The 144179-nt window shown below is 43.7% G+C and overlaps 1 protein-coding gene and 1 pseudogene across 1 annotated transcript; both read left to right on the top strand.

Moving 5' to 3' along the window:
* Positions 1-27890: 27890 nt before the first annotated feature.
* LOC123429212 (dirigent protein 21-like) lies at positions 27891-28572 on the top strand. The gene has a single exon (XM_045113267.1). The coding sequence runs from the start codon at positions 27916-27918 to the stop codon at positions 28450-28452; it is 537 nt and encodes a 178-aa protein (XP_044969202.1). The 5' UTR covers positions 27891-27915; the 3' UTR covers positions 28453-28572.
* Positions 28573-45396: 16824 nt separating this feature from the next.
* Positions 45397-115718, top strand: LOC123425007 (annotated as a pseudogene).
* The last annotated feature ends 28461 nt before the right edge of the window (positions 115719-144179 follow it).

The following is a 144179-nucleotide window of genomic DNA, read 5'->3' as shown; positions in this document are numbered from 1 at the left end:
TCAGAAACTGGCTGCAGCTGAGTTTTTTTTTGAAAGTGGCTAGTTTAGGGGTTTTGGGGGTTAATTTAGGTTGTTATTAGCTAGCTAATAGAGAGAAGTGTCCTCTCTTATCTTCGTGCTTGGTTTACCAACGCTACTGCTATGTTCATTTCACCCGATGATATATAATAACTCTTCATGCTCGCATCATACATCATCATATATAATAACAAGTCCTACTAATCATGCATCATCATACATCATAATAACAAGGAGCATCCATGAGCATGCACAAAATTTCATCACGCACACCACCATCATACTTAAAAGTGCAGTAGCAGTTCAACACTATCGTACTTAAAAGGTTTATACTATAAAGATTAAAGCCATCAGGTTCTTAAGATATTCACTCCTGCTTCTTCACCTTCTCCTTCATCATCTTGATGCGCTTAGAGCGGCGAAGCCCCAGGCCAGGCTGTGGGATGTACTTCTCTACCACAATTGGCATGGCCATGTCGCCCAGCTGCGGGACATCCATCGCGAGGCCATCGTCGCTGCTACTTTTGCTGTCGCCAGAGTCGCTGCTACTTTTGCTGCCAGAGTCGCTGCTGCCATAGACATAGCACCTGTCACAGTACTCGCTGCTCCTGCTCCCATTGCCTTGCCAAATACAAAAAAGTTTTTTTAAAAATGGGTGCGAGAGATAGCCTAATGGAGAGGAAGAAGAGACAGAGCGTACCGGCATCGTCATCGTCCTGGTAGCGCCTCTGACACATAGTCGTGTCGAACACCTTCACGTCGAACGTGGCGTTGCCGTCGTACCTGAAGACAAGGAAGTACCCGATCTCCAGGTCGTAGGCACGGACGAACTGCTTCCAGCCACGATCTAGGTACATGCGGCCATCGGCGTCGAACACCACCTCCATGTCCCACAGCTTGCGAAGCCCGTTGCCGGCCTGCCTCAGCTTCATGTTCTGTGGCCGATGGCCGTCCAACATCTTTACAAAATTGTGCGGCAGCACCAGCCTGGAGGATTTCTCAAGTATAACCGTGAAGAACTCCATCTCTGAAAAGCAGCAGAAGAGACCAATTACTATCCTTTACAACATTGACATACAACATTTACAGCAACATGATCATTAGTATTAGGGAGGACCTAATTAAATACCCTATTTAAGGTAAAATAGCATAAAACAATATAGACCCTGACTCGAGGTCGGAGGGGGTCGGTGACGGGGACGACGACGCGGATGATGGAGGGGGGCTCCTAGATTTCTGCATAGTGCTCTCTAATTTTAGCATTCAAAGTATGAGTACTTTTCCAATTTGAACATTCAATAAGCAAAACAAATCATAAAATAAAGTAGTATTCAAATTAGCATGCATTCAATTATAAGCAAGACTACATCATCGATCTCTTGTGTCCATACATCGTCGAATATTATCACTAATTAATACTCCTCGAATACTATCATACATAAAGCATCATTAATACAGCTAGAACCGTAACGCCCGACGGGTATCATCGCGGGCGGTGGACACCCAAAGAGAAGGAACCATCACAGGATCATAGCTCCAATGAGATCCCTGAAGAACCTGCCAGGTATTGTCGAACCTGCCCTCCAATGCAACCATGTAGCGATGGACGTGCTCGTCCTCCTCGCTGACACGATGACGTACCACCTCCGCGGTGTCCGGAAGCCTCGGCACCGTCACTGGCCCACGCGACCACCACCAAACAAGGATCAGGTCAACAACGGGCTGCCTCCTCACCAACCTACGTCCCTCGGAAGGTAGCACCTCCCAATACCAGCCGGGCGGAGCCCATTCCCGGACATGGCCCCTCTGATCAAGCAGGTGTCCTCCGCCGAGTCGACGATGAGGATGCGGGATAGGCATCGTAAAATGAACTAAAAAATAACAAAATCAATACGTTGAATGAAACTATTCTATGCTTTATTATATTTCATTTAAGTGTTAAAATTATAAAGCATTTGATTTCCGTTTTAAGATACCCACAAAAATTAGCACTTCGGTTTTCACATTTGTTTTGAAGGAACTACACACATAACAAAAAAATCTGACAAGTATAAGACTAACCACTATTTCCAAAATCAATATACTTTCACGAGACCATTGCTATGTAATCATGCATTAAAACTACGGGTTGTTGACTAGTGGATATTAGTTTGAATCGTCCTTTGCATGTAATTAGATGCATGAATGAGAAAACTAGGGATGGTTGATAGAGTATATTCACTGAACGATCTAGAAACACCATATGAATTATTGGCCACTACACAAAGTGGTTGGGTATATCGGATAACAAACACATGCTGATGATCTATTCATAGCAAGAATGACGAACAATGAAGAACGTGAAAAGCATATAAACAAGGGAGAGATAAAAAGGTATATAAATGTAAAAAGTGGTTGATTGAATATTTTTCTATGTGTTGTTCAATGCACCGTGACCTCACATCTATTTATGATGTTGCTGGACTTCCCATAAAATGGAAGTATTTCAAATCCTTTAAACATTCTTTAAAAATTAACCGAACTCGGATTTAAGTATGGTTGAGACAACAATTTCATTTTTGGGTACCACAGTCCACATATGATCTCGGATGGAGGTGCGCCCAATTTCAAATATATATATATGGGTGATACAAACAACTTTTTTGTTGAACCTTTTTTGATTTGAGGCCATATTTGTGCCAAATATCGCGCACAAAGAAGGCAACGACTCACGCTACCCATCAGACGTTGGTCATATGGGTATATTTTTGTTTGAAAAGGAGGTTAAGACCCCCAGTCTCGGCAAACATACATATATGAAAAATGCAAACATACATGCATGAAATGAGCATTCTACAACTATATATGTATATAGAAATCAAATGTTACAAACCAAAAATTAAAAACAATAAAAAAACAGAGCCATGGCGGCGGCGGCTCACATTGGGGGCGGCCGGGGCGACGGCGTGGGCGGCGAGGGCGACGACGACGACGGCGGGGGGCGGAGGGCGACGACGACGGTGACGGGCGACGAGGGGGGAGGCGGAGGGCGACGGCGACGGCGGCGGGGGGCGGAGGGTGACGGCGCTGGCTTGGGGCGGAGGGCGACGGGCGACGGGCGACGGCGACGGGGCAGCCTGGCGGCGACGTGGATGAGCTCGCGGCGTCGTCGGGCGTGGATGAGCTCGCGGCGCCGTCAAATCTGAAAATTTCCAAAGTGTTGGCTTATATAGCAGAAGCATTGGTCCCGGTTCATGGCACCAACCGGGACCAAAGGCAAAGGGCGGGAAGCAGAGGCCTTTGGTCCCGGTTGGTGCCACCAACCGGGACTAAAGAGGGGCCTTTGGTCTCGGTTGGAGCCACCAACTGGGACTAAAGGCATGTGCCTGCCACAGCCGCGGTGCGGTTGGATGTTTAGTCCCACCTCACCAAGCAAAGGGCTGCCGAGCCTGTTTATAAGCTCCGCCGCGGTTGCAATGTCGAGCGGTACGAATTTAGAGACAAAATTCATCCTAAATTCAAACAGCTAGTTAGGCTAACTAGCACTTTGAATTTAGGTTGAATTTCGCTCTAAATTCGAATCTATTTTTTTAATTTTTCCCATTATTTTTGTTTTGTTTTTTGTTTTGTTTCTACTTAAATTCAAAGTGCTAGTTAGCTTATTTTGTTTTGTTTCTACTTACAACAAAATACTTATTTTTTTATTTTATATTGTTTCTAATTACTTATTTATTTTCTTTTATGATAATTCTTTTTGCTATTAAAGTTTGTAACAAAATTCTATATAATTTTAGTTTCAATAATACTAGAGGTTTATAAAAGCTTTTTAGTTGATTCATTTATTTCAAATTTTCCCAGTTTTTTTGCTTTCTTTTTTGTTTCTAATTACTTATTTATTTTCTTTTACGATAATTCTTTTTGCTATTAAAGTTTGTAACAAAATTCTAATTACTTATTTATTTTCTTCTATGATAATTATTTTTCTAATGTTTTGAACAAAATTCTATATAATTTTAGTACAAAGGCATTTTATTTGGTACAGATATTAAGGCTGGGCCCAACGAGCACCTTTTAGTACCGTTTCGTGGCATGAACCGGTAAAAGAGTTTTTTAGTTTATTATTTCTGCAGCTGTTTTTTAGTCCCACCTCGCCAAGCGAGAGGCACTCACAGCGGTTTATAAGCCTTGAGTGTAGAGACGATGAAGGAAGAAGCGTAGTGCTCACCTGTCTGTTACAACATGCATTTCAAATGAACTACAAAAAGGTTGAAAGTTGGCATGGTATCATCATAATAGTTGTGGAGAAAGTCTTCACTTTTCTTCGCTTGTGTCCTTTCCTTATTGCGCCGTAACCATGGATAATCTTCATCATTTATCAGGATGCTTGGGTCAGCCTTGACTTTGAAGGGAGGAATTTCATGAAACTTTTCATAATCTTCGGACATGTCTGTCTTGCCCTCCACTTCCACGATGTCCCTTTTTCCTGAAAGAACTATGTGGCGCTTTGGATCATCGTATGATGTATTCGCTTCCTTATTTTTTCTTTTTCTCGGTTTGGTAGACATGTCCTTCACATATATAACCTGTGCCACATCATTGGCTAGGACGAACGGTTCGTCAGTGTACCCAAGATTGTTCAGATCCACTGTTGTCATTCCGTACTATGGGTCTACCTGTACCACGTCTCCTGACAGATTGACCCATTTGCACTTAAACAAAGGGACATTAAAATCTACTCCTTAGTCAAGTTCCCATATGTCCACTATGTAACCATAATATGTGTCCTTTTCCCTCTCAGTGGCTGCATCAAAGCGGACACCGCTGTTTTGGTTGGTGCTCTTTTGATCTTGGGCGATCGTGTAAAATATATTCCCATTTATCTCATATGCTTTCCAAATCGTAACAGTCGAAGATGGTCCCCTGGACAACGAGTACAGCTCATCACAAACAGTGTTTTCATCTCTGAGACATGTTTCCAACCAACTGCTGAAAGTCCTGATGTGTTCACATGTAATCCAGTCGTCGCAGTGCTCCGGGTGTTTGGAGCGCAGACTGTTCTTGTGTTCATCAACATAAGAAGTCACCAAGGTAGAGTTCTGTAGAACTCTGTAGTGTGCTTCAGACCAAGAATATCCGTCCCTGCATATTATTGTCTCCCCTCCAAGCTTGCCTTTTCCAGTCAGTCTCCCCTCATACCGCGATTTAGGGAGACCTATCTTATTAAGGTCAGGAATGAAGTCAACACAAAACCCAATGACATCCTCTATTTGATGGCCCATGGAAATGCTTCCTTCTGGCCTAGCGCGGTTACGGACATATTTCTTTAGGACTCCCATGAACCTCTCAAAGGGGTACATATTGTGTAGAAATACGGGGCCCAGAATGACAATATCGTCAACTAGATGAACTAGGATGTGCGTCATGATATTGAAGAAGGATGGTGGGAACACCAGCTCGAAACTGACAAGACATTGCACCACATCACTCCTTAGCCTTGGTATGATTTATGGATCGATCACCTTCTGAGAGATTGCATTGAGGAACGCACATAGCTTCACAATGGCTAATCAGACGTTTTCCGGTAAAAGCCCCCTCAATGCAACAGGAAGCAGTTGCGTCATAATCACATGGCAGTCATGAGACTTTAGGTTCTGAAACTTTTTCTCTGCCATATTTATTATTGCCTTTATATTCGACGAGAAGCCAGTCGGGACCTTCATGTTGGGGAACGTAGCATGGGAAACAAAAAATTTCCTACGCGCACGAAGACCTATCATGGTGATGTCCATCTACGAGAGGGGATGTGTGATCTACGTACCCTTGTAGACCATACAGCAGAAGCGTTAGTGAACGCGCTTGATGTAGTGGAACGTCCTCACGTCCCTTGATCCGCCCCGCGAACCGTCCCGCGATCAGTCCCACGATCTAGTGCCGAACGGACGGCACCTCCGCGTTCAGCACACGTACAGCTCGACGATGATCTCGGCCTTCTTGATCCAGCAAGAGAGACGGAGAGGTAGAAGAGTTCTCCGGCAGCGTGACGGCGCTCCGGAGGTTGGTGATGATCTCGTCTCAGCAGGGCTCCGCCCGAGCTCCGCAGAAACGCGATCTAGAGGTAAAACCGTGGAGATATGTGGTCGGGCTGCCGTGGCAAAGTTGTCTCAAATCAGCCCTAAAACCCCACTATATATAGGAGGAGGAGGGGGAAGACTTGCCTTTGGGTCCAAGGACTCCCAAGGGGGTCGGCCAAGCCAAGGGGGAAGGTCTCCCCCTCCCAAACCGAATTCTACTTGGTTTGGAAGGTGGAGTCCTTCTTCCCTTTCCCACCTCCTTCTTTTTTTCCCCTTTCCTCTTTGATTTTCTTCCCAATGCGCATAGGCCTTTCTTGGGCTGTCCCACCAGCCCACTAAGGGCTGGTGCAGCACCCCAAACACCTATGGGCTTCCCCGGGGTGGGTGGGCCCCCCCGGTGAACTCCCGGAACCCATTCGTCATTCCCGGTACATTCCCGGTAACTCCGAAAACCTTCCGGTAATCAAATGAGGTCATCCTATATATCAATCTTCGTTTCCGGACCATTTCGGAAACCCTCGTGACGTCCGTGATCTCATCCGGGACTCCGAACAACATTCGGTAACCAACCATATAACTCAAATACGCATAAAACAACGTCGGACCTTAAGTGTGCAGACCCTACGGGTTCGAGAACTATGTAGACATAACCCGAGAGAATCCTCGGTCAATATCCAATAGCTGGACCTGGATGCTCATATTGGATCCTACATATTCTACGAAGATCTTATCGTTTGAACCTCAGTGTCAAGGATTCATATAATCCCGTATGTCATTCCCTTTGTCCTTCGGTATGTTACTTGCCCGAGATTCGATCGTCAGTATCCGTATACCTATTTCAATCTCGTTTACGGGCAAGTCTCTTTACTCGTTCCGTAATACAAGATCCCGCAACTTACATTAAGTCACATTGCTTGCAAGGCTTGTGTGTGACCTTGTATTACCGAGTGGGCCCCGAGATACCTCTCCGTCACACGGAGTGACAAATCCCAGTCTCGATCCATACTAACTCAACGAACACCTTCGGAGATACCTGTAGAGCATCTTTATGGTCACCCAGTTACGTTGCGACGTTTGATACACACAAAGCATTCCTCCGGTGTCCGTGAGTTATATGATCTCATGGTCATAGGAACAAATACTTGACACGCAGAAAACAGTAGCAATAAAATGACACGATCAACATGCTACGTCTATTAGTTTGGGTCTAGTCCATCACATGATTCTCCTAATGATGTGATCCCGTTATCAAGTGACAACACTTGTCTATGGCCATGAAACCTTGACCATCTTTGATCAACGAGCTAGTCAACTAGAGGCTTACTAGGGACAGTGTTTTGTCTATGTATCCACACAAGTATTGTGTTTCCAATCAATACAATTATAGCATGGATAATAAACGATTATCATGAACTAAGAAATATAATAATAACTAATTTATTATTGCCTCTAGGGCATATTTCCAACACTTCATACTAAGCAGGCATTCAAAGAAGATTTCCTTCTCTTCTTTGGGAAGAGCGTAGCTGGCAGGACCTTCATACTGCTTTGGAGGCATGCCGTCTTTTTCGTGCAAACGTTGCAGGTCCTCCCGTGCCTCGGCTGTATCTTTTGTCTTCCCATACACGCCCAAGAAGCCTAGCAGGTTGACGCAAAGGTTCTTCGTCACGTGCATCACGTCTATTGAAGAGCGGACCTCTAGGTCTTTCCAGTAGGGTAGGTCCCAAAATATAGATTTCTTCTTCCATATGGGTGCGTGTCCCCCAGCGTCACTCGGAACAGCTTGTCCGCCGGCACCCTTTCCAAAGATTACGTGTAAATCATTGACCATAGCAAGTACGTGATCACCGGTACGCATGGCGGGCTTCTTCCGGTGATCTGCCTCGCCTTTGAAATGCTTGCCTTTCTTTCGACATTGATGGTTAGTCAGAAGAAATCGACGATGGCCCAGGTACACATTCTTCATGCAGCTTCCCAGGTATATACTTTCGGTGTCAGCTAAATAGTGCGTGCATGCGTGGTATCCCTTTTTTGTGTGTCCTGAAAGGTTACTGAGAGCGGGCCAATCGTTGATGGCTACAAACAACAACGTGTGCAGGTTAAATTCCTCCTGTTTGTGGTCATCCCACGCACGTACACCGTTTCAATTCCACGGCTGTAAAAGTTCTTCAACTAATGGCCTTAGGTACACATCAATGTCGTTGCCGGGTTGCTTAGGGCCTTGGATGAGAACTGGCATCATACTGAACTTACGCTTCATGCACATCCAAGGAGGAAGGTTATACATACATAGAGTCACGGGCCAGGTGCTGTGATTGCTGCTCTGCTCCCCGAAAGGATTAATGCCATCCGCACTTAAACCAAACCATACGTTCCTTGGGTCACGTGCAAACTCAGCCCAGTACTCTCTCTCGATTTTTTTCCACTGCGACCAGTCAGCGGGTGCTCTCAACTTCCCGTCTTTCTTACGGTCCTCACTGTGCCATCGCATCAACTTGGCATGATCTTTGTCTCTGAACAGTCGTTTCAACCGTGGTATTATAGGAGCATACCAGATCACCTTCGCAGGAACTCTCTTCCTGCGGGGCTCGCCGTCAACATCACCAGGGTCATTTCGTCTGATCTTATACCGCAATGCACCGCATACCGGGCATGCATTCAAATCCTCGTATGCACCGCGGTAGAGGGTGCAGTCATTAGGGCATGCATGTATCTTCTGCACCTCCAATCCTAGAGGGCATACGACCTTCTTTGTTGCGTACGTACTGTCGGGCAATTCATTATCCTTTGGAAGCTTCTTCTTCAATATTTTCAGTAGCTTCTCAAATCCTTTGTCAGGCACAACATTCTCTGCATTCCACTGCAGCAATTCCAGTACGGTACCCAGCTTTGTGTTGCCATCTTCACAATTGGGGTACAACTTTTTTTTATGATCCTCTAACATGCGATCGAACTACAGCTTCTCCTTTTGACTTTCGCATTGCGTCCTTGCATCGACAATGACCCGGCGGAGATCATCATCAGGCACATCGTCTGGTTTCTCTTGATCTTCAGCAGCTTCCCCCGTTGCAGCATCATCGGACACATCGTCTGGTTCCTCTTTATCTTCAGCAGCTCCCCCCGTTGCAGCATCACCGTATTCAGGGGGCACATAGTTGTCATCGTCCTCTTCTTCTTCGCCGTCTTCAATCATAACCCCTATTTCTCCGTGCCTCGTCCAAACATTATAGTGTGGCATGAAACCCTTGTAAAGCAGGTGGGTGTGAAGGATTTTCCAGTCAGAGTAAGACTTCGCATTCCCACATTTACTGCATGGACAACACATAAAATCATTCTTCTTGTTTGCCTCAGCCATTTGGAGAAAAATATGCACGCCCTTAATGTACTCAGAGGTGTGTCTGTCACCATACATCCATTGCCGGTTCATCTGCATGCATTACATATAATTATGTGTGTCAAAATTAAGAAAATCAGACAAATATCTATCTAAAGTAAGAAAATCAGACAAGTATCATAAAGAAGATAAGAACAAGAGGCTCACCACGGTGGTGCCGGCGACTAGATCGGCGCGGGCGATAAACGGCGGTGAAAACGGGGACGGGGCGTGACGGACCCCTAAATCTAGACAAATCTCGGGAAAAATGAAGCTCCTAGGTCGAGCTTCGAGAGGAGAAAGCTTAACTAGTGTGGCTCGGGCATTTCATCGAACACCTCATGTGCATAGGAGGTGAGCTAGAGCACCAAAATGCCCTCCCCTCGCCGGCGAAAAAAAACAGAGTGCTCTGCCGCGGCGATGGGTATATATAGGCAACTTATTTGTACCGGTTCGTGGCATGAACCGGGACAAAAGCCACCCCTTCTGTCCCGGTTCATGCCACGAACCGGGACCAATGGTTGTGGGCCAGCAGCGAGGACCATTGGTCCCGGTTCGTGGCTCGAACCGGGACAAATGATTCTACACGAACCGGGACCAATGCCCACGAGGCCCCGGCCGGCCCCCTGGGCTCACGAACCGGGTCTAATACCCCCCATTGGTCCCGGTTCTTGAAGAACCGGGACTAATGGGCTGGCCAAGGCCGAACGATAGCCCTATTTTCTACTAGTCACCACCACGACCATGCCGCCGTGCTGGAGAACTCATCTACCTCTTCGCCCCTCTTTGTGGATCAAGAAGGTGGAGATCGTCATCGAGTTGTACGTGAGCTGACTGCGAAGGCGTCGTCCGTTCGGCACTAGATCAGGATGTATCATGATGGGATCGCGGGACGGTCGTGATGAGATCGCGGGACAGGATGCGATTTGGATCGCGAAAATGTTCCACTACATCAACCACGTTATATAGGTTTCCGCTTAGCGATCTACCTGGGTATGTAGATGCACTCTCCCCTCTCGTAGATGATCATCATCATGTATAGGTATTGCGTGTGCGTAGGAATTTTTTTCCCATGCGACGTTCCCCAACAGTTTGATAGTTATCTTGTATGTTTGAATTTGGGTCTGTTTTAGTTGGTATTTTGATGTTCTGTGCAGTGCTAGAATTTATGCCATGGTATTCGTTTCGACGACGAACGTATGTTCCATGGGTAATCTAGCAAATTGCCTGAGCAACTGTTGTCCAATATTTCTCTTTTCTGATAAATATGTGGAACTTCTGTATTTCTGCTCATTGTAATGGAAAGGGGTGTTTGCCCGGCTCGAAAAAAAAATAGCTCCAGAGTAGGGGTAGACGATTGAAGAGAGTGGAAGGGAAAATACTAGGTACTTTTTAGATAGGAGAGATAAGCTCCAGCTTGATTGCAGAGCAGTTTTGACATGCTCCCTCTTAGCCCTTGTTTTCACATGAGAGATAAGTGTATATAATAGATTTGAGCCGTTGGTCTCATTCATTAGTGGCCTGATTAACTCTTATTTTCTTACCTAGCATGTAAGAAGAGGGGGTAAGAGGGAGCATGTTAAAAAAATCGGGGCACAAAAACATATGCTCTCCTTATGGATTATTCTTGATCTTCAAGAAATATGCACATGTAATAGTATGGGTTTTGTAGGTTCTTGCTCCCATGTCGTCCCTCGGTCCCCTCTCCCCCTCGCCATCGCTGGCCAAATCTGCAGGGCAAAGGCCTCATTGTCGTTTGTGAAGGGGAGAGCTCAATCTCTATGTCCGCGTGTGGCCCCAATGACCGAGATCTCTGCGTTTGTGGCCGACTCTAGCATCCTTGGATGCCTGGCCCGCGCCAAAACTAGTTGATCATGGCCTCCACCCCGGGATGATATCCCGAGCTTGGCTCATGGGCCTTTCGCCATGCCTCTTCGCCATGGTTGTTGTTGATGGTGCTCGGGCTCCATGGTTGCTACCGTCGACATGCGCACGGTCCAAGTGATGCCTCCGACATTGGAATTCTTGATCCAAGAGCATATGCCCCGAATTTGGTGATCCTGGTAATGGGCTTTGTCTTGGAGGTTGTCCCTGCTCCATCCCGAAAACTGCTTATGGCTCCTTTGTCACATCCTGGTGTAGTGTGGTCACATCCAGGAGGGCTATGGCCACCTTCCGTTTGCCGGCATTGCGATATGCGCCGATGATGTGTGCTGGTGAGATCCCCAGCCCGATGTGGAGGTGCCAGATCTTGGCGGTGCACCCCTTGGGCGACAACTATGTAGAGGGATCTTTATAGATCTCAGGTAGAGCATTACCCTATATTATTTCTTTAGGTTATTGTGAAATCTCGAGTGAATTCCAGTTTCTACCCCTAAGTTTGACATTTTTTATGCTAAATACCCCATGTAAGAGAATTTTATCCATTATACCCCATTTAATAGAAGTTTTGCCACAAATTACCCTTTTCTATTTTCGTGATTGTTCTGATCTATGCCCCCCATTACTAGGTCCATGTGGCGTGCCACATCGTCGGTTTTTCCTGGAGTTCTTTCTCTCATGTGAACCAGTCCACGTCGCTATGCCGGCCTGACCGGACCGCCCGATGTGAACCACACACACCGGTTGTTGAATGGTGGCGATGGAGATGTTGGGTGCTGAATGGCTGCGATGGGGGCGGCATGTATTGAAGGGAGATAACTGTGATGGGTGTTGAAGGGCGGCGATGACGGCGTGCATGCACGTTCCAGCCCCGCCCAGCACAGAGAGCAAGTTCATCTATTTCTTTCTTCCTCTGAATTGTTTCTCCTTGCAACTCCATGTAGAGACATCGCTGGCCTACTGCAGGTGTCCTTTGCCTTGTGACGAATTTTCGCTTGATGCAGGGTGCACTTAGCTCCTCTAGTGATGGTGCTGGCTGGTTTGACAGTTTGATGTATCATCCGGAAGAAAAATGAGCAGCAAGCATGAAGCAGGAGTTATGCCCTATGAAGGAGGAGCCCAGCTTGGCGCAGAAGGAAAAGGAGCACCTCTTTTTATTGCGGTGCTTCCGTTTGCAGCTGCTGTTGTTGTTCCGACGTACTTCAACAACAAGTGCATGACTGAATGTATCTACATCTAGTTGATTTGTGTCTTTTTAGTCTGTTGGTGATGAAGTGTGGTTGTATGTAAAAGAGTCAACTGGTAATGATGTATTGACCTACTGATGTTGTTTGCTGTAAGCAACTAAGCACTGATGCGAGTATGTAAGATTTTTGAACAAATTTCAATGTGATGGAAGAAATTCAAACTAGTTCACGAATTGTGAGCTTCCTCACTATTTATGTACTTTGTGACGCGGTGCGTGTGATTCACATTGGGTGATTCTGTAAGGCGCAGCGCGTGGACTGATGCAGATGAGGGAAAAAACTCCAGGATAAAACCGACGACGTGGCACCCCACGTGGCAACATTTTTATTAAATGAGGTATAACAGATGAAATTCTCTTAAACCGGAATTCACTCTTAAATCTCATAGTGATCTTGGAAGTTATGCGGCCAACTTGTAACATTCTGAATTACCATGTCATTATTGTGTTCATGAAACAGTTACCTACTAAAGTAGATAAATGTTTATATCTACATATGATGTTTATACATATTTGTGTATACATTGAGTGTTAAATTATATTTGGCATCAGTAACAGAATATATTGATGTACGCTTGATTCAAACCCTTATTCCAACAATAATTTGCATTACCTAGCTTTCAACAAAGGGAAACATTGTCCATTCTCTTCCTAAAGCAAGTAAGACCGCTACTACGGATAATATCCCCGGCCAGTAATTATCAAGGCAAGGTTGGTGATAGCCTCAGGTAACTAAGTGATTATCATCTCCACGTTTTATATATGTACATGGCATCAAGCCTTCAGCTAGCACACATTCTAGGATGAACATGGATTTGTCATCCGGTGGCCTTGAAAATTCTGCATCATTGCATCTCCCAATGTCTTCTAATGCTAAAATGTCGTTTTGTGAATCAGTTGCAAAATGAAAGCTATGTTGTTGCTACCTCCAAACATACTGTTAAAACCAAGAATAGGGTGCGGTATATATACAAACACGATTGCCATTTAACTTGGTTACTTATGTCTGTTCTTCCTCCTAAATAGCAAATGGGTGTGTGTTCACTCTGAAGTTTTCTTTGTGGTCTAAAATAAGAACAGTTGTGCATACGAATGAGTATAGTGCAACACCCATGTTTGTCTCCAACATGTGGGCAGCTCATGGCACGTGCGCACGTTAGTTTACTGCAGCAAGCCTTGCTGTTGCCGAATTAAGTTGCTCTCTCGAACAAAGGTTTCTAGAAAGGGTCTTTAAAAATTAATTGTATATACTTTTTGAGCTGCTAGCTCTTTTTTTTATTTTTTTGTAAGTTGTGCTGCTAGCTCTCATATACTTGTTGCTCCGATCCTCTATAGTTGCCAATAGCTGGCGCGGAGATGTACGTGTTAGGGCAGATGCATTCCGTTTGTGTGCCTACGGACTGTATGGTGTATGTCGAGTTTGAGACAGTTGAACTATATATAGAGAGAGATAACCATGCATGGCGCTGTTGGGGTGTCGCTTCTGAATTTGTCTTTGAACTATAATTGCGTGTATTGCGTGACACATGTTTGTTCATCTTGATCTGTGTTCTAGATCATCATTGGATAGCATAATAACAACGGTGAACTGGCAATACAAGCTATGTTTGACAGCTCATTTTTTCCTAGCTATATCATGGTACATTATAACTGGCAGAGACTTTATCAGAAACATTTTTACACATCGTGAAATACTGATTATAGGATCGTTCATCTGTGACAACGTGTGACTAAAAGGCTGTCGTGCAATGCATATGGATGAGCAGCCACAGAACTGTGAGCGTAGATGGGCCCCATTGAGGGCCCATCAGCTCCAAAGTGCACTTGCAGAACATTCGAGGCAGCACGTTTGTACACTGAAATCTGAATGGAAAGACAGTGTGACATGAAAACAGCAAAAGAGGTTAAGGAAAATTGCGCTAACTGCTGCTTTTCAGGTCCATGGGGTTTTTACCCTGCGCGCAAGACCTGCAATGTTCGCACTACCGCATTTCCCAGTGCCTCCTAGTCCTAGCTTAAATTAACAGCAATACGATACCACATTGCCAAAGCTAGCCTCGACAGATTCTAGCTACTACGGGAACGCAAAGTCTGGTCCGCTGTTACTAGCTAGCGGCTACCTCATGAGAAGAGATAATAGTGTGCTGGTATATATATATATACATTCATAGATGTATGAGTAGCTCTTGTAGACCATCTCATATCTCACTCGTATTTATATTTCATCTGAAACAAAACTAGAGTCATCGGGTCGGTGTGGTCCTCTAGTTGGGCTTTGAGAAAAACAGCTGCTCCACGTGTCTATCGAAGGTCCACCCGAAACACATGCTCTATGCTGAAAATCAACTATGGAATATATTACATCATGTAAGGTATATTACGAACCTAACTGTTTGACTTTTGCATCCCTTTGTAAATTCTATTAGAAAATAATAAAAAAAAAAGATATCCACTTTAGGACTTATGTACATTTATTTGTAAGCAATGGATTTTATTTTCTTCCGGGACATGAAACATTTCTTAAAAATGTATTAAAGACATGTAGATTTATCTATTATTTTATACATAAGGTACTTAACAGGTCCACCAGAAAAATGGAATTTAAGGACAGTAAAACCAAACCCTTTCCCAGCTCTCTCATGCCCACAACAATTTTTGCTGTTAGATCTCGTGTGCAGATCGTTTCCAACCGTCCGACGTTGTGGGCTAGCTGTCCTGAGGAAAGCTATTCCGGTGGAAAAAATGAAATTCCCTATACGCCGCTCACTGCGAGAATTAATCACCGCTTCGCACGGGGGGACAGCTCACACTGGGTCGGCCCATTTGGGTGGCTTTGATTCGCGAGATAAAACACCACAAAATGTGTTCGTGCTAGGTATCAAACCGGCAACCTCCTCACGAGGTACAAGCTACGCTAGCCACCCCAACTAAATCATGTACGTGAATGAAGAACAATGTGAAATCTCAAAAAAACTAACAGCGACGGCAAAGCTTAAAACCAATTTGCACAAACTTTTTTTTTCGATTTTCTTCACTGTCTTATTCTATTTTTTTCTTTCGAAAATGTTCTGGCTTTTCAAAAAATGTTCCGTAATTTCAAAAAATGTTCCAAAATTTTAAAAATGTTCTGTACTTTCTAAAAATGTTCTGGAATTTGAAAATCATGTTCCGTAATTTAAAACATGTTTGGGAATTTGAACAAATATTTCGGAATTTGAAAAATGTTATGGAATTTTCAAAAACTGTTCCGGAATTTGAAAAAATGTTTCTGAATTTTAAAAAATGTTCCAGAATATGAAAAAATGTTCTGGAATTTACAAAAAAGTTTCAGAATTTAAACAAATGTTCCGCAACTTTTAAGAATGTTCTGGAATTTTGAAAAAAATGTTCCGGAATTTTAAAAAATGTTCTGGAATATTTATAAATTTTTTAGGATATTAAGAAAAAATGATTCAAAGTTTGAAAAAATGTTCCAGGATTTGCAAAAAACAGAAAAACAATTATTTAATTTTCTTGAAACAAAAAAGTAAGCTGGGCCGGCCCAGTTTTGGGCGAGTCACAGATGGGCTGGCCCAATACGGACACTACATCACGAACGCGATCGCTACACCATAGGCCGGACCAGTCTAGATTCACTGCATGCGTCAGGTGCCTATTTGACGCAAAATGCGTCAAATAGGTGCTCGTAGAAAAAACAGTGGAACGTGGTTAACTAGGCCTGCACAGGGGGCTGGCTCCCGCACGAAGCCCATCGAGCTGAATCGACGTGAACTGCAGCTTGCGATCCTCCAGCATGTCGCGAGGCTAGCCGCTTCACATGACGTTGTCGTATCGCACGACATTAAACATCACGCACACCATATGGTAACATACTGTCAACTGGCATCTCACTTGCTCGCGTGCTTTAGCTGAGACTTGAGAAAACAGACAACTACCTAAACTAACTAAGGTACATGCAGAAAAAAGTAAACATGCATATCCATTAAATCAATATTTGAGGTAACAATTCGTCTCTAATCTTTATTCTACACTCGCAACGCAGCTTAAAAGAAGCATAGGCTTATTGTCGATGTCGAGCAGTGTTGTCTCCTCATTCTCCTTCTTCTCGGGACACTTCCAAGCATTTTTTTCGACAAGGAGAATATATTAATATCGCGAAGATAGCAATTACACCCGGCCTCTATACCAACAAGATGTCCAAAGACACCAAGGATACACACAGAAAAATGGAACAGAAAAAAGAAAAAAAATCACGGCACTGTGAACAATCACCAGCAGCAGTGGCACTCTAACCACCAACAAATACAATACTCGAAATACAAAAGAGGTTCTTCAAAAGCAATGCCTCAGATCCGGTCGCGCAAAAAGCAACCACCCCTGAGGAGCCGGAGCCTCCCACAACCACCAGAGGGGAGAGACAACTCGCGGCCGTAGGAAGGTGCTGTGGATGGCCGGTCAGGCCACACCTACGCCAACGCAACCGCATGTCAGCCAATCAGTAGCCGGGATACCGCACGGCCATGGCACCACTACGCGCCAGTTCGGACCTCCTTGAGCCGCCCCCTCCGCGCAAAGAGGGAAGCCGCCATAGCCGTCCCCCAAGTAGCCGAATGACGAGGCCATGATCTTGTCCACCCATTCCCAGTTTCGGCCTCTTGTTTATACATCCATCATTGTCATCATCCTCGTGTTCATGACCTCGATCAGATCTAGCACTACAAGAAAAATGGCCGCTGCCGAGTTCATGTCTATTTGCTGAGTTGCATAACATGGGATCACGGCAAATACGATGTAAGCCGTGTACGGCTCTCCGTATTAAGTAATACACGACACAAATGATGAGGGCCTCATAAAGAGCACTAGGTAAACAACAAGAACTCGGCTTACAAGACGTATGCAGGGATGTAAGTTCACGGTACCCGGCAAAAAGGTGCCACATGGCATGGCCATTTGCAGTTGACTGCTCCATGCCGATGGACACCCTTTGTCGAGATCCCGACATCAGGTACTCGGCGCGCAACAACTGGTTGAGAGGGTGCGCAGGGCCATGTTACTGATTTCTTCACAGGCACTAATAGGACATACATAATTAAGGAAGTTTGAGTGGCAAGCCTGGACCATCCCAGTTAGATAGTGGCTCAGACCAAAAAATTCCCCTTTTTCAATAATCTTGTGTTTAAATAGATCCCTTTCTTGAAGAAAAGCCATATGAGTTGTTTAGATGGTCGCAACAGATTCTATCTGCACAATGATTGAGGCGTTCCTCTCCCTATTGTATCAGCTAGCAGTCTCCATAGGACGTGGAAACACTTAGCCAATCTCTCTAAATAATTGAATATTTATTTCGACAAAGTTCTATACATTGAATGGAGAGGTAATGGGATGTTAGAATTGTTGGCGCGGTCATCCTTCAAACTTGATGGTGTTATTTTATCTTTGTTTACACATAAGAATCTAATGTGTGAAAATTGGCAGGCCACTGCTTGGGTTACAAACACCGAAGCTACATGTCCGTAGAAATTGTGTTTGCAGCTTAATTGGAAGTCAAATAATTAGAGATATAGTCATTCGCAAGCCTTCGTTTTTCATTTTTCTTTACTGGAAATCGATGCTTTTGTTGATTCTTTGTCTTGTGTTTTTGTCACAGAACGATGAAAGAGTTCCCCACCAGCCTTTGCATCGAAGGCGCATACGGCCAAACAAGCCGGCTGGGTATCACATGTATATTCTAAATGTAAATGTCCTTTGTTAGTCCCAAAGGTTAGATTAAGAAGCAGCTGACAAAGTTGTATTACTTTATCAGGCGGCTACTACTACCTTCTAGGCATCGTACCTAGAAAAATTAAGGAAGTGTATACTATGACCCTAGTGCAGGTTCATGGAAAGTATACCTTCACAGAGAATATACCACTATTAATGTAAGCTCGCTGAGTTGATGTACGAGGTCGAGGTGACACACACTTGTTTAATATCTGTCAGCATCTCATTTAAAAAAAGAGAGGAATCGAGCCGATCTCTGCATCAATCGATGCATGCAGTCATATGATTTAAAAATTTAAAGTAACATCATAGGTCCAGATAAGTCTGTATCTCGAAATGAAAATGGAACTAAAAATAAATGAAAACTTAAAAAAACCTGCCACATCCGGCATAACTAATATCAGACTACGATGCCTATACACCTAGTCTATTACTAGCACGTCATCCAAACCGGTTGAAGGTAACCCGTGCGGTCATCTCTTATCGGTTGCACCCAGTATCCATAAGCTTCCTGAAGTCCACATGACTGAGTAACGACCACGTACAGATCCAAGAAGTCGCTCTAAATATGACCTGCAAAAAGTTATTGAATTTCTTGTCATTAAAAGTCATGTCATTCCTGGTATTTCATATAGCCCAAAATAGAGCGCATATCCCAATTCTAATAAGTTTTGAAATTTTAACGTCCACTTCATTGAGCCACGTTGTAAATACTGAGTCCATGCATGTAGGTGAGATCACATTAAAAGCTATATGAACAGTGCGCCAAACTAGTTTTGCAAAAGGACATTCCAAGAACAAGTGTCTTATTGTTTCATTTGATCACAATAACAACAATTAGATCTACCTCTTCAACTATGTTTAATTAAGTTATCTTTGGTTAATACCACACCTTTGTGTAAAAATCACATAAAATTTTTAATCCTTAGAGGCACTTTGATATTTTAAATATGTACTGATCTGGATACTGGTCCTGTGTTAATCAAATCCATGTACATGGACTTTACTGAGAACACATCAGTCACAGATAAAATTGAACGAACACTATCTGGTTGATGAGATAATTAAACCTGCATAGTTCTTCTTACCAGATGCATCCATGCCTCCCAGCATGCTTTCACTAATGCTCGCCTGAAGTGCATATTAAGAGGTATTGATTGTAAAACTGTGGACACGTAGATCAGAGTCTATGTTTACCCTAATCGCTTACCTGTACATGGATCACCTTTGGGCATACTCAATACATACGTGCGAGCTTCAGAAGCAAGCCAACTGGTTGGGTTGAAAGATAATGAGTTAATGACCAGCGGAGCCGATGGAGATAGAGAGGTGGAGGTGAACTGATGGTGCCAGAGTGCATTATCGTATCCAGCCGCCCTACGTCATTCCCGTCCCGGAATCCCTATAATAATCCTGTAATTTGATATTAACCGGTACAACATCTTAGCCCACCTAGAGTAATTTATACTCCCTTCATATTTAAATATAAGTCTTTTTAGATATTTCTTTAAAAGACTACATACAAAACAAAATGAGTGAATCTATTTTTTAAAGCATGTCTATATACATTCGTATGTAGTTTTTATGAAGTATATTACTGCCCTAAAGTTACCATGGAACAATACATTTTGATCCTACTTGGTGCATCGAGCAAGGCAACTTAACGAATGTTTAGATAAACAATATGATGTAATCAAACACATTAATGTACGCGTAAAGGGCGCACTCTCGCGCTATCCACGTCTTCACTTTTTTTACTGTACCGAACAGCCGTAAGAATAGAAAAAATCGAGCCAGTCGTCTATCCTACCGTCTAGGATAACGCCTCCCCCAGGTAATGCGACGGAGCGCCTCTTCTTCCTTACCCACGAAGGCAACCATCGAGTCCCACGCCCACGTCTCATCTTCGTCTCCACGCCTATGCGAGCGACGGCGATGCCAGCCGACGGAGGAGTGCCAGCAGTGGTACAGAGCTGACAGAGGAGCAGGTGGGAGGAGAAGGTGTTTCGATCCATGATCTGCCATTCTGCCTTGTGGGAGGCGGCGACGTGATCCGGCCTTGCCGTCGGACGCCGGGGACGGAGAATGGGTTCCGTATCCACCCAGTGGAGCCCCAACTCGTGTGTGCGACGCCTAAACCCTAGCACCGACGCCTCCACTTCTCTCCTCCTCATGTCCTTGCTCGCAGGTATCTTCCTCCCCCACCGTCGCCGCTCCATGTGTGTGCTCGTTGCTGATTCGTCGTGCTCTCTGAATCCTTTCGTCTATAGAGGGGCAGTTGGGGTTTCTATAGGGGCAAGGAGAGTATCTGCAATGCGGGCATCGCCGGCCAGCGATGGCTTCGCGGACCTGCTGCCGGAGATTGCCGAGGTCACCTGTGGGAAGGAAACCCTCATCTTCCAATACATCCTCAGCCAGGTGAGGTCCCATCCTTACTTCCTCCTTCAATAGTCATCTCATGTACCTTCTTGATTCCTCCAACATCACTTGCTAAGCCAAGCAAAAAGCAATCGTAGTAGTATACTAGAAGAAAGGTACTTTTCGTGGATCTAGAAGTTTTTCGCCGGCCATATTATGACTTCACACTGGACCACTGAATTTATCTTGGAAGTACGCTTCAATATAAAAGAAAATGTTACACACACATTTACATGTACCAAAAGAATAATATATAGTAGATAGTTTATCAAAAAGGCTGCTATGATTTGTAAAATATATATCAATCTTAGATCTGAGACCAAACAGACTGCATAAAGCTTCATCAGTTATACTCATCCTTCGTCTAGGGAACTTGCATGTTCAGCAAGCATGTCCCAAAGACAAAGGCTATTCTCCTATCACTTCAATGACATGAATGCTCTAGAACACCCAATGTCCCAGATTTCCAGCTCTATATCCCAAGGAGAGATTTTCCGCGTCCATGCACATCCAGGGACATGTTCTAACAGTGTTTAGTTTCTTGAAAAACAACGTTGTAGAAGTGTTTGGTGACACTCCAAGATATGTCACTGGAGAATAAGTTCGGTCAATGTAATGCTCCACTTGAGGTAGCCTCTTTTTTGTTAATGCATATGAATGCTAATCATGCAAAGTACAGTGTGTTATTACTCCCTGATGAAAAAATTTCACCTTGCTCTCGGAACACCATGATCCGTTTGAATTGGTTGCCGATGAGTTATCAATTCTTTGAAATAGACTACGGTCCATGCTGGCTGCTTATGTCAACACTCTATGGTGCTAGGCTGCTGATGGAATGGTGTTTGGATGTTTTTTTAGGATTAATTATTACGCAGTATATATAATAATTTTGTGTGAAGCTCCGCAACATAAATTTGCGAAGTGTAGATAGAAGATGAAATCAGCAACAACGCAACATAGAATAGTTTAACTATAGATCGAGGTGTCTTCTGTCAGGTGTGACCGCCGAATACAACTCCTCTGAACTGAAGAATTTTTTCCTGTACTTGACTAGCGATTCAGAAAAAAGTAAATGTATATCGATGGTTAATTGATGATGACCAAGAGGTCAAATGGTTGTCATTACGGTAATGCAGTTAGCATTATTGGTGATGAGTGCATGGTGGCCTCCATGGAATGGCCTAAAATCAGAAACTATAGAGTTCTAACTGAGAAGAGCACCCCTGTACACGTTGGTATGATGAGATATCTTTTGTGTTCATTCAGAGTAGTCAATGCCGATGGTGTTTCAAAATCGTAGCATTTTTGCAGCGATTTACTACTGTCATTCTTTAAGGAGAGCAATCGTAAACCCGGGAGGGTAATATTCTACACGTATGTACTTCCAAATATGATGTTATCATTTGTGGTTGGTGGTACCTTGTTGAATCACTACTGTTTTCCATGTAGGGACGGTGGGAAACGTGCAGTCCACTTGAGTTACGATCTATTAAATAGATGCCATCGGGAAGGTGATTGCTTCAATTCATTGTATTCATTGCCTGCCTACGGCTCTCATCCTCTTTTGTGGTATTCACAGTGTTTGTTTTTCATATTAAAAGGGTTGTGCATCTTTGCACAAAGATTATCAGCCCCCAGTGACATTTGTGAAAAATATATCATTCAAAGCTTGGTGTTCTTTGCTGATGTTGTTCCTAATTAAAGGGTACTTATGTCTGCTTAGGAAGTTTTAGTGGGGTTACCTTCAAATGATCTGTTATGTGAAATAAATTGGATATTAGTAAATATGTTAATAAGACAAAGACATTGTGTTGTTTTCCATAAAAAAAATTCAACTGTCTTGGAGGAAGAAGGCAGGAAATACTGATGAAGCTCAGTCATTGACACTTCGGCATGAGCCGAGGGCTCAGAACATCTCACCGCTGCTGGAACTGTTCTTACGTTCAATGCTCTTGAGCAGCGGCTGATCGATTTAATGTTGTGAAAGTAATAAGAGTTGTCCATATTTCTTCTTTCCTATACAATAAATACAAACATATGTGCTACACTACTTTCCTGGACTACAACGTCAAGGCACTGGTTACTATGACGCTTGTCTAGGTCATCCACGGCGCATCAGATGCAGAATACAAGAGTCCAAGACTAGCAGGTTTGCCCTACGCTCATGCCCATCCTATGTTTTACTGTTTGTTGAAATGCTCGAGAGATAGCTGCAACAAAGATTTAGGACTATGATTAATTGCAGGTTCCGAATAACAAATGAGATTACCGAAAATTCAAAATTTATTTTGAGGCTTCAGTGTTCCGAATTTAGGAAATTCGTTCACCGCACGAACATGGTGTCTCAGTCATCGGCTGCCGATGCCATCAAGATTGAAAAATTAATAATCCGACCAACTTCTTGTACTTGCAAGTTACATTTCTAGGTCAATGTAGAGGAGGAAACTGACCTGAAACATCATATTTCCTTATTAAGGTCCAAATGGCTCCCTCTTGTGGATGACAAGGATGAAGATCGACATCGTCACGACCAAGGGGCTTGCCTTTCTTCACGACCCCAACCTGCCGGTGATCTACAAGGTCTCCAACATCTTGCTCGACTTGGTAAGTCACACGTAACTTCAGACTTTCTGCTAAGAAAAGAAGCAGTTTTCAAATGTCTCTCATTTTAGAACTGTAGTGATAGTTACTGAAAAATGGGGTCGAACAGTACTTCACACCTCTTATGCTGAAATTACAACAAAAATATCTGATAAATGAAAACTAATTTGATCCTGAATCTTAATTTCAAATCTTTACATTTTGACCAGTTGAACTATCCAAGATGTCATGTTTCTGGACTTAGCTAGCCCAATGCGTTGAAGTGGAGTTCTGACCCGACTGGAACTCTGAATATGGTTGGATGTATGCCAAACCCGAGAAATCTTATATTTTTCTAGCCTCACCATCCAACTTATCAAGATGTATATTGTCGTCATGGTCACATAATTGTCCGGTGACATATAAACCTTCATGTGTACTTTGTCTATCTATATTTGAGAATGAATCCACTTTCTAAACAAGAGTGCTTTGAAGTTATTACTCTAGCAGCTATCTGTAAGCTGCAGGGTTGGTCTGAGCCTCCACGAGCTTGACGTGATCAGGGGTCAGCACTCTTATACGCTTGCCAACGTGGTGGCTGTCGAGCCTGTGGTCATCGGCCGTCGAGGCGGTGATGGTCGTCAAGGTCAACTTTACCTTCTAACTGTACCTACTTTTTGACAGCGCCAACTGTTGTTTTGAAATACCCTTCATCTTTGTAATCATTTATTTAGGCTGCAAGACTGCTATTTATTTGTTCATATATAATCTTATCCGTGCATATGATGCTCCTCCGGTGCTATCTTTAGTTACCTGATGTAATTTATGAATGTGCACTGCCACAGTGCCACCAATGCATTTTTACTGCTCTAACTTATTTTTATAAGATGATACTGTCACTTCTATTATATTGCTCTGCTTTCTAGAGTTCAATAAATTGATCATGTGCTGCCCACAGGACAAAAAACTATTGAAAAGAACACCACACACTGATGCCTCAGCAAACAACAGCAAGAATGGTGCGCTCAGTCACGCAAAGGAGGCGCGCCCAGGGCGCGCCCCAGCCACTAGTGAAGATATTCATTGGCCCTCATTCCACAACGGTTTAACTTGTTCCACCTGAAGTTGGACCTACGTACTACCATTGCACGAAGCTCACCGGCCCTCAGGTCAGCTTCTAGACGAGATACACATGAACATTGGAAAAGTACATTCAAAGACATTGGTACATATATACAATATTTGAACAAACTTAGATGATTATTTGATCTCCAAAGAAAGCAATATCGAACAAATTTGAAGTATACAAGGTTGTTGCCTTGAATCATGCACCAGAAGACGATTGAAATGGTTTTGAACATTCCCAGATAAATGCTTAACATAGAGCATCACACTAATAGCTTGCATACCATTAAATTACATACTATTACGTTACTACCAGGGAAAAGCTTATAGATAGACGCTTACTAGTAACACGAATTTTTATCCCTCGCTACTGGTACTTACTAGTAGCACTAGTAGAAAAAGGGTCTTTCGGCCGAGGGCCAAAAGACCATTAGTCCCGGTTCAAATCAAAACCGGGACCAATGCCAGGCATTGGTCCCGATTCGGTTCACCTCACTAGTCCCGGTTCGGGGAAAAACCCGGGAGTAAAGATCCAGCGACTCCCACGTGGCGTGCCGCGGATCATTAGTCCCGGTTTGTGGCACGAACCGGGATGAAAGGGTAGGCTATTAGTCCCGGTTTTAGACAAAAACCGGGACTAAAGTTCTGCCTATATATATCGTCGCCCCTGCCCACTCTCCTTTGTTTTTTGGCTGAAGTGTGCCCATGCCATATGCCACCCTTGCCACTCTAGTTCATGCACTTGACGTGTTCGCTGAAATGCCCGAGCCACACTAGTTAAGCTTTCTCCTCTCCAAACTCGACCTCCAAACTCCATTTTCCTCAATATTTGTCTACGTTTGACCGTGCACCAACCCCACAAGTGTTTTAAAAGGTTAGCTACTTCATCCTTTCATGTGTCACTGTTAGTTTAGCTCATTTGAAATGGTCAAATTAACTTCTTAGAGTCTGCACATGTGTAGGGTGTCGTCCTGTGCCCGTCTTCACCGTTGTCGACCGCCCCACGCCGATCTCGTCGTGAGCACCACCGTGGTGAGCCTCTTGTTCTTGTCTTCTTTTCAAAAGAAAAAAAAATTCTTACTTGTATGATTTAGATACATACTTGTATAAATTACTTACTTTTATTATTATTATTATATAGTATGATGGTTTTGGTATCCGCCTCCGTCGGCCCCCGTCCTGTCTATGATTCGGATGTGGTATATATTATATTTTATAACTATTTATTTTATTTATTGTTTATGACAATTATGACGACTAATGTGACATATTTTTTTTAATCTAGGAGGTGTGTGAATCGGAAATTCCAATCCACATAGAAATTCTTCTCGAGAAGTTAAATTTGGTTGAAAAAGAAAACAAATACTTGAAGGAAAAATTGAAAATAATTGAGGACAAGAATTGAAAATACTTTAATATAGCGCGGCTTTTTACCCCTCGCTACTACTAAGTTGATAGTAGTAGTGCGGACACATGCATTAGTAATAGCGCGGGGTATAAACCTGCGCTACTACTAAGTTGATAGCAGTAGCGCGTGTTTTTACCCCTCACTACTACTAAGTACAAGGTAGGTTAACAGCCTTGAAGTCCCTGTATATCCTCCCCCTAATCCCTCCTCTCTCGTCACTCTCCCCCTCTCTCCGATTCGTTTCTCCCATCCCATCCCCTCACGCATTGGCGCCGCCACCCAAGGCCGTCCAATCTCCTCTTGACCTGGCCGTCGCCGCCGCTAATGGCCCCGCTCTCTCCTCTACTGCCGCCGCCGCCACCCACCCTCTCCTCCTCCCATCCCATACCCTTCCGTCCCCTCGAGCCGCGAGAAGGTCAGGCGGCGGCCATGGCGCCTGCCCGCAAATCCGCCATGGGCTTCGACCCGGAGCTCCAACTTGTCCCAACAGTCGCTAGCCGGGACATACGTGCGCTCTTGCTTGGCCGACGACTCCATGGAGCTCCTCTTCTTCGTGTGCTTCGGACGGGCGTCGCTGCTCATGAAGCTAGGTACTCCCTTGCCCATCTGCGATTCGCTATTCCATTCCCTTCCCTCTCCTCATGGGTTTCCTTATCATCCGGCGGTGTACAAGATGACGATGCCTTATCTGCTTCCCATCTCCGGCCGACGGTGCATAGGACCTGCTCCTCGAAGTGGCCCTCTTCTCCAGCATGGGTCATGATTTTTTTGGGGGGTTTCAAATTAATAGTAGTAGCACGGGTCACAGACAAGTGTCACAGATAGTTAGTAGTAGCGCATGTAGCACCCGCACTATTACTAACAAATTTACTAGTAGCGCGGGATGCACCGCGCTATTACTATCAGTTAGGTGTTGCCCCGTAGTAGTAGCGCGGACATCCCTGCTACTACTAGCTGTTTAACCCGCGCTACTAGTAGACTTTTTCCTAATAGTGCGTACTTGAATCTCATTGGAAAGAATTTGCATATTATATATACAAAAACATAATTTGCATAACATAAATAAATAAAAACCACTACAAAAGTAACAAGAAATGAACATCACCTAGAAAATTTGTGTAAATGTCATTATTCTTAATAGTGTTGCTCATTTTAAATTTCCATCATTGCCGAATGGGGGCTGGGCAGCCAGAGAGACGCTGCTTGTATGTGCCCTTGTGCCTCAGCGGCTCACCATATGTGACATCATGACTCAAGTACGCCGGCTTTATCTCCGGTGATATCCACCAACTCATTGCATCTCAGGTTGACATAGACTAGTAATATGCATACATATGTTAGTCTAAATTACTACCTATGTAGTGGGGAGTAACAATGTGTGTGTGTGTGTGTTTTTTTTTGAAAAGGAGGAAACGAGCCCCCGGCCTCTGCATCAATCGATGCATACGGCCATCTTATTTATAAATTCGAAAAAATGTGTGAGGTCCACAAAGCAGTAACAATGTGTGTTGTCATGCCACACTTTATTTATTATGTTGTAGACTCATTTTGTCCTAGAATGAGTAACTAGCTGTGTTAGTAAATTCATCTCTCTCCACATTAAAGCATTGCCATATAAGCAAATTTGTTGAGTTGGACTCTATGTTACTAGTGAAATTATTCCCACTACGGGTAGTCTTAGCTATTCCTTGTAAGAAAAATGTAGTGCTCATTGTTCATGACGTAACTCATCAATCATCATGGCTGCCCAAGTACGTAGTTTACATCTCTAACAGTTGACTTCACATAACTTACATAGATGCCTCCTTATCATTGCGCTCTACTTCACGGGCCAGCTCATCATGGCTGCACAACTAGTTGCACTATTCAATTATGGTTCTAGTATTTCTTGATATTAGAAACATGACACCCAAATGCACCTTTGTGTGTAAAAGTAGCTGCCCAAGTAGTTGCTTTGCCGCCGGGTCCTTTCCAGTTTGCCTATATAAAGGGTTCGAGCCAGAGCGTGTAAACATAGACTCAACTCGTGAACATCTATCCTATCCTTGTACAAGCCATGGCCATCAAGAACACCATGCAGCTCCTACCGGCTTTCCTCTTCGCCCTCGTGCTGATGGCATCGGCAGCGGCAACGGAGACGATCCACCTCAAGTTCTACATGCATGACATCGTCACCGGCGGGCCGTCGAGCCCAGCAACAGCGGTGCAAGTCATCAAAGGCGTGGTGCCGCTGGCCAACGACCCCACCACCCACTTCGGCGACATGTACGTCATCGATGACCTACTGACGGAAGGGCCAGACCCGGCGTCCCCCGCCATCGGCAGGGCACAGGGGTTCTTCCAATTCGCATCGATGACAGAGTACGCGCTGCTGCTCACCGCCAATTTCGTGTTCACGGCAGGGAGTCAAAACGGCAGCTCCGTGGCCATACTCTCCAGGGACGTCATCTTTGACAGTGTCAGGGAGCTGCCAATCGTGGGCGGCACCGGCGACCTCCGTGGTGCGACCGGGTACGGTCTGCTCCGGACACACTCCGCCAACAGCACCACCAGGAACGCGGTGCTCAAGATTGATATGTACCTGCGCGTGTAGGTGCAGACTTACTTTCATGCATATGATGGGTGCTTGCATAAAAGGAGCATCGACGATTTGTGTTTGTGTTTTACGGTCCTGGATGTCTTCAGCATGTCAGTGCGTCCGATGTGTTTGTTTAGCTTCCAGGTCGAAGTGTTAATGTGAGTTCATGATTCATGGAGAATTTTATACTCATAAATAAATGAGCTGCAATAGACTCGTTTGGTTACTGCCGTAGAAATTTCCTTCATCTCTTTGCGAGGCACAAGAGGCCCGAATCTCGAACGGCGTGCCGGCTACCATATGGCACAGCCGGAACATCGTGTAAATGGTATGGAGCGATGCATGAATATCGGTTTTTACAGGATGTGCATTTCCAAGTTTGCTTACGAAAACCCCTATTTTTGAGAGATAAAAGGAAGTAAATGGTTTTTTGTAATCATGGGTGCTTTGCACCATCGATACACACTAAAGTTAAAAACAAAACAATCAAAAATTGTGACACTTCATGGCTTCAAAGAGGCACAAATTTATTAGGTGCTTGAATTTTATATGTCGCAATGACATTTGTGGACCTACTGAAATTTTTTATAATTAGCGCCCAAACTGTTGAGGACTCATTTTATTTTATTTTCGTCTGGAGCGCCTCAGATATCATTTTTCCTTTAAACTTAGCAAGCACCTAAAACATTTGTGCATCTTCAAGTCCAGTAAGTTTCATAAAACAATATATGCATTTTGTTCAATTTTACTGTTGAATATGGGTGCAATGCCCACCATCTTTAGCTACAATTTCTCCATTGATGGTGGGAACAGGCAATAAACCAGAGTTCTCCACGATATTTATGGCAACCTCATCTTTCGTAAGGCCTACTAATCCTTTTCTCTTTTTACCAAGATAGTTTGGATGTTATATCCTCGTCATACTCATACCGTAGTTAATGAATTAGGATTCAGAAGTCAGAACAAATGACATTGTCGAGGGATATTCTATTATGCACATCGGATGCTTGCTATTCAGGTTAATTTATATCAAACTAAAGGAGATCTGATGTAGGCATCTAGGTTTGTGATGTGAAGTCAACTGTTAGAAATGTCAACTAATTAACTTGGGCATCCCTGATAAGTTACGTCATGAAGAATCTTCATTGTATTTTATTTCTTTAGTTTTTTCACATAGAATAGAGAATTGACCTTAGTGCCCGAATTTAATTGATTGAACTGGTTGTCCCAACTTCTCATATATGTGATGTAAAATTACAGTTCTATTTTCCAAACGAGGTGGATTAACCAGGTTGCGGATGGATTCACCAAGGCACTCACAGTGTGACAATTGGAGGCGTTTGTTGAGATTGGGGAGTGTCAAATATCATGTCTTATGGTAGGTATCCTAGTGGTTTAGGAGACATGTACGCAGTGGTGAATCTAGAAGCCGCCCTCCAAAAATTGAAAAAGAAAAATTGCTACTATTCCATAATTTTTTTGACCTTATTTGGACCAAAAAATTGAGAGTTTTTGAGTTTTAGTACACACACTTAACTTTGAAGCCCACCCTTCATCTTCTTCCGAGATTCGTCACTGCATGCGCGTGCTGAGTTGTAACCGTGTTGGATTGGTGTAGGAATTATTTCCAGTCTGCAACCACGTGCACAACATGATGATTCATTTCATGTAGAGGAACATGCTGCGTTGCACACAAATCATTTTGGTTTTATTGCCTACAACCGAAAAGTTGATGGTTGTTAATGGTATGAATAAACTTGAATCCCCAGTCTCAATTTTGTAACAATATGTTGCCACCAATAACTAACATAGTTGAAACATTGTCAGGTGGATTCATGTTGAACACCGGAATGATAGATCATACATAATATCGAGCAAACTGGTGGAAATAAATAAATGCTCAATAGTTTCATCATTTGAACAAAACAATATTTCAGAAAGTTTTATATTATTATTTAAAAGAATAGGACCTAGTATACTTCGCTAGATATTGAGAGATCAAACCCAGAACGATGACAATCTGAATTGTGAATCTTTATTACTTCATTGCACATTCAGTGGTTTGCATTAGTTTAATTTACGTTTGTCTCTTCTTGTGTGACTCTATGATTCAAACTCGCGCCACAGCGTCTACGGCAACAAAAACATAACGGGACCTCGTGACACCCAAATGAAGGAAAACAATGGTGGTTAAAATTACATGGTTTAATCAATGGGGGGATAAAACCATCATTAGGTTGGTCCTTTCAAAGGACTTGAAGTCCTTCATACGGTAAGAGGGTATCTTGGGAAACCAATTTCCACGCACATATCACCACCGGGTCACCCTCAAAGGAGGGTGTGAATATCAAATGCGATGAATATCAAATGCAGAGCAGTCAAAAGCTTGCATTTTAGGCTGCGCTTGGTTCCCCGTTTTGCAGCAGTTTACAAGCGGAAAAAATACCTCTGTAACCGAAACCCGAGGATCTACTTGGAATAACGTTTTTGCATTGTAAACTTTACACTTGGTTTTGCATTACAGTTGTAATCTGCTTGCAATCCGCGTGTTTTCAAAACACTCCTCCATCCATCGTTTTTGCTCTGTATCCAGAGCAGGATATCTGCTCGCCGCTTGCCCACCGCCACCGCCACCTCCACCTCCTCACATCGCGGCCGCCGCGGTTCTCATCGCGCTCCTCGCCCCGTCTGAGACTCCGACGTCTCCTCGTTCCCGCTCACGCAGACGCAATCCCTGTCCTCGACCTCTCCGTGGAGCTCTTCGGCGGCGTGGCCGCGGTGTGCGAGGCTGGCGGCAGTCCGGGCTCTCTCTACCGCGGCCGCTATTGCCCCGTCCTCGCGGCCTGGCTGTTCACGGCGCATGGACCCCCCTGCCGCCTCGACCTCTTCACGGAGCTCTTCGGCGGCGTGGCCGTGGCGTGCGAGGCCGGCGGCGGTCCGGGCTGTCTCGACCACGGCCGCTGCTGCCCCGTCCTCGCGGCCTGGCTCTTCGCGGCGCATGCGTGCACGACGCTGTCTGTCCTGGCGCCAGCGCCGGCGCCCGCGGGCGAGTGCCTGGACGGGGACGAGAAATAAGACGAACCAAGCGCATCCGAGACCTCACTTGTATATCGGTTTGTATTTTACCGATCTTCAGTAATATACAGTGGTAATCAATATACAGTTGTAAAATTTTACTGGGATTCCAAGCGGGGCCTTACAACGATTAAGAATAAGGACGATCAAGAATAAGGACGCTTGCCACCGATCAGGACCCCTATATGGGAGTGTCTTGCAAGACGAGATTGAAATTTGGACTACAGAAACACTTGGAGCACAAAATAGTTAATTAATATATCCGATCGAGATATCTCATCTAGATCATGGAGCTCGAGCTCTCGTTGACTAGACCTCTGACGCTCCAGACATGGCATTGTACATCCCATTGTAATCTTGATTGGATATGATCCTATATATCCCGATCTGCCCGGCCGCGCTCCTCCAGTCCGGCGCCTTGCCAGCACGTCGCGGGCGCGCATCCTCTCCACGTAGAGACACGAACCGCGTCGCCACCGGACCCCCTCTCCGCCCCATCCCGCTTCGCCGCTGCCGGAGGGGACGCCGGCGAAGCCGCGCGCGCCCCGGGGATAGCGGCGGCAGGGCCCCTCGCGTCGGCCTTCGGGCTTTGACGGCGGCGCCCCGCGTCGACGGTTGCGGGATCCGTTGTGATCTCGCCAATCGGCGGCGGTGGAGGGCGGATCGGGGGCTCCATGGCCTGATCTAGCGGGGCGCTCGGCCCTGGTGGTAGGGAGCGGCAGCCGGGCGCGGCTGCGCTGGTCGGCTGGGCACGAGCAGTGTCCAAGGCGCGCGGTGCAGTGGCCTTGGCTGGGGGTCGTGATGGTGCGTGGCGGCCATGCTCAGCGGTCCGTGGCGGTGGATATCCAGCGCAACTCCGTGAGAAATCCTTGCTCTGGTTTCATCGGAGCCGCGACGGCGACCCCCGAGGGTGCCGCTATCTTTCTTGGAAGCGTCGTTGTGGAGGTGTGTTGTTCCCCTTCGTCGGCCGCTGCCCGTACCGCCACCTGCGCCCCCCAGGTCCTGATCTGTGGGCCTCTCTCCTGCGGATTCTTGACGGTGTCGGCGTGGTTGCCAGGGCCCTTCCTGTGCGTGAAGCCGGTGGAGGAGATTCGGATTGGGGGAAACCCCTTGGTTGGCCCAGGCCGGCCGCGCCGACGACGCCGCTCAAGGGCGCCGTTGTTCTTTTTGGAGACGTCGGTATACATCTGCTCCTCTGCTCCCCTTTTTTGCCTCTCGGGTGAAAACCCTAACTCCGGTGGGCGGCGGTGGCGTCCTTGACGTCGTGACCTTCCTGAAGGCGTCGCCTTGAGGGCTGAGTGGTGGTGGGCACTATGTGCGTCCTGAACGGTTGCTGATGGTGGACACTGCTTCGGGGGAAACCCTAGGATCTGGTCTTCCAGATCGGACGATGGCGGTATTGCGGTGCCGTTTCTCTCTTGGGAGCATCGTTTGTGGAGCAGCGCTGGCAGACTGAGGCAGGAGGTGGAGCGGCTTCGTCTTGCACGGAATTTCGGTGGAGCTGTCAAGTTATGCCTGGCCGACAGGTGCTATGCTGAGTCATGCCTGGTTGGCAGGTGCTACGCACGATAGATCTTCCGGAGTCTTCGCATCTGGACGGATGAGCGCAGGGTGGTGGCGTCGACGGATGATTGGACTCACAAGGATGATGCAGATCTCTTTCCTGAAGATAGGTCAATGGTTCGAGGATGATGTCGGCTGGTAAAACGTGTGCGTGAGGTGTGCGTTTTAGGTGTGCTGCACCGGCTGTTGTAACCGATACGTTATGTGAATGGATTGGAAACAACACCGGTCTTATATATGTGGAGTGAGAGCACTCCACATTATCGAGTTTGTAGGTGTGAGTGGTGGCTTTGGGTGTATTGATGTATACTCTTGTCAGACCTTTGTGGAATAATTAATAAGATGACTGCATGCATCGATTGATGCAGAGGCCAGGGTTTTAACCTCCTTCTCTAAAAAAATATGCAAGAGTTTTAATAGTATCGCCAAGGGAGAATGCTCCGCTTGTCTTACCTTAGGGAAATATAGTGGAGTGTGCTACAACCCACCCCCTAAAAAGATAAATGCGTGATTATCCTCTATGATACTACGATTCTTTGTTTGAAAAGAAGATACACTCAATTGAGGACTGTAATTAGAGTTGGGCCACTCGATTTGAATTGGGTCAAACAATTTCTCAAAGCTCTTTCATTCAATTTTTTATAGTATACAGTATGGTTCCTAATTTTTAAAGCCTTACAATTAATTGAGGTATTCAATTTAGAATTGGGTCACCTAATTTTGATCGGGTTAACAATTTCACGGGCTTTCCCATCAAATTCTTTTAATTTGCTATGTTTCCTAATTTTAAAGCTCATTTATTCAATTAAGGTATTCAATTTTAGATTTGATTTACAATTTTGATCAAGCTACCGATTTCTCAAATCAACTATAGAAGGTCTATAAAAACATATCAATCATGCACATCCTCCCACCACCTAGAGAAATAAGCGCCGACATGTCATATTGTAGTGTCAATACAGTACATCCAGCCATCGATGCATAAACTTTCTCATATAAATATAAATTGGTTAGCGTATAACATAGAATCACACTACGAAAGGTCCACCAAATCAATACAATAAATTATTCATAAAGACCTTATAAAGTAATACATCGATATATCTGAAGTAGTCATCTTGACAACATCTTTCGCTACTCTTATCCATTGATGACACCTAAGCCTAACATCTAAAGACGGAGACCCCAACCAAGCCGCGTACCAGGTCTAGGGCACAAACCGTTTCGACACGCTTAGGTCGCCACCGCCATCTTCGATCGATTCATCTTCATAACAAATACTAACGCATTGACCTTGCCAAGACCACCAAGGCGCCAACCAACACATCCTTCCTATGCGCGTCCATCATCACAAATCCATCATCGAGGCCCTGCCGCGCCACGCCACCGAGACTTCAGGTCGCCGATGCGTCAAATGGAACACTGCTCCACCGCACATGTTATCCATAGGTCCATCCAGCCTATGCATACCTCGAAGAATGGTGCAACCAAGAAGGATATTGCACAAGAGGGCCTCCGTCATCAGATCAACCTATCAAGAGTTTCCCTCGGAGTTCGCGGATAGAGCCTAGAGTTTCCCCATGATGATGTCTTCAAGTAGGAGACGACGCGAAAAACACCTTTACCACTAGCCTAGACAACGTGCCAATAGTATGGTTTTCATCCGGATCCGCTCGAGGAACCTCCATCCAACCTCATCTGCACGTGACCACCATCATCATTGCCGCCGCGGATGGAGCAGGCCGCATCACTCACATCATATCTGACCGGAAGTCATACCACACGTACAACTGATCCATCCACCAGGACCTTCATGCCGTCGCCACCGATCCGAGATCAGACCGACCAGAGCCGCCCGCCGCCGCTGCAAAGCAGGGCCCGACGCCATGCTGCAGGACCCGACCAGCTGCCCCTCCCCATCTCAGGGGGGCCTCCCCACCCCAAGCCACGGGAGAAAAGGAGAGACCCCTTCACTGCTATCTGTCCCTGGGCTTAGCCCGGTGGCGTCACGCGGCGGCGACGAGAGGAGAGGAGGGATTAGGTAGGGGATCGGCTGCGGCCAGGGTAACGGCGCGCCAGTCGTCCGGTGTAACCAAAAATACTAAAAACTTCCTCCGTCGCCAAACCAATAGGCTTCTGCCACAACCGTTCATTATAGCATACTACAAAGGTGTCAGGAAGATGCAATGACCTAAAACACAACACCCGACAAGACAACACTTGAGACTTTTATCGTTTAGGGATGAGAATGTAGGTGGCTCCGGATTTTCTTTGATACTAAGAGATGGGATGTCGTTCATTTCAAATATCATCTACAATGAAATATATAAAATGTGGAGCATCAGATAACCACAAATGATGCACTACTTCCAAAGAACATGCATACTTAGCAATATTTTGGCAATCCCATATTTATTCACCTCCTTCATGGTGAAATTTAGTTTTTACGAACAGACACAGTTAGGAATTAAATTTCCTTCAGATCTCCAGGCAATTAGTGACGATGCAAATAACGTTGACGACATAGTTCGTAGAAAAAGCACATAGGATCGTTGCAACCTAGTGCTTCAAGACTGCTGGCTGGATCCTACGTACTTGCTCCTAGAAAATTTCCCAGAGCGCTTCAATATATATTGAAAAGACTTGCTTGTTTATCTTCTTTTGAATTTGATTTACTATTGCCTCCTAGAAATAGTTACCATCGACATGATAAACCCTCAATTTTCATGGATCAATATTGATAGATGTGCGCTACACATTGAAATTGACGACGTTGAGAGCTCGTGACATAGTTCACGATCATCAAGCTGGTCGTCATTTAAATTGATCCAGAGTTTCAGGCAATTGAGGGATGTCTGGTCAACGCGGCCAGTTCTGAAATGCACTAGCTGTGCTGAGAAACTTGGCAACGAACCAGAATTGTTCCACGGTCTTCATAGTTGATGCGCTAATGCTAGTTCTCGCACTGATAACACATATTTGTAATGGTCCCATTGAGGAAAAGATTGCAACCGTGTAACTTTTGCAATGTACTCCATAAATTTTCTCAGGACTTTTGCCATGTTCTTATCTAGCTATTCTGAGAGGTCAAGTGCTACCCTATTTCCCGGTGCTTCCTAGACCTACCATGTCTTTGTATTTGAACAGTATTGCTAGACGAAGATCACCGTCTTGCAACATGCTAAACTAATGTGGTTTATATGCTACTATGGTCCCCAAACGGTAAATATATATGGTTGAATGCATATAGGGGAGATATTGGGCACATGTAGACGATTTCCTATCCTATTGCTCATTTGTTCTTACATTAATGTCTTAAGTACAAAGAATATCCTCTAGCCATTATGTTTCTTTACTTGAGCTACCTATCGGAAATTCTAAAGCATTACAAGCTATTTAGGTTGTTTCATGTTAATGTCTATTCAGTCTCAAAATACATAAAGACTGCAAGCATAACATAGCTAGACCTGCTAAGTCGGATCGCGTGGTTATCGGTCCACCAGAACAAGGTAAGATGACACTAGTCTCACTTGCTTTTTAAGAGGTTCCTTTAGATCATCGTGTAGTCTGTTCCAGTGTAGCCATAGCAAGAATCTATTGGAAACCTAGAAGAGTGAAATTTTGCAACAATGAAGCCCCAGTGTAATGGACCCACATGATGAATGAGTCGATGGAACGTTCAACAAAGCCGGTTTGGCAATTACAAATTTACTATTAGTCCCACCGTGTGGCATTTTCCTTCTCTGAGGGTTGCGGTTTATTTGCCAATGCTATTAGTCATTGAGATCATAACAGTAATATTTAACTGAATGTTCGTTAACTCTAGTCTATATGGTTACGGTGCTATAGATAAGACCCTCTCTGTTTTTTCCATATTAGTACAATAGTTTATTGCTAAGTGAGGTTTATGCATCTGCACTTATAGGGTTGGTTAACAACCATAATAATGTGGTCCCGTGGTGGTTGGAACTTCACTATAAAAGGCAGCGTCACATTCTAAAAGAGATCAACATTCGAACAAGTAGTGTCTGGATCACCATGTAGAACAAAACCATTCAAATTGTTCCAGTAGCTCGCATGAAAGTACCACACCTCCCTAGAGAAGTCGATCTATCAGTAAACTTGGGAAGATAGGAAAGAAATACTACTGCTTCGAATCATTCTAGTCCCCTGCATAGCATTTCATCTATTTTGTAGAGGATGGGACATGGGCAAGTCAAGTTTTCCTCCTGGGCCGTGTAACATATAGGATATACCATGCCATTCTGTTCGGACCTTTGCCAGTCACCTTAACAATCTGTTGTGGATCTGCGGGCTGAACGAGAGCATGTTCCGAAAGCGTCAAAAAACACTTCATACGAAATCCAGAAATGTTTTCAGCTATAGTTTTTTCATATAGTGCGAGGCACCATGTCATGACACTGGTGATTCTATTTAGCCGAGTTGAGGAACTTATATCTTTTGATCGATAATGTATGTTCTATTACAAATTCTTATGCTTGTTCAGTTAAATGATCCTAGTTGTGGTTTCCGACTCTCATATCCCATTCATGAAGACCAATTTTGAAATACTGTGCAATGAAATTTCACGATTCAGTAAATGATACTAACTGATAAATACTCCACAATCCTATGTTCTGCTGAAAGCTAGCTACATGTTAGAATGGGAACTAAAGGTGCAAAAAAATTGGAAATTAGTTGGTTTCAGCAGGAATCACTATGTCATGAATCTGTTAGCTCTACCGAGCAAGTAACTTGGGTAAATTTGGGGTGCTTAGTCATGCTGGCCCTCGATGCGCTGGTTGGTCAGCCTGTCATGCCAGTGATGCTGGCATGGAAAAGTTAAATCGCTATTTTGTTTCCTACAAGGGCTAGTGCTGCCACATAGTTCAGAAAAAGGTGTTCTGTGTTAATTAAAATATACGTCATGTATTACAACCACAGATACAGGCTCAACACGCTAAACCTTACAAACCGTGTGATAGAAAACGTACGGCTCAGATGTAACAAAAGATAAAAAGTTAAAAAGAACGGCTGTGATTTGCAGAAAAAAAAAAACATATACATGTCTCCTTATCACATACGATTTGGAGCCAGCCTAGCAAATGGATTCGTCAAAGTAAAAAAAAAAAATCACAGGCAGCCTAACAAGGGACGAGTTAAGGTAAAAAATAAAACAGTCGCTAGGCAGGTTAAAAAAACGATGGCTAGGCTCCGTCTAGCAAAGGGATTAGTCAAAGTAAAAAAAAAAAAGCAATCCCTAGGTTCAGCTCGCACAAGCAAAACACGATGGATTCGGGCATCGTGTGTTTGCAGGACTCTGAGAGGGAAATCTTTCTTGGACTCTGGTACACTTTAACATCTTTTTGGCTATAGTTACATACATCGTGCATTTGTCTAGGGCATTGGTGCCACAATACTGTCAAGCATCAATTTAATATATTTTTGTCTATAGTTACATGCATCGTGCATTTGTCTAGGGCGCATTGATGCCACAATACTGTCAAGCATCAATTTAATACTTCCTTCGTTTCGAAATAAGTGTCACTGCTTTAATACAAAATTTGTACTCCCTCTATCACGGTTTAGAAGGCACGTTTGGAATATCTCTGGGACCAAGGTAATCACCGATTGGTTGTGAGATGTAGCAGGTGTAGATGCTAATGCGCCTAATCAACTGAAAAAATACTAGTACTAATGCGTGAGCAGCAAATTAGAAGGATGTATGCATGAGTAGTACTAGTACTAATTAATAGAAGTAATTGCTTTTACGCCTTAAACCTTATCTATTTTGAAAACACACGCAATTTTAACTGTGCCTTCTAAACCGTGACGGAGGGAGTACTAACTTAGTTTAAAATTTACGTAACTTATTTTGGGACAAAGGAGGTATATTTTTGTCTACAGTTACATGCATCATGTATTTTTCTTAGGAGCTTTGTCTGACAGATAATTTGGTCTAAGAAACATATGGCTGGGAATTGGAAATACCTAAAATATGAAAACAGTGCAAAAAGAGGTATAGATAGGTGTTCGATAAACAATAATTATAAACTATGTAATGTAAATGTCAGAAAAAAATGCAAGAACTGATTCGTAAATTAAGAAAAATAGCTAATCAACTAAAATGATTACCAAAATTAATCTGTTGATTTTAATTATAATTGTTGTGATTAAAAGAAACAAGTTACACGCAAAATTAATCACATACAAAAAAGATTGCATTCATTCATATAGCGACTATTGTTCGAACAAGCAAATTGCTAGCCTGATAGGAGCATTTTTACCGCAATGAGAACTATAGCCAATTACATTCACATACATGAGGTATACACAGACAAGACTAGGCCCAACACTAAATAGGAAAACAATAGTTTTGCATAAGGCATATATACCTAATAGTTTTACATGGCATATATAGCGATTCTGACAACGTGAACCGGTAATAAGGATACAACGTAATAGAAAAACTGTCAACAGATTGGGAAAATCAACCTCCTACCACAAGCTGGCCAAAAATTTCACGCATGTCAACGATCGTTCTTATAGAGAGTCAGATACAAAGATAGTCCAAACAAATATGTAGTAGACAAATCTTTTCTAACGTTGGTAAAGAATATGTCACAATTTTAATAAAAAGTGCTTGGAACATCAGTATTTTACTAAACATGCATAGTGCACTCAAAATAAATATTTCTATCAATTTCTTCTATAATTTCTGATATATCATAGCAAAATCGGATGCCATTTCAATTTTAGAGAAGATAGTGTTGGCACAATGAAAATTAGCAAGTTTTGATGCCCATGGAACAAAGATTTTTTCCATTTTCGTTTCCATTCGCCAACAAATATGTTTATTTAGATTGGACAACATAGAGAATGGAGTAAGATAAAAAGTTATCGAAGGGAGTGGTGAATGGACAAAGATTTGCATATAAGCAATGAATATTAAATATTCCCTGAATACCATAAAAATTGTGGCAATTTTCAAGGGATTGTAACGAGAAAAATACAGAAGTATATAGAATAGGATGAGTATTTGGTCTTTCAAATGACACACGTGAAGATCTTTGACACAAACTTACTACATAATAGGAACAAATATGTTTCAAAATTTAGTGCAAAAAAAGTTAATAAAAACGAGAAAAAAACATAATATAGCAATATATACATAACCTCGCCGCGCAAATGCGCGGGTAACCCCGCTAGTTAGTTTTATTTGAACACCGCATGTTTAGCTCCTTCTTGTATGCATAACAACAACCTTTGTTTTGTTGCCTAAATTCTGAGTTTGGACATCTGTTTTTCTTACTTTGGATTTGGGCACAACAAGAGTGAACCCATCATGTGCCTCAACATTTGTATACTAGTACAACTGGCTTGGCCTAGCGGAGGAGAGAAGTGGCATATCTGTGGTTCTTCATCGGCCCTGGAACAAGATCCGCTGGTGGAATGGCCCATAGATATACTCTTCTATGAATCTGTTAGCTTGATGCCACGACAGCGTGATCCAAAATAGGGTTTGACTATGCAATCGTGCATGAAACAGAGTCCCAATGGCTCCTAATCTTAACATATCCACATGCCATGTTTCAGTTCCATTGCTAGTGGAACACCTTGTAGGCCACTTCTTAAATGTCCTAGAGCATGTAGCATCTTGCTCCTAAATAAGACTAGAGTTGTGTCCACCATGATGTTCTTTAGATACTAAAGAAGAGAGAGTAATGTCTTTGTTCGAATGTTGAGCTCCTAAATAAGAGGATTGATGCATATGATTCAACACAGTGCAACAACCATGCATACAATTTATAACCATGTGCGGTGCTGACATGTTGTCTTGGGTTGCACAAGGGGCATTAGATATGGTGCAAAAATATCTACTATGTAAACCTGCAAATAAATTATGTATGTTCTAGATATACAAGAAGTTTGAAGGATCCTGAAACTTAAAAGGGAAGGGACCTACAACTCAAAAGTATAAATCAGAATTTGTACCAGAAAAGCATTACTTGGTTCCATTTGGAATATAATGTTCACTGGGTTATGAATCAGTTATTCCCTATGGACTTGACAACTTGGTAAACTTTACTACGAGTCGTATGCATCTTGTCTAGCAAGATTGGTACATTTCAGCCATTAGTCATTCTGGTGCGTAGTTGCGTAGTTGCTAATGGTCCCTCCTATTTACCAGTGAGTAAGATTTATTTTTTGGGAAAGGGGAGCAAGCCCATGGCTCTTTATTGAGCGATGCACACAACCATATTATTATTAAAGGCCTGACAAGAAAATATATCAAACAACTCGAAGCCACCACCCACACCTACAAACTCAACAATGGGGAATGGTTTGAAGTCCCGCCATCTAGAGTTGAGTTCACCGTCGATCCGCTCGCATGACGTAATTGGAGCAAACACCGGGTGCATCAGAGGCAAAGGGTACACCATTAGCACACCCTTCAGAAGTCGCCATCGCCATTGTACAACTGACCCATCTCCAGGAATGAAATTCACATCATCCTTGTGAGGTCGGTCAGCATCGCCGCCACGATGGTGCCAAACACCACCATCACCATTGTAGACATCTATCAAGACTCATCCACTATTGAGACTTTGCTACACTAGGACAACGAGAACCTCCGGTCTCTATGCGGTACGTACAACGCCGTTACACCCGTGGACCCCTCCAACTAGCACTTACTCAAACAGTGATGTCCCCAAGAGGGGTCTGATGCTAGACGTCACCATCAGCCGATCCAGGAGACCTAGATTCAGAGTTTCCCCTGAAGAAAACAACCCTTCATGACGAGTCTACGAGGTGATCCAACATCGCTATGCCTTCGCGATCTCTCCAACATATATGAGCTCCAAAATATGAGCCTCAAAATAGTGCCTCCAAGAACGTGCACAAGGTAACATGCCGCCATTGTCCGGTCCAACAAGCCGAACCCGAGGTTTCCCTCAGAGTTTGATGGGATCGCCATCATGACGATGCCCTCCAAGGAGGTTAGCAGCCTCCGTAGACGTCGCCGCACCATCTGCACCAACATATTCAGGCAAATAATTTATTTTCGGCGGTGCTCACTCGAACGAGGAGAGTAGGAGGCAGAAATGCTCGTCAGAGATCGATGACCCACAAGTATAGGGAATCAATCGTAGTCCTTTCGATAAGTAAGAGTGTCGAACCCAATGAGGAGCAGAAGGAAATGACAAGCAGTTTCTAGCAAGGTAATTTCTGCAAGCACTGAAATAACGGTAACAAGTTGTTTGATAGCAAGATAATCGTAACAAGTAACGAGTAGCAATAGTAACAATAAGCGCAGTAAGATAGCCCAATCCTTTCGTGGCAAAGGACAGGCTAGAACGGTTTCGATAATCGGAAAAGTGTTCTTGAGGGCACAGTGGAATTTTATCTAGTCACTTTCATTATGTTGGATTAATTCATGTTCTGTACTTTGATAATTTGATATATAAGTGAACCAGTGCTTGGTTGTTGTTATTACTTGAACAAGCCTCCCACTTATGATTAACCCCCTTGCAAGCATCTGCAACTACGAGAAAAGAATTAATAATAAATTCTAACCATAGCATTAAACATAGGAATCCAAATTAGCCCCTTATGGAATAGCGCATAAACTAGGGTTTAAGTTTCTCTCACTCTCGTAACCCATCAACTAATAACTAGTCCACAATGCATTCCCTTAGGCCCAAAGATGTTGAAGTGTCATATAGTCGACGATCACATAACAACACTAAGGGAATCACAACATTCATATCATCAAAATATCGAAAGCATATCAACTTCACATGGCAACTTGCAACATGACTTCTCCTATGGCCTCAAGAACAAAAGTAACTACTCACAAGTAATGAACATGATCATGAACAGTAGGGTATTAAATAGCATATTAGATCTGAACATACGATCTTCCACCAAATGAACCATAAAATATCAACTACAAGATGTAATCAACGCTACTAGTCACCCCCACGTACCAATCTGACGTTCCGATACAAGATTGAGCACAAGAGATGAACTACGGTTTTGAGAGGAGATGGTTCTATTGATGTTGGTGAAGATTTGCCTCCCCAAAATGAGAGGGTTGTTGGTGATGACGATGGCCTTGATTTCCCCCTCCGGAAGGGAAGTTCCCCCGACGGAATTGCTCCGTCGGAGGGAAAAAGTGCTCTTGCCTAAGTTCCGCCTCGAGACGGCGGCTCTCCGTATCGAATGTCCTCTCCTTATTTTTTCTAGGTTAAAACTGAATATATACCAGAAGATGGTCGCCAGAAGTTGGCCGGATGGCCCACTACCCACGAGGGTGCGCCAGGGGGGCTGGCATGGCCTGGTGCCTAGTGGGTACCTGGCATCCCCCATCTGGTACTTCTTTCTTCCAGTATTTTTTATTTATTCCAAAAATATTCTTCGTGAAGTGTCAGCCCATTTGGATATGTGCATAATAAGTATCTGTGACGTAGCTTTTTCAGGTTCAGAATTCTATCTACCGGCTTTCTCCCTCTTTGTGTAAACCTTGCATATTATGAGAGAAAATGCATTAGAATTACTCCATAAAGTGATATAATGCATAAAAACACTATAAATAACATTAGCAAAACATGATGCAAAATGGCCGTATCAGAGATGCCCACGAACATAGAAGGAATGGCCTCGTCGGGCAACACAATTTTAGTATGAAAATCTTGTAAGTTAAAATAACAACTTGTCTTCTTGTTGTTGTGATTTGTGTGACCAGATGTTTGTACTGTTAATATATCATCCATAAGGAAGTGAAGAGGCATGAACTGGTGTAATTTTGTAAGTAAAAATACTAGGAACTTCAACCGTCGCCATACCCATCCATTCTAGGATACCACAAAGGAAATTCTTTCCGACCTTGACGACACTCCCAGAAAGAAGCTTGTTGGATCCCAATCCATCGTGCTTGCTCCTAGAAAATTTCCCATGGCAATATAGAAAAATACTAAAAATACTTCATTTTTAATTTATCCCTCCCACGTCGCTCCCGTGGGCGATGGGGAGGGCGATACTATCATTGCCGCCAGCTCCCTCCCTTCTCTCCCTCCTCCCTCCCCGCCGCCAGAGGACGCAACCAGGAAATTCCGCCTTCTCGCGCAAGGCCTGCGCCACAGGATGGCATAGCTGGGCCGAGACACCGTGATGGCAAGGGACACAGTGGTGCAACGGGAGATCCTAACACTAACGGCGGTCGGGAACGGTTGAGCACCATGCGCTTCAAGGTGGCGGAGCATGCATACAAGGGGGTGCCGGGTGATTGGGGTCTGCCATGATCTGGACTCCGTCTTTAGCCGGAGGCATGGGCTGTGGCCAGGGCAAACCGATGTCCTCTGTCATGGCGGTGATATCATTGACGCGGTGGAGGCGACGGTGTGGTTGCGGTCCTAGTGCTCTTATCGCATCATGGAAACATTCTGCAACATCGTTCCTCCTTAATCGAGTCGTCGAAGTGTACCGGAACTACTACTGTAGATCTTGTCCAAAGATTTCTGGATCGGATAGAATCCGGTCATGCACGTCCATATCAGTCTATGCGTCTCCATGAGGGCACTGCACAAAGCTCTGTTGATTGTTGACACCATGGGACATGTCATTATCTCGATCTCCATGGGGTAGACTGCGGTGAATAAAAGTCATGGTGTCTAAGGTAGAGGATCAGTAAGGCGGATGGGCCATGGATCAGTCTGTCAGGTGGTTGATACTTTTAGAAGAAACAAAGACAAGTGGAGGCGGCAACACTGGAGGATTTCATTTTTTGTGGTGCTGCTCGGCTGTCGAGTCATGACTTTCAGGCCATGGACGCTGCGCGAGGGGTTGGCTCCGGGGCGGCGACGCGGGCATGGATCAATTGCGGATCTGCTCCTGCAGGCGCGGTCTCGGCCTCCCATGCTTGGCCGTGTGGGTGGCGGGAAGGTGGTGGCCGTCAGCTGCGGCGGCGGGTCTCATTGGATGCTGGTGGCCATGGTGATGCTCGTTCTCGAGCACAATCTACTCCGATCTGCAGTGGATCCGACCCCTGATGGCTTCTCGCTGTTCTTGGGTGAAGGCCTTGTAGATCCGGTGGCTGGAAGGGTTCTGGGGGAATCCCTTGGCTGGCGCGGCGGCCACTCCGAAGGCAGCGCCTTTGGGGGTTGCTCCCCTTGCTGGAGGCTTCGGAGAGGATCCCCTTCCTTACACCCCTCCCAGGAGCTCAGGTGAAAACCTCATAACCCCTTGTTCCAAGTGACGACGACACCGCGGTGGCGTGCTCCTTCCTGAAGGCGTTGCTCGGGGGCTGCTCAAGCGGCGATGGAGGTGGTGGCGGTTAGGTGTCGGCACATTTTGGCCAACTTCATCTTGGATGTTGTGGCGGCATCGCCGCCGCTCGTCTGGTGGAGCAACTGCCAGTTGCAGTTTGCATTATCAGGCTCGGGATGCTCCAGAGGAAACTCTAGATGTGGGTCTTCCTGGATCGGACTATGATGGCGTTATATCGCCTTCCTTCCTGGGGGCATCGTTTTGGAGCAAGTGCTGGCTGGAGGGATGGTGGAGCGGTGCTTCATCTCACACATTGATGGCAGCGGATATCGACGGCCTGGCGCTGTGGGGACTTGACATCCGGTGCGTGGAGATGGACTCGCGCAGGAGGAGGTAGCTGTTTGGCGTCATGGTGACGTCAATGGCAGAGTGGCTAGACAAGGTAGAAGCCTCAATATCTGCTATGAGGACGGACCGGTGGAAGATGGCGGCGACAAGACACGAGTGCGTATGACCGGTTTGTGCCCCAGACCCGGTATGTGGCTCGGCTGGGGCTTCCAGCTTTTGATGTGAGGCTTGGGTGAGTTGTCTGGGTAGGGTCCCAGCTAGCACCCCTACATCATATGGATAGGAGTAGCGGCACTTTTTGCCAAGATGGTGGATTCAGGCATATTGTTATAATACTTTGTAAGGTCCTCGATAATAATTAATAAAGTGGCCGTATGCGCATCTCCCAGATGCAGAGGCCGGGGGTCATCCTCCTTTTCTAAAAAATGACTTTCAGTTTGAAAACCTGAGGTCTGGTCTTCATTGTTGTGTATGTCAATTGCCTTTTTGAAGGCATTGAGAGCTCGAACTTTCTTCAGGATGAAAACCTAAGATCTTGGACCGGGCGGCGGTTGTGCACTATTTTCATCTTAGAAGACGTCGTTTTTTAGACCTCTTATGTTTTCCGGATGTTGTCTTTGTTGGCGGTTGTGTGCTGCTGCTCAGAGAGGTTGATCACTCTGGCGAGACCTTTTTTATTTTTTATTTTTTTGTTTATTTTCTGGGCTATGTCCATCCTGTGTGGCTTTATGACATTTCATTAGTGCAGAGGTTGTATATAATTCATATTTTTGTGATATTAAAATATTTCTTTATTCAAAGAAATAAAAGAAATGTTCTAAGTTCAGACTAATCTTGACTTTTAGTGGAGGTTGCCATCGCTATGATACACCCTCAATTTGCACAGCTCGAAATTGACACTAACATGGTAGGGATACAATTATACAAATCAATGATGATCAAGGTGGCTGGGGGATCAACTGTCTATTGAGAGATGCCTGGTCAGTGCGTCCAACCCTGAAATACGCAAGCCAAAGCCATGTGAGAGACCCTGCGTCGAACCAAAATTGCTGCACGATTCTCATAGTTGCTACGCCAATACTATTTGTCCCACCAATTGCACAATCTAAAAAATGAGGGCAGCCATGTAAAAGTTTGCATTTCACTGAACATTTTTTCTTCGACTTTTCCTATGGTGTTCTCACCTAGTGGTTCTTGCTGATCTGCTACCCAATTTCCCAGTGCTTCCTAGTCCTACCTTGTCTTTGTATTCCAACGTCATTGCTGAAGGAAGCTCACCGTCTTGCGACATGCTAAAATAATGTGGTAAATATATATGGTTGAATTGAATGCATATATTATATGTACTTGGGCACATGTAGACAACTTCATATCCTATTGCTTATTTATTCTTCTCCTTGATGCATTAAGTAATAAGAATACTTCTAGCTATTATATATCTTTCTCTGCTTGGGTGCTAGTTATCATGAATTCTAAAGCTTCACAATTTTGTCGAGTTGTTTGATGTAGAGTACAGTCAATCTCAAGGGCTAATCAAGCTGTTGACAAGGCTTAGTTGGGTGGACATGCATGCTATTTCTTACGCCTTAAACCCGGATTTTCAAGGCAAGCAGTTTTCTCATTGATCTTAATCACATGAATTTATTTATTGGACACCCCCCACAAGTTCTGTGAAGCTCGTCTAAAAAACTATTTTGTGGAGCTAAGCTCGAGTTTACCACATTTTCATGTGATGTACAATATGCTTGTTTTTTTGGTGTTACTGCTCCAAACGAAGCCTGAGCCTCCGCGCAAGATAAAATGCCAATTCAACATCAGTAGAGATATTATTGTTCAGCTGAAAGAAATAAAGTGCTGCTAAGCTAGGGCATAGCCTACCGGTGGTAGCTTCACCTAGGCTCATCACCTAGTCTCCATTCAGCCATTTTCTTCTATTTTAGGGTATATTCCTGAGGGTGATTGGCCAATTTATTATATTTTACTTTATGCTTGATATGTTTCCGCCAAGCACACGGAATCAATTGAGTCCCAAGTTCTGAAATGTCAAAATCTTAACCACAAATACATCAATAGATCACTAGTACAAGACCCCTTTGCCAGACAGCTCAAATGGGCCTATCTCTTGTAGTGTCCTTATCGTTCTTCGACAACAGCCAAAGTTGCCGAGGGAATTCCTTCTCAGATAAAAAACAAATTAACTCGTAGATGGATGGGTGCACAGCAATTAAGACATGTAATTTTATTCTAATAACCCTCTCTGTAGTTATAGTACTATAAATAAAACCCTCTCTATTTTTTCATTCCCCTTGCTGTTTCACAACCATGATAACGATGCCATGGTAGCTGAAACTTCAATTGAAAAGGCAGTGTCAGATCCTGAAAGACATCAACATTTTTTTTAAGGGGAAAGGATATCAACATTCAAACCAGGAGTCTATGCATCACGCTCCTCTTACATCTTCCTGTTCTCAGAATGGCCATCTATAGCTAAGTCATTCAAATAGTTCTAGTAGCTCGCATGGAACCATCATATCTCCCCTGGGAAATCGATCTATCGGTCATATTGGAAAGATAGGAAAGAAGTAGTTCTGCTTGGGAAGTTGGGATCATTCTACTGGTCTGTACATTTCCGTATATTTTTACAGGAAGGGACATAGGCATGTCAAGTTTTCATCTTGATTGTGTAACATAGGATATACATTGCATGTTATCGTTACCTGAACGAACTGTTTATGGATCTTCTTGTAGAACGAGAGCAAGTTCTAGATCAGCATCAGAAAACACATCATACGGACTTTGGAAAAAAAAATCAGCTATAGTTGTTCATGTAGTGTGAGGCATCATGTCATGAAACCTAGATGATTCGTTTGAACCGAGTTGAGGCACTTGTATCATTTGATCAATAATGCCAGTTCTGTTATCGATTCTTATATTTGTCCAGTGCAACAAGTTCACTTGCGGTTTCTGACTCTCACTAACCCCTTTCATTCGTGAAATCTATTATAACTTACAACTTGAACACCTTGAACACTGAAACTTTCACAATTGAATTCTTGCTCAAATGTTATGTTCCCTTCACGAGATATGTGTTATATATTTTCTAGGTAAGCGGAGCACTAAAGAAAAACAATGGACATGAATGGATCTCTGAGCATCAACGCGATAGCCAACCAACAGCCACATCCTGCGACTGAACCTGAGCAGATATTTTTTTTAGATCACGGAGCAGACAGATAAAAGTATCCGAGTAAAGACCAAAGACGCACAGTGACAAACTAGCTTGCTTGGCCATCGCCAGAAAATCTGTATGTCCATGTGTGTGTGTGCCCACGCTCTTTATCGAGCTGCCAGCCGCATCGGCATTGATCAGAACTATCTCAGCCAAGTTTCAATTAAAATGACTGACAACGTCTGAACACTCATTTATTTATCTGAACCAAATGTTAATCTATCCCGGCATGTTGACCAAAATAAACCGACAAAATATGCAGATGTGGAAAATCAATTAAGGTTGCATCTTAGGGCAACGTGTTTAAACGACTGAATGTCAGACGATGTGAAAAGAAAACATTGTTTAAGAAATCTATGGAGATTAATTATACTGTCACTACTCACTGCTACATCCATGGACAATATATATGGTGTTATCCTCGTGCAACACTCCATATATGGTATCTGCAACATTGCATTCCCAATTTTTTGTAGGGGGGATAGGATTCAGTGCAACTTTCGGACGCCTATTTGTACAGACATTACAACAGCAACAACTCGGGCTAGGAATTGTGCAAACTACATAGGACATGATCTAAGGGGAGTGGTAGATGCACGCACACTTGCACTGATCTCATTGCTAGCTAACACTTGTCTAATAGTTCGTGCTGCTAGTTTTGTCGACTGACTCATCCAAAGGAAGGAGATGCGCGCTCTCGCCCTTTGTTAACAGATAGTGTGGTCTACAGTTACTACTATAGAAATAAGTGACATCTAGTGTGAGCATGTACACACTGGACTGGTCCTCCCCGTGGTGCCCAAGCTCAATCTGCAACTATGGCCCGATCAATAGTGAACAGCCTGCTGCTCGTGCTCATCCCTGTCTCACATCGTCCACCGGCCGGCACAGGTTACTCCACATCCAGAGGAGGCTTCACCTTGAGGTTGGTATGGAGGACTACACCCGGTTGGCCCGTCATCCTTATGGGGACCTGGTGGTGGATGGACACATGGACATATTCTTCGTTGCATCACTGAGCTTGAAGCCATTATGATCAAAAGCCGATGGGATCAACCATTAAATGATGTCCCGATGCTTCCTAATCCTAATAAATCCATCTGTTGTGTTTCGGTGGCATATCTAGAGGAAAACCTTGTTGCCTACTTCTAGAGTGTCTAACAGCGAGTCCCATGTCACTCTTAAATGGGAAAAGAATTGTGCATGCTGCTGCGATGTTTCTTTTGGCCCTTGGAAAAAGAGTGTGGTATGTGTTGTTCCAATGTTGTGCTCTTAAATAGAAGATTGGTTTGTTTGATTCAACCTAGTGCAGCAACCATGTGCACAAAACACCTGTGCGTCCACTTCTTCTACCTCGCGTGGGCTGCTAGCTAGGCCATAACTGGTCATGTATGCGGTGTGGTCCGTCGTACAGTTTGGGCTGAAAATCACTTTTTGGCTGCGAGGCGTTCGTCTCCACAAAACACATGTGCATTCACTTCTTCTACCTTCGTTTGTTGCGAGAGAGTGACATAATCTAGGGTTGGTCCCCAACGTAATCATCACTTGTGCCATGCATCCACGACGCTAGATCCACCACCCGATGTCCACTAACTCATTCTACAAGAACATGCCATCCAGTATTCGCTACCATACCAGCACTGAACAAGTTCCCGCTGGCTCTTAATGCTACCATGTCTAGTCCGCTTTGCTAAAGAACTCCATGTTTCTAGCATTAAGAGCCATCGGGAACTTAGTGTTTGTTATAACTTCTTATATACAGGTTTCTTGACTGATGAAGTCTGGAGTTTATGGTATGTTCACTCATCCTTTTCCACTATCACTCAAATTTAGGAATAACAACCTTATGAATGTCACAAATAAACTATCGCACCTTTCTTTTTTTGTGTGGGAATAACTTACCATCTATTCATCATATGTTATGACAGTCCAAAGAACACCAGAAATATCAAAAAATTATAACCAAATCTGTTGATTACCTACTTAGAATCAATGACACGGCCAAACAAAATACCTAAGTAAACAAGTTCCTTCTTACTCGCATGGTATCTTGCCAAAACCCTGCCATTAGGAAAATCTCTTGGAAATTTTGAACGCTGAAACTTTGCACAATTGCACTCTTCCTCAGGATGGTTATAGTGGGAGTAACTTAGCTAGTAGCATAACACATCTCAATATAATTTTGCTTATGTAGGATGTAGTTAATGAAGAGTGAGGTGTTTAAAGTAACATAATATATTACCATCACATAACACTTTCTGAGACAAAATGAATCTAGACGCTAATAAATATAATCATCTACAACACTACCTCTATGTTACTCCCATGTTACTCCACACTATGAAGGTAGTAACATACACTAGTGTCAGATGAATGAGACTAGTGTAAGTTACTCTCCACTATGACTAGCCTCACATGTGTGAAAACTGAAAAATCCCGGTGGATTGCACCCTAAACTATGCAATCCCGGTTTAAATCGGACCTTTGGTCATTTTACAAAAGGTGATTGTCTAGGTGGCAAAGGATGACCATGATTGGGGCCAATCGTTAAGGAAATGCCTGCAACGCACGCGGGTTGGCCGGCCCAGTTCATGGCAGCGAGGGCTGCGCGTTGTTGCTTCCGTTTTTTCGTTCGTTATTTTTTTTTTCATTTCACTATTTTTCTGTTTATTTTTTCCTATCTTTTTTATTTTTCTTCTCTATTTCTATTTCTATTTATATCCTCGTTTTCCTTTTGATGTTTTTTACTGTTTCTTTTACCCTCTATATTAAAAGTTCATTGTGGGTTACCAAAATGTTGATTGTATAATGTCAAGGTATATTACAATATTTTTAATATCATGTATTATAAAATGTTCATCATATATTAGAAATTGTTCAATGCAGTAAAGTGTGCCCTATATTTTCGAAATTTGTTCAGTGGTATATTACACACATGTTCACTGTGTATTACAAATGTTGAACGCATAACCGAAAAAAATTCAAGACATATATTTGTATGATTTTTTCCTAAAATGTTCATCGTATATTAAGAAAATATTCAATTAATATTACAAAATCTTCAATGTGTAATCTTGGAAACAGTTCAAAAGCAGTTCCATACTTGTTCGCACCGTGAATCTATCAGTTGAACTCACTTGTTCGGTTGTCAAGTTCCACCAGCTAAAGAGAAAGGGGTTGCGAGTTCGAGTCGGTCTTGCATAACGTTTTCTGATTTCTTCCCGCGCCTGAAATTCAATAGCTCCAAATCGGTCGGCCCATTCCTGGCGGCCCATTTGTGAAATTATTTCCAAGTCCATTGTTTTTTATGGAGGGGGGGGGGGGTTCCCCTTATGTGAATTTTGAGCTATATATCAATCACATGTCGCATGAGGAAAGAGAGTTACAAGGGGGAGGAGAAAGAGAGAGGGGCTGCTAATCCCCCCCCCCCCCCCCGGGGGGGGGGGGAGCGCTTCACTACCAAGGAAAAGCATAGTAGCAACATGGATTTTCCCGTATCAATAGCGCGGGGGCCCATGCTACTGTTAAGGCACTAGAACTTATAGTTACCAATAGCGTGAACCCGACCAGCGCTACTGGTAACTAATGTATGAGTAGCATGTTTTTTTACCAGCTCTAGTACTAACGCATATTTAATTTTTATAGTTATATTATATTACACACGGTTATGCATATGAACATACAACATCAACAAACATTATGGAAGAAACAACATATAGATTAAAGTGGATTGATGCAAGAGACCAAGTTGAATTGGCGGAAAATATGATGTTGGGAATCACAACATCATATTTTTCTTTAATTCAACTTGATCACTTGCATCCATCCATTTTATATATATCATAAAATAGTTGATTATCCACTTTAATCTAATATATACCATATAACTTATGATTGTTTTAATCATCTAACAACTCGTCATCATCTTAATTGTGCCAAGTTAACCGCTACTACGTACTGTCATAAACCAGAAAAACTCCTCTCTCTTCGGAAAAATGTCATAAAACAGAAAAACACCTACGTCTCAATGATGAAACAAGTGATGGAATGGATTCTCCCTTGAGCTCCTTCTTTATTTCTCTTCATGCTTCAATTTGAAGTTTTCATTGTGGTTTGCGCTCAGTCGAGTATGAAAAATCGAGAGTTACCCTCCGAGGGCAAATAATTGTCGTCTCACCTATGACATTCATCAACTCAGGCACAACATCCTTTGGCAGCTTTTGGTAAAGAACATTATAATAGCCTAGTTAGCAATGTAATTTACATATTAATAGCATAACTAGCAATGTAATTTACATAATAGTACTGTAGTTAGCAACTCTTACCAAGATATTTGCGCAAATGTTATCACCGCTCAACCTATGCACTAGTAGCATGTATACTGTATAATTTTGGCCAACACCATAATACATGGCCATAGTAGACAGAACAACATTAACAAAGGTGACAAGAAATTTTTTCTCCTTCCAAGTTAGATGTTATCCGTAAGTGTCGTATGTCTTGTGTACCATGTTTCATGTATCACTTGAACAAAGGAAATAAGCTGTAAATTACATATGAACAAGGTAAACATGGGAGAATAACAACTATTTTTAAATGAGCAGTATAGAGAATTTGATAAATTTATTTGAAAAGCTCACACGATGGTAGAATAGGGATCATGACAAGGTCCACACAAATGTCTATCATATTAAAGACCAATGACGGGATCATATTGAGGAAGGCCAATATCTAAGGTAATTTTCATAACGCTCTCAAATTCGAACAACCGAAATACGTGCGACCTATTCCATTATCGAGTTTAGCGTCAAAAGTGAAATCGTGCTTCGTCGTTAGGAGAAATTTCATCGCCTCCATCTTTTCCGCGTCAGTGAAACAGATTTTCTCCAAGACATATAGCCTTGCATAGCATGAGATACACTAGTGAAATTATAAAAAATGAAGATCACATGTTAAAGGAAAAAAATTAAGCCATGATTAATTAAAAAGAAATATGTACCGCTGAAGTTATATACATAAAATATTTGTACTCTTCCTTAGGGTCAAGGAGAAGCTCCTATTGTTGTCCAAGGTTAGCTTGTCGGACATACACCCTTCGTTAGTACAGCATCGCACTCGGGGATCCTATCGTCATCATACATTTGTGTGTTCATAGTTAAAATATAAAAAATTGATCACTATTCAGCACGGGTTGTCATTCACTCTATAGATTCTCCCTTTAAAAAATCTCATCTTAGGTGGTGTATATGATGTGCACTTCCTCACATTGATATTACGACTGTCGGTGATGGTCGCTCGTCTCATTTCACCTGTGCACTATCAATAGGTCTATCATGACGAAAAGGAGGATGAGCGACCCACCACGACAACAGTCGGGATTCTTCCTCATTGGTATTTTTACCGTATATATATAGTGGACGCTCCCTCACATTGATATAACGACCGTCGGTACTAGTCGCTCCTCCATTCTTTCCCCATTGCAATACTAAAATGTCTAGCACACGGGAATGACGGAGAAGCAACCCCTACAACAACAGTCGGGATTCGGTCTTTTCTCTCACTGAAAGTCACACAAATAGCCCTAGCAGACTGAAAGTTAATCCGAACCGTCAATCATTTAACATTACATATATTGAGTAATGAACTAAGTTTCGGCATGACCTGTGCAAAAAAATTAATTATATCTGAGTGCCTGAAATTTGCTAGAAGAGAAATGAATCAATATTTCGGTAAAACATAGGCAATTGTAGGTTTTTACTACAAAATTATACTACAAATGATAAATTTTCTCAAGGTGTCAATTTTTTCCATAATACTATTAGCATGATGAAGTACTTAACCACACAATAAAAATAAACTTCGTCCCATTGTCTCTATTTTATTTCATCCATCCATCTAGCGAAATAACAATCCATCATTCTCCATGTAACCGTATAACAGTCCATCAATCTTCATCTAACCATATAACCATCCATCCATCTATTATCCATCTAAATCAATCCAAGCATACACTATTAGAAAACAGGGATGTAGTCCCGGTTGATAAGGGTTCTTAGTCCTGGTTCACCAACCGGGGCTAATAACTTGGGACTAAAGCCCTCCTCTTTAGTCCCGGTTGGCCACGACCCCGAACTAATGCCCTTCCATGTGGCTGGCAGGGCGCGCCGGGGGGCGGGGACCTTTAGTTTCAGTTGGTGACACCAACCCGGACTAAAGGCTTTGGTGTTTTGGGGTTTATTGTTTATTTTTGCTTTTCATTTTGTGTTTTGAATTTAATTCTTTTTCATTTCAAACATATCTTACTCTATTACATACTGTACATGTTATGCATATATCATGGAATTTCTCGTAGGACCAATCATATATCATAAAATTTCTCATACGACCATATGCATACACACACACACACACATATATATATATACAATTTGGTATATTAAATTTCTCTTACAACTTACCGATCATTACATGTAGGCATTAGGTGTAGTGGTATTCTCCATCGGGAGATATGACCCGCTCAAGCAAAAATCCCGCCATTTCCTCTTTAAGTACTCGTATGTGGTCACTAGTAGAAAACGGGGCTATAGTCCCGGTTCTCCAACCGGGACTATTAACTTGGGACTAAAGACCCCCCCCCCTTTAGTCCCGGTTTGCCAGGAACCGGGACTAAAGACGCTCCACGTGGCTGCTGGGGCTCGAGGACCTTTCGTCCCGGTTGGTGTTACCAACATGGACTAAATCTTTTTTTTCGAATGTTTTTTGAAAAATAAATTCATTTTTTTAACTTTTTACTATTTTCAAATTTTTGAATTATTTGAGAATTTAATCTCTAATCACCCCTTTCAAATCGTCTAACTTCCTGGCCAATCACTCACTCCATTCATTTCGAATCATCTAACTTCCCGGCCGGTGACCCATCCAATCACTCACTCCATTCAGTTCGAATCATCTAACTTCCCAACTGGTCACCCATCTTCTCACTAATCCAGCCCAAGCACATTTAACTTTCCGGTTATATCTCCACTAGTCTCCAATTCTCCACTTACTTAACTTTCCGGTTATATCTCCACTAGTCTCCAAGTCTCCACTTGTTGTTTTCTTAACAATAGTAAGCTATCAATCCTATTAACCCTTAGGTCTTGATCTCATATGACTTAATTTTTTGAATTCCAAACCAAAATTAAAATAAAAAAATGATTAATAAACAACAATAATTAATTTAAAAGCTTCAAAAAACTTCAAAAAGGCAAAAATTTGAAAAACTCAAATAATTCTTAAAAAGCATAAAAAACTAAAAATTCAAAATAACTAAAAATTTCAAAATAAATTAAGTAATAATAATAATATTGAATTCCAATGAAAATCAAATAAGTAATAATATTATTTTATTCATTGTTTTGCCATTTATTCATTTAATATGGCATAATTAATATCTTTAAATCTATAAATCGAAATTCGACAAATAATATATCCATTTTTATGAGTCAAATGTGAGGAATCCAAATATGAGACCCTTTTTATATAAAATTAGAAACATCTAACATGGCAATAAAGTAATACGAACTAATTACAAAAACAAAATTATTGTCAAACAAAACAAACCGGGACCAGGTGGGCCGTCAGTGTCCCCCTTTAGTCCCAGTTTTTAGAGCAAACCGGGATGAAGTGGTGGTGGCAACCGTTCGTATCACCCTTTAGTCCCAGTTGGTGGCTCAACCCGGGACTAAAGGCCCAAACGGTTTGCATCCCGCTTCCCAAAAGCACAACCGAAGCAGAGTCTCGCCATTTCTCAGTTCTTCTTCCCCTCTCTCCTCTCCCGCTCTCTTCTTCTCCTCTCCCGCTCTCTTCTTCCCCTCTCTTCTTCCCTTCTTTTCCTCCACCATGCCAACTCGATTCATAGAGGTGCTCGCACATGGCAACAACAAGCTCGATGTCGTGTACACGAACGAGAGCAGGGAGGTGCCACATTTTCTTAGATAGTTGAAGGAACGGTGGCTTGACGACGTGGTGGATCATGAGAAGTTCTTGGGGCTTGATCTGGAGTACACGGTCGATCAACAAGGTGTTGCCGTCATCCAATTATGTTTCAAACACCATGTCTTGATCTTCCAATGGGCGAGGTATGTTTTGAGGCTTTCTTTGATCCAAGGTTATGAAAATTGCCTATATACACTAGTAGAAAAGAGGGCTTTGGTCCAGTTGATGAAATCCCATTAGTCCCGGTTCACTCAGGAACTGGGACTCATATGGGCATAGGTCCTGGTTTGTGAGGCCAGAGCGTCGGCCGGGCCTCGTGGGCCATTCTTCCCGGTTCGTTTGTCACCTTCGGTCCCGGTTCCACACACGAACTAGGACCAATGTGCCTCGCTCCTGGCCCACAACGAGTAGTCCCGTTTTGTGGCCGGAACCGGGAACTCAGGTTGTCCTTTAGTCTCGGTTCTAGCCACAAACTGGGACCAACGGTTGGCCTATATATACCCTCGCGAGCAGAGAAGTGCACTGCTCTGTTTTTCGGCTGTCCGTGGGAGAGCTTTGTGGTGCTCTAGCTCACCTGCTATGCACATGAGGTGTTTGATGAAATGCCCGAGCCACACTTAAGCTTTCTCCTTTAGAAGCTCCTTGTCCAAGCTCCATTTTGATCAAGATTTGTGTAGTTTTTAATACACTTAATTATATAATGCATGTAGATGAACCGTCAATGAATGTACGGTGACCGACGCACCTCCGAGTATATTAATGGCCTCCATAATTTTCTCGAAGCGGCTAAGGAAAACAAGCATAATAGTTTTATGCATTGTCCATGTACTGTCTGTGGGAATATGAAGGAATTCTTCGACTATAAAACCCTTCACTTCCACCCTCTTCAGAAGGATTTTATGCCACACTATAATGTTTGGACCAAGCACGGAGAAAGAGGGGTTATGATGGAAGTCAACATAGAAGAAGAGGATGATGACAATTACCTGCCCCCTGAATACAGTGATGCTGCAATGGAGGAAGCTGAAGATCAAGAGGAACCAGATGATGTGCCCGATGATGATCTTCGTCGGGTCATTGTTGATGCACATAGAGAATGCGAAAGTGAAAAGGAGATGTTGAAGTTGGATCGCATGTTAAAGGATCACAAAAAAGGGTTGTACCCAAATTGCGAAGATGAAAACACAAAGCTCGGTACCACACTGGAATTGCTGCAATGGAAGGCACACAATAGTGTATCTAACAAGGCATTTAGTTCGCTACTGAAATTAATGAAGAAGAAGCTTACAATTGATAACGAATTAGCCATCAATACATACGAAGTGAAGAAGGTTCTATGACCTCTAGTATTGGAGGTACAGAAGATACATGCGTGCCCTAATGGCTGCCTCCTCTACCAAGGTGCGTACGAGGATTTGAACGCATGCCCGGTATGCGGCGCATTGCGGTATAAGATCAGAAGAGATGAACCTGGTGATGTTGAGGGCTAGCGCACCGGGAAGATGGTTCCTACCAAGGTGATGTGGTATGCTTCTATAATACCATGGTTGAAACGTCTGTTCAGAAACAAAAAAGCATGCCGAGTTGATGCAATGACACATAAAAGACCGTAAGAAAGATGGGAAGTTGAGAGCATCCGCTGACGGGTCGCAGTGGAGAAAGATCGAGAGAAATTGGAGCCACTTTACACGTTAACCAAAGAATGTATGGTTTGGTTTAAGTGCAGATGGCGTTAATCCTTTTGGGGAGCAGAGCAGCAAGCATAGCACATGGCGTGTGACTCTATGTATGTATAACCTTCCTCCTTGGTTGTGCATAAAGCAGAAATTCATTATGATGCCAGTACTCATCCAAGGCCCTAGGCAACCCGGCAATGACATTGATGTGTACCTAAGACCATTAGTTGATGTACTTCTACAGCTATGGAATGGAAATGGTGTACGTGTGTGGGATGAGAACGAACAGGTGGAATTTGACCTCCATGCCTTGCTGTTTGTAACCATCAACGATTGGCCTGCTCTCAGTAACCTTTCAGGATAGACAAAAAAGGGATACAACGCATGTACACACTGTTTAGATGACACCGACAGTATATATTTGGACAAATGCAGGAAGAATGTGTACATGAGGCGTCGTCGATTTCTTCCGACCAACCATCAATGTTGAAAGAAAGAAAAGCATTTCAAAGGTGAGGCAGATCACCGGAAGAAGCCCGCCCTCCGTACTAGTGATCACATACTTGATATGGTCAATGATTTACAAGTAATCTTTGGAAAGGGTCCTAGCTGACTATCTGTTCCGAATGACGATGCGGGACACACACCCATGTGGAAGAAGAAATCTATATTTTGGGACCTACCATATTGGAAAGACCTAGAGGTCCGCTCTGCAATCAACGTGATGCACGTGATGAAGAATCTTTGCGTGAACCTGCTAGGCTTCTTGGGAGTGTATGGGAAGACAAAAAGATACACCGGAGGCACGGGAGGAACATCAACGTGTGCATAAAAAAGACGACATGCATGCAGAGCAGTATGAAGGTCCTGCCAGCTACGCTCTTACCAAAGAAGAAAAGGAAATCTTCTTTGAATGCCTGCTTAGTATGAAGGTCCCGTCTAGCTTCTCATCGAATATAAAGGGAATAATAAATATGGCAAAGAAAAAGTTACAGAACCTAAAGTCTCATGACTGCCACATGATTATGACGCAACTGCTTCCGATTGCATTGAGGGGGCTTCTACCGAAAAACGTTCGATTAGCCATTGTGAAGCTATGTGCATTCCTCGATGCAATCTCTCAGAAGGTGATCGATCCAGTAATCCTGCGAAGGTTAAGGAGTGATTTGGTGCAATGTCTTGTTAGATTCCAGCTGGTGTTCCCACCATCCTTCTTCAGTATCATGACGCACGTCCTAGTTCATCTAGTCGACGAGATTGTCGTTCTGGACCCTGTATTTCTACACAATATGTTCCCCTTTGAGAGGTTCATGAGAGTCTTAAAGAAATATGTTCGTAACCGCGCTAGGCCAAGAAGGAAGCATCTACATGGGCCATCAAGCAGAGGATGTCATTGGGTTTTGTGTTGACTTCATTTCTGACCTTAAGAAGATTGGTCTCCCTCAATCGCGGTATGTCGATGAACACAAGAATATTCTGAGCTCAAGGAGATGGCACACTAGGAGCGGACTCAATAATATGTACGGACGGGAATTGTTGGTCTCGAGCACACTACACAGTTCTACACAATTCTACCTTGGTGACCCCGTATGTCAATGAACACAAGAATATTCTGAGCTCCATACACCCGGAGCAGTGTGACGACTGGATCATATTTGAACACATCAGGACTTTCGGCAGTTGGTTGCAAAAATGTCTCATGTGTGACAACGCTGTTTCTGATGAGCTGTACTCATTGGCGAGGGGACCATCTTCGACTGTATTGACTTATCAAGGGTACGAGATAAATGAGAATACATTTTACACGATCACCCAAGATCAAAAGGGCACCAACCAAAACAGCGGTGTCCGCTTTGATGCATCAACCAAGAGAGGAAATGACACATATTATGGTTACATAGTGGACATATGGGAACTTGACTATGGACATGATTTGAAGGTCCCTTTGTTTCAGTGCAAATGGGTCAATCTGTCAGGAGGCGGGGTACAGACAGACCCACAGTACAGAATGACAACAGTGGATCTGAACAATCTTGCGCACGCAGAGGAACCATTCGTCCTAGTCAATGATGTGGCATGGGTTTTCTATGTGAAGGACATGTCTACCAAACCGATAAAAAGAAAATATAAGGAAGCGAATACATCATACGATGAGCCAAAGCGCCACATAGTTCTTTCAGGAAAAAGAGACATCGTGGGATTGGAGGGCAAGACAGACATGTCTGAAGATTATGAAAAGTTTCATGAAATTCCTCCCTTCAAAGTCAAGCCTGACCCAAGCACCCTGTTAAGCGATGAAGACTATCCATGGTTACGGCGCAATAAGCAAAGAACACAAGCGAAAAAAAGTGAAGAAATGAAATACCTTTTGTAACACATGAGTTTTCGTAGTGCTTTTCATCCACAATGTGGCTTTGAATGGTGCAATTGAATAGTTGAATATTGATGATGTTGCTTTGGATGGTGCATTTTGAACACACAAAAAGTCTGGAGTTCCAATAAGCGCAAAAAAATTACATCCCTTTGTAACAGATGAGTTTTCCTATGAAACCTTGATACTTCGAAAGAGATTGTCCGTTTTGTACACGGAATGCATCCAGTTTTTGCCGCAACCCTCTCAACTTTTTAGCGCATTCTATGTGGGTGAAATGATGATACCATGCAAACCTTCAACCTTTTCAGAGTTCATTTGTAGTGCTTTTCAATTTAAGGGTCATTTAGCTAAAAATGAGTAAATGCATGAAAAATACCAAATGAAGTCAGAAATAGTTGAAAATTGATGATGCGGCTTTGAGTGGTGCATTTTGAACACACAAAAAGTCTAGAGTTCAAATAAGTTTAAAAAATGAAATCCCTTTGTACCAGATGAGTATTCGTATGAAACCCTCATACTTTGAAAGAGATTGTCCGTTTTGTACACGAAGTGCATCCAGTTTTTGCCGCAAACCTCTCAACTTTTTAGCACATGCTATGTGGGTGAAATAATGATACCATGCCAACTTTCAACCTTTTCAGAGTTCATTTGTAGTGCTTTTCAATTTAAGGGTCATTATGTAAAAGAAAATCCGTAAATGCATAAAAAATACCAAATGAAGTTAGAAATAGTTGAAAATTGATGATTTGTCTTTGAATGGTGCATTTTGAACACACAAAAATTCTGGAGTTCAAATAAGTTCAAAAAAAATGAAACCCCTTTGTAAGAGATGAGTTTTCGTATGAAACCGTGATACTTCGAAAGAGATTGTCCGTTTTGTACACGAAGTGTATCCAGTTTTTGCCGCAATCCTGTCAACTTTCTAGAACATGCTATGTGGGTGAAATGATGATACCATGCCAACTTTCAACATTTTCGGAGTTCATTTGTAGTGCTTTTCAATTTAAGGGTCATTATGTAAAAGAAAATCCGTAAATGCATGAAAAATACCAAATGAAGTCAGAAATAGTTGAAAATTCATGATGTATCTTTGAATGATGCATTTGGAACACATGAAAAGTCTGGAGCTCAAATAAGTTCAAAAGAATGAAATCCCTTTGTAACAGATGAGTTTTCGTATGAAACCCTAATACTTCAAAAGAGATTGTCTCTTTTGTACAGGATGTGCATCCAATTTTGGCCCCAACCCTCTCAACTTTTTAGCACATGTTATGTGGCTGAAATGATGATACTATGCCAACTTTCCACATTTTTAGAGTTCATTTGTAGTGCTTTTTAATTTAAGGGTCATTTAGCTCAAAACAAATCAGTAAATGTATGAAAATATAAAATGGGCTGACGGACCTTTTGTTCGGGTTCTAGCCACCAACCGGTACGAAACTACTCTTGTTCCCGCCCTTTTGGGCCAGCGGAAGTGTGGCTTTGGTCCCGGTTGGTGCCACCAACCGGAACCACAGGTTTCACATATATTGCGGGAGTTGTCGAAATTGGCCTTTATTCCCAGTTGGTGTAACAAACCGGGACTAAAGTGATGCTTTGGTCCCGGTTTGAGCCACCAACCGGAACAAAGGTGTTCGTATATTGCGGGAGTTGTCAAAATTTCCACCAACTTCCATTTCCCCCCGTTCTCTCTTCGTCGCCGTCGCCACCGAGCCCGTCGCCGCCGGCACGCGCCTCCTCCACGACCCCTCGTCGCCGTTGCCGTCGCTCATGAGCCCGTCGTCGCCCCAAGCCCGTCACCGTCGCTGTCACTCCCGAGCCCATCGTCGTCGCCGTCTCCATTGCCCCTGAGCCCATTGTCGTCGCCGTCATCCCCGAGCCCATCATCGTCGTCGTCGTCCCCGAGCCCATCGTCGTCGCGGTAGCCCCCGATCCCATCACCGTCGTCGTTGTCACCCGTAGCCCGTCGTCATTCCGAAGCCCGTCGTCCTCGCCCGTCGACGCACCGATAGCACGTCCATCGATTTCCATCTCCCTATTTACAAATCCATGTTTGTGAGAAGACGTAGTCTAATTGCGAATCCATGTGTGTTTATTTCAGTTGGGTACCATTTTGAACTCCCCAATGTGACACAAGTTATAAAAATTATAAAATATTTAGATTAGATTAAGTTACAATAACAAATAAAGTTATAAAAATTATAAAAATATTTATTTTAGATTAAGTTACAAATTAAGTTTTTATGTTAATATTTGGGATTATGTATAAAGGGCTTCCCCCACTTCGTAATATTTGCAGAAACAATGGATATTCCAAGAGACATGGAAAAAAGAACAAATTTTGGGGGATATAATCCATGGCGACGGTACTGTCAATTTTTTGCTCAGCGACATCGATGGTCTGGAAGGAGAGGATTACGGCTTCGGTGATCGAACAATGAAGGAGGAAGGACATTATCATGATGGCTTCGGTGACTACCGAATCCCGGGGGAAGGAGACCACGATGACGGCTCTGGTGATCGAACTGAGGAGAGAGCTATTGAAAAGTCCGGATCGAGCCAAACTTCGGTAACGAGACGAGGCCCGACGAGAAGGTTGGGGAAGGATCAAAAGTTCACGATGACAAAACTCTTGAACGATGGCCTACCGATTGAACCCAAGAGGACCAGGGACGAATTTTCCTCTCAGTGCGGAGCTATTGTCACGGACAACATCCCGATCAGCATCAAGCAATGGAATAAGCCTATGTGCGACAACATCCTTGAAGGTGATTATGTCAACGATAGGCCGAAAGATGATCTTTGGACCGCGTTGAAGGAAAATTTCACCCTACCGCTAGAGGAGGATCCGAATAAGCCAGTTATAGAGCCACTGGTCAAGGCGTGTGCTCTTAAGAAGATGACAGAACTATTCAGGAGGTGGAAGAAAGAGTTGAAATCAAAGTATGTCGATAAAGGGAAGATTCCAGAATTTGTCGGCCGATTTGAGAAGATGAGAGATCAATGCCCCGCATTTGTGGCCTACAAGACACCGGACAAGAGTAAAGAAATGTCAGGGAGAAACAAGAACAATGCTGCAAAGAAGCAGTATCACCATCACACGGGGTCAGGTGGCTACCTCAAAGGCCGTCCGTTGTGGGACAAAGCTGAAAATGACCTGATTGCTAAAGGGGTCCAACCACAGACATGGAACTGGCCGGACGTTCAAGGAATTGGTTCTTCGGGGTTGGGGAAACTTTGGACCCTGAAACAGGGGAGTGTCGTTGGATGGACGAGCAACTTGCAACACCCATCAACAAGCTTCAACAATGTATCACCACAGCGCAGGAAGGGGTGTTATTTCCTGAAAGAGAGAAGGACGAGCTGACTGAGGACCTAGGGAATGCTGAGCACCCTAGAGGAACACGAGGCACACCAGGCTCCGTTTCGTGGAAGGTTGGGTTTCTTGACGTAGCCGGTTACAGAAGCCGAGCGATAAAGAGGAAAGCAGAGTTGAGCGACATGCAGAAAATCAATGCAAGACTACAAATTCTAGAGGAACTTGAGAGCCAGCGAGCTGCCGACCAACCATCTTAGTGGCACGAAACTACCCCAGAATTTACCCCGCCATCTCAATGGAGAAGCAGCGTGGCTTCCACGGAGCTCGATCAACCTGACTTCACGGCTCTGAGCTACCCCGTGGATATTATCACGGAGTCTCAACCTTCCGAGCTTTTGACGAAATGCCGGAACCTCACTTTCAAGGCTCCTATCGGCATTGTTGCACCTCCTCAATCCAACGGAACTTTTCACTGCCTTCCGATTCCACGTGGCTTTGCTGTTGTGATGGTGGATGAAGTAAAGGAGGGATTTGAGCAATTCGAGCTTGAACACCCTACAGGTGAAGATGAGAATAAGTTGGTTCATGCTTTGAGGAGTGCATGTCTATGGACGAAGTAGTACATCAAGCTTCCAAACTGGACGCCTCCTACTCCTCCTCCGGCGAGTGATCAGGGAACTCCTCATCCTCCTCCGGCTACTGATCATGGCACTCTTCATCCTCCTCCGGCGAATGATCAGGGAACTCCGGCTCCTCCGACGCATGAGGGCACTCTGCCTTTATTTTCGGCTCCTTCTCTGGCGCGTGAGGGCACTCCGCCTCCTTCTTTGACTCCTCCTCTGGCGCGTCAGAGCAGTCCGCCTCCTTCTTGGGCTCCTCCTCCGGCGTGTGAGGGCACTTCGACTCATTCTTCGACTCCTACTCCGGCTCGTCGGAGGAGTCCGCCTCCTTCTTCGGCTCCTCCTCCAGCGCGTCGGAGCAGTCCTCCTCCTTCGGCTCCTCCTCAGGTGCATCATAGAAGTCCTCCTCCTTCGGCCCTTCCTTAGGTGCATCAGAGCAGTCTTCCTCTTTCACTCCTCCTCAGGCGCGTCGGAGCAGTCCGCCTCCTCCGCAATGGTGGAAGACAGACATCGTCACCGCTCCGCCGAAAATTACACAAGTAAGAAAGACGCCGCCTCCTCCACCTTCTCTCAATCGGAAGACAGACTCCACCGCCGCTCTGGCGGCTAGCAGTGATGCTATGTTAGCAAAACGAAGAAGTGGGAAAACAATTCCCCAGCTCGGGCAACGGAAGAAGCAATCGTGCCCTCCCCCCGCTCAAGGTGTCTAGAGATATCGTTGTCACTAATGATTCGGGGATGCTGCCCGGTACCAATCCTAGTGATTACGTGAACGATTCAGTAATTTTTTAGATAGGTGAGGTAACAAATAAAGAAACATATGAATACGTGCTCGGGAAGCCTCTCGTCAAACCTGGTCATCCTCCTATAACACCGAGGATGCATGAATTGCATGAGTGGTACATGAACATCTTCAGGGAGATTAGGAAAGACTCTATCTATATGAGAGTGAAAAAAGATCACGATTTCATTGGAGCTTCAGTCTTGCTTGTTCAATTTGAGGAGTTATTTTAGTTATACAATCAACTAGCCCTCGACAAACAACTCCTGACTTCCTACTCTTTGTAAGTATTACTTCTATAGTTAAGTCTCTAGCTCAGCTCGTTCATTGCATGTATCTATAATTATCCTCACTATATATATTATGCAGATTGAAGATCGTGGAATTAAAAAAGCAGAAATCTTTGACGTTGGGTTCATTAGCCCAGAATCAGTAAATGTATTGTCGGTACGAAATGAAACCAAAGAGACCGAGGTTAAGTTGCTAAAGTCGTTGCTTGCAAATCAAAACAAAAGGGAAATACTCTTTTCTTAGAACTTCAAGCGAGTGTTGTTGTCTTCTCTGTATACTCAGTTTCGCATACACGAGGTTAAGTAAATGTAATTGATGAGTTATATATGTGTGCGCAGTTACCACTTTATTCTGATATCCATTAAGCTTGACGTGGCAAAAGGAACTGTCTTAGACTCTATAAGTAAAGATCCCGAGGATTATGCGGACATGATTGCAATGCTCAAGAAGTAAGTCCAGTCAATACCGCGACCATACTGGCATGCAACTTTCGGTAATTTCCTGATATCAAGTAATCATTTTCTTTGCCTGACAGGGTTTGGAAGAAGTTCACCAAAAAGGCTCCCGGTCTAAACGAAGAGTTGCAATTTACACACACCCAAGTAGTACTAGCTAGTTCCGTGCATCTCTAATTGATTTGAATTTTCATCAATATATAATTACCATGCTTGCTTATCAGTTTGTTTGAACTCTATTGTCGTAAAGTGCTTGTACCAGGTAGCTGGGACTGAAAAATGTGCATACTATGTATGCGAGTTCATTCGCCTCTCGATCTTTGGGCGGGGCATCTCTAACGAACAATTTGAAGTACGTAAATAATATTCACAATTTTATTTTATATTTTACCATCAATTATGTTTAGTTTTATTCATATATATGCATGTATTGACCCCTTCTTTAAATTAGATCTGATAGAAGCGGGATGAACCCCTATCAGATGATGGCATACAAGCAATTCAAGAGGAATTGGCGGGATTCTTTCTTGACCACGTCATACCTAAAGACGGATTCTTTCTTGACCACGTCATACCTAATGGCATGTGAGATATTTTTGATTGGATCTTAGGTAGATGATGTTAGGAATTGTAAAAGATGTTATATTGTAAAAGATGTTAAGGATTGTAAATGGTTTCCTTCATTTTCTTATTATCTAGCGTCATGTTCTCTCTATATGTATAGTAGCTAGCATCGACCAAGCACGAATAAAGAGAGGACGTTTCTCTCTATTAGCTAGCTATCAAAATATGAACCCACTAAATTAACCCTCCAACCCCCCTCCCCATTCAAAAAAAAACAAAAATCCTAGCTCCGGCCAGATGCTGATGCGTGGATGCCATGTTGTCCCGGTTGGTGTGACCAACCGGGACTAAAGGCCCTCCTGCCCGGGGTCCCCGCAATGGCCACGTGGAGACCATTCGGTCCCGGTTCGTAAGCGAACTGGGACTAAACGTTTTGGGCTTTAGTCCCGACCATTTAGTCCCGGTTCAAGAACCGGGGCTAATGGTCCTCTGGAACCGGGACAAATGGGCCATTTTCTACTAGTGATATAGTGATTTCTTTAGGTTCCATTGGATAGCAATATGCAGTTTCTATATATGTTTCATTGGATAGTTAATTGAGGGTTTCTTGATCAGTTCATAGGATATGAAAATTGCATAGGATCGATAGCTATATGCTACATTTTTGAATCCTATAAATTTCAATTTCTCTTTAGTTGTAGTGAAACAATTTTATGCGGCGTTTTTTGATCCAGGATTATGAAAATTGCATATAGCTAGTGATCTCTCTAGGTTCCATTGGATAGCAATATGATATGTCATAGTTATGAAACTTGCATATAGCTAGTGATATCTCAAGGTTCCATTGGATAGCTATAGTGATCTCTCTAGGTTCCATTGGATAGCAATATGCAATATGTCTAGCTTGTTGCATACTTGCAAAACCATGGGAGAATATATATATGTCATAGTTAATTTATGGTTTCTTGATCAATTCATAGGATATGAAAATTGCATAGGATAGCAATATATTCCATTTGAATCCTAAAGATAATTTTCTCTTTAGTTGTAGTGAAACATTTTTCCTTGTTGCAGCAGTATGTAACATTTGTTCCATTTTAATTTGTTGCTGATGCAGTAGTTGCAAGCATTGTCCAGAACTCATGGACTTCCTTCGCAGCGGAATCCATTTTGTTACCGTTGACATAACGAACGAGAAGCTGAAGATGAGGCACAACTTCGGTATTGAGATACCAACTGATTGCCTCATTGATCTTCAACAGGAATTCAGGATTCGACATGAGAGGACTTCGATGTCTCATATGGCAGTCGCCTTGATCGACGAGAAGTATGCTGATATGAACACCAAATTCCCAAAGTCTCAGCACAGACTTTGAGAGAAGGCCCCACTTGATCGTATCAACAGTGAGTATGCAGCAAAAGATGCATGCGTTTTATATGAGTTGTACCGCAAGATTCTAGTCGTTAACTATGGTCGGCGTCACCTCAGAGCAGGTGGACATTCTGATTCACACGATTCAGAAGACTAGTGTTCACAACGGCGAACACTTGTATATATATATCTATGCTAGCTATTATTATGTATTGTTTGGAGTAGTATCATTATGTACTGCTTGGATCAATTTATATATGTCTAGTTTTTGTTTGTGTCATTATAGTTTTCAAATTTGAATGGTTTAGCCCTTTCTAACTTCATTTGCTACTTTTGAATGGTTTAGCCCTTTCTAACTTCATAGTATCATGCAGTTCAACCACATATATATAGAAAAAGTCTTCAGTTCAAATAAGTTCAAAAAAATGAAATCCCTTTTGTAACAAATCTATTTTTGATTAAAACAGTAATTTAAAATAACCTAAAACCTACAAATTGAATATGATAAAAACACGGTAATATAAAATAGCAGGAAGAAGAATCACTCAAAAATCTATATTTAGTAAATTTATTCACAAAATTAAAAAATAAAGTAAAAAACGAAACATCCAGTAAATGCATGAAAAATACCAAATGAACTCAGATAGTGTTGAAAATTGATGATGTGGCCTTGAATAGTGCATTTGGAACACACAAAAATTCTTGAGTTCAAATAAGTCCAAAAAAATGAAATCCCCTTTGTAACAGATCTGTTTTCGATTAAAAACCCTGATACTTCAAAAGAGATTGTCTGATTTGTACACGAAGTGCATCCAGTTTTCGCCGCAACCCTCTAAACTTTCTAGCACATGCTATGTGGATGAAATGATGATACCATGCCAACTTTCAACCTATTCAGAGTTCATTTGTAGTGCTTTTCAATTTCTGGACCATTTAGATCAAAAAATCAGTAAATGCATGAAAAATACCAAATAAACTCCGAAAGTGTTGAAAATTGATGATGTGGCCTTGAATGGTGCATTTGGAACACACAATAAGTATTGATTCCAAATAAGTTAAAAAAATGAAATCCCTTTTGTAACAGATGAGTTTTCGTCAAAAAACACTCATACTTCGAAAGAGATTGTCCGATTTGTACAAGAAGTGCATCCAGTTTTTGCCGCAACCCTCTCAACTTTCTAGCACATGCTATGTTGGTGAACTGATGATACGATGCCAACTTTCAACCTATTCAGAGTTCATTCGTAGTGCTTTTCAATTTCTGGACCATTTAGCTAAAAAAATCAGTAAATGCATGAAAAATACCAAATGAACTCAAAAAATGTTGAAAATTAATGATGTGGCCTTGAATGGTGCATTTTGAACACAAAAAGTCTTGAGTTCAAATAAGTTAAGAAAATGAAATCCCTTTTATAACACATGAGTTTTCATAAGAAACTCTGATACTTCAAAAGAGATTGTCCGATTTGTACACAAAGTGCATCCAGTTTTTGCCGCAACCCTCTCAACTTTTAGCACATGCTATGTGAGTGAAATGATGATACGCTGCCAACTTTCAACCTATTCAGAGTTCATTTGTAGTTCTTTTCAATTTCTGGGCCATTTAGCTCAAAAAAAATCAGCAAATGCATCAAAAATAGCAAATGAACTCAGAAAGTGTTGAAACTTGATGATGTGGCCTTGAATGGTGCAATTTGAAAACACAAAAAGTCTTGAGTTCCAATAAGTTCAATAAAATGAAATCCTTTTTGTAACAGATGAGTTTTCGTAAGAAACCCTCATACTTCGAAAGAGATTGTCCGATTTGTATACGAAGTTCATCCAGTTTTTGCCGCAACCCCCTCAACTTTTTATCACATGCTATGTGGGTGACATGATGATACCATGCCAACTTTCAACCTATTCATAGTTCATTTCTAGTGCTTTTCAATTTCTGGGTCATTTAGCTCAAAAAATTACTAAATACATGAAAAATACCAAACGAACTCGGAAAGTGTTGAAAATTGATGATGTGGCCCTGAATGGTGCAATTGGACACACAAAAAGTCTTGAGTTCAAATAAGTTCAAAAAAAATGAAATCCCTTTTGTAACAGATCTGTTTTTGATTTAAAACTCTCATACTTCGAAAGAGATTGTCCGATTTGTACACGAAGTGCATCTAGTTTTTGCCGCAACCTTCTCAACTTTTTAGCACATGCTATGTGCGTGAAATGATGATACCACACCAACTTTCAACCTATTCAGAGTTCATTTGGAGTGCTTTTCAATTTCTGGGCCATTTAGCTCAAAACAAAATCAGTAAATGCATGAAAAATACCAAATGAACTCAGAAAGTGTTGAAAATTGATGATGTGGCCTTGAATGGTGCATTTTGAAAACACAAAAAGTCTTGAGTTCATATAAGTTCAAACAAATGAAATCCGTTTTGTAATAGATTTGTTTTTGAATAAAACAGTTATTCAAAATAACCTAAAACCTACCAAATTGAATATAATGATAAAAACACAGTAATATTAAATAGGAGGAAAAAGTATCACTCAAAAATCTATTTTTTAGTAAAGTTAGTCACAAAATAAATTAAATAAAGTAAAAAAACGAAACAAAAATATTGAATTTTTTTGAAAAATGCCACATACTCGGCCACCGCGGCATGAATACGACTAGAAACCCAACGACAGAGTTGGGCCAGGATTCAGACCCGCAGAAGGCCTAGTAGGCCCACACGCAGTGACAAATTAGGCCTGAAAGCGTGCAGTTGAGAGGAGCTCGAGAGTGTCTGTGCACCAGCGCTTAGAAACAATTCCCGGGCTCTCTCGGCTAGCGAGGTGGGACCAAACATCCAACCGCACCGCGACTGTGGTAGGCACATGCCTTTAGTCCCGGTGTGTGCCACCAACCGACACGAAAGATGCCCTTTCGTGTCGGTTATTAGCACCAACCGGGACTAAAGGTCTCTTCTTCTCGCCCTTTGGGCTGATGGAAATTGGCCTTTAGTCTCGGTTTGGGCCCCAAACCAGGATGAAAGGGGTGCATTTTTCCCGGTTTGTGCCTCGTACCGGGACCACTGGTTTTCGCATATAGGCGGGAGTTGTCGAAATTTCCCCCAAACTTTCCATTTGCCCCCCGAGCCCGTCCTCCTTTTCATCGCCGCCATCCCGAGCCCGCCGCCCTCCTCGTCGTCGCCGCCATCCCAAGCCCACCGTCCTCCTCGACGTCGCCACCAACCGGAGCCTGTCCTCCTCCTCGTCGTCGACACCGCCCCCGATCCAGTCTTCTTCGTTGCCACCGTCCCCGAGCCCATCGTCGTCGCCTCCCCCGAGCACATAGCAGTCGCCGCAGCCGAGCCCGTCGTCGTCGCCCCCGAGCCCGTCACCGTCGCCGCCCCCGATCCAGTCTTCCTCTTCGTCGCCTCCGTCCCTGAGCCCGTCATCGTCGCCGCCCCCGAGCCCATCGTCATCGCCCCCGAGCCCACCGCAGTCGCCCCGAGCCCGTTAGCATCGCCGTCGCCCCGAGCCCGTCGCCGTCGCATTTATGTGAGATTAGCCAAATCCCCATGTTGTTGATGTAGATGATAATGTGTTGTAAATGTCGATGATGAAAATGCTAGTGCTAGTCGCCATGTCATTGATGTCGATGATGATCCATTCTGAATATAGAGGTTGATGAAAATGCTAGTGCTAGGCGCTCGATATGTCTTGTTTTTAGTAAAGGTCATGCCGATTTTTTTCATGAATTTTAGCATGACTTGTGCTACAATGTAGGACATATCGACTGCTGATGACCATACTAGCATGCAACTTTCGTTAATTTCCTGATATCAAGTAATCATTTTCTTTGCCTCACAGGGTTTGGAAGAAGTTCACCAAAAAGGCTCCCGGTCTAAACAAAGAGTTGCAATTTACGCAGCCCAAGTAACTAGTACTATCTAGTTCCGCCCATCTCTAATTGATTCAAATTTTCATAAATATATAATTACCATGCTTGCTTATCAGTTTGTTTGAACTCTATTCTCGTAAAGTGCTTGTACGAGGTAGCTGGGACTGAAAAATGTGCATACTATGTATGCGAGTTCATTCGCCTCTCGACCTCTGGGCGGGGCATCTCTAACGAACAATTTGAAGTATGTAAATAATATTCACGATTTTATTTTATATATTACCATCAATTGTGTTGAGTTTTATTCATATATATGCATGTATTGACCCGTTCTTTAAATTAGATCTGGTAGAAGCGGGATGAACCCCTATCAGATGATGGCATACGACAATTGAAGAGGAATTGGCGGGATTCTTTCTTGACCACGTTATACCTAAAGACGGATTCTTTCTTGACCAAGTCATACCTAATGGCATGTGAGCTATTTATGATTGTATCTTAGGTAGATGATGTTAGACATTGTAAAAGATGTTATATTGTAAAAGATGTTAAGGATTGTAAATGGTTTCCTTCATTTTCTTATTAGCTAGCGTCATGTTCTCCCTATATGTATAGTAGCTAGCATCGACCAAGCATGGATAAAGAGAGGACACTTCTCTCTATTAGTTAGCTAACACAATATGAAACCACTAAATTAACACTCCAACCCCCTCCCCATTCAAAAAAACAAAAACCTCAGCTCCGGCCAGATGCTGACGCGTGGATGTCATGTTGTCCCGGTTGGTGTGACCAACCGGAACTAAAGGCCCTCCTGCCCGGGGTCCCCGCAGCAGCCACGAGGAGACCATTCGGTCCCGGTTCGTAAGCAAACAAGGACTAAAGGTTTTGGGCTTTAGTCCCGACCATTTAGTCCCGGTTCAAGAACCGGGGCTAATGGTCCTCTGGAATCGGGACAAATGGGCCATTTTCTACTAGTGATATAGTGATTTCTTTAGGTTCCATTGGATAGCAATATGCAGTTTCTATATATGTTTCATTGGATAGTTTGAGGGTTTCTTGATCAATTCATACGATATGAAAATTGCATAGGATCGATAGCTATATGTTACATTTTGGAATCCTATACAGATCAATTTCTCTTTAGTTGTAGTGAAACAATTTTATGCGGCGTTTTTTGATCCAGGGTTACGAAAATTGCATATAGCTAGTGATCTCTCTAGGTTCCATTGGATAGCAATATGATATGTCATAGTTATGAAAATTGCATATAGCTACTGATCTCTCTAGGTTCCATTGGATAGCTATAGTGATCTCTCTAGGTTTCATTGGATAGCAATATGCAATATGTCTAGCTTGTTGCATATTTGCAAAACAGTGGGAGAATATATATATGTTATATTTAATTTATGGTTTCTTGATCAATTCATAGGACATGAAAATTGCATAGGATAGCAATATGTTTCGTTTGAATCCTAAAGATAATTTTCTCTTTAGTTGTAGTGAAACATTTTTCCTTGTTGCAGTAGTATGTAACATTTGTTCCATTTTAATTTGTTGCTGATGCAGTAGTGAAAAGCATTGTCCAGAACTCATGGACTTCCTTTGCAGCGGCATCAGTTTTGTTACTGTTGACATAACAAACGACAAGCTGAAGATGAGGCATGCTAACGGCAGTCCCCGGCAACGACACTAGAAGAATGTTGTTGACGAGTCCCTGACTTCATGCCTTCGCGACAACAGAGCCAGTACTCCTCCGAGTTGCTCAACATGTAGCAATTGTCTTGCAATGGCCCACCAGGGCGTGGGTTCGTGGCAGTTTTCGAGGGTAGAGTATTCGACCCAATTTGTTGATTCGCCAGTCAGGAAGTGAGAGGATACTCTCGAGTATTAGCAGCTGAATGTGTCAGATTCAACCACACCTGAAAGATTAGTATCTGCAACCAAAGTATCAGCAGCAAAGTAGGATGATAACAACGGTGTCAGAAACAATCTGTTGACGGCAGACTATTCCTAACTGTCGTATCAATGGTGCCAGAAGTTGCCCGTTGACGGAAATAGTCTTTTCCCGTCAACGCCGAGCGAACCAGTATTGTAGCAGGTAGCAGCAGTGTAATGAGTAACAGCACTAGCAAGGAACAACAATAGTGACAGCAGTAGCAAGTAGCAATAGTAGCAAGTAACAGCAGTAGCAAGTAACAACAGCAGCAACAGTAGTAACAGCAGTACCAGCACAGCAAGACAAGTAACAGCAGCAGAGCAAAACAAGTAACAGCAGCAGTGGGACAAACTCGTAGGCAATGGGTCGGTGATTCGTTTGGATGATATTCATCATGCAACAGTTATAACACGGAGAGATATGTGGCTAGCTCCCGTTCGTCAATGTGATGTAGGCATGCATTTCGTGTGTAGTCATACGTGCTTAAGGAAAAGAACTTGCATGACATCTATTGTCCATCCCTCCCGTGGCAGCGGGGTCCAAAAGGATACTACATGATATTAAGGTTCTCCTTTTAATAAAGAACCGGAACAACGCATTAGCACTTGGTGTACACATGAACTCCTCAAACTACGGTCATCACCGGGAGTGGTTCCGGTTATTGTCACTCCGGGGTTGCCGGGTCATAACACATAGTAGGTAACTACAACTTGCAAGATCGGATGTAAAACACACACATATTGGTGACAACATAATAATTTCAGATCTGAAGTCATGGCACTCGGGCCCTAGTGACAAGCATTAAGCATGGCAAAGTAGTAGCAACATCAATCTCAGAACATAGTGGATACTAGGGATCAATCCCCGTCAAAACTAACTCGATTACATGATAGATCTCATCCTACTCATCACCGTCCAATGAGCCTACGAATAGATTACTCACGAACGATGAAGAGCTTCATGGAATTGGAGAGCGAAGAAGGTTGTTGATGACGATGGCGACGATTTCCCCTCTCCGGAGCCCAAAACGGACTCCAGATCTGTCCTCGAGATGAAGAACAAGATGTGGCGGCGCCTCCGTATCGCAAACGCGACGAAATCTTCACTTCTGATTTTTTTCGAGACGAAAGTGAATTTATAGAGCTGAGTTTGGGGGCGGCAGAGCCACGTGGGGCCCACAAGCTTGGTTGCCGCGGCTAGGGGGGTGGCCGCAGCAACAGGGCTTGTGGCTCACTGGCCCATCCCCTCCGGTGGATCTTTGCGCACTTATTTTTTCATATTTTTCAGAAAAATGCTCCGTAAATTTTTAGGACGTTCCGAGAACTTTCATTTCTGCACAAAAACAACACCATGGCAATTCTGCTGAAAACAGCGTCAGTCCGGGTTAGTTCCATTCAAATCATGCAAATTAGAGTCCAAAACAAGGGCAAAAGAGTTTGGAAAAGTAGATAGGATGGAGACGTATCAAGGCACAACTTCGGTATTGAGATACTAGCTGATTGCCTCATTGATCTCCAACAGGAATTCAGGCTTCGACATGAGAGGACTTCGATGGCTCATATGGAAGTCACCTTGATCGACGAGAAATATGCTGATATGAAGACCAAATTTCCAAAGTCTCATCACAGAATTTGAGAGAAGGCCCCACTTGATCGTATCAACATTGAGTATGCAGCAAAAGATGCATACGTTTCATACGAGTTGTATCGCAATATTCTAGTCGTTAACTATGGCCGGCGTCACCTCAGAGGAGGTGGACATTCTGATTCATACGAATAGTGTTCACAACGGCGAACACTTGTAAATATATCTATGCTAGCTATTATTATGTATTGTTTGGACTAGTATCATTATGTACTGTTTGGACCAATTTATATATGTCTAGTTTCTGTTTGTGTCATTATAGTTTTCAAATTTGAATGGTTTAGCCCTTTCCTACTTCATTTGCTACTTTTGAATGGTTTAGCCCTTTCTAACTTCATGGTATCATGCATTTCGACCACATTCATATATATACAAAATGTCTTCAGTTCAAATAAGTTCAAAAAAATAAAATCCCTTTTGTAACATATTTATTTTTGATTAAAACAATAATTTAAAATAACCTAAAACCTACAAATTGAATATAATGATAAAAACAGTCTAATATTAAATAGCAGGAACAAGAATCACTCGATAATCTATATTTAGTAAATTTATTCACAAACTTAAATAAAAAAAGTGAAAAACGAAACATCGAGTAAATGCATGAAAAATACCAAATGAACTCAGATAGTGTTGAAAATTGATGATGTGGCCTTGAATAGTGCATTTTGAACACAAAAAAAGTCTTGAGTTCAAATAAGTCCAAAAAATGAAATCTTCTTTGTAACAGATCTGTTTTTGATTAAAAACCCTAATACTTCGAAAGAGATTGTCCGATTTGTACATGAAGTGCATCCAGTTTTTGCCGCAACCCTCTCAACTTTTTACCACATGCTATGTGGGTCAAATGATGATACCATGCCAACTTTCAACCTATTCAGAGTTCATTTGTAGTGCTTTTCAATTTCTGGACCATTTAGTTCAAAAAATCAGTAAATGGATGAAAAATACCAAATGGACTCAGAAAGTGTTGAAAATTGATGATGTGGCCTTGAATGGTGCATTTTGAACACACAAAAAGTGTTGAGTCCAAATAAGTTCAAAAAAATGAAATCCCTTTTGTCACAGATGAGTTTTCGTGAGAAACCCTGATACTTCGAAAGAGATTGTCCGATTTGTACATGAAGTGCATCCAGTTTTTGCCGCAACCCTCTCAACTTTTTAGCACATACTATGTGGGTGAAGTGATGATACGATGCCAACTTTCAACCTAATCAGAGTTCATTTGTAGTGCTTTTCAATTTTTGGGCCATTTAGCTAAAAAATAGTAAATGCATGAAAAATACCAAATGAACTCAGAAAATGTTGAAAATTGATGATGTGGCCTTGAATGGTGCATTTTGAGCACAAAAAGTCTTGATTTCAAATAAGTTCAAAAAATGAAATCCCTTTTGTAACATATGAGTTTTCGTAAAAAAACCCTGATACTTCGAAAGAGATTGTCCAATTTGTACACAATGTGCATCCTGTTTTTGCCGCAACCCTCTCAACTTTTAGCACATGCTATGTGAGTGAAATGATGATACCATGCCAACTTTCAACCTATTAAGACTTTATTTGCAGTGCTTTTCAATTTTTGGGCCATTTAGCTCAAAAAAATAGTAAATGCATGAAAAATACCAAATGAACTCAGAAAATGTTGAAAATTGATGATGTGGCCTTGAATGGTGCAATTTGAAAACACAAAAAGTCTTGAGTTCCAATAAGCTCAAAAAAGAAAACTTTTTGTAACAGATGAGTTTTCGTAAGAAACCCTAATACTTCGAAAGAGATTGTCCGATTTGAGTACGAAGTGCATCCAGTTTTTGCCGCAACCCTCTCAACTTTTTAGCACATGCTATGTGGGTGAAATGATGATACCATGCCAATTTTCAACCTATTCATAGTTCATTTCTAGTGCTTTTCAATTTCTGGGCCATGTAGGTCAAAACAAATTAGTAAATGCATGAAAAATACCAAATGAACTCGGAAAGTGTTGAAAATTGATGATGTGGCCTCGAATGGTCCAGTTTGAACACACAAAAAGTCTTGAGTTCAAATAAATTCAAAAAAATGAAATCCCTTTTGTAAAAGATCTGTTTTTCATTTACAACCCTGATACTTCGAAAGAGATTGTCCGATTTGTACATGAAGTGTATCCAGTTTTTGCCGCAACCTTGTCAACTTTTTAGCACATGCTATGTGGGTGAAATGATGATACCATGCCAACTTTCAACCTATTCAGAGTTCATTTGCAGTGCTTTTGAATTTTTGGGCCATTTAGTTCAAGAAAAATCAGTAAATGCATGAAACATTCCAAATGAAGTAAGAAACTGTTGAATATTGATGATGTGGCCTTGAATGGTGCATTTTGAAAACACAAAAAGTCTTGAGTTTAATAAGTTCAAAAAAATTAAATCTGTTTTGTAACAGATCTGTTTTTGATTAAAACTGTCATTTAAAATAACCTAAAACCTACCAAATTGAATATAATGATAAAAACACAGTAATATTAAATAGCAAGAAAAAGTATCACTCAAAAATCTATTTTTTAGTAAATTTAGTCACAAAATAAAATAAATGAAGTAAAAAATGAAACAAAAAATAGATTTTTTTTAAATGCCACCTACTCGGCCACCACGGCGTGAATACGACTAGAAACCCAACCACAGAGTTGGGCCAGGATTCAGGCCCGCAGAAGGCCCAGTAGGCCCACACGCAGTGACAAATTAGGCCTAAAAGCCTGCAGTTGAGAGGAGCTCGAGAGTGTCTGTGCACCAGCGCTTAGAAACATCCACCCGCACCGCGGCTGTGGCAGGCACATGCCTTTAGTCCCGGTCTGTGCCACCAACCGACACGAAAGATGCCCTTTTGTGTCGGTTATTGGCACCAACCGGGACTAAAGATCTCTTCTTCCAACCCTTTGGGCTGCTGGAAATTGGCCTTTAGTCTCGGTTTGGGGCACAAATCGGGACGAAAGGGGTGCATTTTTCCCGATTTGTGCCTTGAACCGGGACCACTGATTTCGCATATAGGCGGGAGTTGTCGAAATTTCCCCCAAACTTTCCATTTTCCCCCGAGCCCGTCCTCTTTTTCATCGCTGCCGTCCCGAGCCCGCCGCCCTCCTCGTCGTTGCCGCCATCCCAAGCCCGCTGTCCTCCTCGTCGTCGCCACCACCCGGAGCCTGTCCTCCTCCTCGTCGTCGCCGCCGCCCCCGATCCAGTCCTCCTCGTCGTCGCCGCCGTCCCGGATCCCATCGTCATCGCCGCCCCCGAGGACATCACCGTCGCCGCACCCGAGCCCGTCGTAGTCGCCCCCGAGCCCGTAGCCGTCGCCATCGCCGCCCTCGATCCAGTCCTCCTCGTCGTCGTCTCCGTCCCTGAGCCCGTCATCGTCGCCGCCCCCGAGGCCGTCGTCATCGCCCCCGAGCCCGTCGTCATCGCACCCGAGCCCGTCGCAGTCGCCTAGAGCCCGTGAGCATCGCCGTCGCCCCGAGCCCGTCGCCGTCGCATTTAGGAGAGAATAGCCAAATCCCCATGTTGTTGATATAGATGATAATGTGTTGTAAATGTCGATGATGAAAATGCTAATGCTAGTCGCCTTGTCATTGATGTCGATGATGATGCATTCTGAATATAGAGGTTGATGAAAATGCTAGAGCTACGCGCTCGATATTTCTTGTTTTTAGTAAAGGTCATGCCGATTTTTTTTCATGAATTTTAGCATGACATGTGCTACAATGTAGGACATATAGACTGCTGATGACCCACAAGTATAGGGGATCTATCGTAGTCCTTTCGATAAGTAAGAGTGTCGAACCCAACGAGGAGCAGAAGGTTCTGACAAGTGGTTTTCCGCAAGGTAATATCTGCAAGCACTGAAATTATCGGTAACAAGTAGTTGTGTGGTGAGATGATTCGTAGCAAGCAACAAGTGACAAAAGTAACAATGGTGCAGCAAAGTGGCCCAATCCCTTTTGTATCAAGGGACAAGCCTGGACAAAGCCTTATAGGAGGTAAAACGCTCCCGAGGACACATGGGAATTTCTGTCAAGCTAGTTTTCATCATGTTCAAATGATTTGCGTTCGTTACTTTGATAGTTTGATATGTGGGTGGACAAGCGCTTGGGTACTGCCCTTACTTGGACAAGCATCCCACTTATCATTAACCCCTCTGGCAAGCATCTGCAACTACGAAAGAATAATTAAGACAAAGTCTAACCATAGCATTAAACTAGTGGATCCAAATCAGCCCCTTACGAAGCAACGCATAAACTAGGGTTTAAGCTTCTGTCACTCTAGCAACCCATCATCTACTTACTACTTCCCAATGCCTTCCTCTGGGCCCAAATAATGCTGAAGTGTTATGTAGTCGTTGTTCACATAAGACCACTAAAGGAAAATCAACATACACCACATCAAAATATTGAGCGAATACCAAATTCACATGACTACTTATAGCAAGACTTATCCCATGTCCTCAGGAACAAAAGTAACTACCCACAAAGCATAATCATATTCATGACCAGAGAGGTAATGAGTAGCATTGTCACATCCCTAACCCTTAAGCAAGATAGCATTGTGCTCATGTCTTCTTTGCATTTGCATCTAAGAAGTTTCAACAAAAACAACAAAGTGGCAAAGGAAAAACTCAAAACCCTAGCCACCATTTCAATTAAAGGAAATCTCAAACTAGTTCAAAATCAATGAACCCAAAATGGCCTCAAGAAATGTTCAAACTTTCTGATAAATCATGAAAGTAAATGAGCATTGGAGAAAACTATTTTCTTGACACTTTAAGCTTTTTGATTAAATGCAAAAAGCCACTGGTTTCAAATTTAAAAATTGAAATCAGAAACTATAATTTTCCAAAAATGTTGAAAACCTTGGAAATGAGTGGGGATATTATAACAAATATTTCAGGAGGTCTAAAATAGTTTTTCCTTTTTGTTTTGGAGCTGAATTAATTAGCAAAACAATAATTAGCAAAACAGAAAAACAAAAACAGAAAAAAAAAATAGAAAAACCTTTCATGTCGCCCAAGCCTGGCCCGGCCCATCTCCCCGCTCGTCCCCTCCCTTGCGCCAGTAGGCAGCAGGAGGTGGCCGCCGCCCCCTCCGGCGCGGCCACGCACCTGCGTGCCTGCCTGGCCGCCGCCTCGCGCTGGCGACGACGGGGATAAGATCCCAGAGCCTCCCCTATCCATTCCCCGCCTCGGTTCTCCTCCTCCTCCTTGCTGCCGCCATTAGAGCCGAGCTCGAGCTCGAGCTGCCCGAGCCCCTGGCCATAGGTTTCCCTCCCAGAGCACGCCATTAGCCCCGCCTCGTCGCCCTGGTCATCTCTGCAGAAGCCGAAGCTTCCTCGAGCCCTGCAACGCCCGCAACGCCGTCGTCTTCCACCTCCGGCCGCCGGACCTCTCCCGTCGATTCGTCGCCCCCAGGCCTTCCCCGAGCTGTCTAAGCTCTGCTCTGCACTCCCTGTGAGCATGCGGTCGTTTCCCCTAAGTTTTCCCCATCGATCCCCTCCTCTAGCCCTAGTTTCACCGGAGCCTGACGAGGACCGCCGCTGCCGCTCCTCGCCGGTAGCCCTCCGATGATCAGCTCGTCCTTCCGAGGGCACCAGCAGCTCCAGGACGACGCGTAGATGCCATAGCAGCTAAGAACCGAGCGTAGATCCCCCTGATTCAAAGACCCCGATGATGCCCGAGCTTCGGCCGCCGCTCCGGCTCGTCGCCGACGCCTCTTCCGGCGACCCTAGCCTCCCCAGTTGGTCCTGCCAGATCGGCCACTTCGCGAGCATGCTGTAGCTGCCAACCGCGTGCATTTTGGTGCTGTGCCGCGCCGTCTAGGTCGCCTCCGGAGAGCCCTCCGCCGCGGGTCTGGTCGCCAGCGACCACCCTCCGGTGGGCGTCGACGTGGCCGACCATTAGGGCGTAATCGCCCTCCCCTCAGTTGCTGCCAGAGGGCCCCACGCCTGGTCAAACCCCAATTAGGGGCTGGTCAGCGCGGGATTAGTCCCGGAGAGGCTGACCAATGGGGCCCCCCTGTCAGGTTTGACCTGAACAGGTCGGCTGACCTGCTGACGTCAGCCTGATGCCATAAATAGAATTTCCAGTATAAAACTAATTCAGGAAATTGCTAAAATTTGTAAAAATCATAGAAATTAATCTGTAACTCCAATGAAAATAATTTATATATGAAAAATTATCAGAAAAATTCAAGGATTCTGATTATGCTATTTTCAACCATGTTTAAAAAAGTTACAGAACACTAAATTGTGGAATAAGGAATAATTCAATTCTTTTAATCACTTTATAAATGGAATTTGCAAAAATATTCAAATTTCATTATATATGCAATGATCACACACTGCCCTAATTACAAATCAGTACCATAACATGACATTTCATGCATGTTAACATCAAGTTGATCTGAGCATCAGGTCGAATCAATTAAACCGGTATCCGAGAATACCCCCGTTTGAATTGCTATTCGAATGTGATTCAAATCAACTCTAAACCTATTACATGTGAAAATAATAACTTATCACCTTGCATTCTCATGCCATGCTCATGCATCATTTTGAGTACATATGATTGTTATTGAATGTTGCCATTCGTTTCGGTAGGCTCCGCACCCCCGGATTCCACCGAATATCCGTCTGACGGATATCGTTCCTCCTTTGAGCAACAAGGCAAGCAACCCTTTTGATCATCCTGATAACTCCTATGTTCTTGCTCCTGCACCTATTTATTGTATTAGGATCAAATGCTTCAACTGCTTTTGCCACGATAGTTGGACCCACTTCCTTTGCATGACTTAACCTTGTCATAGTAAATAGCCGAACCTTGCAACCTAGCATACCTGGTAGTTGCTTGAGCTATGATGTGCCTTATCCTGCTATGCATGCTATGCTTAGAGTTGTGTATGGTCTGTCATCTGGGAGATGAACAGAAATGTGGAATGTGTTCGGTGAGCAAAGGTTGTGTGTTGAACTTGATTTGGTAAAGGTACCGGTGAAAGGCTGTGTAGGAGTACATGGCGGGTTGTTTCATTGGAACCGTGCTTAGGAACTGAGTTCCGTGTATGTAATCCTAGACTAGATACTACGACATGCTGGGCCCTGAAATATGACCCCGCTCGGCCTATTAATCGCGTAGTACTCAGTCCAGGAGTTGCAAGTACTTTCTGGTGTTTATAGTAATGCTGGAGGCCGTGCATGGTGCTGACCTGAGGGGTGGACCGTGATGCGGTAGGCAGTGGCACGGTGTACCAAGTGGCACCCGGATGGTGGGCTTGGGAACCCTGCGCACATCGTTTGAGGCCGTGGCGGAAACCTCGGCCGGACTTCCGTACGGGTTACTCTCAGATAGGCGATAAACCTGGACTAGGTACTAGTGTGGTTAACGGTCGTGGCCGACTCCCTCGCTGGGCTTCCGCTTGAAGGTTGCCGAGGTGCATGACGTGCACATGGCGATAAGTGGCGAAAGCGTGTGTGATGAAGTACACCCCTGCAGGGTTATGATCTATTCGAATAGCCGCGTCCGCGGATATGGACTACTTGGAGACATATGTTGTTCATAGATAACTTCAATGGCTACTCATAAAATTGTCAAGATAAGCGTGAGTGTCGTGGACGGCATTTCCGTATGGAGACGGAATGATTCCACGATAGTGTATTGTTGTGGTGTTAGTGGACTCGTGTGCAAGAAATCAAGTTGTCAAAACTAATTTCAAAATGCAAGTTCTCTAGCCACGAGTCAAATGCTGGCTTTCCGCATGAAACCCCACAATACTCTTTGATACCTTGCATGAGTAGTTAGTTCTCCTAAAGTCTTGTTGAGTACCTTCGTACTCATGTTTGCTTAATAAATGTTGCAGAGGTTGCTAATGACCCTAATGGAGGGTTCTTCGTAGACATCGACGACGACGAGTAGCTGGTGTCCCAGCTACGATCTGGCCCTACGTCGGCTCTGTAGTATAATCAGGCCATGTGCCTTCTAGTTGCACTGTCTGTACCCAGACAGTTTATAACTCTTCCGCTGGCTTGTATTTGTATGACTGCTATTATGGGTCGAGAGACCTTAATGTGTAATATTATGTGTGTGGCTCTTCCGAGCCTCTTGAATAAAGGTTGCATGTTTATGGTTATGTTCTGATGCCATCGATGTATCTATACATATCGGTATGCCATGCGTACGTGTGTCATACTTGATATGTATGGGGTTCGAATACCTAGTCGTGAACTTTAGTAGCACTCCTTACAAGGAAATTCCATTTGTGATCCAACGAGCCTTGGTAGTCCGCTACTGCTCCGGACACATTGGTTGACCGGCATGTGTCCATCTTAGCTGTTGTGTCTTTCCTCTTTGGGGAAATGTCACGCGACGTAATGGAGTCCTTGTAGCTTGCTACGACTCGTCTACGTTCGCTGATGACCGACACCTGCTTTGTTGGGTCATGTATGTCTGTCCTTGTGCGGAACTGCCACTTTGATTTATGACTAGACATGTCGATCCGGGTTCTTTGACATTGGATTGCTAGCGACACCTATCGCATACGTGAGTCAAAAGACGCAAACGGTCCCGGCTAAGGTAAGGCTGCAGCCGTGGAGTTAACCGTGCGTGAGACCACAAAGAGATGCGATGTGTTACAGGCTGGATTCCTATGGCTTAGGATCGGGGTCCCGACAGCGTTGGTATCAGAGCCTGACTGACTGTAGGATTACTAAGCCAAACTGATCGAAGTTGAGTCTAGAATTTCTTAGTTATATATAAGGGAATTGTTTGTGGAAGGGAACGCAACACTCTTGTTCTCCTCTCAAGATATTCTATCCTGGTCATCCTCGTCTTTTCTGCGGGAATTAAGGACTAGGTTACTCATCTTCTCCTAGGCTCGTGTTTCCGGTCGGTAGCTTATAGGACTACGGGTTGAGAGATATTGGGTTTCTTTTACTCCTAGGAAGCAGGAAGTAAGTTTGGTGACCAGAGAATTGAACTTGATAGTTGAGTGGTTACGCTATTCCATTTTGGCTTGTCTCAAATTTGTTTTGAGCATTTACAGCCGTTATGCTGCCCAATTTTGCATTCAGAGCTCTAATGCTTTTGCATTACTCTCTATTTACAGATGCCTGGCCGTCCTTCTCGTCAGGTGGTACGTCTGACCAGGTGCATTGATGTGCCGGGTCATACGGCCATGCTGGTCAGGGTGATGTCAGTGTGCGGTTACCGCTGGTACCCCGAGTACACAGTGGAGGAACAGTACCGGGACTTCAACCAGAGCCAGTACATCTGCACTGTTAGGGTATTTCCAAACTACCCTCGAGCTGAGGAGCCAATCCATTGGTCCTATGGGTTGGGAGTCACTGTTGACATGGCAGTACAAGATGCTGCCTATTCAATGCTGACTATTATGAGAGCGAGACATGCACTGCTGCAGAATTCAGAGTTCTGCTATGTTCCGGCCTCTCAGCCTGGTGAAGAGGGATACCTCAGTGGAGTCTATTTTGATTCTTCTATGGAGGATCCACTTCTGCAGTCCACTATTGAGATGCTAGAGAACAGAGACAGGGATGCTCGTGCTCTCCGCATGGAGCTTTATGCTACCCGTGCCCGTCTGTGGACAGCTTTGACGCAGCTGGCACCGGTAGTCCAGACAGGGTATGGAGAGATGGAGATGCTGAACCCTGTTAGGACCCATCTTCCGGCTCACGTTGACTGGCCAGCAATAGGAGGAGTCACACCTCTTCGGGGACCCCTCTTACCACCAGTCAGGGGACCAAGGCCACATCCGTGTCCTTATGGATCCCAGGGATCTCAAGCTAGAGTGTTTCCTGATCCGCAGGTTGAGCTTCCAGGTCATGGAGGTAATCTCTATGAGATGTTCTATGCGGATGCCTGAGCTGTGAGCGGAAGGATAGTATGGTAGTAGCCATACGTTCACAGTCCTGCGTGACTTGTGAAGTATGGTAGTAATGTGAAACGAATTCCGGAGGCCTAGATAAATAATGTATAGGAAGCTTGTAAGCCTCTAGTGAGTAGTTCCACCATTTCAGTAGTTTGCTCTTCGGGTAAGTTTGTACTGAACTATGTAAGGGTGTGTATGAACCATGGTGTATATATAGCAGTTGCTTGTTACCATGTTGTTCGGATATTCATTTCCGCATTCCGTGTGTTCAGTACATTCTTAATCCATAGCTAGTATTGATATGATATTGGTCTAAGCTATGAGTTTGTTTGTCAGGATGGTGTTCACCAGGTTGAACCGTGCCCCTGCTCATGAGCAAGGTGAGGGTAGTCAAGCGTCGTAGGAAGATCTGCCTCACCCACCTTCTCTGGTAGAAGTGATACTTGAGGCAGAAAGAAACAAAAGGGAGACCAACCGACTGCTAGAGCGTATTGAGCAGAATACGGCTCGACAGCCTAGGAATGCTGCAGTGTCCCTCAATGACTTTGTGAAGCTGAATCCTCCAAAGTTTCATCATTCCGTCGATCCCCTCGACGCTGATGACTGGTTGTGCAGCATCTCACGCAAGATTCGCTCGGCGAATGTGTCTGAGGCCGACAAGGTGACCTTTGCGGCGTATTTCCTCGAGGGACCCGCCAATCTGTGGTGGGAGAATTTTGAAGCTATGCGTCCCGCTGAACCAGTGGCCACATGGGCAGACTTTAGTGCAGCTTTTCGTCTGCACCATATTCCAGAGGGCCTGATGGACAGAAAGAGAGAGGAGTTCTGTGCCTTCACTCAGGGCAAGTTGTCTGTGGATGCCTATAGCCGCGAGTTCGGTAACCTCGCCCGCTATGCAACAGAGGAGGTGTCTACTGACGCCAAGAAGCAAGCAAGATTCTGTAAGGGTCTGAGCCCTGAGCTCCGTCGAGACCTGCGCCTCCATGAGTGTGCAAGTTTTCAAGCCCTGGTCAACAAAGCGATCAGTGCGGAGACTGGTCATTCTGACTTTGAAGCCACAAGGAAGCACTCCCGTGACTTTGGCTCATCTTCTGGTTCCGCGTTTCCAAAACGCAGGCTGTGGGTTCCAAACAGTTCTCTGCCGCCAAGATACACACCGAGGCCATCCTACGTGGCGTCTCAAACGAATCAGGCCAACCCTCCAGCAAAAGCTTATGGTGGTCCAGCTAGCAATGCTGCACCACGTGCCAACCAGGTGATATGCTACAAGTGTGGGGAACCAGGGCATTATTCCCGTGAGTGTCCTCAGAATGTGGGTGCCAAGCAACCCGGAAAGTCCGTCGGGCAAGCCAAGTCGGGCAAAGCTTATTATGTGAAGCCTACTCCTGCACGTGGCCGTGTGAACTATGTGTCAGCAAAAGAAGCTGCAGAGGATCCCGACGTCATGCTGGGTACGCTTCTCGTTAATCATCACCTAGCGTCTGTTCTCTTTGACACTGGGTCTTCTCATTCCTTCATTTCAGAAAGTTATGCACAGTTGCATAACATGTCATTTTGTGATATGCCAATCCCATTGGTTGTCCAAACCCCTGGTAGTAAATGGCAAACCTCTAGGATAACCTATGATAATGAAATTCTAGTAGACAGGCTAGTTTTTCTAGCCTCATTGATAGCATTGAAATCTTCGGATATTAATATCATCTTGGGCATGGACTGGATGTCAGCTCACTATGCCAAGATTGATACTCACTCTAGAAATGTCCAGCTTACCCATCCCTCGGGTGTGATAGTAAATGTCTCTACTCGAGTTGCCAAATGCCAGCTCTATTCCTTAAATGCCAACCCTCTTCCGGAACTTGAAGACATTCCGGTAGTCCGTGACTTCCCGGATGTTTTTCCAGAGGAACTGCCAGGAATTCCACCTGACAGAGATGTAGAGTTTGTGATAGATCTTGTTCCGGGAACTGTCCCAATAGCCAGAAGACCTTATAAGATGGCACCCCTAGAGCTAGCCGAACTTAAGAAGCAATTAGATGAGGCCTTGAGCAAGGGTTTCATTCGTCCTAGCTCTTCTCCTTGGGCTTGTCCCATCCTCTTCGTCAAGAAGAAAGACGGAACGGATCGGATGGTTGTAGATTACCGACCAGTTAACCTGGTCACCATAAAGAACAAGTATCCGCTCCCCAGGATCAACGATCTGTACGATCAGCTCGCCGGATCCTCAGTCTTCTCCAAAATGGATTTGAGGTTGGGATACCATCAAATCAAGATTAAGAACGGGGACATTCCAGAAACGGCTTTTGTTACTCGTTATGGCCAATATGAGTACACCGTTATGTCCTTCGGTTTAACCAATGCCCCAGCCACCTTCTCTTGGCTGATGAATTCAATCTTCATGGAGTATTTGGATAAATTCGTCGTGGTATACCTCGATGATATTCTCATCTACTCAAAGAATGAACAAGAACATGCCGAGCATCTAAGGCTGGTATTGATGAAACTTCGAGAGCATCGCCTTTATGCCAAATTTTCAAAATGTGAATTCTGGCTACCAGAAGTGACCTATCTAGGCCACGTAATTTCTGGTAGGGGTATTGTTGTCAATCCCGAGAGAGTTCAAGCTGTCCTTGATTGGACTCAACCTGAATCGGTTAAGCAAGTTAGGAGTTTTCTTGGTCTAGCGAGCTATTGTCGCCGCTTTGTCGAGAATTTCTCCAAGGTTGCAAAGCCTCTAACTGAACTCCTCAAGAAAGATAAAAAGTTTGAGTGGACACCATAGTTTGAGCATAATTTTCAGGAACTGAAAAGACGCGTGACTTCCGCACCTGTGTTGCTACCACCAGATTTTTCTAAGGACTTTGTTATCTATTGCGACGCCTCGCGACAAGGATTAGGTTGCATTCTCATGCAAGATCGTCATGTGATCGCATACGCATCTCGACAGTTGCGTCCACATGAGGATAATTATCCCACACATGACCTTGAGCTTGCAGCTGTGGTCCATGCACTAAAAACCTGGCGACATTACCTTTTGGGTAATCGTTGCGAAATATTCACTGATCACCAAAGTCTGAAATATATCTTCACCCAGCCGGATTTGAATCTCAGGCAAAGACGGTGGGTTGAGTTGATCTCGGATTACGACTTAGGGATAACTTACACCCCGGGGAAGGCCAATGTTATGGCCGATGCACTAAGTCGTAAATCTTATTGTAACAATTTGATGCTACAACAAGGTCAACCACATCTCCATGAGGACTTTCGGAAGTTGAATCTTCATATTGTTCCTCAAGGATTCCTTTCTACCCTCGTGGCGAAGCCTACTCTTAAGGATCAAATTATAGCTGGCCAAAAGCGTGACAAGGGTATATCACAGATCAAGGAGAATATTTTTAGCGGAAACGCTAAAGAATTTTCCATGAATGATCAAGGTGTGGTGTTCTTCCAGAATCGTTTAGTGGTTCCTAAGAACCCACATCTAAGGCAGTTAATCCTTAAGGAGGCTCATGATTCCCCTCTCACCATTCATCCCGGTAGTACTAAGATGTATCAGGACCTACGCCAGAGGTTCTGGTGGACTAGGATGAAGAGAGAAATTGCTGAGTTCGTTGCTAACTGCGACGTTTGTCGCCGAGTTAAGGCAGAACATCAATGGCCTGCTGGCACCCTTCAACCTTTAGCTATTCCTGAATGGAAATGGGATAAAGTTAGCATGGATTTCATTACCGGATTTCCCAAGACCAAGAAAGGAAATAATGCTATCTTTGTGGTCATTGACCGTCTTTCCAAAGTGGCTCATTTTCTTCCTGTTCGTGAGAGTATAACAGCTAGCCAGCTAGCAGAGTTATATATCTCTCGAATAGTGTCTCTTCATGGTGTTCCCCTGGAAATTAACTCGGACCGTGGAAGTATCTTTACTTCTCGCTTCTGGGAAAGTTTTCAGAATGCCATGGGGACTCACTTATCTTTTAGCACTGCTTTCCATCCTCAATCAAGTGGTCAAGTAGAAAGAGTGAATCAAATCCTAGAAGATATGCTCCGAGCTTGTGTTATTTCGTTCGGTATGAATTGGGAGAAGTGCCTTCCATTCCCCGAATTCGCTTATAACAATAGTTATCAATCAAGCTTGGGCAAAGCCCCTTTTGAAGTTCTCTATGGACGAAGATGCCGAACCCCTCTTAATTGGTCAGAAACCGGAGAGAGGCAACTCTTTGGCCCGGACATGATCCAGGATGCAGAAGAGCAGGTTCGCATTATTCGTGAAAAGTTGAAAACAGCCCAGTCTCGTCAAAAGAGCCAATATGACCGTCATCATAAGGCTATGACCTTTGAAGTTGACGAGAAGGCTTACCTTCGGGTTACACCTTTGAAGGGTACCCATCGTTTCGGTATCAAGGGCAAGTTGGCTCCTCGTTACATTGGACCTTTTCGCATTCTTGCCAAACGAGGAGAAGTTGCCTGCCAGTTGGAACTTCCTCCGCATCTTTCCAAGGTTCATGATGTTTTCCACGTCTCGCAACTCAGGCGTTGCTTTTCGGATCCTATCCGTGAAGTGGACCACGAAACGCTTGATCTACAAGATAACCTTTCTTACCGAGAATACCCCGTGCGTATTCTTGATCAAGCTGAGCGTACCACTCGACGTCGAAACCTCAAGTTTCTTAAAGTTCAATGATCAAATCATTCTGAAAAGGAGGCAACTTGGGAAAGAGAGGATCGTCTCCGACTTGAATATCCTGTGTTATTCCCGAGGACTTCTAAATCTCGGGACGAGATTCTTTTGAGTGGGGGTGAGTTGTCACATCCCTAACCCTTAAGAAAGATAGCATTGTGCTCATGTCTTGTTTGCATTTGCATCTAAGAAGTTTCAACAAAAACAACAAAGTGGCAAAGGAAAAACTCAAAACCCTAGCCACCATTTCAATTAAAGGAAATCTCAAACTAGTTCAAAATCAATGAACCCAAAATGGCCTCAAGAAATGTTCAAACTTTCTGATAAATCATGAAAGTAAATGAGCATTGGAGAAAACTATTTTATTGACACTTTAAGCTTTTTGATTAAATGCAAAAAGCCACTGGTTTCAAATTTAAAAATTGAAATCAGAAACTATAATTTTCCAAAAATGTTGAAAACCTATGAAATGAGTGGGGATATTATAACAAATATTTCAGGAGGTCTAAAATAGTTTTTACTTATTGTTTTGGAGCTGAATTAATTAGCAAAACAATAATTAGCAAAACAGAAAAACAAAAACAGAAAAAAAATAGAAAAACCTTACCTGTCGCCCAAGCCTGGCCCGGCCCATCTCCCCGCTCGTCCCCTCCCTCGCGCCAGTAGGCAGCAGGAGGTGGCCGCCGCCCCCTCCGGCGCGGCCACGCACCTGCGTGCCTGCCTGGCCGCCGCCTCGCGCTGGCGACGACGGGGATAAGCTCCCCAGAGCCTCCCCTATCCATTCCCCGCCTCGGTTCTCCTCCTCCTCCCGGATCTCCTCCTCCTCCTTGCTGCCGCCATTAGAGCCGAGCTCGAGCTCGAGCTGCCCGTGCCCCTGGCCATAGGTTTCCCTCCCAGAGCACGCCATTAGCCCCGCCTCGTCGCCCTGGTCATCTCTGCAGAAGCCGAAGCTTCCTCGAGCCCTGCAACGCCCGCAACGCCGTCGTCTTCCACCTCCGGCCGCCGGACCTCTCCCGTCGATTCGTCGCCCCCAGGCCTTCCCCGAGCCGTCTAAGCTCTGCTCTGCACTCCCCGTGAGCATGCGGTCGTTTCCCCTAAGTTTTCCCCGTCGATCCCCTCCTCTAGCCCTAGTTTCACCGGAGCCCGACGAGGACCGCCACTGCCGCTCGTCGCCGGTAGCCCTCCGATGATCAGCTCGTCCTTCCGAGGGCACCAGCAGCTCCAGGACGACGCGTAGATGCCGTAGCAGCTAAGAACCGAGCGTAGATCCCCCTGATTCAAAGACCCCGATGACGCCCGAGCTTCGGCCGTCGCTCCGGCTCGTCGCCGACGCCTCTTCCGGCGACCCTAGCCTCCCCAGTTGGTCCTGCCAGATCGGCCACTTCGCGAGCATGCTGTAGCTGCCAACCGCGTGCGTTTTGGTGTTGTGACGCGCCGTCTAGGTCGCCTCCGGCGAGCCCTCCGCCGCGAGTCTGGTCGCCGCGACCACCCTCCGGTGGGCGTCGACGTGGCCGACCATTAGGGCGTAATCGCCCTCCCCTCAGTCGCTGCCAGAGGGCCCCACGCCTGGTCAAACCCCAATTAGGGGCTGGTCAGCGCGGGATTAGTCCCAGAGAGGCTGACCAGTGGGGCCCCCCTGTCAGGTTTGACCTGAACAGGTCGGCTGACCTGCTGACGTCAGCCTGATGCAATAAATAGAATTTCCAGTATAAAACTAATTCAGGAAATTGCTAAAATTTGTAAAAATCATAGAAATTAATATGTAACTCCAATGAAAATAATTTATATATGAAAAAGTAACAGAAAAATTCAAGGATTCTGATTATGCTATTTTCAACCATGTTTAAAAAAGTTACAGAACCCTAATTTGTGGAATAAGGAATAATTCAATTATTTTAATCACTTTATAAATGGAATTTGCAAAAATATTCAAATTTCATTATATATGCAATGATCACACACTGCCCTAATTACAAATCAGTACCATAACATGACATTTCATGCATGTTAACATCAAGTTGATTTGAGCATCAGGTCGAATCAATTAAACCGGTATCAGAGAATACCCCCGTTTGAATTGCTATTCGAATGTGATTCAAATCAACTCTAAACCTATTACATGTGAAAATAATAACTTATCACCTTGCATTCTCATGCCATGCTCATGCATCATTTTGAGTGCATATGATTGTTATAGAATGTTGCCATTCGTTTCGGTAGGCTCCGCACCCCCGGATTCCACCGAATATCCGTCTGACGGATATCGTTCCTCCTCTGAGCAACAAGGCAAGCAACCCTTTTGATCATCCCGATAACTCCTATGTTCTTGCTCCTGCACCTATTTATTACATTAGGATCAAATGCTTCAACTGCTTTTGCCACGATAGTTGGACCCACTTCCTTTGCATGACTTAACCTTGTCACAGTAAATAGCCGAACCTTGCAACCTAGCATACCTGGTAGTTGCTTGAGCTATGATGTGCCTTATCCTGCTATGCATGCTATGCTTAGAGTTGTGTATGGTCTGTCATCTGGGAGATGAACAGAAATGTGGAATGTGTTCGGTGAGCAAAGGTTGTGCGTTGAACTTGATTTGGTAAAGGTATCGGTGAAAGGCTGTGTAGGAGTACATGGCGGGTTGTTTCATTGGAACCGTCCTTAGGAACTGAGTTCCGTGTATGTAATCCAAGACTAGATACTACGACATGCTGGGCCCTGAAATATGACCCCGCTCGGCCTATTAATCGCGTAGTACTCAGTCCAGGAGTTGCAAGTAGTTTCTGGTGTTTATAGTAATGCTGGATGCCGTGCATGGTGCTGACCTGAGGGGTGGACCGTGATGCGGTAGGCAGTGGCACGGTGTACCAAGTGGCACCCGGATGGTGGGCTTGGGAACCCTGCGCACATCGTTTGAGGCCGTGGCGGAAACCTCGGCCGGACTTCCGTACGAGTTACTCTCAGATAGGCGATAAACCTGGACTAGGTACTAGTGTGGTTAACGGTCGTGGCCGACTCCCTCGCTGGGCTTCCGCTTGAAGGTTGCCGAGGTGCATGACATGCACATGGCGATAAGTGGCGAAAGCGTGTGTGACGAAGTACACCCCTGCAGGGTTATGATCTATTCAAATAGCCGCGTCCGCGGATATGGACTACTTGAAGACATATGTTGTTCATAGATAACTTCAATGGCTACTCATAAAATTGTCAAGATAAGCGTGAGTGTCGTGGACGGCATTTCCGTATGGAGACGGAATGATTCCACGATAGTGTATTGTTGTGGTGTTAGTGGACTCGTGTGCGAGAAATCAAGTTGTCAAAACTAATTTAAAAATGCAAGTTGTCTAGCCACGAGTCAAATGCTGGCTTTCCGCATGAAACCCCACAATACTATTTGATACCTTGCATGAGTAGTTAGTTCTCCTAAAGTCTTGTTGAGTACCTTCGTACTCATGTTTGCTTAATAAATGTTGCAGAGGTTGCTAATGACCCTAATGGAGGGTTCTTCGTAGACATCGACGACGATGAGTAGCTGGTGTCCCAGCTACGATCTGGCCCTACGTCAGCTCTGTAGTATAGTCAGGCCATGTGCCTTCTAGTTGCACTGTCTGTACCCAGACAGTTTATAACTCTTCCGCTGGCTTGTATTTGTATGACTGCTATTATGGGTCGAGAGACCTTAATGTGTAATATTATGTGTGTGGCTCTTCCGGGCCTCTTGAATAAAGGTTGCATGTTTATGGTTATGTTGTGATGCCATCTATGTATCTATACATATCGGTATGCCATGCATACGTGTGTCATACTTGATATGTATGGGGTTCGAATACCTAGTCGTGAACTTTAGTAGCACTCCTTACAAGGAAATGCCCCTTTGTGATCCAACGAGCCTTGGTAGTCCGCTACTGCGCTGGACACATTGGTTGACCGGCATGTGTCCTTCTTAGCTGCTGTGTCTGTCCTCTTTGGGGAAATGTCACGCGACGTAATGGAGTCCTTGTAGCTTGCTACGACTCGTCTACGTTCGCTGATGACCGACACCTGCTTTATTGGGTCATGTATGCCTGTCCTTGTGCGGAACTGCCACTTTGATTTATGACTAGACATGTCGATCCGGGTTCTTTGACATTGGATTGCTAGCGACACCTATCGCATACGTGAGTCAAAAGACGCAAACGGTCCCGGCTAAGGTAAGGCTGCAGCCGTGGAGTTAACCGTGCGTGAGACCACAAAGAGATGCGATGTGTTACAGGCTGGATTCCTATGGCTTAGGATCGGGGTCCCGACAAGCATCAAGGATCTGAACATAAACTCTTCCACCAAGTAAGCCAACTAGCATCAACTACAAAGAGTAATTAACACTACTAGCAACCTTACAAGTACCAATCAGAGTTGAGAGACGGAGATTGGTTACAAGTGATGAACTAGGGTTTGGAGATGAGATGGTGCTGATGAAGATGTTGATGGTCATGAGTCCCCTCCGATGAGAGGAGTGTTGGTGATGACGATGGCGACGATTTCCCCCTCCGGGGTGGAAGTTTCCCCGGCAGGATCGTCTTGACGGAGCTCTAGATTGGTTCTGCTCAAGTTCCACCTCGTGTCGGCGGCGAATCCTCCGAAAAGCCTCCTCTTGATTTTTTTCCAGACCAAAACCCTTCTTGTAGCAAAAGGGGGGAGCTAGAGGGCCAAGTGGGAGCCCACAAGCCCCCTAGGAGCGGCCAGGGGGGCTGTGCCTAGAAGGCTTGTGGCCTCCTGCTGGTGCCCCTCCGGCACTTCTTCGGCCCAGTATTTTTTATAAATCCCAAAAAAAATACACGTTGATTTTCACGGCTTTTGGAGTTGCGCAGAATAGGTATCTCAAACTTGCTCCTTTTCAGGCCAGAATTCCAGCTGCCGGCATTCTCCCTCTTCATGTAAACCTTGCAAAATAAGAGAGAAAAGGCATAAGTATTGTACCGTGAAGTGTAATAACAGACCAATAAGCGATAAATATCAACATGAAAGCATGATGCAAAATGGACGTATCAACTCCCCCAAGCTTAGACCTCGCTTGTCCTCAAGCGAAAGCCTAGATCAATAAACATGCCCACATGTTTAGGGAGAGAGGTGTCGACAAAACAAGATACGAACATGCAGGCATCATGATCATTATCAAAACAGCAATACCATCATATAATCTCTCATGCTAAACTGACAATTCCTTCACAAAGTAAAGTATGGATCAAGAACCTTACCGAGAATTAACAACCGATAGGCTTTAGTCATTGAAGCAATTGCAATTTATCATAACATCGGAAAGAGTCAAATAAGAGCTTGTAAAGCAAATCCACATACTCAACCATCTTTTCGTTCTCTACAATTGCTACAGCTCACGTGGTACTCATGAGATCAAAGTTTCAGTTGGACACAGAGAAAGATAGGGGCTTATAGTTTCGCCTCCCAACCACTTACCTCAAGGGTAATGTCAACAACAATAATTCATGAATACTTACTTCCAAGTTGACATATGAATATAGATCTTTCCCTAGCATATGACGTTAGCCAAGATAAAGGCGAAATAAGGAATTGGTGTAGATCACCATGACTCTTTCAGGGGCAAAAAGGAAAGGTACAATATAGGCCCTTCGAAGAGAGAAGCAGAGGTTGTCATGCGCTTTTGAGGTTTGAATGTGCGTCCTCTTAGTGTGGAGGAACGTCACTTTATATTGCCTCCTGTGATAAAGAACTTTATTATGCAGTCCGTCGCTTTTATGTCTTCCTCATCACAGGTTCGTACAAAGCTTATTTTTCATGTACTAATAGATCATACATATTATGGAGCATTTTTTATTGCTTGCACAGATGACAACTTACTTGAGGGATCTTATTCAATCCATAGGTAGGTATCATGGACTCTCTTGGCAAAACTGGGTTGAAGGTTTATGGATGCACAAGTAGTATCTCTACTTGGTGCGGGAGGTTTGGCTAATATGAGGTGGAAGCAATCGTAACATGCTAAGGGATCTCTAGTCATATAATATTGTTCGGAACCAAGCAAACACAATTCATTATGTTGTCTTCCTTGTCTAACATCTACTTCTAAGCATGTAATAGTTTAATGAGTGTTCACAATCATAGATGGTGTCAAAGATGATATATTTATATGTGAACCTCTCCTTCTTTATCACTTCCTATTAATTGCAACAATGACCAAGGTCTACGTTTGTCTACCGTCAACAAGTTTCGATCATCATTATTTTTATATATGAAGCTATCACTTCCCATAAGATCATTACATGATCTTTCATGCTTTTGTTATTTTCTCATTCTTTTGATCATGGCATGAGGCAAGGCCCTTAACTAAGACACTCTTTATTATATGGCTCACGAGCTCGAACACATCGGGGGTGACACAAAGCAAAACTCAAGCCTAAAACACTAAGACCTTTAATCTACTAGAGCAAGATAAAACTGAAAAGGAACAAACTAAAACAAAGGTAAAGGCAAACGATGTGATGGTGATACGATACCGGGACAACTCCCCCAAGATTGGCACAAGCCAAGGGGATTTCCCATACCCGTGTTTAGTTGTCTTCCTTTGGAGGTGATGGTGGTGGAGTTGTTGCATAGGTCTTGAACTTGTTTAATTTCCACTTAAGCATAAAATCCTGCTCCCTCATATCATCATTTTCCTCTTGAAGCCTTAACACCCTTTGACATAATTCCTGCTTACTCTCCTGCAAGAAACGAGAAGGGATAAACAAACTCTTAGGCTTCTTCCTTGAGTCAGGTAGGCTCGACTTCTTGAACTCCACATGGGTGTCTCCAGGTGGAGGTAGAGGAGCCTCCTCATCATCGGAACTTGTTTGTTCCTTCCTCTTGGGATCATAATCTTCTTCCTCATAAGTGGTCCAACCATAAGGATCCAAGTCTCCATAAACCTTGGGGTTAGCAAGGTAATCGGCCACATAGCTCTCCCCCTCCGAATCTTGAGAAGACATCTTGCCCTAAATCTGCGGCAGAAAACAGGCTCGAAACGAAAATAGAGGAAATCTGCGTGATACGAGGGTCAGACCTTTTGGGAGAATATATAATGATTTTTTTCCGACCAGAAGGAGTACTCTGCAAGAAAACGGAGTCCGCGAGGCACACGAGGTGGCCACAAGCCCCCCAGGCACGGCCAGGGGGGTGGCCCGCGCCTGGCAGGTTTTTCGCCTCCTCGTGCGCTTTCCGAACTACTTCAATTTTTTCTATTTTTCTAAATATTCCAAAACGGAGAAAAATTCCCACTGGAAAAGTTTTCGAGTCTGTTTACTTACTGAAACACATACCTCTTCGTTTTCGGAGTGTGAAATAGGCTGATAAATATCCCTTAGGTATTCCTCCGGAGTTATGGTATTGATAATATTGCTTTCAACATTTATGGGAGTACCTGAGATATAATGCTTGATTCTCTGCCCATTTACCACTCTCGGACAATTACCTTTCGTGTTGTTGATCTTGATAGCACCGGAACGATATACTTCCTCAACAATATAGGGACCTTCCCATTTAGAGAGAAGCATGCGTGCAAAAAATCTTAAACGAGAATTATATAGCAAGACATAATCACCTACATTGAACTCATGCTTTTGTATCCTTTTATCATGCCACCTCTTAACCTTTTATTTGAACAACTTGGCATTCTCATATACCTGAGTTCTCCACTCATCAAGCGAGCTAATATCAAATAACCTCTTCTCACCAGCAAGTTTGAAATCAAAGTTGAGATCTTTGATTGCCCAATAAGCTTTATGCTCTAGCTCAAATGCTAAATGACATGCTTTACCGTACACCATTTTGTACGGAGACATGCCCATGGGATTCTTATAGGCAGTTCTATAAGCCCACATTGAATCATCGAGCTTCTTAGACCAATTATTTCTAGACCTGTTGATAGTCTTTTGCAGAATCAGTTTAATCTTTCTATTGCTTACTCTACTTGACCACTGGACTGAGGGTGATAGGGAGACGCAATTCTATGGTTGACATTGTACTTAGCAAGCGTTTTACGGAAAACACCATGAGTGAAATGTGAACCACCGTCGGTCATTAGATATCTAGGGACTCAAATCTAGGGAAAATAACTTCTTTAAGCATCCTGATAGAGGTGTTGTGATCAGCACTAGTAGTGGGTATAGCTTCTACCCACTTAGTGATGTAATCAACAACAACTAGGATGTGAGTATACCCGTTGGAATTTGGAAAAGGTCCCATATAATCAAAGCCCCAAACATCAAATGGTTCAATGAAAAGTGAATAGTTCATAGGCATTTCCTGACGTTTACTGATATTACCTATTCTTTGACATTCGTCACAAGACAAGACGAACTTACGGGCATCCTTGAAGAGAGTGGGCCAATAGAAACCTGATTGCAATACCTTCTGTGCAGTTCTATCTCCCGCATGGTGTCCTTCTTAGGCCTCGGAGTGACACTTCTATAGGATCTGTCCCTGTTCATGTTCAGGTACACAACGTCTAATGACACCATCTACTCCTTCCTTATAAAGGTGAGGATCATCCCAAAAGTAATGTCTCAAGTCAAAGAAGAATTTCTTCTTTTGCTCGTATGTGAAACTAGGCAGTATATATTTGGCAACGATATAGTTTGCATAATCAGCATACCACGGTGCACTACGTGAAGTATTGACGACATTCAGTTGCTCACCAGGAAAGCTATCATCAATAGGTTGTGGGTCATCAAGAACATTCTCCAACCTAGACAAGTTATCTGCTACGGGGTTATCAACACCCTTCCTATCGACAACATGCAAATCAAATTCTTGTAGCAAGAGAACCCATCTGATAAGTCTAGGTTTAGCATATTTCTTCTCCATGAGGTACTTAATAGCAGCATGATCAGTGTGAATAGTGACTTTGGAATCAACCATGTAAGACCTGAACTTTTCACATGCAAACACGACTGATAAAAATTCCTTTTCAGTAGTAGCATAGTTTCTTTGGGCACTGTCTAGAGTTTTACTAGCATAGTGAATAAAATTCAACTTCTTGTCAATTCTTTGTCCTAGAACAACACCAACAGCATAATCACTAGCATCACACATGATTTCAAAAGGTAAGTTCCAATCAGGTGGTTGAACAATAGATGCAGTTATCAAAGCCTTCTTAAGTATTTCGAAGGCTTCCTCCCAATCATCGTCAAAGACAAAAGGAATATCCTTTTGCAAGAGATTGGTAAGAGGCCAAGAAATCTTAGAAAAGTCTTTAATGAACCTCCTATAGAAACCAGCATGACCAAGGAAACTTCTTATACCTTTGATTTCTGTGGGGTATGGCATTTTCGCGATTGCATCAACCTTAGCCTTATTGACTTCAATACCTCTTTCAGAAATTTTATGACCTAAGACGATGCCTTCATTAACCATAAAGTGGCACTTCTCCCAATTCAAGACAAGATTAGTATCTTTACATCTCTGCAAGACTCGATCAAGGTTGCTGAGGCAATCATCAAAAAAAGACCCGTAAACAGAGAAGTCAACCATGAAAACCTCAACAATCTTTTCACAAAAGTCAGAGAATATAGCCATCATACATCTTTGAAAGGTGGCAGGTGCATTACATAAGCCAAAAGGCATACGTCTATAAGCAAAGGTACCGAAAGGGCAGGTGACAGTGGTTTTCTCCTGATCAGATTGTGCAACTAGTATTTGGGAGAAACCAGAATAACCGTCTAGAAAGCAGAAGTGTGTGTGTTTAGACAGTCTTTCTAGCATTTGGTCGATAAAAGGAAAAGGGTAATGATCTTTCCTAGTGGCTTTATTCAATTTCCTAAAATCGATCACCATCCTATAGCCAGTAATAATCCTATGTGGGATCAATTCATCCTTATCATTAGGGACAACGGTAATACCTCCCTTCTTAGGGACGCAATGCACCGGACTTACCCAATCACTATGAGCAACAGGATAGATAATACCTGCTTCCAGGAGATTTAGTATTTCTTTTCTTACTACCTCATTCATCTTAGGATTCAATCTCCTTTGATGATCAGCAACTGGTTTGGAATCACGATTAGTTTTAATCTTGTGCTGGCATAGAGTGGGACTAATGCCCTTAAGATCATCAATAGTATATCCAATAGCAGCACGGTGCTTCCTCAGAGTTTTTAGTAACTTCTTTTCTTCATGCTCTGAGAGGCTAGGACTAATGATAAGAAGATATATCTCTTTTTCATCAAGATAAGCATACTTAAGAGTATCTGGCAACTGTTTAAGCTCGAACACAGGATCACCCTTTGGTGGGGGTGGATCCCCAAGCAGTTCAACAGGAAAATTATTCTTAAGGATAGGATATTGTTCTAAGACAACTCTATCTATCTCATCCCTTTCATCCATATGCATATCATTTTCATGCTCAAGCAAGTAATGCTCTAATGGATCAGTAGGAGGAACGGCAATAGAAGCTAAGGCAATAGTTTAATCCTTACTAGGCAACTATTTTTCATGAGGTTGTCTACCAAACTTGGAGAAATTGAACTCATGTGACACGCCTTCAAAGCCAACACTGACAGTTTGCTTTTCACAGTCAATATGAGCATTGACGGTATTGAGGAAAGGTCTGCCAAATATGATGGGACAAAAGCTATCTTGGGTGGTAGCAAGAACGAGGAAATCAGCTGGATACTTCGTTTTACCACACAAGACTTCAACATCCCTAACAATTCCCACAGGGCAGATAGTATCTCTATTGGCAAGCTGAATAGTGACATCAATAGGTTCTATCTCAACAGGTGCAATCTCGTCTTTGATTTCATCATATAAGGATTGAGGTATTGCACTAACACTAGCACCCACGTCACATAAACCATGATAACAATGATCTCCTATCTTAACAGAAACAACAAGCGTGCCAACAATAGGCCTATGTTTGTCTCTAGCGTGTGGTTTAGCAATTCTAGCAGCATCTTCACACAAGTGAATATTATGGCCATCAACATTGTCGGACAGGAGATCTTTGATAATAGCAATGCTAAGTTCAACTCTAATTTGCTCAGGGGGTGTAGGTGTTCTAATGTAGCCTCTACGTATCACAGTTGAAGCTTTAGAATGATCCTTTATCCTAACAGGGAAAGGTGGTTTCTCAATGTAAGCACTGGGAACAACACGATCATTATAGGCAATGACTCTCTCTTCAACTGGATTGGGTTTAACTACATTGACTTCTAAGGGAGGATGATATTTAAACCACTTCTCTTTGGGGAGATCAATATGAGCCGCAAATGATTCACACAAGGAAGCTACTATCTCAGAGTCAAGTCCATATTTAGCGCTAAAATCACAAAAAGTATTTGTTTCAACAAAGGATTTAACGCAATCAAACTTGAAATTCATACATGACTCCTTACCTTCATCAAGCTCCCAATCTTCAGAGTTGCGTTTAATTCTCTCAAATAAATTCCATTTGAAGTCAATATCTCTCTTCATAAAAGAACCGGTACAAGAAGTGTCAAGCATGGTGCGATCATCATGAGAAAGCCGAGCATAGAAGTTCTGAATGATAATTTCTCTCGAGAGCTCATGGTTGGGGCATGAATATAACATTGATTTAAGCCTCCCCCAAGCTTGAGCTATTCTTTCTCTGTCACGATGTACTAGATGCATAGGATAAAACTTTTGATGAAATTCCAATTTCAACCGATTGTAGTTCGATGATCGAGTATCATGACATAGCCTATACCATGTCAACGCCTTATCCCTCAAAGATAAGGGAAATACCTTCTTCTTGACCTCATCCTCGGGCAAACCTGCAAGCTTAAATAAAACACAAACTTCATCTACATAGATTAGATGCAAGTGTGGATGTGATGTTCCATCTCCTGTAAAAGGATTAGCCAGCAGTTTCTCAAGCATACCCAAAGGAAATTCATAGCAAATATTTTCAGTAGGTGCAGCAGGTTGAGGAGAAACTGTTTGTGCTTCCGTTCGAGGTGAGGATACCCCGAACAAGCCCCTCAAAGGATTAGTTTCCATAGTGACAAGTGACAATAAATTTCAGCACACTATATAAATGTTTCCTTACCAAGTTCCACTTACCAAAGGCGGTTCACTCCCCGGCAATGGCGCCAGAAAAGAGTCTTGATGACCCACAAGTATATGGGATCTATCGTAGTCATTTCGATAAGTAAGAGTGTCGAACCCAACGAGGAGCAGAAGGATCTGACAAGTGGTTTTCAGCAAGGTAATATCTGCAAGCACTGAAATTATCAGTAACAAGTAGTTGTGTGGTGAGATATTTCGTAGCAAGCAACAAGTAACAAAAGTAACAACGGTGCAGCAAAGTGGCCAAATCCCTTATGTAGCAAGGGACAAGCCTGGACAAAGTCTTATAGGAGGTAAAACGCCCCCGAGGACACATGGGAATTTCTGTCAAGCTAGTTTTCATCATGTTCATATGATTTGCGTTCCTTACTTTGATAGTTTGATATGTGGGTGGACCGACGCTTGGGTACTGCCCTTACTTGGACAAGCATCCCACTTATGGTTAAACCCTCTCGCAAGCATCCACAACTACGAAAGAAGAATTAAGACAAAGTCTAACCATAGCATTAAACTAGTGGATCCAAATCAGCCCCTTACGAAGCAACGCATAAACTAGGGTTTAAGCTTCTGTTACTCTAGCAATCCATCATCTACTTACTACTTCCCAATGCCTTCCTCTAGGCCCAAATAATGGTGAAGTATTATGTAGTCGACGTTCACATAACACCACTAAAGGAAAAACAACATACAACACATCAAAATATCGAACGTATACCAAATTCACATGACCACTTATAGCAAGACTTATCACATGTCCTCAAGAACAAAAGTAACTACTCACAAAGACTAATCATATTCATGACCAGAGAGGTAATGAGTAGCATCAAGGATCTGAACATAAACTCTTCCACCAAGTAATCCAACTAGCATCAACTACAAAGAGTAATTAACACTACTAGCAACCTTACAAGTACCAATCGGAGTCGAGAGACAGAGATTGGTTACAAGTGATGAACTAGGGTTTGGAGATGAGATGGTGATGATGAAGATGTTGATGGTGAAGAGTCCCCTCCGATGAGAGGAGTGTTGGTGATGACGATGGCGATGATTTCCCCCTCCGGGAGGAAAGCCTCCTCTTGATTTTTTCCAGACCGAAACCCTTCTTGTAGCAAAAGGGGGGAGCCAGAGGGTCAAGTGGGAGCCCACAAGCCCCCTAGGCGCGTCCAGGGGGCCGCGCCTAGCAGGCTTGTGGCCTCCTCCTGGCGCCCCTCCCGCACTTCTTCGGCCCAGTATTTTTAATAAATCCCAAAAAAAATCCATGTTGATTTTCACGGCTTTTGGAGTTGCGCGTAATAGGTATCTCAAACTTGCTCCTTTTTCAGGCCAGAATTCCAGCTGCTGGCATTCTCCCTTTTCATGTAAATCTTGCAAAATAAGAGAGAAAAGGCATAAGTATTGTACCGTGAAGTGTAATAACAGCCCAAAAAGCGATAAATATCAACATGAAAGCATGATGCAAAATGGACGTATCAACTGCTTATGATTTGCTAGAACGGGAATTAATTCATATTCCGACAAAATATAGGACATTTTTTCTATGTCATTTCTCGATGTATGGAACGGGTTGACTTTAGGTGTCGTGGGGGTCTCTTCTCCTTCTTTTCCTTGTGTGCTAGATAGAGGAAGAATCCCGACTGTTATCGTGGGGGTTGCTTCTCCTTCTTTTCCTTGTGCTAGATATTTGTAATGCACTAGGGAAGGGAGGAGTAGCGACCATCACCGACGGTCAAAATATCAGAGGGAGTGCCCACCATATACGTGAGATGAGATTTTAGGAAGGAAATACTCGACAGACCTAAAGTCAACCCGTTGCATATTGAGTAATGGTGATATGTGTGTTGATCAGTTTTAGGAAGGAAATGTCTGACGACGAAAGGAAATTCGCTATGTGTGAATACTGCCAAGACCAACGCAGCCTGCGCGACACGCCTCACCTAGTAGATTATAGGTGCTTGAGCATCATGCTGGATGAGGACTTCGAAGTGGATACAGTAAGTCACAACGACAAGTCTTTTTTCGTAATTAAGCATGACTTCTTTTGCTTCAACTTATCATTTTTATTTTTTACTATTGTACTAGCGTATCCCCTGCCATGCAAGAAGTTATGTATTGGATAAGATTGGTTTCAGTACTGAAAAAACTATGGAGGTAAAGATAGTTCACTTGAGGACCGAGCATGGTTATACTTTTGTCGTAAAGTTGTATAATTTTTTGTGGTTCCATGCAATTATCTTGTCAAACTTTGGATGCTTTGTATATCTTTTATATCTTTTTTGGGACTAACTTATTAACTCAGTGCCAAGTGCCAGTTCCTGTTTTCTCCGTGTTTTTGACCCTTTTCAGAGGAGAATATTAAACGGAGTCCAAACGGAATAAAACCTCCAAAAAGATTTTTTCCGGAATAGAAGATACGCAGGGAGCGTGAGAACCAAGGCAGAGGCCACTAGGGGAGGCCACAAGCCCCTAGGCGCGGCCAGGGGGCCCGCCCCTAGCAGGTTTGTGGGCCCCCTGTGGCTAGTCTACCCTACTTCTTCCGCCTATATATCCCCGAAAAAACCAAAACCACGAGACAGATCCACGAAAATACTTTTCCGCCGCCGTAAGCTTCTGTCTCCGCAAGATCCCATCTGGGGCACATTCTGGTGCCCTGCCGGAGGGGGGATTCAGATACAGAGGGCTTCTTCATCAACACTATTGCCTCTCCGATGATGCGTGAGTAGTTAACCATAGACCTTCGGGTCCATAGCTAGTAGATATATGGCTTCTTCTCTCTCTTGGATCTTCAATACAAAGTTCTCCATGATCTTCATGGAGGTCTATCCGATGTAATCTTCTTTTGCGGTGTGTTTGTCGAGATCCAATGAATTGTGGATTTATGATCAGATTATCTATGAATCTTATTTGAGTTTCTTCGCATCTCTTATATGCATGATTTCATATCCTTGTAATTCTCTTCGAGTTGTGGGTTTTGTTTGGCCAACTTGATCTATGATTCTTGCAATAGGAGAAGTGCTCGATTTTGGGTTCATACCGTGCGGTGACCTCAACCAGTGACAGAAGGGGTAGCGAGGAACGCATCGTGTTGTTGCCATCAAGGGTAAAAAGATGGGGTTTATATCTATAGCATGAATTTATCCCTCTACATCATGTCATCTTGCTTAAGGCGTTACTCTATTTGTCATGAACTCAATACACTAGATGCATGCTGGATAGCGGTCAATGTGTGGAGTAATAGTAGTAGATGCAGAAAGTATCGGTCTACTTGTCTTGGACGTGATGCCTATATGTATGATCATTGCCTTAGATATCGTCATGACTTTGCGCGGTTCTATCAATTGCTCGACAGTAATTCGTTCACCCACCGTAATATTTGCTATTTTGAGAGAAGCCTCTAGTGAACACTATGGCCCCCGGGTCTACTTCACATCATATTTTCAGCCCTACACTTTTACTTTGTTGCACTTTCCGCCTTCAGATCTCACCTTGCAATCAATCGTAAAGGGATTGACAACCCCTTTGTAGCGTTGGATGCAAGTTTGTTGTTTTTGCGCAGGTACATCAGTGCTTCATCTTGATACTCCTAATGGATCGATACCTTGGTTCTCAAAACTGAGGGAAATACTTACTGCTACCGTGCTGCATCACCCTTTCCTCTTCAAGGAAAAAAACCAACGCAAGCTCAAGAGGTAGCAAGAAGAATTTCTGGCGCCGTTGCCGGGGAACATCAAGTGAAGGTTATCCAAGTAAGTGTCACAAACTCATCTCTTGCATTTACTTTTTTGCCTCTCGTTTTCCTCTCCCCCACTTCTGAAAAACAAAAATTTACAAAAATATTTGCCTTTTTCGTTCGCCCTTTTCTTTCGCTTGCTTTCTGCGTGCTTGAGTGGGATAGTCTACCTGTCCTCATGGCTAGACCCATCGCTTCGAACGATACTCCCGAGAACGAAGTTCTCAATTTTAAATAAAATGAGGAAGAAAATTTAAAGGATGCTTGGTATAGGATTTGCAATGCTCAGAATAGATCTACTCGTAAGCAATCCACTACCGTCCTGCTTCGCAGCTTTTACGTGGGTATTGTTAGCGCCGCCTCTCGCAGCACCGCTGCTTCTTCTACCTCTCACAACTCTCCTTGTGGTTTCTCTCAAGAACACTCATAAACACAAGGACACACACCAGGGAAGAAAACACACACACAAAATAAAAAACACACACACACACACACACGCACGAAGGAGAAAACTAGCTTTGCCTTATCTCTCCCGGTGAAACACAAAAACTACATATTTTCTAGTGGCCCTCACCGCCTCTGCTCATATTTAGTTGTTCAACTTATATAGCAGTACAAGACTCATGTACACATAAACTGAACGCCAGCCACTAACAACCTGACCTGCCCAATAACTAATTCGTAGCTATATGCATGCCCACGACTAGCACTTCCTCCAACGGCCAACGAATCGGCCATGCACACATGATTTAATCTACTAAGACCTTTTCTCTAGGTCACTAACTAACTCCATGACTTAGCCAATCTTGCATGCACTAACTAATCAACTACTTTTAACACTAATAACAAAATTAGTTTCAACATTCACCTCCCTAATCTTGTTAACTTAGTTCTTTCTTGAAGCCCATGGTCGTCGACGTCCTCGTTGCAACACGGAGACGGCCGCCAATGCCATCTTTTCACGCCGATTGTTGTCGTCGCCGTTTGCTTCAATGAGAGCCACACCTCCTACATCTTCACCACGAGCGTGCCACGCGACACGCTCGTTGTCTCATATTCGCAATCGGTGTCGCAACTCGTCGATGACTCGCCTCATGTTCGCCACCGGTGACACAACTCGCCGGTGACTCCCTCCATCTTCATCACCGAAAATGTTAGCTTTAATCTTGATTCATGTATCTGCATATTTGTTTTGGAGTCATGTATATATGTAGTAATAGCTGCGGCAATGCGCACACATAGAGACATGTTCATGTGTGTGCATGCAAGCTACAATAGTATTTTGTGTTTGGCCTAAGTCAAATGCATGCATCGGTTAGTTAGTGGGCTCGCTAAAAACTTGGTTCGTTGGCATCATGCAACATGCATGGCCAGGTCGTGAGTAGTGGGTGTTCATACATGACCGAGTCGTGTGGATCCGAGTCATTTTAGGAGGTGGTGTGTTAGTGCATCAGTTAGTCTGTGTGTACTGTTTAATCCCTTTTATAAATATGGCACAGAGATAAATGAAAGGAGGCCAAGAGGGCTGGCACAAACACAAAATACTATTTTAGCTTGCATGCACACACATGAACACGTCTCTATCTGTGCACATTGCCGCAGCTATTACTACATACATGACTCCAAAACAAATATGCAGATACATGAATCAAGATTAAAGCTAACAGGTATTTTCCCTTGGAATAGGTATGTTCTTGACACCATCGTAGGCGGAGACTTTTTGGGTAGCCATACCATTGATTCTTACAGTACTTTGATAAATTTGGTAGGCTCACCCCCACTCATGGTTAATGGAACCACCTTAACTTTGGAACATGTGATGCGTAGGCTGGATATCATCGAAAATAAAGTTGCTACGATTGAACTCATTAAGAATTTGGATAAAAAGATCCACAATCAAATCACTCAGTACGGATCCAAGGTGGGAATGACTTTGAAAAATCTAAAGGAGAGGGAACCCACAGTTAACGAAAAACTAGGTCATGATTCCGCTAGGATTGACAAACTAGAGGATGTTATAACCAACTTGGGTTCCGCTTTTGCCGCTATGCAGAACACTCCAATTTTTGCCCACAATAAGGCCACCAAGTCTGTTTTTGTTCCTAAAATTAGTGGTGAACCATCTAGTAAGAGAGATGAGAAGACCTTAAGATGATGAGTGTCCACCCTACTTATGGTTTGAGCACCAAAGACGAAGATACGTGATTCTATCACCTTATGCCTAGCTAAGGGCGTTAAACAATATTGCTTGTTGGGAGGCAACCTAATGAATTTATCTTTGCTTTTTTGCTTTCTGTTTTGTTGCGTCCACACGAACATAATTCTGTTATGATTGTGTCTTTTGTGTTTCTTTTTGTGTTCGAGCCAAGTAAAACCTTTATGACTAGTTTCGTGATGGTTGTTTGATCCTGCTTGAAAAACACAGAAACTTTTCGCTCACGAAATTATTTTTTATTTTTATCCAGAAAGAGCTTTTGAGTTGATTATTTTTGCTGCTGGTTGATATGCCAATTGCCTAAACTGTCGTAATTTTTCAGACTTTTTGAGATACCATAAGTATACGAAGTATACTGATTTCTACAGACTGGTCTGTTTTTGACAAATTCTATGCTTGTTGTGTTGGTTGCTTATTTTGATGAAACTATGGATAATATCGGGGCGTATTAGCCATGGAAAAGTGAGAATATAGTAATCTAACACCAATATAAATAGAACTCAAGTTTGCTACAGTACCTAAAGAGGTGGTAGTTTGTTTTCTTGTGCTAATGATATCACGAGTTTCTGTTTTAGTTTTGTGTTGTGAAGTTTTCAAGTTTTGGGTGATGTTCTCATGGGCTAAGGGATAAATAGTGGAAAGAGCTCAAGCTTGGGGATTCCCAAGGCATCCCAAGCCAAATTCAAGGACATAAAAAAGCCTAAGCTTGGGGATGCCCCGGGAAGGCATCCCCTCTTTCGTCTTCAATCCATCGGTAACATTACTTGTAGCTATATTTTTATTCACCATATGATATGTGTTTTGCTTGGAGCGTCTTGTATCGTAGGAGTCTTTTCTTTTTGTTGTGTCACAATCATCCTTGCTGCACACCTTTTGAGAGAGACATGCACTCATCGTGAATTTGCTAGAATACTCTTTGAGCTTCGCTTATATCTTTTGAGTTAGGCAATTTAGCTCACATGTGCTTCACTTATATCTTTTCAGCTAGATAAGTTTGCTATAAGTGCTTCACTTATATCTTTTAGAGCACGACGGTGTCATATTTTGGAGAAATAAGAACTCTCGATCTTCACTTATATCTTTTTGGGAGTGATCTCTCTGAGTAACTTGGTAGTTGGCTTGTGCTATGAAAGTAGTCCCAAAGGTGATAGGCACCCAAAGAGGATACAATAAAACTTCCATCTTCATGTGCATTGATTATAAAGAGAAGTTTGATTCCTCTCAAATAGTTTTGAGACATGGATTTGGTAATATTAAGAGTTATGTTAGTAGGGTGTTGTGAATCTAGAAATACTTGTGTTGAAGTTAGTGATTCCCGTAACATGCACGTATGGTGAACCACTATGTTAGGAAGTCGGAGCATAATTGTTTTCTTGATTGTCATCCTTTGTGTTGCGGTCGGGATCGCGCGATGGTTAACACCTACCAACCCTTCCCCTAGGAGTATGCGTTTAGCACTTTGTTTCGATTACTAATAAAAACTTTTGCAATAAGTATGTGAGTTCTTCATGACTAATGTGAGTCCATGGTATAGATGCACTTTCACCTTTCACCATTGCTAACCTGTCTAGTGTCGCGCAACTTTCGCCGGTGCACAAACCCACCATATACCTTCCTCAAAAAAGCCACCATACTTACCTACTATGGCATTTTCATAGCCATTCCGAGATATATTGCCATGCAACTCCCATCATTCCATCTCATGGCATGTGCCGTCACTTTCATATTTCCGTTGCATGATCGTAAGATAGCTAGCGAGATGTTTCAACGTCATACGCCAAGCTAGATAGTTGCACATCCCGGTACACTGTCGGAGGCATTTCCTATAGAGTCCTCATCATTCTAAGCATTGAGCTGTGAGTAAATTAAAGTGCGATGATCATCATTATTAGAGCATTGTCCCATGTGAGCAAAAAAAAGGCCAAAGTTGCCCACACAAAAAAAAGAGATTGATATGGAAAGAGGCCAAAGAGCCCAAACAAAAAAAGAAAAGAAAAAGAGAGAAGGGACAATGCTACTATCTTTTCCACACTTGTGCTTCATAATAGCACCATGTTCTTCATGATTGAGAATCTCTTGTTTTGTCACCACCATATGCTAGTGGGAATCTTCATTATATAACTTGGATTGTATATTCCAATGATGGGCTTCCTCAAAATTGCCCTAGGTCTTCGTGAGCAAGCAAGTTGGATACACACCCACTAGTTCTTCTTTTGAGCTTTCACATTGATATCTCTAAGTGCATCCATTGCATGTTATTCCCTACTCTTTCACATTGATATATTTTAATGGGCATCTCCATAGCCCTTTGATACGCCGAGTCGATGTGACCATCTCTTCCTTTTTGTCTCACAACCTCCACCACACTCTATTCCACCTATAGTGCTACATCCATGGCTCACGCACATGTATTGCGTGAGAGTTGAAAAAGATTTGAGAAAGTAAGAGTGCGAAAACAATTACTTGGCCAATACCGGGGTTGTGCATGATTTAAATTAGTTGTGTGGGGATGATGGAGCATGGCCAGACTATACGATTTTGTAGGGATAATTTTCTTTGGCCTTGTTATTTCGAAAGTTCATGATTACCTTCCTACTTTGCTTGAAGTATTATTGTTTTCATTTCAAAAGAAAACTGTTGTTTTGAATCTTACGGATCTGAACATTCATGTCACATGAAAGTAGTTACAAAGGACAAATATGCTAGGTAGCATTCCACATCAAAAATTCAGTCTTTATCACTTCCCTACTCGAGGACGAGCAGGAGTTAAGCTTGGGGATGCTTGATACGTCTCCAACGTATCTATAATTTTTGATGGTTCCATGCTATTATCTTGTCAAACTTTGAATGTTTTGTATGCCTTTTATATCTTTTTTGGGACTAACTTATTAACTCAGTGCAAAGTGCCAGTTCCTGTTTTTCCCGTGTTTTTGACCCTTTTCAGAGGAGAATATTAAACGGAGTCCAAACGGAATAAAACCTCCAAAAAGATTTTTTTTCCAGAACAGAAGATACGTAGGGAGCATGAGAACCAAGGCAGAGGCCACCGGGGGAGGCCACAAGCCCCCTAGGCGCGACCAGGGGGGCCAGCGCCTAGCAGGCTTGTGGGCCCCCTGTGGCTCGTCTGCCCTACTTCTTCCGCCTATAAATCCCCGAAAAATACAAAACCATGAGAGAGATCCACGAAAATACTTTTCCGCCGCCGCAAACTTCTATCTCCGCAAGATCCCATCTGGGGCACGTTTTGGTGCCCTGCCGTGGGGGATTCGGATACGGAGGGCTTCTTCATCAACACCATGATCTCTCCGATGATGCGTGAGTAGTTCACCATAGACCTACGGGTCCATAGCTAGTAGCTAGATGGCTTCTTCTCTCTCTTGGATCTTCAATACAAAGTTCTCCATGATCTTCATGAAGATCTATCCGATGTAATCTTCTTTTGCGGTGTGTTTGTTGAGATCCGATGAATTGTGGATTTTTGATCAGATTATCTGTGAATCTTATTTGAGTTTCTTATAATCTCTTATATGCATGATTTCATATCCTTGTAATTCTCTTCGAGTTGTGGGTTTTGTTTGGACAACTTGATCTATGATTCTTTCAATGGGAGAAGTGCTTGGTTTTGGGTTCATACCGTGCGGTGACCTCACCCAGTGACAGAAGGGGTAGCGAGGCACGCATCGTGTTGTTGCCATCAAGGGTAAAAAGATGGGGCTTATATGTATAGCATGAATTTATCCCTCTACATCATGTCATCTTGCTTAAGGCGTTACTCTGTTCGTCATGAACTCAATACACTAGATGCATGCTGGAGAGCGGTCGACGTGTGGAGTAATAGTAGTAGATGCAGAAAGTATCGGTCTACTTGTCTCAGACATGATGCCTATATGTATGATCATTGCCTTAGATATCGTCATGACTTTGCGCGGTTCTATCAATTGCTCGACAGTAATTCGTTCATCCACCGTAATATTTTCTATTTTGAGAGAAGCCTCTAGTAAACACTATGGCCCCCGGGTCTACTTTGCATCATATTTTCAGCCCTACGCTTTTACTTTGTTGCACTTTCCGCCTTCAGATCTCACCTTGCAATCAATCGTGAAGGGATTGACAACCCCTTTGTAGCGTTGGGTGCAAGTTTGTTGCTTTTGCGTAGGTACATCAGTGCTTCATCTTGATACTCCTACTGGATTGATACCTTGGTTCTTAAAATTGAGGGAAATACTTACTGCTATTGTGATGCATCACCCTTTCCTCTTCAAGGGAAAAAACCAACGCAAGCTCAAGATGTAGCATTGTACAATGCAGACACCTACGCCTTTTTTGAATGCCAAACTTGGGGAGCACTATGCAAGACTTATGCATTGGAACCAAATATGCTTATCACCTTTGATATTCGTCCGGAAGATGAAATTGAAGGTAATATCGACATCTGGGTCGATGTGTAGATGCCTCCAGTTCTACCATTATGTGAGTGTCTCAACCATATTTATTAAGTAATTTATATTGTTTATTTAAAAATAGTTGACAACTTATTTCCATTGACAGCTTATTTTCGTTCTTCAAAAAATGTACGGAAGGTGGTAAACAGAACCTATTACTACAATGATGAAGCAGAATTAACTTGTACGGAGTAACATCATCTTGTCGCATTTATCAATGATCTTGAGAATTACAATACCTATCAGCAAACTCCTCCACATTATGGTCAATGCGTGCCACTAGTGCACGTGGTGAACTACGGTAACATGCATGGAGATTGCATGGTAAGATTTTCTACTATTACGACATCTGTGCATCTTTTGCATAAATTATTGTAAAACTAAACTACATTGCTAGCTACAAATTTATTACTATGTTTTACAACAGAAAATCCCGTAGGATTGTGTGCCTCATCTGATGTTATGAGCATACGGCCAACACAGCCAGGTCAACCTAGGTATCTGCATCACTCTTGTCCATATGAGATTTCTAAAACCGATGCAATGACAATCAAAGATTGGAAAAAATTATGGTCAATTGCTACATGGAAGCAACATTGTGCGTAGGGCAAGAACTGGAGACAAGATGATCTCCATTCTCCATAATGGAGAGTCAGGGCCTATCTTGTTTTATGATATTCTACGTAAGAGATGGTAGAGTAGGTCCTATGAGAGAGGAGTAGGTCCTAGGTACAATGTGTTATTAGGTGCTACAATGTGTTATAGTTGATGGGGAGGAGGAGGAGGAGTTGTGATTTTCACAAGTGACCAACTTTTGTTATATGATGTCTCATTGACGAAAATGATGATTAAATAGTGTTGGTGGTAATGACTATGATGATTATTAGCTATAGTGATGCAAGAGTTTTTATATTAAAATGATGATGATGTTGATCTTGATTATCATGATGGTTTTTTATTTTGATCATGATTGATTATTATGTCATTGGGGGAAGGAAAGCGGATTAGATTCATGTGGATGGATCGAAAATGACCTAAAGTTGAATTAGTAGGATCGTCGTCTTACTAATTCAACTTTTGATCACTTTTGATTCATTTGGATGAATAAAGTCCATGTTTCTTCCTCACAATGATATAATAATTCAATATGAACATAATGATATAACAACCTCTTAATTGGTACTGTATCAAAATTTATATAACGACGTATAAATACACTAAAAATTAAAAATAATGAAAAACAAATTACTAATAGCGCGGGTTTGCAAGAACGCTACTAATAGTTGTCTTATGAGTAGCGCTGGTATAATACACGCTACAGCTATATGTCTTAGCAGTAACGCGTCTTACACGCGCTGCTGGTAAGTAATAGCTGTAACGCCTTACTAGTAGCACGGTAACCCGCGCTACTAGTAGGCATTAAACCCGCGCTACTACTAGGCTTTTCCCTAGTAGTGGACACTTCTCTCTATTAGGTAGCTAACATAATATGAAACCACTAAATGACCCTCCAAAAAAATCCCAACCCCCTCCTTCAAAAAAAACCAAGCTTCGGCCAGATGCTGACGCGTGGATGTCATTTGGTCCCGGTTGGTGTGACCAACCGGGACTAAAGGCCCTCCTCCCTGGGCTCCCCGCAGCGGCCACGTGGAGACCCTTTGGGTCCGGTTCGTAAGCCAACCGGGACTAAAGGTTTGGGCCTTTAGTCCCGACCCTTTAGTCCCGGTTCCAGAACCGGGGCTAATGGGCCTCTGAAACTGGGACAAATGAGTGTTTTTCTACTAGTGACAGAACTTAGTGGTTGATGAATGAATATCACGTAGAACAGACTAATGAAGCTAGTGTACCACATGTAGCTCATGTTTCTCCCTTGGCACAAGTTACACACATGTACCTAGCTATCAAGCAGGGTCGATGACTGACACCTTCGGTATTCCTGACAGGAGTACAAGTCTTTGTGTACAATATTCAGGTAGGGGAGCAAAAAGTTAATTACTGAAGATGAATTGTTATCTCTGAGTACGAATGCTCCAAATGATCACTTGGAATTTTATCTTCAATATCTTACTGACATGGAGGAACAGAATGTTGCAATAAACTCAAAGGTAATATCATAACTTCTTTATTATACAATATATCAATGTTTAGCATTTGCTGTACCACCTGCTGTTTGTTTGAAATCTAGAGTAAAATACGCTAGGCTAAATTATGTGGTCTGGATTGTTTGGACTCTTTGCTTGTTTTTCATTTTATAAATTGTGTCATAGTTCCCCAGGATCCTCTTATTGTAAATCACATCTTTATTTGAAGAATCAGTCTTGCAGATTCTTGGATTCGTTCAAAAACCATCAGAAAAATGTAGCTTATCAGGGTATTCAACCTCGTGTCATTCACTGCTTACTAGTTTGCTGCAATATAAACTCGATGATATCTCATTTATGTTAGTTTGGCCTGTAATCTTGATGAATCCCTTAATTTACATATGCCAGATTGTATCTTCAAGCCAGCAAAATAGCTCTTCCAAAGAAGGAAAGGACATTTATGAAGTTGCTGCAGATGGCGTAGATTTTGTGAATGCTCTTGCTAATGAGGACTATATAGAAATGAAAGATCTATTAAGCTCAGATAGCTCTACATCGACTTCCAAATTTTCAAGTAGAAGGTCTGAGGAGTACTTTGACTCTGATGCATTAATGAGAGAGCTTTTGAATGACCAAAACACAAACAGAGAAATACATCAGGATTGCAAGCATAACATAGCTGGACTTACAAAGTCAGATTGTGTGGTTATCAGTCCACCAAAACGAGGTAAGATGACACTTATCTCACTTGTTTTGAATTTAAGAGGCTGCTTTAGATCCTCGTGTAGTCTATTCCGAAAAAATTGTTAGTGTAGCCATACGACGAAGAATCTTTTGGAAACCTTTTTTTTTTTGAAAAGGAGGCATCGCCCCGGCCTCTGCATCGAGCGATGCATGCAGCCATTTATTAAGTACAGTAATAGTTCACCACAAAGTACAGAGTAGACCGAAAAGCTGCGAAAATAAATTACATGGCGATCAACGCCAAAACCGATGGAAAAAATAGGCGTAGTTGACTAAATCCCTATTCTATCAGCATGACGCCATCCAAATCGGTTGAATATAGCCTGAGCTACCATCTCCCATCGGGCACACCCAGTAACCAAAGGCTCCCTGGTTACCACAGGAGTGAGTAAGGACCACATGCGGATCAATGCGGTAGCCCTGAAGGTGACCTGCAAAAAGTTGGTACATTGTTGTCTATTAAAAACAAGGTCATTTCTACAATTCCATATAGCCCACAAAAGTGAAGATATTCCAACTCTAAATAGTTTGGCGAAAGTAACATTAACCCCGTCCAGCCATGTCCCAAACAACATGTTAATGCTAGTAGGCGGTGAAATGTTAAAAGTGACATGTATTGAGCGCCATAAGATTTTTGCCATAGGGCAGTCCAGAAAGAGGTGTTTAATTGATTCAGGGGATTGACAGAAGCTACATCGTCGGTTTCCTTTCCAATTTCGCTTGGCTAAGTTATCCTTAGTTAAAACAACTCCTTTGTGAAGAAACCACAAAAAGATTTTTATCTTAAGGGGAACTTTGACCTTCCAAATATGCCTTGATTTTGGGATGATTGAATTATCAATAAAATGGTCATACATTGATTTGACCGAGAATATACCATTGGAGGTCAGCCTCCAAATAATAAAATCAGGATCATCAGAAAGACTAACATCCATTAACCTTCTGACTAGATGTAACCATGTGACCCATCTATTGCCAATTAGTGATCTACGAAATTGAATGTTGAGAGGAGTCTCCCTTAACACTGCCGCAACGGACGCCTGTCTGCGCTGGGCAATATTATACAGCTGCGGATACTGAAGAGCTAGTGATTCGTCACCTAGCCAAGTATCCTCCCAGAATCTAGTAGATTCACCATTGCCTATGATGAATTTAGTTCTGTTAAAAAATGTCGTTTTTGTCCTCATTAGGCCTTTCCAAAAGGGTGAATCAGCAGATCTCACGGTGACCTGGGCTAAGGTTTTTTGCTGTAGATACTTGTTCTTAAGTATTTGCATCCACATACCTTGAGTTTCCACTGAGAGCCTGAACAGCCACTTGCTAAGCAGACACCTATTCTTGACCTCTAAATTTTCAATCCCCAAACCTCCCTGATCCTTTCGTCTACAGATAATATCCCATTTAGCCAGCCTATATTTGGTCTTGATCTCATCACATTGCCAAAAGAATCGGGATCGGTAAAAATCCAACCTTTTTCGCACCCCAACCGGTACTTCAAAAAGGATAGAAGAAACATTGGCATGCTAGTTAACACTGAGTTTACTAAAACCAATCGTCCTCCATAGGATAGTAGCTTGCCCTTCCAGCAACTCAATTTTTTCTCAAACCGATCCTCGACACACTTCCATTCCTTGATAGTTAACTTTCGGTAGTGAATAGGTATTCCTAAGTTCGTAAATGGTACCGTACCACCCTCACACCCAAAAACTTGGTTATAAGTGAGTTGTTCTGTTTTTGCGTCTCCAAAAAAGAATAGTTCACTTTTATGAAAGTTAATCTTGAGCCCAGATAGTTGTTCGAATAAGTATAATATTAACTTCATGTTTCTGGCTTTATTGAGATCGTGTTCCATGAAGAGGATTGTGTCATCCGCATATTGTAAGATGGAAACCCCCCCATCAACTAGATGTGGTACCAGCCCCCTTACTAACCCTTTGTCAAGAGCCCTCGTGATCATTAGCGCCAACATATCTGCTACAATGTTAAATAAAATAGGTGACATAGGATCTCTTTGCCTTAGTCCCTTCAGTGTCTGAAAGAAATGACCCACATCATCATTTACCTTAATCCCGACACTGCCCTTTTTTATAAAACAATCGACATGTTTTCGCCAAATCTCGCTAAACCCCTTCATACGTAGAGTTTGTTGCAAGAAAGACCACTTGACTTTATCATAAGCCTTTTCGAAGTCTACCTTAAATAAGACTCCGTTAAGCTTCTTAGAGTGTAATTCGTGAAGGGTTTCATGAAGAACGACCACCCCTTCGAGTGTGTTCCGACCAGACATGAAGGCCGTCTGCGAAGATTGCACCACGGAATGTGCCATCTTAGTTAGCCTATCCGTTCCCACCTTTGTGAAAATTTTGAAGCTTACATTGAGCAGACAAATGGGGCGAAATTGTTCAATACGCGAAGCACCCTCTTTCTTTGGTAGCAATGTTATCGTACCAAAATTAAGATGAAAGAGTTCTAAGTGCCCGGAAAACAGATCGTGAAACATAGACATAAGATCATTCTTAATGATATGCCAACATTTCTTATAGAACTCAGCTGGGAACCCATCTGGCCCCGGCGCTTTACCATTCTTCATACCCTGAATAGCTTGTAACACCTCTTTCTCTAGGAAAGGAGCGGATAAACTCTCATTATCATCCTGTCCGATCTGAGGAATATCCGAGATCTGATTCTCGTCCATAGACACAAAACTATGATCCGGAGCACCAAACAATCGTTTATAATAATTTGAGATGTACAATTTTAGGTTCTCATGTCCTACTATTGTACCCTCCTCTTGCTCTAGCTGTATAATCCTCTTTTTCCGATGCTTGCCATTTGCAATTAAGTGGAAAAAATTTGTGTTATCGTCCCCTTGGACAATTTCCCTAACTTTGGCTCTAACAGCCCATTTCATTTCCTCTTCTCGAAGAAGGATTCGAACTCTTTCTTCAGCGTCGTTCTTTTGCAACCTCTCATGCTCATCTAGCAAGCGGGTCTGTGCCTGTCGATCTAGATAATCTATAAAATGGAGCAATCTGTCTTGCTCATTCTTATATGCCCCAGAAACATTCTTAGCCCATCCTCTCAAGAATTGTCTCAGATGCCGGATCTTATTTTGCCAAATATCAACACTAGACTTCCCACCCACATCCTTGTTCCACTCCCTAGCAATCATGTCCACAAACCCCTCACGTGTGAACCAACATGGTTCGAAAGAGAAAGCATCTTTTTTCCCTTTGTGAGTTGCCTGGACAGAATCTAGTAATAGCGGGGTATGGTCAGAAATAGCCCTCTGAAGTGCACAAACCATGACAAGCGGGAATTTCTGTTCCCAGTCAACACTAGTAAGTACCCTGTCCAATTTTTCAAAAGTTTGATTATGTAGAGAATTGGCCCAAGTATATTTCCTACCTGAGAGATCAATCTCTCGTAGGTTTAGGCTCTCGATAATTGTATTGAACATAAAAGGCCATCTGCCATCAAAATTATTATTGTTCTTCTCATCAGGTCTCCTGATGATGTTGAAATCACCACCTACCACCAGCGGTAAAGTGTCATCGCAGATTCGAACAAAATCAGCAAGAAAGGCTAGTTTTTGCTCTGCTTGGGCCGCTCCATAAACCGCAACCAGAGCCCATTGAAACCCATCTCCCTTGGTTCTAATACGAAATTTGACCGAGAACTCCCCTAGCACCACTTCTCGCACTTGAAGTGTATGACAGCGGACACCAAGTAAGATCCCTCCGGACCTTCCTCTTGGAGGGAGACAATGCCAGTCAAACTCAACGCCTCTCGAAAGAGAGTTCAGAAAATGCGATGTGAAATTATCCCGCCCCGTCTCCATTAGCGCAATGAAGTCAAGACTATGTTGTAACGTTGTTTCTGCAAGGAACCGGATTTTAGCCAAGTCTCCCAGACCTGTGCTATTCCAAAATATTCCTTTCATTTTTCATCGTAGAATTTTTTAGCCGTCTTGAATCTAGCACTCCTACGTATAGCATATACTGTATAGACCCTCCGTTTGTAAGTTCGTTTTGGCTTTTCAGAAGCATACTCCTGGTCCATATAACCAGTCATATCTTTGCCATCAACATTAAGTGGAACATTGGGTTGCTCGTTAAGATGCATAGCCAACTGTGTCTCCTCTCTATCCTCTGGTGAGACTAAATTTTCACAAAGTAAATTTAGACCGCCCATATTAGATATTGCGTCATCATTCATTGGTTTAATTGCAGCTAAGTTGCGAATAATATCCAACGCCCTATCGACCTCTAAGTCCAATAAGTCGTTAATAGATTTGGAAACCTCTTTGCTAGTACTACCCAAGTTGACTCCCAGCGAGGTAGCATTATCTATTATATCTTGCGGAGAGAAATGTAGAATGGAATGCTCAGTATTGATAGACATACCTGTCGAATTCTGAACCTCCTTCATTTTAGCAGCCCTCATAGCTCGCCCAATCTGCAGGTCATCCGCATCTGGTTGGGACTGAACCCGTTGACTCACCCGTCTATCCGAAGCCATCGGATCTGGAACTCCTCCAAAAGCTATGACTTCCTCCACAGAGATATCAACTGGCTGTGCTGGATGTACACGCAGTGGGGTAACCTCCGAACCTGTCATAAGACAACTAGGCTCAGGCGTACCTTCGGTACACGTGCTGTCGTCACCCAGAACCGCAGCGCACACAACGTCGCCGAACTGAACACCAATATCATCCGGCCGCCCGCTGGCTGCAGTAGCTTTTGCACCTTCATGCTGGTCAGCAGCCCCGTTCAAGGGAATAGCAACGTCGGCTGCATGAGAAAATATTACACCAATAGTGGATGCAGCTAGCATGCCTGGCTCTTCCTCCATGCATGTATCGTCTCCCATAAAAGTACCAGCAACCTTGGCTGGTTGAGCTGCCGCTAGTGGCTCATCCTCTGCCGCCATAGTAACGGGTGTAGCAGCTAGCTGCGATGGCTGAGGTGCTGCTAGTGACTCGTCCTCTGCTGCCATGGTGACCGGTGCATCAGCTAGCAGCGCCATGGTAGACGGCTGCTGTATCTCACCTCTCGGCGAGTGAACATGAGTAGCCTCGATTCCACCAGAAGAGCGAAGAGGTTCAGCCTCCAAAGCCGAATGAACGCGCCCACAATGGTTATGAACCAACTTTGCCTCCGCCAAATACGTTTCCAGGGAAACAGGCTGCAACTTATTAGTAGAGTGCAGAATACCCATGTTGCTCCGAGGATTTTTTCCCCATAAACCTCGGCAGTCTCGCCCGCGTGTGGATGTCCATGCACGCCGACCTACCGAATTTTGCCGGCGCAGATGCAGGCTCGAAAGAGCCAAACCGCAAGGCGATATCGGAATGAGAAACCAATTGTTTTGTACCCGTGCCTGAGTATTGCCCAGACTGAGTGGATGGCGATTGTGCATTGTTCTGAGAGGAGAAACTAGGTCGTGAATCATTTGCAGCATCTGCATTATCCATGGCACCATCTGCATCATCCCCATCAGCCATATTGGTATCTTTATCTATGTCCGTTGCATCAAAGAGAGTGGGATTCTTGATTTCCAATTGGAGAGTGTATCGCATCCCTTCATATGTCCAAATAACATCATCTGGAATAAGCTGAATATCTAGCACACTCACCAACATCCTCGCAATGCCTTTGGCTCTAGTGAACACCATATCCACCTCTTCTGTTTTGCCAATAAGTGAACCCAAACTCCATACAACTCTGAAATCATTCAAAGCCCTTGAAGGAGCTCCTGTAAAATGTACCCAAATCTGAGGTAGAGGAAGACTCTTAGGCTCCTCACACTTCCAGGCATCAAATTCCAGTACACAGCTAGTGCTAGCCACTCTGCACATACCGAACTTAAGCAAATGAGCCAAATCTTCCTTAGTAGGAAAAACGACCTTAAAGACATTATCTGAAATCAAAACCGGTTCCCACCTGAAGGTCGATGATACAAGCTCCTTGAGCCGTTGCACCACCTGCTCCACAGTCAAGCTCCCCCGAGTTACCGTCACCGTACCCGTGAATCCAGCATCTGGTGTATGAAGAGTCGCCGTCACCGCCGGTGACTCAAAGAACATCAATTCTTGACTGGAAACACCATAAATTGTCACAACCGGCATAGGTCCAATCGTGATAGGGCATTTAGCGGCACCACGCGTAGGCTTAAGACAATACACACAGAGCTCCGCCTTGCATTCAGACACAAAGTGCCCCGCCTCACTGCAACGGTAACACACCATCTTCTCTTTCTTGCGAGCCCACTTGGAGGGTCTATCCCCTCCATCTCCTTTTGCCACCGTAGGATTCTGATCAGCCAGTCCAGGATGAGTCCTCTCATTCACTGGCTCTGGTACGGTCTCACTAGCAGTCTCAACAATCTCTGTCTCCGCCTCTTGAGGTCATAGGAGGCCTTGGCTTTCTGCCTCCCCCTCTGGCCGCCCAATTCTGTCGAAAGGCACCTCTCTTGTGATACGAAGGACCCGACGTCCCCGGCACAAACTTGCCTGGTGGTGCCGTAAAACCCTGGTTGCCAGCCACATTGTTCATTGGCGCATTAGCTCGCCCACCACCATAAGCTCCTGAGTGGCGGAATTTCCCGTCACCATACATGTTACCTCCATCAGAGCCCCATCGACCTCGCTGCTGAGATTGATGATCTGCTGGCTCCCCCACCTGGCCGGCTAACCTGGGCTATCTCCCCGCCTGCGCGGCCGCATTAGAGTTTCGCGACCTGCGGAGGCAGGGCTGGTGCTGCCCTGTCCGCTTGTCCCGGCGGCCTAGGCTGCGCTGCCGGCGGCTGTTTGGTAGCCCCCCTGCCCGCCATACCCGTAGCTCCAGCTGGAAGGGGCGGCACTCGTGGTGCACGGCCTGCTCCCAAGGGCGGGAAGCCGTGATTGAGCCGCCTAAGAACCCTAGAGGCAATCGACGTGGTGCATGGGAAGTCGCCAATGGAACAGTGCAGCGCGATCGGATCTATGCCGCCCAGAGTAGCCCTCTGCACCGTAATAGCAGACGGAATAGCTAGGTCCTGGGCCTTATACCCAGTATTAGCGATGTCCAACGTGGCCGAGTCTACAACTCCCACCTGGGCCCTATACCCATCGGTAGTATCTGACTCTGACTCCATAATAACCGATCCAGCATTATCGCATTGAGAATCTACTTGGGCCATACACCCAAGTTCTAATGAGGCCATCTCTGGATTACAATCATACGGCCCGCTATGTCCAATCAGGCAATTCAAACGGGCGTTACGGTTTTCACGGATCGTCATCTCCTCGACGGCCGCCGCCGGCTGCACCGTACGTGATCTGTTCTTCTTCTTGTTCTTCCTAGGTAGAACGATGGACCAGGACTCCGAGGGGATGAAATCTAAAATCCTTAATGGTTCCAGAGATACCTTGGGCAATGGACCTTTCCAAGGCTTAATCAAACCTGCCTTCTTCTGTTGAACGACCCGTCCCTTCGTCAAAGCAGGTTTGACAGAAATTTTAGGATCTTCAAATGGCAACCATCGGTCCTGCAACTCCTGCGTTGCATGCGGTGATGGCTGCTCCTCCTCGTCGTCATCTTCCCCTGCAAGTACCCAAAACCGCCCCCCAACCCTAGGTGGGTCTTGTCTCGATTTGTATCGCTGGTCCTCATCGGAGGACACATCAATTGGCCGCAGATCTTCTTGATTTATCGGTATATCCTGCAAAATGTGAGAAACACAAATAACAGCATAAACGTCCACTAGAAGATGCGCACCATCCCTGATCAGCTCTCCCTCTTGAAGAGACAACCAGCGAGAATGTCGTCCTCCTCGTCCCTGAGTGTCATCCATCTTGAAACCGGGTGAAGAACAATCATACCTTCGTGCAGATCCGTTTTGCCAACCTCTGAAAATGAAGCCCTCCATTTGATGCGGTTGTTTACCTCCACCGTCGGCGAGATCGGAAGCCGCTGCTCGTTCCCCGCAGAAGAACTCACAGGGATCCCCAGATCGGGCGGCGATCTGATTCGCCTGCCCTCCCCCTCCCCGGTGGTGGTCCCGGCGTCGCCCGAGTCGCCTGGGTCGCCCGGGTCGCCCCGGTCGCTCATCCTAGTCCCCAGTGGACTGATATCTAGCCACACCCCTTTTTAACAACTATGAAGTCCAACTGTAATGAACTCACACGATGAATGAGTCTATAGAACTTTCAACAAAGCCAGTTTGGCAGTTACAATTGGTCCCACTGTGTGGCATTTTTCTCCCGGCAGGGCTGGGGTTAATTTGTCAATGCTATTTGTTATTGAGATTGTAACAGTAATATGTAATTTAGCATGAAACCAAGTCCCGACGCTTCCTAAACCTATCTTATCGATTTGTCATGTTTCAGTGGCATTGCTAGAGGAACAGATTGTGGGCTACTACCTAAATGTCCTACAACATGTCGCATCTTGCTCTTAAGAAAGAGAAGAGGTGTGCCCACTCCGATGTTCTTTAGATCCTAATGAAGAGAGGTCAATGTGTTTGTTCCAATGTTGTGCTCTTAAATAGGAGGATTGGTGCGTATGATTCAACACAGTTCAACAACCATGCATACCAATTTATAACAATGTGTAGTGCTGACATGCAGTTCTGGGTTGCACATGGGGCATTTGATATGGTGCAAACTGATTATTGTACCCGAAATGGAAATATCTACTGTGTAAACATGCAAACAAATTATGGATGTTCTAGATATACAAGACGTTTGAAGGATCATGAAACTTAAAAGAGTAGGTGCGTGCAATTCAAAAGAATGAATCGGAATTTGTAGCCCAAAAGCTTGACACGGTTTCATCGGGAATATAATGTTCACTCGATTATGAATAAGTTATGCTCTATGGAGTCAACAACTTAGTAAATTTGTGAAGTCAGTGCTTTAGTGCCAGTCGTATGCATGTCTTCCAGTAAGATTGGTACACTTGAGCCATAAGTCATCCTGGTGCGTATTTATGTTGTTGCTAATGGTCTGTCTTTTTTTTTTAATTTAGAAACTATTTTTTGAAATGCATGAACATTTTCTGAATCAGCGAACATTTTATTATTGAATAAAATATTTTGCAAGTCACATACAGTTCTCGAATTTTTAGGACACTTTTCATTCACGAAACGTTTTTTGAATTGGCCATTTTGTTCAATTTCATTAAAAATAAATACACGAACTTTTTGTAAAATCATGAATATTTGTTGCTTTCCATAATATATGTTTTTAATTTTCTTGAACATTTTAATAGGTAAACGCTATTAAATAAATTGAACAATTTTTAAATTCACAAACATTTAATGATCTATTAAACATTTTATTCCTAATTTCTCATTTTTTAAACAGTTTCAAAACTTTTATGAATTCCCACATTATTTGAAATACATAAAAAGAAGGAACTTAAAAAACAGGCCACCCGGACATGGATCGACCCAAACAGGTGCTCTGCGTTTTCTCCCAGCACGTAGAGCGCAGTATAGGAGGTACCTACTACATGGCTGGACACAGCTGGCAGGGAATTCTCATGTATGAAAAGTTTTTTTGCTGTGTGAGATGCTTGGACGCAAAATAGAATTGTTTACCATAGAGCCATATTTTGCATGTCGGTTCTACGTAATAAATGAATAATATATAAAAGACCGTAGGATGTTCCTAATTCTGACCCCACCGACTCCACTCGTCAGCCTTCCTACAGTCCGGTTGCCGTATAGGTGTTTGGGTCACCATCGGGTCCGTGAGGGGTCTCACTCTTGTGGGATACTATCACATGTTGACTCTTGAGTTCATGATGGTGAATTATACGTACTACTTTGCTACCATTTTCTAAGATTATCTTAATACAAAAATATTTCCACTTAAAACAACAGCTTGTCCTATTGTTATTGACAATTATGTGCACAAATGTATTGTACTGTTAGTATATCATCCACAATAAAGAGAAGAGGCAAGAAGTGTTTTTTTTTATTTTTTTGACAAGTAGGATGATGCCGACCTCTGTATCTGGGAGATGTATACAACCACTTTATTAATTATTCATAAAGACATTATAAAGTAATACGTCGATATATTTGAAGTCATCATCTTGGCAACATCTTTAGCTGATCTTATCCATTGATGACACCTAAGCCTAACATCTAAAGACGGAGACCCCAACCAAGCCGCGTACCAGGTCTAGGGCACAAACCGTTTCGACACACTTAGGTCGTCGCCGCCGTCTTCGATCGATTCATCTGCATAACAAATACTAATGCATCGACCTTGCCAACACATCCTCCCTACGCGCTTCCATCATCACACATCCATCATCGAGGCCCTGTCGCGCCACGCCACCGAGACTTCAGGTCGTCGATGCGTCAAATGGAACACCGCTCCACCGCACATGTTATCCATAGGTCCATCCAGCCCATGCATACCTCCAAGAATGGTGCAACCAAGAAGGATACGACACAAGAGGGCCTCCGTCATCAAATCAACCTATCTAGGGTTCCCCCGGAGTTGGCGGATAGGGTCTAGAGTTTTCCCAGGATGATGTCATCAAATAGGAGACGACACCAAAAACGCCTTTACCACCAGCCTAGACAACGAGCCAAGAGTACGGTTTTCATCCGGATCCGCTCGAAGAACCTCCATCTAGCCTCATCTGCACGAGACCACCATCACCATCGCCGCCGCGCATGGAGCAGGCCACATCAGCCAGATCAGATATGACCGGAAGCAATACCACACGTACAACTGATCCATCCACCAGGACATTCATGCCGTCGCCACCGATCCGAGGTCAGACCGGCCAGAGCTGCCCGCCGCCGCCGCAAAGCAGGGCCCTACGCCGCGCTGCAGGACCCGACCAGCCGCCCTCCCCATCTCTGGGGGCCCTCCCCACCACAAGGGAGAAAAGGAGAGACCCCTTCACTGCTATCTGTCCCTGGGCTTAGCCCGATGACGTCACGCGGCGGAGACGGGAGGAGAGGAGGGAGTAGGTAGGGGATCAGCTACGGCTAAGGTAACGGCGGGCCAGTTGTCCGGTGTAACCAAAAATACTAAAAACTTCCTGCGTCGCAAAACCAATAGGATTCTGCCACAACCGTTCAACAAAGGTGTCAGGAAGATGAAATGACCTAAAATACAACACCCGACAGGACAACACTTAAGACTTTTATCGTTTAGGGATGAGAATGTAGGTGACTCCGGATTTTCTTTGATACTAAGAGATGGGATGTCGTTCATTTCAAATATCATCTACATTGAAATATATGAAATGTGGAGCATCACATAGCCATAAATGATGCACTACTTCCAAAGAACATGCCTACTTAGCAAAATTTTGGCAACCCATATTTACTCACCTCCTTTGCGGTGAAATTTAGTTTTCACGAACAGACACCGTTAGGAAATAAATTTCCTTCAGATCTCCACGCAATTAGTGACGATGCAAATAACGTGGACGACATAGTCTGTAGAAAAAGCACATACTCCCTCGGTACCTAAATATAAGTCTTTTAAGATATTTCACTACGTGTCTACATACGGAACAAAATGAATGAATCTATACTTTAAAGTATGTTTATATACATCCGTATGTAGTTCATTAGTTGAACCTCTAGAAAGACTTATATTTAGGAACGGAACGAATATATAGCATCGTTGCAACCTAGTGCTTCAAGATTGCTGGCTGGATCCTACGCCATCGTACTTCCTTCTAGAAGATTTCCCAGAGCGCATCGATATATATTGAAAAGACTTGCTTGTTTATCTTCTTTTGAATTTGATTTACTATTGCCTCCTAGAAGTAGTTACCATCGACATGATACACCCTCAATTTTCATGGCTCAAAATTGATAGATGTGCGCTACACATTCAAATTGACGATGTTGAGAGCTTGTGACATAGTTCACGATGATCAAGCTGATCGAGCTGACTGTTAGGAAAGTTTGCTGTCGAACACAGGAGGAACGGAGGTTTTTGCGCTGCTCGCTAACTTCACAGCTTTTCTGTTTCTATTAATCAGCTACTTATGGTTACAACCGAAAGGAAAGAGCAGGTGGCGATCCTAGCGAGCAGGTGGCGATCCTAGCTATGCGCCACGACCCGCGTAACTCGCGCCATCCCACGAGTGCCGATCGTGCCTCCTATCCCCCTGCGAAACTACCGGCGGAATCGACCTGATCAGCGTCGTGATCCAGTCCAACTCCAGGCCCCTGGATGGCGCGCACAAGTCGCGGCTCATGACCGTTATTTCATGCTGCAAAAGCAAACTAACTACCTAAGCCAACAGCCAGATTAGCTAACAATCACCCCCCAATCTTGGCGTTGGTGTTTTATTTCTACCATGCCGATCCTCCTCCTCAGCTCCTGGAACGCAAGCCGCCCAAGTGCCTTCATCAAAGTATCAGCAAGCTGATCGCTGGTCCTGACATAGTCGATGTCGACCCGCCCTTGCTCCACGCACTCGCGAATGAAGTGATACCTGATCTCTATGTGCTTGCTGCGGTCGTGGAACACAGGGTTTTTCACCAGGGAGATCGCCGATTTGTTGTCGATGAAAAGCTTCGGCCGAGCTGTCTCCTTGCTCAGCATTTCGCTAAGTAGACGCCCCAGCCAGATGCCCTGGCATGCCGCGGTGGTGGCGGCCATGTACTCCGCCTCGCACGACGAGAGCGCTACCACCCGTTGATTATGAGTCTGCCAGCTCACTGGGCTCTTGCCGAGGAAGATGATCACCCCCGTCGGGCTCTTCCTGTCGTCCGTGTCCCCGGCATGATCTGAGTCGTTGTAGCCGGTGAGCCGCAATGCCCCTTCCCCACGCTCGTACATGCAGCCGTGGTCCAGGGTCCCCGCCACATATCGCAGAAGATGCTTGACTGCGCCGTAGTGATCGGAGGCACGCTTCTCCATGAACTTGCTTAGGTATCACTAGTGGAAAACGGGCCTTTGGCCGAGACCCTTTAGTCCCGGCCTGCCTCTGGGCCGGGACTAAAGGCCCGACCACGTCGCCCCAATTCTCAATGCCTCCCTCGAGGCTTTAGTCCCGGCCCGTGAGGAGGCTTTAGTCCCGGTTTGTGTCCCAAACCGGGACTAAAGGGCTACGCGGTGGGCAGTGGTGGTGGCAACCGTTCGTATCCCCCTTTAGTCCCGGTTGGTGGCTCAACCCGGGACTAAAGGCCTAACACGTGGCCTGCCGTAGTGGTGGCAACCGTTGGTATACCTCTTTAGTCCCGGTTGGTGGCTCAACCCGGGACTAAAGGCCCAAACGGTTTGCATCCCGCTTCACAAAACCACAACCGAACAGAGCCTGTGTCGCGTCGCCCTTCTTTCTCTGTTCTTCTTCCTCTCTCGCTCTCGCTCTGTTCTTCTCCTCTCTTCTTCCCTTCTCTTCTTCCACCATGCCAACTCGCTTGGGAGAGGTGCTCGCACATGGCAAGACCAAGCTCGATGTTGTGTACACGAACGAGAGCCGGGAGATGCCGTATTTTCTTGAACAGTTGAAGGAACGATGGCTTGACGCCGCAATGGATCATGAGAAGTTCTTGGGGCTTGATCTGGAGTACACGGCCGATCAACGCGGTGTTGCCGTCATCCAACTATGCTTCGCACACCATGTCTTGATCTTCCAATGGGCGAGGTAAGTTTTGAGGCTTTCTTTGATCCAAGGTAATGACATTGTAAGTTTATTTGTTTCAATCATAGTTGGTTCCCTTCAAATAGTTGTAGTGAAACAATTTTGATTAGTTGAAGGGGAACACAATCTGATTGGAATAGTGTTCCATAATCTGAAAAATCGTATTAGAATCAACTAGTGTTTAATATGTTCCATTGGAATCATAGTTGGTTCGCTTCAAATAGTTCTAGTGAAACAATTTTGATTAGTTGAAGGCAACACAATCTGATTGGAATAGTGTTCCACAATCTGAAAAATCTAATTGGTTCAATATGTTCCATTGAAATCATAGTTGTAGTGATACAATTTTATGCGGTGTTCTTTGATCCAAGGTTATGAAAATTGCATGTAGCTAGTGATCTCTCTAGGTTCCATTGAATAGCAATATGATATGTCATAGTTATGAAAATTGCATATAGCTAGTGATCTCTCTAGGTTCCATTGGATAGCTATAGTGATCTCTCTAGGTTCCATTGCATATGTTCTATTTGAATCCTAAAGATAATTTTCTCTTTAGTTGTAGTGAAACATGTTTCCTTATTGCAGCATTATGTAACATTTGTTCCATTTTATTTTGTTTCTGTTGCAGTAGTGACAAGCATTGTCCAGAACTCATGGACTTCCTTCGCAGCGGCATCACTTTTGCTACCATTGACATAACGAATGACAAGCTGAAGATGAGGTACAACTTCGGTATTGAGATACCAACTGGTTGCCTCATTGATCTCGAAACGGTATTCAGGCTTCGACATGTCAGGACTTCGATGGCTCATATGGCAATTGCCTTGATCGACGAGGAATATGGTAATATGAAGACCAATTTCCCAAAGTCTGAGCACAAACTTTGGGAGAAGGCCCCACTTGATCGTATCAACATTGAGTATGCAGCAAAAGATGCATACGTTTCATACGAGTTGTACCGCAAGATTCGAGTCATCAACTATGGCCAGCGTCACCTCGAATAAGGTGGACATTCTGATTCGAGTCGTCAACTATGGCCAGCGTCACCTCGAATATATATCTATGATAGTTATTATTACATACTGTTTGGACTAGTATCATGTACTGCTTGGACAAATTTATATATGTCTAGTTTCTGTTTGTGCCATTATAGTTTCCAAATTTGAATGGTTTAGCCCTTTCTAACTTCATTTGCTACTTTTGAATGGTTTAGCCCTTTCTAACTTCATGGTATCATGCATTTCGACCACATATATATACAAAAAGTCTTTAGTTCAAATAAGTTCAAAAAATGAAATCCCTTTTGTAACAGATCTGTTTTTGATTAAAACAGTCATTTAAAAATGAAAGGCCATTAGTCCCACGTGGCGTGCAGCAGAACCACGTGGCGTGCCGCGGAACCACTTTTGTTGTGGGGGTCGCTTTTCCTTCTTCTCCTTGTGCTAGATATTTGTTATGCATTAGGGAAAGAAGGAATAGCGACCATCATCGACGGTCAAAAAATCAGGCGAGGGAGTGTCCACCATACATGAGAGAAGAAAAATGCCGACTCTTGTTGTGGGGGTTGCTTCTCCTTCTTCTCTTTTTGCTAGATATTTGTTATGCACTAAGGGAAGAAGGAGTAGCGACCATCATCGACGGTCGAAAAATCAAGTGAGGGAGTGTCCACCATACATGAGAGAAGAAGAATGTCGACTGTTGCTGTGGGGGGTCGTTTCTCCTTCTTTTCCTTGTGCTAGATATTGGTTATGCACTAGGGGAAGTAGGAGTAGCGACCGTCATCGACGGTTGAAAAATCAGGTGAGCTAGTGTCCACCATATATGAGAGAAGAAGAATGTCCACCATATACCATAGGTGAGCTAGTGTCCACCATATATGAAATTATTGAAATTTTGTGATTTGCCTTTGAATGGTGCATTTTGAACACACAAAAAGTAAGGAGTTCAAATAAGTTCAAAAAAATGAAATTCCTTTGTAAGAGATGAGTTCTCATTCGAAACGCTGATACTTCGAGAGAGATTGTCCGTTTTGTACACGAAGTGCATCCAGTTTTTGTCGTAGCCCTCTTAACTTTTAAACACATGCTATGTGGGTGAAATGATGATAGCATGCCAAATTTCAACATTTTCATAGTTCATTTGTAGTGCTTTTCAATTTCAGGGTCAACTAGCTCAAAAAAAAAAGTAAATGCACGAAGAATACCAAATGAAGTCAAAAATTGTTGAAATTTTGTGATGTGCCTTTGAGTGGTGCATTTTGAACACACAAAAAGTATGTAGTTCAAATAAGTTCAAAAAAATGAAATCCCTTTCACTACAGGAATCCGCTTCTTTGCCGTCTGCCATCACACACGGCAAAGACAATATCCCGGACGACAAAGACAATATCACAGACGGCAAAGATTTTCACGGCCGGCAAAATTTCTGCGTCAGCCTACGACGGCATAGGACCTTCTTTGCCGTCTGCCCCCCAAAGCGGACGACAAAGCTCTTTGCCGTCAGCTTTCCTTAGGAGCAGTCGGCAAAGTGCTCGAGACGGCAGCCGAGAGGCGTTGCCTCCGTTAGGGGTTAACGGAGGCTTTGCCGTCTGCCTCCCCCTCCATCTTTGTCGTCTGCCTCCCCGTCCATCTTTGCCGTATGCCTTTTCCTCCCCTCCCCTCCCCCTCCATCTTTGCCGTCTGCGTGCCCGTCCATCTTTGCCGTCTGCCTGCTCCTCCCCTCCCCCCTCTCTCCACTCTTTGCCATCTGCCTCCTCCTCCCCCCTCCTCTGTTCCCTCTTCTTTGTCTTCTGCCCACCCTGGAGGCTGACGTCAAAGAGACTACATAGACACCCGAGGATGCACAGCTGGGTGCCATGTGGCACCTTTGCCGTCTGCCAGTTGATGGCACAGGTCTTTGCCATCAGCTGGCAGACGGCAAAGAGCCCATATAGTTTCTATTTTTTTGTTTTATATTATTTCACAGCACATATATATATATATATATATATATATATATATATATATATAAATATATATAATTCATATATCCAAATGTACATCACATTTATATAATTCACCACACATATATGATATATAGTTCACCACACATATACTTGCCAACACATATATATAATTCACCACACATATATGATTCACCAATGTACATCCCCATATATCCAAAGAACCAACATACTAAGTATTGCACTGTTTGTCCATATATACATATACATATAGTTCGACATTGTTCATCAACTCAAATGAAAACTAGATGATATACATATAAAGTTCATCCATCGACATTGTTCAACTCCATGAATGCCAGCTTCCACGCATGTAGTATATCTAATCTGCAAAAATGTGAATAAGAAAGCTAGAAGAAGAACAAAATATGATGTTTTTCAGCTAATTATGTCATTTTTAACGGAAAACAAGCTAAGTATATGTATGGTGAACTATATATCATTTGTTGGAGCTAAATTACCTAATTATGTCTTTTTTGAGCTAAATGGGCTAATTATTCCATTTTAGAGGAAAACAAGCTAAGTATATAATATTCATGAGCTAACCAAGGTTCTTATGCCATTTTGAGCTTATTATGGTATTTTGAAGCTAAATGGGCTAATTATGTCATTGTTGGGTTAATTAAAGCAAGGATAATATGAAAGAGAAGAAGAAAGAGGAGGAGGAGGAGGAGAAGAAGAAGAAATCAAGAAGAAGGAGGAGGAGGAGAAGGACTAGAAGGTACTTGGCCTTCTCCTCCTCGTCCTCCTCCTCCTCCTCCTCCTTCTCCTTCTTCTCTTCTTCTTCTTCTCTTCTTCTTCTGCTGCTTTCTTTTCATTTTGCCTATTTCTTCTCCTCTTCTCCTCTTGTTGGAGCTAAATTACCTAATTATGTCTTTTTTGAGCTAAATGGTCTAATTATCCCATTTTAGAGGAAAACAAGCTAAGTATATAATATTAATGAGCTAACCAAGGTTCTTATGCCATTTTGAGCTTATTATGGTATTTTGGAGCTAAATGGGCTAATTATATCATTGTTGGGTTAATTAAAGCAAGGATAATATGAAAGAGGAGGAGAAAGAGGAGGAGGAGGAGAAGAAAAAGAAATCAAGAAGAAGGAGGAGGAGAGGAGAAGGAGGAGGAGGAGAAGGATAGAAGGTCCTTGGCCTTCTCCTCCTCCTCCTCCTCCTCCTCCTTCTCCTTCTTCTCTTCTTCTTCTTCTTCTTCTTCTTCTTCTTTCTTTTCATTTTGCCTATTTCTTCTCCTCTTCTCCTCTTGTTGGAGCTAAATTACCTAATTATGTCTTTTTGAGCTAAATGGGCTAATTATCCCATTTTAGAGGAAGACAAGCTAAGTATATAATATTAATGAGCTAACCAAGGTTCTTATGCCATTTTGAGCTTATTATGGTATTTTGGAGCTAAATGGACTAATTATATCATTGTTGGAGAAATTAAAGCAAGGATAATATGAAAGAGGAGAAGAAAGAGGAGTAGGAGGAGTAGAAGAAGAAATCAAGGAGGAGAAGGAGGAGAAGGACTAGAAGGTCCTTGGCCTTCTCCTCCTCCTCCTCCTCCTCCTCCTCCTCCTCCTTCTCCTTCTTCTCTTCTTCTTCTTCTTCTTTCTTTTCATTTTTCCTATTTCTTCTCCTCTTTTGGAGCTAAATTACCTAATTATGTCTTCTTGGAGCTAAATGGGCTAATTATATCATTTTAGAGGAAAACAAGCTAAGTTTGGAGGAGAAACTTACCGTAGTGGTCATCAAGGAGGAGAAACACCACGGTTGCTCGCGCCGGCTTCGTTTGGAGACGGTTGCCCTAGAGAAGGGTCGTGCGATGCCGCTCGGGAGTTATTCTGCAGAAAAGATATTTTGCAATGTCTGAGTTACCATGATGACACTCAATTATTAATACTAGTTTATAATGAAACTCACCGTGCCAATCGAAGAGAAGACGGGCATCGGCGGAGGGACTTGACCGCTCTTCTCGCACAGACCCTGAAGAGTGGGTCGTATTAGTTAGTATTGAAAGAGACATTACACACATGATTTGGCTAATGTGAAAAAAAACATACCACAAAAAGCTCGTACAGGGCCCGTTGACCCGCCTCATTCCGGGCCCTCTCCTCCTCAAGCAATCGTGTCGTGGTCTGGTCCCTCTCATCAAGAGCAGCCTGAAGAGCAGCCTGGCTTGCCAATCTCTCTTTCTCAAGAGCAGCCTGGTTTGCCGCTCTCTCTTTCTGATGAGCAGCCTGAAACACCATTCCTCATTACCACAGTAATGATCTATGGTGACACACATAATGAAATGGATGAAAGTGTTCTTAGTCCGTACAACTAACCTCGATGGCAAGTTCGACTAGCCGTGGACGACGCGTTATCTCAGGACAGTTGCTCGACTGGCGCGCCTTGATCTCCGGAAGAGTGAGTGGACAACGTATTATCCCATCTCCAATGGCTATCGAGCCATGGGGCCTCCCGCCACTAGATATCATCACCAGCTCTGGATCCAAAGGTTCCTGGCTAGGGTTAAAGTCATCCCCTTTTGTAGCCTTCCCCGCGTCCCTGTATGCCACGAGCTTCTGGTGGGATGATATGTTGGTGAAGTTATTGGGATCATCCAGGCCAGACTCAGAGAATGCCTTCGCCTTCTTGTACGAGGCAGTATGGGCCATGCCATAAAGGTCATACAAGTGTGGCATCTCAGTCTTATTGTGATGCGCCTAAAAGAGAGGAACAAAATATTAGCATCAAGAATGAATTGCATAAATCATGAAGCAAATCACATACCCAGTTTTGTCCAAACTGAAGTAAGTTGGCGCTGCCTTGATGGTGTGGCACACCAACCATTTGGCTATGCCGATCCTTCGCATTCTCATGGATGGCTTGCCAGCTGCCTGTGCACCACTCATCAACCAACGCCTCCCAACAATCCATCTTATCCGCACACCATCTCGGGGGCACCTGTAAGTTATTAGAAAGAATTTTCAGCACTACGCCTATGGATGAAATCAAGAAAACTACGTAGAAGGACTTAAGAATAGGTAATTACCTTCATGTATTGCTCCTTCTTCAGAAACTTTCCGCGGCAATCCTTCTTCTGCTTCTTAATACCACGCGTGGCGTAGTAATCTCGAATAGCCTGCGGCCGAGCCTCGTAGCGCAAGTTCTGTAGTAACCGCCTACACTCGACCTCAAGAACCCTGGCCGCCTCCTCCTCATATCCATCCTCACACCTATAGAAGGTCTGCAATCAAACGTGAAAACACCGATTAGTACAATAATTAGCTATACTGTTAATTTTAGATTTTGTAAAAGGATAATTTACCCAAAAGCTCTTGATCACCATCTCGGCCCTCGTGTGGCACAAGACACCATCTATATTCTCCTCCGGCGGGGCCTGCGCAGCCTGGTAGTGCTCCCAGGTAAATCCTAGTGTAGGAACCTGACCCTCACCAGGCAACGTGACAAACCCCGGGAAATTTGTCCGCCAAAGCACACCAAGGACAGAGTTCGGCCTGCGGACTCCAAGAGGGTGTACCCATCCCCTGGAGTATGATAAGGTCAGCGCATTAGATATTTGAACAAACTTGAAGGCAAAAGCTAAAAAAGGGTAAATGTACTTACCTATATCCTTCAGGTTTAATTACCGGCCTCTGCTCGCGGGTAGCCGGGGAGACCGGGAGACGTGTACTGCCACGCTTGTACACGGTGGCCCCATCCACCTGCACATCGCCCTCACTATCCGTAAGCTCATCCCCGCCATCCCTGCCCCCTGAGCCACCCGGACCCTCGGTCCAATCCGGCAACTCGGTACGATCCGGCCAGGTCTCCCATCCGGGCCTCTCCACGTCGGGTGAAGCCTCCGGAACCGTAGTCTCCTCCGGCTGCTCCTGGGCCGAATGCACCTCGACCCGAGGCTGCTCCTGGACTGGAGTCTCATGGGACGAATGCCCGTGAACACCAGGCTCCTGGACCAGAGTCCCCGTAGCCTCCTCCGCAAACGGGTCGACCATACTAGTCCTATGCTCGGGTGAATGAGCTGGTGGTGGTGGCGAGGACGGCTCAATAGTCCTCCTGGATCTTCCATGGCCACCACCTCTCCCTGTACCCTTCCCCTTCGTCCCTACCCGACCAGCACCTCTCCCAGTGGGCAATGCCACCGACGAAGAAGAACCCACGGCTGGTGTCGAAAGACTGTCTGCCAAGGCTCTACGGAGAGATAGGGGTGGAAGGGAAGTACCACCCCTCGTGCGGGGCGCTTGGGAAGAACCCGTCGAGCGCTCTGGACCCGCGCCCACCATCTTTCAACACCTGCCATGATAAAGATTAAAAGAAGTTAGTACAACATAAAAAAAATGAATGACTGACATGAATAATAATATGTACATGAATAATAAAGATTAAAAAATATATAATTTAAGTTGTGAATCTTATAAACTAATAATCATCATCAATAAATGCATCATCATCATCACTATCACGCATGTCTTCATGAATGACGTGCTCATCGGGTTCAACGGCGTGAAGTTGTGAAAGGCCTTCCTTTAATCGTTGAACCATTGACAGGTCATCCGCATCAGTAACCCCTACGAGTTCCAGGTCTTCTGGTTCCGGCTCAGGGTTGGAGTCGGATTCATTGTCGCTGTCTACTTCCATGTTCTTGGATGAAGCACGGCGGTTCTTGAAATGTTTCTTGGAAAGACGTGTTTCTTGGAAGAATTCTCCATCATATTGTCTGGGTTAATGTGAGGTTCATGATCCTGTTCATTTGGGAGAGGTGGTCTGACATGTGGCGGCACTTCATAAACAACATACCAACCTTCCAGATTCTTATCCGTTTGGCATGCCCACGATAGATAGAAAACTTGGGTCGCCTGTTGAGCCGTAATATAGACATCGGGAACATCTAAATGGGTGTTTGGATTGATTTCCACTAGTCCTATATGTTCATGAGTCCTTCTAGTCTTTTTCGGCTGGAACCAATAACATTTGAAGACTACGACGTTCGGTGGGTTTTCACCATAGAATTGAAGTTCATAAATTGCTTCAACTCTTCCATAATACTCGATAACACCTTCGCCGATAGCAGAGACACCACAATTTGTAGATTTCCGGTCGGGCATAGATAGCTCTTTGCCAAAGGTACGAAAGAGATACCCGTTGATGTTGTATTTCTCAAATGAACGGACCTTATAGTCAAAACCATTAGCGACTTGTCTCAATTCGGCGTCCATAGACTCTGAATTAGCCTACAAGTTTAATACGAAACGGTTGTTGCATTAGCCGCAAGTTAGACCAAGAATGAAATGGTCCATTATTGATAATTACCGTTTGTTTGAACCAAGAGATGAAACCGGGATAGCCGCCTCCTGTCTTTGACAGAAGCTCATACTCTTCGACGGAATCATTTTCGATCACCGCTCCATCCGAGAATTTGACGACGTAACGGCTGTTTGAAATATCCGGGAATAAGAGCAGTTCAAATGAATTAGAAGTTACGGGAAAATGTGCCGAGAACTCACTCGATGTACGGCTGCACTTATGTTAGGTTGTTGAAGATATACAACGAAATGTTCCGCCATTCTTCGATATCCAACGTTATTGGTTTCGAAGCACCGGCTGGTGCGAGCTTCCCTTTGAATAGGCTGAGGTTGGACCCACCTTTTTTAGGGTCTCCATCATTGTGCCGAGGCTTCGGATTATGCAAATGATGATTTTTGGCTTCGTAGTGTGCTGTCATAAAGTTTGCCACCTCCACAGTAATGAATGCCTCAGCCATCGATGCTTCAATTCTACGCTTATTTTTACATTTAGCTCGAAGGGTCTTCTGCATCCTCTCAGTTGCATAGCACCAACGATCTTGCACGGGCCCACCCAATCTTGCCTTGGTCGGTAGATGTAAAATCAAATGCTGCATTGGATTAAAGAAGCCCGGTGGAAAGATCTTCTCTAACTTGCACAACAACTCCGGTGCAAACTCCTCTCCATGTCTTCTACCACGCCAGGCGACAATTCTTTCGCACAAAGAACACGGAAGAAATAGCTCAGCTCCGCCAGTACTAGCCATTCATCCTCAGGAATAAAGCCACGTAACATCACCAGCATTACCCGCTCTAGCCATATGTGCCAATCATGACTCTTGAGACCAAAGATTTTTAATTTTTCAAGACTCGCTCCCCTCTTTAGATTCGCTGCATACCCATCGGGGAACATCAAGTGCATTTTGACCCACAAGATAATTTCCCTCATAGCTGGCCTTCCAAGATTGAACCAGGCCTTTGGCTTCGACCACTTCTGCTTTCCTTTTCCTTCTCACATGTTTTGTAACGGTCTATGACATAGTGTCTCTTGATCGACTCTAGCCTTAATATTATCCTTTGTCTTCCCATCTATGTCGAACAATGTACCAAAAATAGCCTCTCCGATATTCTTTTCAGTGTGCATCATGTCGATATTGTGTGGAAGAAGGAGGTCTTTGAAGTAAGGCAGATCCCAGAAGCATGGCTTGTGAGTCTAGGCGTGTTTTGAATTATACCCCTTGAAATACCCTGGACGCTCTGGATCAGGCTCGAGGGCGTTTAACTGATCCAGGATCTGTTGGCCTGTGAACGCAGGTGGTGCCAAGTTTTTGACAACTTTACCTTTGGTAAAGTTCTTCTTGTCTTTTCTGAACTGATGGTCAGGATCCAGGAACTGTCTATGCAAGTCAAAGAAAGAATACTTCCGACCCTCCTGCAACAAATGAAACTGAAGAGCTGCCTTGCATTGGGGGCACGGGAACCTTCCATGCACACACCATCCAGAGAATAGCGCATACGCTGGCAAGTCATGCATAGAGTACATGTACCACACATGCATTTTGAAGTTCTCTTTTCTAGCGGCATCGTATGTCTTGACCCCATTTTCCCAAGCTTCTTCCAATTCATCCTTAAGCGGTTGCAGGTACACATTCATATTCTTCCCCGGATAATTGGGCCCTGGAATTATCAACGTCAGAAATATGTTCTTTCTTTGCATAATCTGCCCGGGGGGGAGGGGGGAGATTGAGTGGAATGACAAATACAGGCCAACAACTGTATTGGGTTGCCGTCATGCCGAAGGGATTAAAACCATCCGTGGCGGCGCAGACTCGAGGATTCCTTGGATCTGCCGCTTTATCCTGATGCAATCCATCGAAATGTTTCCACGCTTCCCCATCCGATGTGTGTACCATCATCTTATTCCCATCCGCATCTAGTTCGGTTCTTTTGCCCAATTTGTGCCATGTCTGTCTGGCTGTCTCTTCGACCATGAAAAGACGTTGAAGTCTTGGTACGATTGGCATATACCTAAGAACACTAACTGCGATTTTGGTCTCTGTCTTCTCACCCATACCGTTGTCTACCACAAGATACCTGCAAGACTCGCAATTGGGACAATAGTCCAAGTGTGCATACTCCTTCCTAAATAAGACACATCCTTTCTCACATGCATCTATCTTCTCATAGGGCATCTTAAGTACACGAAGTATTTTGTCCGACTGGTACAGGTTTGCAGGCATGACATGGCCTTTGGGTAGGAAACGTTGAAATAGTGTCATCATCGCATCGTAGCATTATCTTCCCAAGTTGAACTGAGCCTTCAGAGACATTACTTGTGCAATTGCATCCAGCTGACAGAGCTCAGTGTGCTCATGGAGAGGACGTTTTTAAGACTCCAACATTTCATAAAAGGACTTTGCAGATTCCTCCATCTCATCTTCCGAATCCTGACCATCATCAAAGTCTTGCACCATGTCTTCGATCCCGGTACCATGCTCGTCCGTGCAACGACGGACCACCTTAGCTCTTGTGCATTGTATAGACTCACCATGAAATGTCCACACCGTATAATTAGGCTTAAAACCCCTCCTCTGCAGGTGTTTAATCATTACAGCCTCTGTCGTCTTTTTATAGTTGTCGCATCCAGGACAGGGCCAATAGTTTCTTTCCTGGCCATTTGCGAATGCGGCTTTCACAAATTCCTTTGTTTTTAAAAACCATTCTTTCGTCATCTCTTTCTGACTAGGGTGACCGGTATACATCCACGCACGATCACTCATCTTGCATAGCTACTAAAGACAGAAGAAATATATTTATATATAATTTAGCATTTATATTCATCGGTTAATCAGGTTCGCCATTTTTATTACGTCCAGGCAACCTACACGCTAATAGGTAAAGATAGGTCCTAATCCCACCCGAGTATGTGTAGATTGGGTTCGTTTTCCCATGCTCTGCTCCGGATCCAACGCAAAATTTCGGCAGCACCTCCCCGCTGTTCTCCTGATACACGTCTCCGCAATAAACAGAGAGGATGTGCATCCGGAAAACAACAGGGAGGCACTGACGAAATTCCGCATCGGATCCAGAGCATGGCATACGGGAAAACGAACCCAATCTACACATACTCGGGCTGTCCATGGATAATGTTGGACAATTCGAAAGGATGGCGGTTATAAATATGCAAAGACATGCATATTTATAGATGTCGCCCTTTCGAACGGGAGACGCATACTGGTCATGCATACTGATAAATTAATTGAATTACCTAAATCTAGAAAGTTTCATCCGAAAATTGAGCCACAGTAAATGAAGGGGCGGGGAGGAGATGAAATTTGTACTGACCCACGAATGCAGGGGCGGAGCTCTTACAACGCACGGGCAGGTCTTCGCACAGCATACCTCACAGCGACGAGACAACAATCACATGTAAATCCACCCGATCAACACAAATATTCCAATTATGTCATTTTAGAGGAAAACAAGCTAAGTATATAATATTCATGAGCTAACCAAGGCTCTTATCCCATTTTGAGGTTATTATGGCATTTTGGAGCTAAATGGGCTAATTATGTCATTGTTGCGGAAATTAAAGCAAGGATAATATGAAAGAGGAGAAGAAAGAGGAGGAGGAGGAGAAGAAGAAGAAATCAAGAAGAAGGAGGAGAAGGAGGAGAAGGAGGAGGAGGAGAAGGACTAGAAGGTCCTTTGCCTTCTCCTCCCCGTCCTCCTCCTTCCCCTTCTTCTCTTCTTCTTCTTCTCTTCTTCTTCTTCTTTCTTTTCATTTTGCCTATTTCTTCTCCTCTTCTCCTCTTGTTGGAGCTAAATTACCTAATTATGTCTTTTTTGAGCTAAATGGGCTAATTATCCCATTTTAGAGGAAAACAAGCTAAGTATATAATATTAATGAGCTAACCAAGGTTCTTATGCCATTTTGAGCTTATTATGGTATTTTGGAGCTAAATGGGCTAATTATGTCATTGTTGGGATAATTAAAGCAAGGATAATATGAAAGAGGAGAAGAAAGAGGAGGAGGAGGAGAAGAAGAAGAAATCAAGAAGAAGGAGGAGAAGGAGGAGAAGGAGAAGGACAAGAAGGTCCTTGGCCTTCTCCTCCTCCTCCTCCTCCTCCTCCTCCTCCTCCTTGTCCTTCTTCTCTTCTTCTTCTTCTCCTTCTTTCTTTTCATTTTGCCTATTTCTTCTCCTCTTCTCCACTTGTTGGAGCTAAATTACCTAATTATGTCTTTTTTGAGCTAAATGGGCTAATTATCCCATTTTAGAGGAAAACAAGCTAAGTATATAATATTAATGAGATAACCAAGGTTCTTATGCCATTTTGAGCTTATTATGGTATTTTGGAGCTAAATGGGCTAATTATGTCATTGTTGGGTTAATTACCCTGGTGCATGGACATGCACCTACCACGCAAAGTTCGCAGGTCCAGAAGTTGCCCTTTTGGTCTAGAGGACTTTCCAGGTTACCTATACTACTTTTCAGGTTATATAAAACTTTTTGATATTTTCTACATTTGAGGATGGCAATATTATTTAAGTTGTCCTGTTTTGCTCCGGTACCAATAAATATAGACGATACATTATTTTGACAAACTTGATTTCAACAAAAGAACATGTGATCTTCTTTGAAGTAGTCTTGAACCTAAGAAATAATGATGGGCGAATAAACTAACAGAATCTACCACTAAATCTACTAATTGACTAACATAATCTACCACTAAAACTACTAATTAATTCCAAAAAACTAAATACCAAACATGTGATCTTCTTTTTGTCTTCTCCTCCTCCTATTCTTCTTCTTCTCCTCCTCCTCCTCTTCTCCTCTTCTCCTCCAACTCCTCTTCTTCTTCTTCCTATTCTTTCTAGTAAGCTAACTAACTAACTAACCTAACTAACCAAGCTAACTAAACCTATCGCTAAACCTAGATAGCACTAAACAACAACAAAATAACAAAAACAGAATCTACCACTATAACAAAAACAGAATCTACCACTAAGTAACTAAAAAAGAATCTAGCTACCACTAAATACCAAACAATAAAAAATCAACTTCTTCTTCTTTTTTCTCTTCCTCTCCTTCTTATTTTTTTCTTATTCTCTTCTTCTCTTCTTCTTCTCTTCTTCTTCTCTTCTTCTTTACTTCTTCTCCTTCTTATTTTTTTCTTCTCTTCTTCTTCTTTTTCTTCTTCTTCTCCTTCTTATTTTTTTCTTCTCCTCTTCTTCTTCTTCTTCTTCTTCTTCTTCTTCTTCTTCTTCTTCTTCTTCTTCTTCTTCTTCTTCTTCTTCTTCTTCTTTTTCTTCTCCTCCTCCTCCTCCTCCTACTCCTCTTCTTCTTCTCCTCTTCTTGTCCTCCTCCTCCTCCTCTTCTCCTCTTCTCCTCCTCCACCTAACTAACCAAGCTAACTAACTAACCTAACTAAAACTACTAACCTAACTAAATCTACCACTAAAACTACTAACAATAACAACTACTAAAACTACTAAAAAATAATAAAACTACTAAAAAATAATGCAGGTGGGGGGTGGGGGTGGGGCGTGGGGCTCACCGAGAGGGGTGGCTGTGGAGGGGCCGGGGTGTTGGGGGTGGCGGGGCGGCGCCAGGGGCGCCAGGGGCGGCGGCGCGATGGTGGTGGGGCAGCGGCAGCGGGGGCGGGTGGGGAGAGAGAGAGGGGCGGCGGCGTTGGCGACAGGGGCGGCAGTGGGGACGACAGGGGCGGCGGCAAGGGCGATAGGGGCGGCGGCGCGACGGGGGCGGCGACGCGACGGTGGTGGCGGCGGCCGTTACAGAGAGAGGGGCGCGCGGGGTGGGGAGAGAGAGAGAGAGGGGGGCACATGGGGTGACCGTTATAGAGAGAGAGAGGGGCGGGGTGGGGGGGGAAGGAGCCGTTAACGGTGTTAGATCATTGCCGTCTACCGGTTGACGACAAAGAGTCTAGACTCTTTGCCGTCTGCCTCCGGACTCTTTGTCGTCCGCTAGCAGACGGCAAAGGTCCGACTCCAGTTTGACCTAGCCACCCCGCGGTCAGGTGGGCCTATCTATATCTTTGCCGTCAGCCTCTGGACTCTTTGCCGTCCGCTAGCAAACGGCAAAGATGTGACAGATGGCAAAAAGACTTTATGCCATTAGCCTGTGCTTTGCCGTCTGTTTTGCTGAAGCTGACGGCAAAGACACTCTTTGCCATCAGCTAGCAGACGGCAAAGACTAGGCAGATGGCAAAAAACTGTTTTCCAGTAGTGTTTGTAAGAGATGAGTTCTCGTTCGAAACGCTGATACTTCGAGAGAGATTGTCCGTTTTGTACACGAAGTGCATCCAGTTTTTGTCGTAGCCCTCTCAACTTTTTAACACATGCTATGTGGGTGAAATGATGATAGAATGCCAAATTTCAACATTTTCAGAGTTCATTTGTAGTGCTTTTCAATTTCAGGGTCAACTAGCTAAAAAAATAAGTAAATGCACGAAGAATACCAAATGAAGTCAGAAATTGTTGAAATTTTGTGATGTGCCTTTGAATGGTGCATTTTGAACACACAAAAGGTATGGAGTTCAAATAAGTTCAAGAAAATGAAATCCCTTTGTAAGAGATGAGTTCTCGTTCGAAACGCTGATACTTCGAGAGA

This window comes from Hordeum vulgare, chromosome 2H (genome assembly GCF_904849725.1).
Source record: "Hordeum vulgare subsp. vulgare chromosome 2H, MorexV3_pseudomolecules_assembly, whole genome shotgun sequence".
In the NCBI taxonomy this organism is placed as follows: Eukaryota; Viridiplantae; Streptophyta; class Magnoliopsida; order Poales; family Poaceae; genus Hordeum; species Hordeum vulgare.
The sequence above is the reverse complement of the archived record's forward strand: the minus strand, read 5'-3'. Positions and strand labels throughout refer to the sequence as shown.

Excerpts from the sequence above, each read along its gene's own strand:
- LOC123429212 (XM_045113267.1), top strand. The coding sequence starts at position 27,916 with ATGGCCATCAAGAACACCATGCAGCTCCTACCGGCTTTCCTCTTCGCC.